This window comes from Acomys russatus, chromosome 14, assembly GCF_903995435.1.
Source record: "Acomys russatus chromosome 14, mAcoRus1.1, whole genome shotgun sequence".
Classification (NCBI taxonomy): domain Eukaryota; kingdom Metazoa; phylum Chordata; class Mammalia; order Rodentia; family Muridae; genus Acomys; species Acomys russatus.
Genome location: NC_067150.1, coordinates 55,124,645 through 55,267,254, shown reverse-complemented (window position 1 = coordinate 55,267,254; position 142,610 = coordinate 55,124,645). Strand labels below are relative to the sequence as shown.

General features: G+C 50.6%; 1 protein-coding gene across 1 annotated transcript; it reads left to right on the top strand.

Annotated features, from left to right (window-relative positions):
* Nucleotides 1-25,952: 25,952 nt before the first annotated feature.
* Nucleotides 25,953-97,994, top strand: Smad6 (SMAD family member 6). Its single transcript, XM_051156635.1, is given in 5 exon segments — nucleotides 25,953-27,855; nucleotides 35,831-35,887; nucleotides 40,290-40,367; nucleotides 97,321-97,439; nucleotides 97,442-97,994. Coding segments are annotated over 5 exon segments (1,488 nt in total). The 5' UTR covers nucleotides 25,953-27,035; the 3' UTR covers nucleotides 97,856-97,994.
* The last annotated feature ends 44,616 nt before the right edge of the window (nucleotides 97,995-142,610 follow it).

Below are 142,610 nucleotides of genomic sequence, written 5' to 3'. Positions count from 1 at the left end.
TTAAATGGCTGGGGGTGGGGGGTGGGGTGGGGAATGAACCTGATCAAGACCTTAAACAGTAACAGGAGCTCAACCTCCAGCCTCCACACACAAACACCCATACATATGCATGCACATGCCACATACAACACACAAGCATAGGTTTATGAACTTGACAGCTATTTTGAGGCAGGTCACCATCTTATTACTTACATAGTTGGTTGAAGATGTGGCGTCAGAGCCAGGGTAAGTCATTTGAGTAAAATCACACACAGGCAGGAAGAAAGTCGGGGTAGGATTTAGAACACCGAGGCTCTAGACACCCCCAGTTACCACCAGCTCCAAAGGGGGAACAATAGCAACTCCACAGTGTGTGGCGAGGGTACAGGCATCCGCAGCTGCAGAGATGACCTGCTTCAAGGGGACCTGGCTTTGGGGCTGTGTTCTATTGCGTGGACCAATGCTAGGGAATCCTGGGGTGGGGGTGGGTGGGGGGTCTGAACTCACTGAGCCTCAGTTTCCTCCCTCGATGTTATACACGGTTTGTATACACTATTATCCTCCTAGCTAAACTGCCAAGGTCTTCAGGAGTCTGACTGGGACTGCTCACAAAAGATCACTGTAGTAGGACAGTTGATGTTTACTCCTAGGACGAGGGGGCAGGTCCCTCACCTGAGTGTCTAGCCACCCCTCCCAACCAGCTGTATGCAATTCTGTCCTAATTGCCTGTAGCCTTAGGGTCTCTAGGTGGGGGGGGCTAGTGTTCACAGCCAGGGAAAGTTCAGGGAAGTGGCTCCAACTATCTATACAGCCTTGGGGAAGCCATCTGCCCTGCTGAGGGTTAGCTTTCCAATCTGGCTGTCCCTAAGGTCACCTAAGCTCCTGCCGGTTGTTCTGTAAGAAAGCCTAATAAACTCACTGCTTCCCCAGGGTGAACCCTGGTGGACTAGAACTTTCATTTGTCACTGGGACCTTTTGAGGAAGCATGGCTAGATGTTGCCTGCTTTGTTGTTGTTGTTGGTTTGGTTTGGTTTTTCAAGACAGGGTTTCTCTGCATAGCCTTTGCTGTTCTGGACTTGCTCTGTAGACCAGGCTAGCCCCGAACTCATGGCGCTCTGCCCACCTCTGCCTCCCTAGTGCTGGGATTACAGGTCTGCACCAACACACACGGCTGATGTTGCCTGGTTGTACCCTCAGCTCCAGGGTAAAAATTCTCAGCAGCAGATGGTTGGAGGGAGTGTGAGGCTCTGTCTGGTGAGGAGCAGGCAAACCGTCTTGGGAGATGGGGTGGCGAGATGGCTTCTCTAGTGGAAACTTCAGAAAGGCATTGTTAAGAGAGACCCTATCACTCAGTGACAAGCACAAAGGGGTGATGACGTCACAGGAGGGAGCAGGAATGAGTGGTTTTTGAGTTGGGTAGACCCGACTTTAAATTCAGTATCTAGCCCCTAGCCCATCGCCTTTTACATGGTACTGCCTGCCGAACCTAGGGACTTTCAGGAGCTAGCTGTTTGCTCTTCCGCTGAGCCACATCCGGCTTTCTTTTCACTATTTGGGGCTATCCAGTGCTGTTAGTTGCTGTTCTTGTTGCTGAGACTAATATTTTGACAAGAGCAGCACCAGGAAGAAGGACTTGTTTTGGCTTAGTCTGAGGGGACTGGCCACCGTGGCAGGGAAGGCCTGACAGCAGAGGCAGGTGGTCACATGGCACGCACAGTCAGGAAGCAGAGAGAGGTGACCGCTGGTGCTCAGCTCCATTTCCCCCCTTTTACTGAGTTCAAGGAGTCCAGCACATGGGGTGATCCAGCTTACAGTTAGTATGAGAAATCCGACCCCAACGAACCGAAGTGAGCAAAACAACTCCCTCACAGCCACGCCCAGCAGTCTGACTCCTGCATGATTCTAGATGCTGCTCCTCAGTGTGTGGGATCGCATATCAGATATCCTGTGTATCAGACATTGACGCTACAATCTGTAACAGTACCAAACTTACAGTTGTGACGTAGCAATGAAAATAGCATTACGGTTGGGAGTCACCACCACATGCGGAACTGTACTAAAGGGTCGCAGCGTTTGGAAGGTTGAGAACGGCTGCTCTACATGCTGTCACATTGACAGCCAATACTGCCTGGCCTCACTAAATTGTCCACACTGGCTTTGACCTTGCCATCTTCCTGCCTCAGCCTCTTGAATAGTTGGGATGGCAGGCCCGGACTGCCAGGCCCAGCTCAATACCCAGTGCTTGCTCTCTGCATAGCCTTGGGGAGCAGCTTACTGCCTCCTAGCTTATAAAGTGAGATTTCTGAGGGAAGCTTCCCATACAGACATGTGCAGAGCGGACGAGAACTTTAGAGAGAAGTTGGGGTGGGGGGAGCTTCTGGCAAGGCACACAGTAAATGGCCTATAAATGTGCCTGTTCATATTGTTCACAGGGACGGGGCGGGGGGCGCGGACATAGGGGTATAGTTGCTTGAATGACGCTCCAAAGACGTCAGTGGCCCTGGGACCTGGGACTATGTTCGGTAAGAGAACAAGGGAGGATGAAGGTTTGCTAATCAGCTGACTCTGTCACAGAGAGATTGTCCTGTTACCACAAGAGTGGAAACAGAGATAGAAGGACCCGAATGAGTAACATGAATGACACTCCGCCAGCCACCGTGGCTGTGACACGGAGGAGAAACCGTAAGCCAAGCAATGCAGGCCACCACTAGAAGAAGTTGGACAGGGCAAGTGGGTGGCTTCTTTCTTCCCCTGGGCTTCCTCAAAGGCACAAAGCTGGACCGCTTTGATAGTTCAGCAGGTGAGGACACTTGCAGGCAAGCCTGATGGCCATAGTTTAAGGCCCCAGAGCCACATGGTGAAAGGTGACAACTGACTCTGGCACGTTGTCCTTCTACCTCCGCATGCATCTTATGTTTGGCTTCCCTGACTCCAAATGAGTAGATAAAATGCATTTTCAAAGAGAAGGTGGGAAGCCCTGCCAACACTTAGATCTTAGCCCAAGGATACCCAGTCACAGGTCAGACTTTCAGAGCTGTGAGAGAATAGATTAGGATCTCATTAAGACACTATGTAATTTGTCACCACGGCGAAAGGAAAGGAACCAGGGGTGTCGAGCCTTGCACACCAGCAGGCTGGTAACAGGCAGAGGTAGTTAGGGTGTCCGGGAAGGATCTAAGGAGACTCCAAGGCTGACTTGTCAGGAGCAAGGAAGACCTGTGTGTGTCTCTCTGCAGAAATAAAGAAATGGACAGCTTTTTTTCCAGTCTGTAGGCTCCATGCCCTTGACAATGGCTGCGCCGCATCCTGGCAAGAGCTAGGGTCTCCTTTACCTCCTCAGTCTAGGAGGAGGAATTAGGTGTAACTTGCTTGGGCCAAACATTTGTAGGTTTGGAGCTCGGCCTTGGGAAATGTTACACACTCCTACCACAGCACCAGCTGTTTTTAACACCTTCTCCAGCCCTGGACCAAGCCTGGAGGGACAGACAGCTTTTAACATAGCCCCAGTGACTCCTCCCACGGCTGCTAGCATTGCTGCCCTCAGTTACTGTCTGCCATTGAGTATGGACTATATACATTGGCCACTGTTGGCTGGTGCTTTAGGTGACAAAAGGGCTACAAAACTCTCCCTCTCCCTCTCTTCTCCCCTCCCCTGCCCCTTCCCTTCCTCCTTCTTCTTCCTCTCCTCGTCTCTTCTCTTCTCTCTTCTTCTTCTTCTTCTTCTTCTTCTTTCTCTCTTCTTCTCTTCCTCTCTCTTCTCTCTCTCTCTCCTCTCTCTCTCTCTCTCTCTGTTTCTCTCTCTCCTTTCTGGCTTTTCCTGGAGGAACATGGCTTCTGTATTGTAAGGTGAAGTATGGGGAGGAAGAATGCTTCCAAATGAAGCCAGGAAAGGTCCGAGACCCATGAAGAGCCATTTGAAGGTGCTGCGTGTGGTGGCATACATGTGACCCTAACAGTCAGAAGGCTGAGCAGGAGCACCATGGACCTCGGGCTAGCCTGGATGCATAGGGAGATCCTGTCTTGAGGAAAATAAAAAGGAGAGTGAGGAAGAGGAGAAGGAAAGAAGAGCAAGAGGAGAAACAGGAGGAGGAGAGGGACCTGGAGGAGGAGACCCACCAACCAACCAAACTCAGTCCACAACAACAAAGCCGTGTGAGGGACTCAGAAGTCGATCTCTGTCCTTTGACGGTTTTTTGCTTTGTTATTTCTTTTTAATATTTATTTGTTTATTACATATACAGTGCTCTGCCTGCAGGTACATCTGCAGGCCAGAGGAGGGCATCAGATCACATTATAGATGGTTGTGAGCCACTATGTGGTTGCTGGGAATTGAACTCAGGATCTCTGGAAGAGCAGTCAGTGCTCCTAACCGCTGGGCCATCTCTCCAGCCCTTTTGCTTTGTTCTTAAGACACTGTCTCATGTAGCTGTTCACAAAGTCCTTATGTAGCTGAAGATGATCTTAAACTTCTGGTCATCTTATCTCTATTGCACAGGTGCTAGGATTACAGACATGTGCCCCAAGCCTGGTCTTCACGAATGCTAGTCTACTGGTCTACCAACTGAGCCACATTCCCACTTCCCAGACCTTGGAAAATAGGAAACATCTACATTTGCTTTTTAGTTGTGTAATTTGTTAGCAAGCAACAAACAGATGACTGATACACCTCCAGGCTGGTCTTTATGATGTTGACCTCATGTGGCCTGGTCATTCCCTTTCATCTAGTGGGGGGGGGGGGTCAGATGCTCCTCTGACATAGAATAACTCACTGCTTGCCCAGAGTGGTAAAACAGCAGTTGACCCTACAATTGTCAAACAATCTAAGGCATTGTGTGCATTGCATTAAGCCAACTGAGTTTGAGCGTGTTTACCCATCCATAGCTAGCCCATATTAGCTCAAAGATGCAGGAGCTAAGACAGGAAGTAGACAGGGCAGGCTGAGGAAGTGGGGCTTGCTGATGGCATATTCCGGCAATATGCAGGTTGATTTGAGTGGTGGAGCCTGCTGGAAACAGCTTCTATAATAAAGAAACTTCTAGCGGTACAAGCTGGAAGGCTCAGAGGTATAGATGACTTGGGGGCTCTGCTGTCATGGGGCAGATGAGCAGGGACGGAGGCCTGGCTAGAGTGGGTAGAGTGGAGGTGTGGGAAAGGCAGTTGGGAAAGCCCAACTCATGGTCGCAGTCCCAGGCAGGACAGGAGGCAAATCGAAGTGGCCACCAGGTCGTGGGCCTAGGGGACTCTGTGCTTGGTTGTGCTGTTGGCAGAGGAGAGAGATAGCGATGGGGTCAGGGTTTGTACTGTTTGGAATTTGGAAGGAATCTGCTAAGAAGAGACCCAGGAGGCTTGATTATCCCAACCAAACAATGGACCAGACAGGAAAGGGCAGAAAACAGCTCCATCAGAGGGCCCAGGTGTGGAACTGGAGGCAGATGTGGAGAGGGCCTGAGAGCTGCATCCTGGTGTACAAGTAGCCCAGGCTGGCACTAGCCCAAGCTGTTATCTCCCCTTGGTGAGAAGAGGGAAGTAAGGAAGCTCAACCAGAAGTCAGGAGAGGGCTGCCACGGGGAACTGGACCTCTGGGGCCTTGGGAGAAGATGCAGAGGACCTTCGACATCCAGCAGGGAGGATGTGGGAACAGATCCTTTGATCGCTGACGCCTCCTGTGAGCACACACTGATGGCTGCAGGTGGCTGAGGCTAGCCCAAGCCCAAAATAAGAGATCTGCAAAGCCAGCTGGCATGGTGGGCTTTTGGCACTTGGCTCACCTACCCTGGAGTCCACGAAGAGGCCACCTGGGATGCTGGCACCCCACTCTCCAGGGCTTCGCTCTCTTCTTGGGACACACAAGACGTTTGTTTCTTACACCCATTAGACTCTCTCCACCCAAGTCATGTGACAACCGAGCTGAACATCACTGCTGTCCCCTCTCAGATGCGAGCTGCGAAGATGCTCGGTTGGTGAAGGGATTGCTACACTGGCATGAGAGTCTGACTTTGATCCCGACTGCTGGGGTGCTGTGGCACAAGCTAGAAATCTCAGACCTGGGTCGGCAGACGCAGGAAGATCTCCTGGGCTGCTTGGCCAGCTAGGCATGCCTAATTAGCGAACCCCAGTCCATGACAGATCTTGTCTCTAAAAACAAAGTGGAGGCATCTGAGGTATGATACCTCAGGTTGAACCTTTGGCCTCCACATGCATGTGTGTACCAATGTACACACAAATGTACACACAGACAGACAGACAGACACAGAGCGAGAGAGAGGAGAGAGAGAGAGAGAGAGAGAGAGAGAGAGAGAGAGAGAGAGAGAGAGAGAGAGAACGAATCTAATATGAGTAACCTAAGTTAGTGTGTGGTTTTCTTTTCTTTTTTCTTTTCTGTACAGGTCTCCCTGTGTAGCCCTGGTTGTCCTGGAATTCACTCTGTAGTCTATACTTGTCTCAAACTCAGAGATCTGCCTGCCTCTGCCGCCTGAGTTCTGAGAGGCAGCGCTAAAGGGATGTGCTACCTCACCTGGGTCTAGTGTGTGACTTTCCAGATGAGGTCACTCATTTGGTTTCCTCTTCTTCCACTCCTCTCCTCTCCACTAGAGGTCAGTGAGGCAGCTGATCCTGTCAGGATGAGCAGAGACAGGGTTGCATATTCAGAACTGAATCCCTTGGACCTGTCTGTGGGCCTGGTACCATCATAAGCACTTGGTGTGTGTTAGCGTAAGCATCGTCGCCCTTCACAGAAGAGCGCAAAGCTTGGTATATTAAAATCATCCAGGTAGGAGGAGGGCTGAGCTGGGGCCTACATCTCTACTTCATGTCCTGGATGCTTACCAACTGTAGCAGTTTGCATTCTATTGCTATGACAAATATAAGTAACTGGGGAGAAAAGGCTTCATTTGGCTGTACTTGAGTGTCACCGTCCATCTTTGAGGGAAGTCAGGAGAGGAACTTGAGGCGCAGAAGAATGCTGCTTACTGGCTTGCTCTCCGTGGGTTGCTCCACCTGCGTTCTTATCCCTGCTCAGCACCAGCACTGACCACCTGCTCAGCACCAGCACGTCCCACATCAATCATTAATAAAAAAAAAATATTTTTTTTAATTCTCATAGACTTGCCTACAGGCCAGTCTGCTGGGGGCATTTTCGTACTTGAGGGTCCCTCTTCCTAGATGACCGAAGCTTATGTAAAATTGACAAAAACAAACAAAGATACCCAGCCAGCACATCTGCCCTGTGGTAGCCCCTGGCAATGAGGACAGTGCTGTCCCGCTAGGGGGACCTCTGCGGAGGCAGGTGGAACAGGCTCCGGTTCAGGTTTGCTACTTCCTAGCTGTGAGACTCTAGGCAAGCTGGTTCAGTTCTCAACATGGTAAAGGTTCAATAAGTTAAAAAACCCCAACTTCAGCTGGGCGTGGTGGCACACACCTTTAATCTCAGCACTTGGGAGGCAGAAGCATGTGGAGCTCTGTGAGTTCGAGGCCAGCCTGGTCTACAAAGTGAGTCCAGGACAGGCAAGGCTACACAGAGAAACCTTGTCTTGAAAAACCAAAATACATAGATAGATAGATAGATTTATTTTAATCTTAATTTTTAAAGGTTATCTATGTATGTGTATGAGTGCTCAGCCTGCATATACACCTTCAGGCCAGAAGAGGGCATCAGATCACGTTATAGATGGTTGTGAGCCACCATGTGGTTGCTGGGAATTGAACTCAGGACCTGTAGAAAAGCGGCCAACACCCTTAACCTCTGAGCCATCTGTCCAGCCCTTTAAGAACATTTAAAAAATTTTTGCTTGTGTGTGTGTGCATGTGCACATGTGTGAAAGAGCATGAGGAATACCTAGCAGGCCACAGTGGTTTGGTGACAAGCACTTTTACTGGCTGAGCCATCTTGACACTGAGTCTGAACTCCTCCTGAGTCCTGGGACCACGGGCCTTCATTGCCATGCCTGTTCATGGAGGTCACCAGTGTGTTCCAAGTTTCAGTCATTCACAGACCCTGCTGGAGGAAGCGCCAGGCCTGTATACTTCCCCAGTGACAGCAGCAAGGAAGGGGGATGGTGACAATCCTTGTTGTTTCTACACGTTCTGCTCAGAGAGTGCTTAGTTAGCTTCATTCTGCTTATATTCCATTGGCCTGAGCTTCCAGCCCGCGGCTGAACTCAGAGGGTGTTTCAGACTAGGAGGACTGGGGCAGGTGCAACTCATAGGCCCAGCCAGTTTAGGTGACCTCAACTTTAACTATTTTCATAGTTCCTGGACTTTTGGATACCAAGGAAAAATAATAGAGAGGCTGAAGGGATGGTTCAGTGGTTAAGAATACCTGCTCTGGGGCTGGAGAGATGGCTCAGCGGTTAAGAGCACTGACTGCTCTTCCAGAGGTCATGAGTTCAATTCCCAGCAACCACATGGTGGCTCACAACCATCCACAACGGGATCTGGTGCCCTCTTCTGGCATGCAGTATATGCAGGCATAATGCTGTATACATAATATATTAAAAAAAAAAAAAAAAAAAAGAATTCCTGCTCCAAGGCACTCATGTTCAGTTCCCAGGGCCCATGTTGGGTAGCCTATGATTTCCTGTAACTGTAATTCCGGGGAAAGAAACCAAGCCTGGCCTTATGGCCTCCATGAGCCGTATCACATATCACATAGATTTGGCTTTTGAGAGTGAAAGTTTGTTTATTTTGACAGAGTCCATATAGCTTACAGCAGGCCTCAAACTGTCTATGTAACCCAGACTGGCCTTGAGCTCTGGATCCCCCTGCATCTGCATCCTAAGTGTTGGAACCATGGGAGTGAGCCAGGATGCTTAGATCTGAAGTTTTCATCAACAGGTATGAGATTTTCGCAGAAGGAAGCTGGGGTTGGAGACAGACTTCAAACCACTGGATTGTTTTGATGGAGCCTCTGAAGTTCAGGGTCTTTTAATTTAATTTTTTTATTTTTTGGTTTTTTGAGACAGGGTTTCTCTGTGTAGCCTTGGCTGTCCTGGACTCGCTTTGTAGACCAGGCTGGCCTCGAACTCACAGAGATCCGCCTGCCTCTGCCTCCCGAGTGCTGGGATTAAAGGTGAGCGCCACCACGCCGGCTGAAGTTCAAGGTCAAAAGCACTATCAGACTTGATATCTGTGCGGAGCTGCTTGTCCAGTTTGCAGCTGGCCATATGTCTGCTGTGTCAGCACAAAGCAGAAGGAAGGGAGCCCTCTGGGCCCGCCTTCAGAAGGTGACATAATCATTCTCTGTCCTCTAATGTGCTGTTGACCGAGTTTCAACATGAGTAGGGACACATGCAATCGGTCCAGTGCAGTAATCCTAGCTAATTAAAATGGATTCGGTTGGATAGACTATAATGGGAAAACTGAAAATAACAGCAATTAAGTGAGATGTTTCCTACCCATACGGGAACAGGCAGGAGATGGAGAGGCAATCCGAGCCTCGTGAAGTTGTTCCAGAAGTTCAGGACCTAAGCTCCTTTCTCTTTGCGCTCCGTCATCTCTAGTGTGTATGACTTCCTTCTGCAGTGCTGCTTCATGTCCTGCAGTGGTTTCTAGAGACCCCGTTATCACAACCACCTAGGCCCTGGGGTGGGGTGGGGTGGGGAGTTGAAGGCATTGAAACCCCCCCAAAAAAACAACCCACAAACAAACAAACAAACAAACAAAAAACCCCATGTGCAGTGGCCCAGCACCAGGGAAACAAGACAGGAATACCCCTGGAGGGCAATAGCCAGCCTAGCTTAAGTGGAATTAGTGAGAGACCCTGTCTCAAAAACTAAGGTGAAGGCCTGGAGAGATGGCTCAGCAAGTAAGAGCACTGTCTGCTCTTCCAGAGGTCCTGAGTTCAATTCCCAGTAACCACATGGTGGCTCACAACCATCTATCTATACTGGAATCTGACGTTGCCTTCTGGCCTGCAGGCATACATAATAGATAGAGCAGTCATACATACCATAAATGAATAAAATATTTTTTAAAAACTGAGGTAAAGAGCAACTGAGGAAGGTGGTCTATGGCAGCCTCTGGTCACGACACGTGGCATGTGCATCTGCACACGTATTTATATGTGTGCATACACAGAGATTTTCTTTAAAAGCAAGCCTATTTGTGTGGAGAAGGGGACTATGTCCTCAGCTGTGTGACATGCAATCAAGGTGTGCTGGAAAATCCATCTTCCCTAAGCATGCCTGGCATCTGCCTTAGCGCTCACTGCACAGGCCTAGTCTGAACCTTTCTCCCAGGAAGTCAGTGTCCTCAGCCTGGCTGGCTATGCACAGCCCAGCCTCTTTCTGGGAGGAGGCTAGTTGGGGTCATCCCACCCCACTTCCCCTTCTTTGGAAAGGTTTGCCCTTCTTTGTATTTGGGGCTTAATTTGAACAAGTTCAAAACCGCCTTGCAGAGTTCAAGATCATTATGACAGGTGAAAACACAGTGAAATAGCACACCACTGCCAGTTAATTATGAAAAATCCCTTAATAGCCAACATTATTATAAATTATATACCCATTATGACAGGAACAATTGAACTCTCTGTTTTTCTTGCCCAGCACTGGAGCCCCAAACAATACTGTCTTGTTGGGGAGAGTGACCTGGGTGTACTTGGAAGCAAGTTGGTGGTTTCTGCGGGCTACCTTTGCTGACCACAGGGACTGTGGACCTCTGAGGACACTCTGCTTCTGGGATATCTGAGGCAGTGGACTGGCCAGGCTAAGAACCAAGCTTATGTCATTCCCACCTTCTCCCCCACTGCTGTGGCGGCAGCATCTTCCCCACAAGGCTTCCCACCTACCTAAGCAGCCTTCCTGATTTATCTTTCCTACACCTCAGACCTGAGGCCTATGAATCTCCTTCTGCTTTTAGTTACTGCCAGATAAAGTAGGGAAAAATTTTTTTTTAAAACATGTATACTATGGAATTCTTTCCGGACTAAGATGTGAGGTAGAGAACATAGGTCCTCCCTTAATTCAGAAATGTTGCTATGAGCTGGCCATGGAGGCACATTCCTGTCATCCCAACACTTGGGCAGCAGAGACAGAAAGAATAAAGAAAGTGGCTGGAAAGATGGCCCAGTGGTTAAGAGCACTAGCTGCTCTTCCAGAGGACCAGGGTTCAAGTCCTAGCACCCATATGGCAGCTCACAACTGTCTATAAGTCCAGTTCCAGCAGAGCTAATGCCCTAACACAGACATACATGCAGGCAAAACACAAATGAACACAATTTAAAAAATAAATACACTTAAAAAAAAAAAGAGCTGGGTGTGGTGGCGCATGCCTTTAATTCAAGTACTTGGGAAGAGGGAGGCGGAGGCAGAGGCAGAGGCAGGCGGATCTCTGTGAGTTCCAGGCCAGCCTGGTCTACAAAGAGAGTTCCAGGACAGCCAGGACTATTACACAGAGAAACCCTGTCTCAAAAAAAACAAAAAACAAAAACAAAAACAAACAAACAAAAAGAAAAGAAAAGAAAAAGAATACAAGGATGGGGAAAGCTAGAGAGATGGTTTAGTAATTAAGAACTGTGGCAGCTTTTCCAGAGGACCCCGGTTCAGTTCTCAGCACCCACATGATAGCTTATAGCTGTTTGTTACTCAAGGGTCCGGGGATCTGACATCCTTTGGCCTCTGAGGGAACCAGACATGCATGGGTACACAGACATACATGCAGGCAAAACACATATGTACATAAATGACCACATTAATGCCCAGTATGGCATGACAACCCTTAGGGTACAGTAGTGACATGAATACCTTGGCAGTGACCAACATCTCTCCAGGCTTAGGGCTCTCTCAACAGGAGAGAAACCAAGTCTGGTACTGGAGACCTACCTAACTTCTCAGTGTTAGTGAAGTCACAGTTATTGCAGGAGAAGCTACAACTAGTAATTTACTAAACCCACACAATCCCTAACAACAGTCTATAAACACTTGTCCTTATACCCAGAGAGGAGTGTAGTCTTTACCCCTCATCAAAGAACCTTCTCGCTGGGCGGTGGTGGCACACGCCTTTAATTCCAGCACTCAGGAGGCAGAGGCAGGTGGATCAGTGTGAGTTCGAGGCCAGCCTGGTACAAAGCAAGTCCAAGGCTACACAGAGAAACCCTGTCTCGAAAAACCAAAGCAAAAACTTTGTTGTTGTTGTTGTTTAAAAAAGAGACTATGGTGTTAAGCAGAGGTCTGCAGCAGGGCCCCAGGCAAGACATGCTGGCTCAGCTCTGTCTCTGGCAGCCCTGAGAGGCCTTATGGTCACAGAGCTTGCCCCTCCCCAAGTTTACTCCTTCCAGCTACAGCTAGGATTTTGTAATGTGGGGTGGGACGCTTAGCCTGTGTGTTTGAATGAGAAATGTCTCCGGTAGCCCCCATGGCATTTGGACACTTGGTCCCTGTTGATGGATCTGTCTGAGGAGGTTTAGATGGTGTAGCCTTGCTGCTGAAGGATGTCACTGGGGCGGGCTCTGAGAGTAAAACAAAGGCCTGCTTTCTTCCTATTTGCCCATCGTGTTTCCTGTTTGTGTTTAAGATGTGAGCTTTCCCTGGGCATGGTGGTGCAGACCTTTAATCCCAGCAAAGGCAGGAGGATTGCTGCGAGTTTGAGGCCAGCCTGGTCTACAAAGAGAATCTAGGACAGCCAAGGCTACACAGAGAGACCCTGTCTCAAAAACAGACAAACAAACCAGTGCTCTGCCTGTATTACACCTGCATGAGAAGAGGGCATTAGGTTGCATTGTACATGGTTGTGAGCCACTGTGTGGTTGCTGGGAACTGAACTCAGGGCATCTAAAAGAGAAGTCAGTGCCCTTAACCTCTGACCTATCTCTCTTCTGCCTGTTTTTTGTTTTGTTTTGTTGTGGTTTGTTTGTTTGTTTGTTTTTCAAGACAGGGTTCCTCTGTGTGGCCTTGGCTGTCCTGGACTCCCTTTGTAGACCAGGCTGGCCTTGAACTCACAGCGATCCACCTGCCTCTGCTTCCCAAGTGCTGAAATTACAGGCATGCACCACTACTGCCCGGCTTAACCAATGATATTTATTTATTTATTATGTATATAGTGCTCTCCCTGCATGTACACCTGCCTGCCAGAAGAGGGCACCAGATCTCATTACAGATGGTTATGAGCCATCTTGGGGCAACTGGGAATTGAACTTAAGACCTTTGGAAGAGCGCCAGTGCTAATTATTGTTATTTTTTTCCTGAGACAGTCTGGGCTGTCCTGGACTCTCTTTGTAGACTAGGCTGGTCTCAAATTTTCAGAGATCCACCTGCCTCTGCCTACCAACTGCTGAGATTAAAGGTATGAGCTACCATGCCTGGCTGCAGCCTGTCCTCTTAACCTCTAAGCCATCTCTCCAGCCTGCCAATGGTTTTTCTCTTTCTTTCTTTCTTTCTTCTTTTTTTTTTTTTTTTTTTTTTTTTTTTTTGTTGTTGTTGTTGTTTTTGTTTTCAAGACAAGATTTCTCTGTGCAGCCTTGGCTGTTCTGGACTCACTTTGTAGACCAAGCTGGCTGGCCTCGAACTCACAGTGATCCACCTGCCTCTGCCTCCCAACTGCTGGGATTAAAGGCGTGTGCCACCACACCCAGCTCTGCCAATGGTTTTTAAAGCACCCAGGTGACAGGGATACACAGGCAAGGCCCAGAGCCAGAGCAGAGTGAGAGCCAAATGGTATCTTTCCTGTGCCTCCCACCACTGCCTTTTTCCTCTTTTTCTCAAGGGATCTAGACTTCTGACCACTTGAAGAGCTGTCCAGTAGAGTGTCTCTTCTTTTGTGGAGACAGCCAGTCACCAGCAAAGACATGTTACCAGGGACTACTGAACTATGTAGCCTTAGCAGTAGCCTGACTGTGGCCCAGTAGGTAAGTGCTTGGGCTAGAATCCAGCCTGGATCTTCAGGGATGCAAAGCCAATGTGGTTTTTTCGCCCCAGATGTTTTTTTTGGTTTTTTATTTTTGTTTTTGAGGCAGGGTTTTCTGTGTAGCCCTGGCTTGCCTAGACTTGCTTTGTAGGCCAGGCTAGCCTCGAACTCACAGAGATCTACCTGTCTCTGCCTCTGCTGGGATTAAAGGCGTGAGCCACCATGCCTGGCTACCCCAGCTGCTCTTAAGAAGCAATTACTGGGCTGGAGTATGGCTGGGAGGTTAAGAGCACTGACTGCTCCTCCAGGGGACCCAGGTTCAATTCCCAGCAACCACATGGCAGCTCACAACTGTCTGTAACTCGAAGATCTGACACCCTCACACAGACATACATGCAAGCAAAACACCAATGCACATTAAGAAGAAGAGGAAGAAGAAGGAGGAAAGGAGAAGAGAGAGGAGGGAAGAAGAAGGAAGAAGAAGAAGAGAAGAAAGAGAAGAAGAAGAGAATAAGAAGAATTATTAGCCAGGCATGGTGGCACTGCCTTTAATCGCAGCACTTGGGAGCAGAGGCAGGTGGATCTGAGTTCTAGGCCATCCTCATCTACAAGGGGAGTCCAGGACAGCCAAGGCTGCACAGAGAAACCCTGTCTTGGGAGAAAAAAAAGAAGCAATTACTGGTTAGTCAATACAAGCCATGTTTGGGACACAGGCCCAGGCCAGGGCCTACTTACCCATTAGGGACTATATATACAGTGCCCAGCACCACAATCCTCCATGAAGTATTTTAGTTTAGTTTAAAATCAAAAGAAACAAAGGTTAGGAATGTAACTCAATGGCTAGAGTGTCAGCCTAGAGTACCAGAGGACCTGGGTTGGATCCCTAGGATCCTATAAGGTAGAGTTGGTACCTTACAAGGCAAACAGGGCTGTAATCCCAGGTACTCCCAAGGCCAGAGCTGGAGGACCAGGACTCATCAGGCTAGCTCCAGACCCACTGGGCTAAATGGTGATAAAAAATAATAGATGCTGTAATGCCAGCCCTCAGGAGGCAGAGGCAGGTGGAGATCTCCGTGAGTTTGAGACCAGCCTGTTCTATAGGTGATTCCAGGACATCCAGGGCTACATAGAGAAACTCTGTCTCAAAAACAAAATGAAACAAAACAAACAAACAAAAAAGGGAAAAAATAAAGGCCAACAATCTAACCTGCGGAGCATGGGTCTTATGTCAATAAGTTTGTCAAATACGCTTTAAATTATTTATGGAGTATGGAAAAATGGAAGTGTCCAGGTCTGCAGGAGTCATAGCCATAGCGTCATCTTGTGTACAGCACTCAGCCCTGGAGGATGCTGGTGTTCTGTCCTCTGTCCCTTCCCTGAATGTGGCCTGTGCCAGAGGGAATGAAGGCAGGAGTCTCTCGGATGGCCTTCTGCACACAGGTCTGGAGCAAACAAAAGCATGAAGCCAGCCCTGGCCTGGCTGGAAAGGAAGACACAGGAAGTCCCGAGCAAGGCGAGACAGGATGTGCTGCGTCCCACTGTCGTCAGCTCTTACCTCTGTCTCTGCTTGGTCTTGTCATTTTGTTTGTCACTTGAGTCATGTCCTGCTTTGCAGGCCAATGGGCTGTTTCAGAGATTAGAATCCTTTAATAAACATTCTTTTGTTGATTTCTTCTTCTTTCTGCCATCAGTGTTTACAACCGGATGACAAATTTGTCATTTCTGAGTGTTTGGTTCAACTGTTTCTAAGGATTAATCTTAGGGATGGAGGGAACATTCAGAGGGGACTGACAGGTGTCCACCTGGGACTGTATGCTGAGGGGAACTAACAGGTGTCCACCTGGGTCTGTATGCTGGAGGCAGGAGACAGAGAGTGGGATGTGGCTTTTGTACCAAACAGAACTGTCTAGATTTTGCTCTAAGTGCAAGTCTTAGTGATTTACTACTGGATGACTTTAAGGACAGGCACTGTCACAAGCTTGATGTCCTAAATTGGCCTCCACAAGGGAGAAGGGAGGAACCAACTCCTGCAAGTTGTACTCTGGCCTCCACATTGCTTCAGGGCACACATGCCCTCCAAAGATAATTAATTAATTAGAGCTAAAACATAAAAATAAAAAAGTTGGGAGTGGTGGAGGACGCTGCCTGTAATCCTAGCCCTTGGGAGTCTGAGGCAGGAGGATGGACAGTTTGAGACCAGCCTGGGCTACATAGTGAGACTATGTCTCAAATACAACAACACAATACAACCCAACCAAACCAACTCATCAAGCAAAACAAGCAATTGAACAGAACTCACGTGGTTCTGTGTTGAAGAATGGATCCAGCCTCTATCGTGTAAAATACATTTCCTGGTGCTGGGGTGCTAGCACAGTTGGTAGAGTGTTTTCCTAGCAGGTGTGGAGTCCTGGGGTTGATTCCTGGCACCTTATAAACCTGCCAAGGTGCACTCCTGCAATCCAAATACTTGGAAGGCGGAGGCAGGAAGGCTCAGGGGTTCAAGTTCATTCTTGGTTATACAAGTTCCAGGCCAGCTTGGGCTCCATAAGACACTTTTAAAAGAAGGAAAATATTTCCCCAACACCTATGAGTCAAGTCACCTGCTCAGGAAAAAAAAAAAAACCCTTGACTTCCCAAGGCCCCAACCTGGCTTCACTGTAGGTGCTTGAACCCCTTGATTAACTTTGGGGTCCCCCTGGACAGGAGGCATCCCAGTCTCCCCTGGAGGTGACAGTGGTATGGGCATTGCCCTCTCCTTGGTGTACCCTAGGGGCAGCAGAGCCACACTTCCAACTGGACCTGTGACCTGTGACCTGGGACAGGTCCTGGGTGTTCTGAGGCTCACTTATTGGCTTGTTAAGTGGGCGAGTCCTTCCTTGAGTCCTTCTGTGACTCCCTTTGTGAGTCCTGACTCAAAACTCCTACCATCACCAACTCAGCCACTTTACAGTGAGAGATGCATTGTCATTAATTTAGTGATTCCCTCCTGGCAATGACTGGCTCTATTCTCACTTCACTGGTATGGTTCACGGAGCCCTTATTCCATGTCAGACACTGTATCTGTGTGCATGTGTGCGCGTGTAAATGTGTGTGTATGTATGTTGAAGCCAGAGTTCAACCTTGAGAGCTTGAATGTCCTTCCTCGGGCATTGTCCGTCTTTGTTTGTTGTTTGTGTTGGTATAGGGTCACGCACTGGCCTGGAACGTGCCAATTAAAGCTAGGCTGGCTGGCCAGGGAACCCTAGGGCTCCACCTGTCTCTGTTTCCCCATTGTTAGCATTTCAAGTATGCATCACTATACCTGGGTCTTAATTTTTTAATTAATTTTAATTATGTATATGTGTGTATGTCTTTTATGTGAGTATATGCACATGAGTGCGGGTTCCTGAGGAGGTCACAGACACGGGATCCCCTAGAGATGGAGTTACAAGTGATTGTGAGCTGCCTGATGTGGGTACTAAGAACTGAACTCAAGTCCTCTGGAAGAGCAACAGTCACTTTTGACCATTGAACCATCTGAACAGCAAGCCCCCCCCCCCCCCTTTTGTTTTTTGAGACAGGATTCCTTTATGTAGCCTTGTCTGTCCTGGACTCACTTTGTAGACCAGGCTAGCCTCGAACTCACAGACATCCTTCTGCCTCTGCCTCCTGAGTGCTGGTATTAAAGGCATGTGCCATCACACCCAGCTTATGCCTGTTTTGTTTGTTTGTTTTTGTTTTTTTAGTGTGCATCTTGGGAACTGAACTCAGGTCACCATGCTTGCAAGGTAAGTATTTTTCAGACTGAGCAGTCTCTAGCCTCTAGACACTGGACTTTGATCTTCCAAACAGCCTTCTAATGTCACAACCACTGACATTTTTATAAACTAGACATGGTAGCACAAGCCTGTAACCCCAGTGCTGGGGAGGTAGAGGCAGGAGGATTGCAAGTTTTAGGATAACCTGGGCTATATACTGAGTTCCAGGCCTATCTGGGCTTTGTATTGAGACCCTTTCTCAGGGAAGGAAAAAAAAAAAAAGAAATGGAGAAGAAAAATAAAAGAAAAGAAAAGAGATTTACGAGGTGCTGAAGAAACATCAGGAGGTAGCTCAGCTGTAGAGTGTTCACCCCAGAAGTGTTGAGGCCCTAGATTCAATCTCCATTGTCATAACTATCAACCCATTACAAAATACCTGCCTTCGGCCCCCTCCGGGGAGGACTAAGATGGTCTGTCTGAGCCCAGTTATCTGGAGGGTAAATGGGATTCTAGTGTAAATCAGCTGGATCTGTGGCCCAGGGCCTTAACCATTAGTCTATCCTGCTTGAGTCTGTCCTCTGTGCACATGACCTGGGGTGGCTCAGATAACACCAGCAGCTGGTTCAGATGCTATGGAAACAGTCCCCATATTGAAAGACACCGTCAGCAGGAATCATCCTTTCTTGAGACAATTGAAAGAAATGAAGCAAAACCAAAGAGGGCAAAGTTAGAAAGTGATTAAACCAATGTGCCTGGTATCACATATCCAGTGGTGATCCCGGGGTCCTTTGGGGGTGATACACAGGTTAATAGCCTGACTTGACACACAAGTCAACGCATGTGGGTTTTTTGTTTTTTTGTTTTGGTTTTTCGAGACAGGGTTTCTCTGTGTAGCCTTGGCCATCCTGGACTCACTTTGTAGACCAGCCTGGCCTCGAACTCACAGCGATCCGCCTGCCTTGTGGGTTTTTTTTTTTAAGTGATACATGTGATTAACATATTCATGCCTTTGTAGATTTTATTAATTACAACTAAATCCAGAGCTGGAGCCATGGTTCAGGGGTTAAGAGCCCTTGCTCCTCTTGTAGAAGACCTGGGTTTAGACCCAGCACCCACATGGCAGCCTACAACCATTTGAAACTCCAGTTCCAAGAGATCGGACACCCTTTTCTGGCCTTTAGGGTACCAGGTATGTACATGGTATACAGACATACATGCAGGCAAACAGTTGATTTAAAACATCAAGCAATAAATATCTTTATCCCTAACACTTCATAAACAGAGCACAGTGGTGTATACTTATTTGGTTTTTTGTTTTCGTTTTTTTTTTAAGATTTACTATGTATACAGTATTTTGTCTGCATGTGTGCCTGCATGCCAGAAGAGGACACCAGATCTCATTATAGATGGTTGTGAGCCACCATGTGGTTGCTGGGAATTGAACTCAGGACCTTTGGAGGAGCAGGCTGTGCTCTTCACCTCCAGCCCCCAGTGGTGATCATGCTAAGCCTAGCACGTAAGAGGTGAGAGAAGAGAATCCGAAGCTCACAGTCACCCTTGACTGTAGATTGAGTTAGAGGCCAGCCTGGGTTACATGAGACGCTATCTCAAAAAAATATGAATAAACGCCAAGTAACGTGGGCTTCGTGTTCAAATGTTACCGCACGCTCTTAAACATGTGCCATCAGAGGCTGGATACATGTGTCTCAATCTCACCTAACGCTCCTCTTCTTCTGCTGTTTCACCCTATTCCAAACCACCTCTGACACTCTCGCTCCCTGCAAGGCCTCCTACCAGGCTCCTGCTCTTGCCTGGTCAGCAGGTTATTCTCTATATACAGTTAGGGGGAGCCTATTAAAGCAGAAAGCCAGCCGGGCGTGGTGGCGCATGCCTTTAATCCCAGCACTCAGGAGGCAGAGGCAGGTGGATCACTGTGAGCTCGAGTCCAGCCTGGTCTACAAAGCGAGTCCAGGACAGCCAAGGCTACACAGAGAAACCCTGTCTCGAAAATCCAAAACAACAACAACAAAAACAACCCCTCCCCCCAAAAAACCCCAGAAAGCCAGCCTAGCATGCACACAGCCCAGGGTTTGGTCCCCAACAGTGCAAATCAACGGTATATCCTAGAAAGCAGGTTGTGCCTCTCTTGCTCAGAACCTTCAGGGCCTTCTAACTGACTTAGAATGCAAGCCAAAGTCCCAGCAATGGCCTGCGTGAGGCCCACATCTGCCCCCAGTATTTCTTTAACCTCTTTACCTCTGTAAAGCTCTGGAATGTTCTAAGCACATGCGGCCCAGGCATGCTCCTGCCTCAGGGCTTGTTGCTGGCCATTCCTGCAGCTGTTTGCAAGCAGTGTAATAGGAATCCCCCTGCCCCCAACTACCACTGTGACTTCAATCTGACCACCAAGATCTCAATCCAATTATGTCACTGAATAAAACCTCATTCGGTCACTCCAATGTCATTTTTCTCAGGGATGCCTTCCCTGACAGACCTCCTCTCTCTCAACATTCCTCTTTCCTCTTCTCTGTTCTCTCATTGTTGGTTGGTAGGGTATTTTTGAGACGGGGGTTCTCTGTGTAATAGCCTTTGGCTGTCCTGGACTTGCTTTGTAAGACCAGACTGGCCTTGAACTCACAAAAATCTGCCTGCCTCTGCCTCCAGAGTGCTGGGTTAAAGGCATGCACCACCACACCCCAGCTTCCTCATCTTTGTTTTGCTTTGACCTTGGTGTGTCACCCTGATCATCCTGTCTCCTTCCTTCTGTCTATCACTCTCAAGTGCACCCCAACTCTTCCACTTGAGGTCATGTAGTTTTGTCATTCAAAGGAGTAGACAATACCACTTAGGCAGTTGGCCGTGCGGTTGCTCCATAACATTTGAGTGTATGATTGTTCTCTATAGAGTTAATAGGCAGGGCTTGGGCCTTTGCCCCAGTTCATTACGGGAAGAGGTGGCCAGGCTTCCTATGTGACTTATTCATTTGTGAACAGTGCTGTTCCCTGATCCCTTCCCAGTCCTCAGGAGCAAGATCTGGTTTTGGTGATTTCTGCTGCCTCATGTCTCCTTCTTTACCGGTTAGTGTGGACATTTCTCAAGGGCAAAAGACCACTGGTGTTTGTTTTGTGTTTTTTTGTTTTGTTTTGTTTTGGTTTTTTTGTTTTTTGTTTTTTGAAAACTAGGTGCTCTCTAAGGAGATGCTCACTCACCTGGTCTCAACTCTGCCACCTACTGGCCTTATGAGCAGAAACAAATAGCCCAACCTCTGTTTTGGGCACTTTAACAAAGGGTCCAGGAAGAAAGTACAAGACCCTTCTTGCATTGCCAGGAGGGTTGGAGAAGATGGTGGCTAGGAGGGTTGCCTGGGGATGATGGGAGGACCAGTGATGTGGGATTTCTTTTCAAGACAGGGTCTCTCTGTGTAGGCTTGGCTGTCCTGGACTTGCTTTGTAGACTAGGCCGGCCTCAAACTCACAACAATCTACCTACCTCTGCCTCCCAAGTGCTGGGATTAAAGGCGTGCACCACCACCACCGCCCAGCGCGAAGTGGGAATTTTAACTCAGCCACCCCACAGACACTGAGCATCCCGGGGACAGAAGAAGCGAGGCAAGTACTGTCTCAGACAGGAGGATGTCCAGTAGCCTGATTCTGATTCATGTTGATGTGTGTGGCCTAGCCTGACTGATTCCCTGTCTCTGCCCTAGTAGGCCTTTGTTTCATAGAACTGTGCTGTTGCAGGTGGGGCAGTGCTGAAATGAAGAAGCTCAGAGTCCACTGAGGAGCAAGAGGAAGAATGGAGGGGACAGGTCACTTCTTCCTAGGTGACTCCCTGTGGCTGTAGGACCTTGAGGATGGCCAACTGGGATCCTGCCTTCATCTTTCCCTCTCCTCCCTGCATCCCAGGGAATCTGAGCCTGGCTCCACAGGCCTCCCCAGCTGGGCACTGCTGCACACACCCTCTAGTGGCTCAAGGTATGCCAAGCACTAAGTTGGATGGGCCTGAGAAAGAGTGGTTCTCCAGCACAGAGGACAGATTCTTGTCATTTAGTGCTGACAGCTGCTCCTAGTGTGATTCCTATTTCCATTTCACAGTGGATAACCCACACTTACCAAGTTGGAGAAGTGCTGTAGTCAGGCCTACCAGACTCTTGCTGTAGTGCAGGGGGCACCCTTCCTAGGCCACATCCTACCCCACCTTACATCTCCCAGGGAGCAAAGGGCCAAGAGGCTAAATTTTGCTTAAGTTAGCAACCCTCTCTATTTATTCCTTTATTTAATTATTTATTTAGTATGTGTTTATGGCATATGTTTTGTGGATGTGTGTGTGTGTGTGTGTGTGTGTGTGTGTGTGTGTGTGTGTGTGTGGCGCCAGAGGTTGACTTTGGGCACCCACTTGATCACTTTCCACCTTATTTTTCTCGAGACAGGGTCTTTCGCTAAACCTAGAGTGCATCCATTCAGCCAGGCTGGCTGGTCAGAGAGCTTCAGGGATCTGCCTCTCTCTGCTCCTATCTCCCCAGTTCTGGGGTTGCAGACCAGCACTGACATACACAGACCAGTGGACACTCAATTCAGGATATCATGGCAAACACTTTATGTCGGTACAGACAGTTGTGAGCTGGGAATTGAACCCAGGTCCTTTGGACCATCTCTCCAGCCGCCAATGGCAAACACTTTAGTGACAAGCCATCTCTCCAGCCCCTAGCTTAATGTAGCAGGCTTCTCAGGGGCCTGCTTTAGTCTTGCCTGGCCCCATATATTTCAGGAGCTCTGTCAGAAGAGACGCTTGAACTTGGTTAATATACTTAACCAGGACTACGGTGTGGGAACGCTTCTATAACTATCCATCCTTACCATGAAGGGGGGGCGGTCTTTGCTTCCCATGGCACTCACTTCTTTCTTGACCAACCTGGCTGGGTTCAAGTCCTACCCCTGCCAGTAATGACAAGCTTGTGTAGGCAATCTGGCTGTTGTGTCCAAGGCCCTGTGTAAAAGTAACTTTTCTTCATCATCTCTATAATTGTCATCTCGGAGGTTTATAGCCTCCATCTGCTGACCTAGGCTGAGTCCTGCAGGTTTCTAGCCTCTGTAAATCTAATTTTGGCCTAAAATGTTTTCAGCCTCTGAGACTTAGGGATGAATAAGCTCACCCTTTCCAGCTTTTTTTGAGCTATGGCTGGCTGATTCAACTCAGCAATTCTGGCTCAAACTCCTCTCCAAGATGATTGATTCAAACTGGCATCTCTCAGCTTCTGCCTGAATTGCTCTGCTTGGCCTCAAACTAACTCTAACAATCCAGTCTAATCTTCTGGCTCATTCTTATTCTTTGGCTCCTTCTGTTTCCACCTGTGTCTAACTTATTCTCTCTTCAACCTCTCTGTAAAACTCTCCCAGTAAAACTGCTCTGAATTCCACAAACTAAACTGCCACAAACTCTACACTGCACTGCACTGCCTCTCAACCCACTGACTCAACTGAATTGCCAGAACAGAACTCAGAGATCTGTGTGCCTCTGTCTCCTGAGTGCTGGGATTAAAGGCATGTACCACCACATCTGGACCTAAACTTTTCTATACCTGGAACTTGCTCTGTATCAGGCTGGCCTTGAACTCAGAGATCTGCTTGCCTCTGTCTCCTGAGGTTAAAGGCATGTATACCAGCCAGAACACACAGACCTAGAAGGCCTTTGAACGTGAACTCTTCTTGCCAGAGCAGCCATATATTCTGAATTTAAATTTCTCTATAGCCTTGTGCCTTAATATCCCATATATAATGGTGGTTATTAGCCACACTCATCCCCAGAGCATTGTAATGGGGACCTGTGGCCAGCCTCTTTCTACCCCATGTTGAAGGAGGGCTAATAGAGGTAATACCTGCATCACATTTTAGAAACTACTCCCCTAAAAAGCATGTTGTGACAACATAAGGTACACACCTCTTTCAGCTGTTGGAGGTGAGAACACAGCTCGTACATGCCTCACTGGTTTTGGTGTCTTTGTGCTTCCAACAGGTTAAAAAAAAAAAAAAAGATTTATTTATTAGTTATACAGCATGTGTGCCTGCAGGCCAGAAGAGGGCACCATATCTCACTATAAATGGGTGTGAGCCACCATGTGGTTGCTGGGAATTGAACTCAGGACCTTTGGAAGAGCAGCCAGTGCTCTTAACCTCTGAGCTGTCTCTCTAGCCCCATCTACTAGGTTTCAATGTCAAATTAAATGGGCAAGTTTCTGTGCCTCAGTTTCCTCATTTGTACACAGAGAAACATAGAACTGATTACATGTTGTATAGGCTTGACATCTACCATGGTAAAGAGCTCAAAGCATCTGCTCTTATTATTGTAATACAGAGGAATGGCAACAGATATCTTCATAAACAACAACAACCCACAATTGGCTTCTCTTTGCATTATTATTTTATTTTGGGGGAACTTTTGGAGACAGGATCTTTTGCAGCCCCAGGCTAGTGTAGCTCAAGAGAGCCTTGAACTGACCCCTCCTCCCTCCAACTCCCAAGGGCTGCAGTTAACGGGTGTGCACAACCCTGTAGAGCTCTCTTTTATTTTAGGATCATCAGCTTCTTCAGGGGTGAAGGCAGGGGCTAAAAAACTAGTTTATGTGGGTGCTGTTTGCCTACTTTCAATGTGAACACTTACTAGTAAGCACTATTTTTTTTTTTTAAATCTTCGTTCTGTGAGGTAGGCATCATCCCAGAATTTTCTTTTTGTTTTTCTTTCTTTCTTCCTTTTTGTTTTGTTTTGTTTTTGTTTGTTTGTTTTTTTGAGACAGGGTTTCTCAGTATAGCCTTGGCTGTTCTAGACTCGCTTTGTAGACCAGGCTGGCCTCGAACTCACAGCGATATGCCTGCCTCTGCCTCCTGAGTGCTGGGATTAAAGCTGTACCCCACTAAACCTGGCTCATCCCAGCATTTTAAAAGGAGAAACCGCGACCAAGACAGCTATTTATATTTCACCTTGGCCAAAATAGTAAGGGGTGGGTGTGACAATCGGTCCTAGCAGCACTGGAGTACCTGACTCCAGGTAAGGCTTAGGAAAGGGTTCTGGGTCTTTCCTACACACACGGCCCTTCCCCCAGCGCACATGGAGACCTAGTCCTGTGCTTGCACTCCGCCTTCGCGACACAGCAGCACAGAGCACGGGTATCCTAACCGGGGAAGGGGGGGTATCACAAGTCCGCGCCCCACCCTTCGCACCCCGCCTCTCGCGGGGGAGCGGCGTCCAGCCCCAGGCCTATGAGAGTAGCGGAATTTCTTTCATAGGAGCTCGGGGGCCCCTGCTCCTGCCCGGAAGGGGGCGTGGCGCTACGCCGGGGGTGGGGCTGCGGCGAGCCAGGGATGGGCTCGGGGCCGGCCCTGGCGGCTGGGCCAATCGGCCGCCACTCCCGGGAGGGGGAGGGGGAACCAGGCCTTTTTTCCTCTGCGAGTGGGACCAATCCCGACTTTACAAGCTTGAACTTTTGCCACCCTCGGACTAGCAAGCACGCCCGAGGAGGTACCCCGCCGCGCCGGCTCCAGGGCAGGAGCGGCCTTAACCCTTTCCATGCCGGGTCCTCAAGTCTGTCCCCAATTTGCCCCGTGTTCATAGTGAAGCATAGCTGGGGAAAGCACTCCCCTCCATCCTCATACCTCTTGGAGAGGCAGAAAGTAAATCCACGAAAGGAAAAGGAAAAGCCTGGCCTTGAGGGGGTCCCGGACGTCAGACAGCCTGGCGGGAGAGCCCACGCGTCCAAGAGGAGCCATCCAATAGTATTTCCCGCCTCTACTCCACTCGGTCCAAGTCCCCACCTCGGGCTATCCTGGAGCTCCCTGACTGAAGTGTCTCACGCCCCCCCCCCCGCCCCCGGTAGCCCAGGCAGAGCGACCCCTAATTCTGGACAGGGGGTGCGTGGAGCCTTCGAGGGTCACGGAAGATCCCGCTACCCTAACTTCTCGACCGCCCTGTAATTCCCCAGAGACGCAAGGCAGGAAGGCGCGCACACACGCCCATTTTTATTAGCCTGCTCTGAGGCAAGGGGTTTGGACAGACTCTAAGTGCAATGCGCGTTTGCAAGTTTGTGCACAAGCCAGAGAGAGGCAAAGGGCTGCCTTGAAGTCCGGGTCGCGGTGGGTTCACCAAACAGAGCTGGGTAGCAGTGTGTGTGTGTGTGTGTGTGTGTGTGTGTAGCAGAGTGTATGTGTGTAGCAGTGTGTGTGTTCGCGCGTGTGCGGGATCGCTCTTATCCTTGTCCACGGCGCGACGTGAGCTAGAGTGAGTCCCGGGTGCTGTCAGCCTCGGGGCGGGGGTGCCGGGGCTGGCGAGGGGCGGGGGTTTGGGTTCGGTCCGCCCCAGGAACCAGCCCCATTGGAGCTTCGGGCTCAGCAATGGGACGTGTTCTCCTTTAAGAGTTAAGAAACTTGAAACCTTGTTTGCGCAACAATCAGCGCCGCGGAGCCGCCAAAGTGTCTAGACTGGCATATGATGGGAGGCAGCCAATGACTCCGCGGCGCTCCTCCGGGGGCCCTCAGTGTGCGTTTGAGGAGAACAAAAAAGAGAGAGAGCGCCGAGCGGGGGAGCGAGCGAGGGAGCGGAGCCCAGAGAAAGAGCCGCCGGGCGCTGCCTCGCCAAACCTCGCTGGGACCGCGGGGCCACCGGGAGGCACTTTGGTGGAGGGGGGAGGGGGGCGACCTCGGCAGCAGCGGCGCTCGAAGCGACCCAGCGTAGCGTGGGGCGGGCTGCGACCTCTGCCTCGGTGGATTGCATTTTTAATTAAGGATTCCCAGCAGCTCTTTGGGATTTTCTTTACGGCTTCCACTCATGTGTTGACACCCGCGTTCAGGAGAGACTTGCCCCAAATGCACCGAGTGCCCAGGACCTGAGACGGAGTTGCTTTTCGTGCGTGCAAATCCAAGCATTTTGGGTTTTGTTTGGGACCTTTTTCTTGCTTTGCTTTTATTTTTATTTTATTTTATTGCAGGGATCTGGGAGTTATCCACAAGCCTGAGTTTCGGATCCTGCAGAGAAAACTCCTGTAGCGTTAGCACTTGGCTTTTGAAGGGAGAGCTGTGCAGACATTTGGGGGTACGACGCAAGCGCTTTGTGCTGGTATACCAGCCGCGCAACTTTTGAAGGCTCGCCGGCCCATGCAGGGTGTTTCTAGCATCGCTTCGCCCGCGAGTCCCTTAAGGCTCCAGGGCAGCTGGAGTTGAGCAGTCCCGGTCTACCGTGGTCCATGTAGCCCGCTGGTCCCGCGCGGACTGCGACTCGGCGCGCTCGTGTTCCCGGCCCTGCCCGGCGCGAGCTCCCTCATGTTGCAGTCCTGCGGTGCCCCTTCGACGACAGGCTGTGCGCGGTCTGCACGGCGCCCCGTGGCAGAGCTTCATGTAGGGCTGCGGCCCGCGCAGCCGGCGCCTCGTTGAGGGAACGGACCCCCGGTAATCGGAGACCGCCTCCCCTCCCACCACCCCAGGCGCCAAAGGATATCGTATGTTCAGGTCTAAACGCTCGGGGCTGGTGCGGCGACTTTGGCGAAGTCGTGTAGTCCCTGATCGGGAGGAAGGTAGCGGTGGAGGCGGTGGTGGCGACGAGGATGGGAGCCTGGGCAGCGGAGCTGAGCCTGCCCCGCGGGCAAGAGAAGGCGGAGGCTGCAGCCGCTCCGAAGTCCGCTCGGTAGCCCCGCGGCGGCCCCGGGACGGAGTGGGACCGCGAGGCGCCCTGATCGCAGGCAGGCGCCGGCGCACGGGGGGCCCCCCGAGGCCGGTGTCGGAGCCGGGGGCCGGAGCCGGGGGCTCCTCGCTGGATGTGGCGGAACCTGGAGGCCCGGGCTGGCTGCCTGAGAGTGACTGCGAGACGGTGACCTGCTGTCTCTTCTCTGAGCGGGACGCTACAGGCGCGCCCCGGGACTCAGGCGATCCCTCAGCGGGGCAGTCCCTGGAGCCGGAGGAGGGCAGCGGGCCTCGGAGTCGCGAAGCCCGTTCCCGGCTGCTGCTTCTGGAGCAGGAGCTCAAGACAGTCACGTACTCGCTGCTCAAGCGGCTCAAGGAGCGTTCGCTGGACACGCTGTTGGAGGCGGTGGAGTCCCGCGGCGGCGTGCCGGGAGGCTGCGTGCTGGTGCCGCGCGCCGACCTCCGCCTAGGCGGCCAGCCCGCGCCACCGCAGCTGCTGCTCGGCCGCCTCTTCCGCTGGCCAGACCTGCAGCACGCAGTGGAGCTGAAACCCCTGTGCGGCTGCCACAGCTTCGCCGCCGCCACCGACGGACCTACAGTGTGTTGCAACCCCTACCACTTCAGCCGACTCTGCGGGCCAGGTGAGTGCATGCGGGGTCGCCTCGACTTCCGCCTAGTCTTCTGGTCCCCCTTTTGTGGCCACCTCTTTGTGGATGCTCTAGGGATGCTACTCGGTACTGGGAGCCTGCAGGGGGTTGAGGAAAGCTGAAGGGTAGGTGTCTGCAACTTAAAATGGTAATTTCATTTTGTGGGCGCCAGTGAATTTAGAAAGGGGTACGTCCAAGTTTTCTATATGCAGCTTCTGGGACTTAAAGTAGATTGCAGCGTTGTGGAACCCGCTAGTAAGCCAAGGAGTAGGTGTCACCTCTCCTTTGGGAATTCACTCCAGTTGGTACCCAGCTTCTAGCATTTGAATGCGTATCCCTGTACCCCAGCTGTGCTCTTCTGCACCCAGGTAGGTAATGGTTGTGAAACTGTCTGTAGGCAAATGATGCCTGGCGTCAAACGTGTTTGCAAGCGTTCCACGTGTTCCTATCTATGGTTTGAACCTAGTTTCTGCAGGGCAATCCCTCTTGTTTGCAACACCCTTTGGAGAGGAACGTCAGGCTCCTCCATCAGGCTCTTAATTCTGGCCTTCAGCTTACCTCTGAGGGACCCGAGGCATCTGGGAGTCAGAGGCTGCTGGCTCTTTTGTTACCCCAGAACTGGCCCCTTTGTTCTCCTGGGATCTTCTGCACACACCCTTACCTTGGCCTTGCTTACCTAGGCAGGCTCAGGTGCAGGAGTAGGGGTGAGGACAGATGAAGGCCTCTGACAGGCATACAGGTGATACACAGACTGGTCTACACACACACACACACACACACACACACACACACACACACTTTCTGTACCACGAGGAACACTCTCTATAGGTGTGGGTGAATACGTCTGAGGCACTGGGGGCTTTGCAGAAAAGAATGGAACAGGTAGTTACAGGCAGTTGGCTGTGGTCAGCTCTCCTCAGGTCAGGTCAAGTCAGTTTAGGAAGCCCGGCTTCTCCCTGTGTGAATGGATGAGGGCCTAGTGATATGAACAGAAAGAAAGTTTCTCTCCATTTAGTGTGGTTCCCACCATGCTTTCCTCATGGTCCCTCTAGGCTCAATGGAGAGAGACTTTGGGTAGTCCCTGACCTGTGCCCACACTGGACTTTCTTTGCCTGGAGGCTGACAGCTTTCCCTGGAGGAAACGGTCTGTTCCCTGTCTCTGGGGAGGACTCTGTGGTTGTATTGTCTCGTGTGTGTGTGTGTGTGTGTGTGTGTGTGTGTGTGTGTGTGTGTGTATTTTTTCCTACTGGGAGATGGGTGGTGAGGCCCATTGTACTCTTCCATAAGGCCCTAGTGAATGCTTTTTTTTTTCTGTCACCAAGTCACAGTATTAACAAGTTTAGTATTACTCTGTACCAGGTACTGTGTTTGGGGTGATGGTGGGGGGGGGGAGTGGGGAAGAAATGAGTAGGATTCATTCTGTCAAGAAATCTTCCTGGGAGGTGGGAATAAGTGGGGAAGGAGGTAAGAGGGCGGGGCTAGGCCAGTGGTCTGAGCTACCAGGAGGGCTGTGGGTGTGCTTGTAACTGGATCACCTTTGGGAGTGTCATGCCTTAACCCAGAGCAGCTTGGGGTGTTGGGGGCTGGGGGAGAGGGTGGGCGTGGACCTAAAGAGGGCTTGCTCAGGTTGGTGGACCGGAAAAGGAGGGGTGGAAAGCTGGAGGCTTTGGGACTCACTCAGTTCCTACTATTTGCACTCGGAATTGGCCCTCCTTGACTAGGGAGAAGTTGAGAGACCCGCTGAACTGTAGATTCTGGACCTAGGCTTAGTGACCTTGGAAGGCTGTGTGTGCGTGGGAGGGCCCTAAAAACATTTTCAACTGAACCAAGTATTGGAAGCTAATTCCCCACTTCCCTTATGAATCTATTCCCTGCCTCTGCTAGCGACAAACCTAGGGGGCCAGCCAACTGGGGGCATCTCTGAGGACTGTAGTTGTGGGAAAGAAGCAAGACTTGCCAGTATGCCGGGTTGACTCTCTTGCCTTTTCTGGAACTGGGGACCGGGGGAAACCCTTTGGTGCCCCCCCTGTTCCCCCACTCCCACCCCCGGGGCTGGCCGCCAGCCTGGCTCCTCAAAATGGGCAGGCACATAGCTGGGATTCAGCCGAGCGAGTCCTGATAAGGAGGCTGCCCCTCCCAACTTTCCAGCTCAGGGAAGAGGGCTGGGGCGGGTGGGCAGACAGACAGACAGACAGACAGACTGACTGGGCATACAACTAGACTAAAGTGCCTGGGAACACCCAGCACCAGTCATTTGTGCCTGGCCTCCACCCTCAAGGATTCCCAGTGTCAAGACATGAGGGAAGTGTGGTGCCCTTCTGTTCTGAGCCTGGCAAGTTGGTGGCCCTGGCCTCCTCCATCTGTAAAGTTCTGGGTTGGCCTGAACGGCTGAGGTGAAGAGGTGACAGGCAGATCCCAGGCTCCGTGGGCTTTGTCTTAGAATCTGGTATACTGCAAGGGCCTCACCCTGAGTAGCAGGCTCAGCGCATGACACAACCTGGGGGTCCCTGGGAGTTATCTTTCCTGGGCCTTTCTGTTTAGAACCATAGGCAGCGCTGAGTTTGGTGGATGCCTATGTGGACGGAAATGTGGAGAAATACTTAATCACAGCTCTGACCTGTTTATAGAGTTCCTTTCTCCTGCAAGTATCCATTAACTCTGGAACGAATCTCCTGCTCTTTGCTTCTCTACTTTTTTTTTTCTGTAATTATATTCGGTAAATTACTATTATCCAATTGTGCCCGGGAAAGAGAGAGAGAGAGAGAGAGAACTTCTAAAGGGCTGGAGGAGACTGCCTAGGGAAAACACAGGGTTCCCAGGCCAGGCCTGGAGGAATTAGAATGGGCTAGAAAGTTTTTCCTTTTATTTGGCCTGGCATTATCCCTTTGAAATGAGATCAATTTCAAGTTGGGCTTCCCGGGCCCGCCCCGCCCCCTCGCGGCCCCTCGGCCTGCATGTCTGCTCCCCGCTTGTCTCTTGGAGGTGAGGAAGCCGTGATAATGCCCAGTTTGCCTCTTGCTGGCGCCAGCCGGCTGCGCTGTTTATCTGGCTGCTGGGGGAATCTGGGCAGTTAGGCTCCTTCGGCCTTAAAGCGCCAGGAGCTCCTTTTCTGTCCACTGATCCTGGGACTTGGGGTTGGGAGCCGGTAGGTTCTGAGAGAAGAAGAAACAGGTACCCGGGAGGGCCCCCTCCACTCCCAGCGGGCTGTCACCCACCGCGAGGATGAAAAGTCAGAGGGCCAGGTTAGCTCCTGTAGCAAGGAGCTGCCCGCAAAGATGGGTGGAAAGTGATGTCAAGTGGAAACTCCCGCCAGGCTCAGAGAGTCTGTGAACTTTCTTTTGGCCTCAAATGTAGGTCTAGATCCCAGAAGGCTTAAGTAGCCCCTGAGGCCTGACCAGAGGGTTGGCTGGGTTGGCTGGGATGGCCGGGTTGGGAGGGAGGTCGGGGAGGGCGCACGGGGGGGGGGGGGGGGGCAGCGGGGGGGGGGGAGAGCGCTGGGCTGACTCCTGATGCTTGGTGCTCCTGGTTGACTGCTCAGCTTCTGGAGGAAGATAGGGAAGAATGTTCTAGTTCATGCCTCCGGCTGGAGGTCTTGGAGTTTCTGACGCCTTTCTCTTTTTCTCTTGACCATGTCTAGTTCTCTCAGAGGGACCTGCAGAAACTGGGATTGTTTCCAAATCGACATAGCTCTTAACAAGAAGTAGGACATCCTCTAGGCAGTGGGCAGAGAGCTAGGGGTCAACTTGAAGATCGTCTTCTGATCCCGTGTCTCGCCTAGTGGAGGGCTCACCTAGCTTGCCTGAGTCAAGTGCCCTATGGCTCCCTTCTCCTAAACCCTGGAGGCTGTATAGGAGGGGAGTGGGAACGGCAGGTAGGAAGAATTACTGGCATTGTTTGCAGCACATCATTCATAACAGCAAAATATGGAACCAAGCCAAATGTCCATTAGCTGACGAGTGGATGAACAAAGCGTGATGTAGCCACACAATGGAATATCATCCAGCCATAAAAAAGGGTGAAGTGCTCACACATGCCACAGCACGGATGAACCTGGAGATCACTGTGCTGAGTGAAAGAAACAGACACGAAAGGCCTGCGTGATTTCATGCACATCGAACTTTCAAAATAGGAAAATCCAGAGAGACAAAAAGATGAGTGGTTGCCTGGAGTTTGGGTTGGAATATAGGAAGTGACTGTTAGTAGGGACAGGGCTTCCTCTTGCGATGATAAAAATGCCCTGTAATAAATCATTGTGATGGTCACACAATTCTTGAAATGTACCCCAAACCACTGAATTGTATACTTTAAGAGGGTGAATCCCATGACTCTGTGTGTGTCTGTGTGTTTTCTTGAGATAAGGTTTCTCTGTTTAGCCTTGGCTATCCTGGAACACACACACACACACACACACACACACACACATGCACGCACGCGCGCGCTCGCTCTCCTCTTTTTAAGATTTATTTATTTATTATGTATACAGTGTTCTTGCCTGCATGTATACCTGCACACCAGAAGATGGCACCAGATATCATTATAGATGGTTGTGAGCCACCATGTGGTTGCTGGGAATTGAACTCAGGACTGTTAGAAGAGCAGCCAGTGCTATTAACCTTTGAGCCATCTCTCCAGCCCCTGGAACTCTCTTTGTAGACCAAACTGGCTCCCAATTCAGAGATCTGCCTGCCTCTGGAATTAAAGATGTGTACCACCACCACCACCTTTTTTTTTTTTTTTAAAGAAAAAGATTACCTGTTGTTGGTCTCCTACAGCAACAAGTTAACTTTTGCAGCTGTCTTCAAGCATGGCCTTAGGCAGGTCCTTTTCTGCTGGGATGTCAGATACCCCATCAATAAAAAGGAGTTTGGAACCTTTGTTGGTGGTGCCTGCTTGTAACCCCAGTGCTTAGGCAGAAGGACTCTTTTAGGATAACTTGAGCTATGCCTTGAGATACTGTTTCAGAGCCAAAATAAATACAAATTAAGTAAAAAAGAGTTGAGTTGGTGAAGTCCAGGCCCCTTTGGTCTCTGATGTCCTAGAGCTCTGCATTCTGAGCTGCTGACTATAAGCTTTGTGCTCTTTCTAGAAGGATCTGTGTGTCTACAATTCTCGCTTCTGGGTTTTCTTTTTGTCTCATTGACGTTCTTAGGAACCGTGCCTCAGGTGTGACCGTGGGTAGTGGGTGCTACTGAGGGAGAATGTTGTGAACACTTTCTTTCCTCTACCTTTTTTGCTTTCAGGTAAAGTACCTGAGGGTGGCCAGGGATATTCCTGGAATATGTTCAGGAAGTGGAGACAGGAGGGTCAGTAGTGCAAGGTCATTCTTGGTTGTATATTGAATTCAGGACCGGCCTGGGCTATAGGAGACACTGTTTCAAAAAACTGAAAGAAAGAGGGGTTGGATTGAGAAGGCTTGGATGCTTGCTGTTGTCTAGCTACAGCCTCTTGCTGGAGACAGGTGTGGGGGCAGATGTCTAGCCATGCCCTGGGTTTCAGGGGTTGTAAAACAGGGTGTGCACACCAGACAGGGCTAGGTCCTGGCTCCACAGTCAGGCAGTTCCCTCGGAATCACTTCCACTCACCAGGCCTCAGTCTCCTCTCCACAGTGGGAACCCAGACTCCTGTCTTCCTGAGAGCTCCAAGCCTTTGCATGCCTGGTGGCTGGACCTCTCTCAGGTCTGGCCTTTGGGCTGAGCATGAATGCAAGTAAAGTAGCTCTTACTGAAAGTAAGCACATGGTCTTCCTCTCTGGGTCTTGTTTGACGTCACTGATGGGCCCCTTTGGCTCCCAGGTCCTTTCTCTCATTTTTTTATTTTTTTGTTTTTTTGAGACCAGGTTTCTCTGTGTAGCCTTGGCTGTCCTGGACTCATTTTGTAGACCAGGCTAGCCTTGAACTCACAAGTCAGAACTGGATGCAAATCCCACCTCTGCCATGATTGTCTTGGGTGGCAGAGCCGGGCAGTTCTTCATATGCAAAATGAGAATATGGATGGCATCTTACGTACAGATTACATTGAAACTGGTGCCCGATGTGTGTGATTAACCATCGTGTACTTGAGGTCCAGAAGAATCAGAGACAACAGAGGTTAAGAGCACCTGAGGACCCGAGTTCAATTCCCAGCACGCACATGGCAGCACACAACTGTCTATAACCCCAGCCCCAAGAGATCTGACACGCTCATACGGACATGCATGCACCAAACCCACATAAAATAACAACTAAATCGTTAAAAAACAAACAAACAAACAAACCTGCTGAAAGCATTTGGGAGGCAGAGGTAGGCAGATCTTTGTGAGTGTTTGGGTGGGGCAGGCGGCGGGGCAGGGAGCTGAAGCCAGGCAGTCCTAGCACATGGGAGGCAGAGTTCAAGACCAGCCTGGTCTACAGAGCAAGTTCCAGGACAGCCAAGACTACACAGAGAAATCCTGGCTCAAAAAATAAAATAAAGTAAAAAAAAAAAAAAAAAAATTAGAGACCATACATGACGTGCAAGCATCTGGCACAGAGTACATGTTCCTGTCTCTTCGGTGGCTTAGCTTTCTCCTCTCTGACCTCTGTCCACAGAGAGTCCCCGCTCTAGATCTAGACCCTTGACTTTGAGGAAGCCACTTCTGGCTGCAGGATTGGCAGGAGAGGGAAGCCTCTCTTGGGTGTATGGGGCACACATAACTAATGCTCCTGTACTAATGGTGCCTTATTATAATTGCGAAAACACTCATTACCCCTGTGTCATTCCTGATACCCCCCCTAATAATAGTTATTACCCCTTTATTACTGCCAAGTTTGCGCTAGCTTGTGATCTGATGGGGTTCAGTTTCATTTACAGAAAATGGAGGGTCATTTCATTCACCCAGATTGTTACTTAGTTTAGCAAATTGTTACTTCCCGGTAAAGCGAGAGCCTAAGAAATTCCTCTGGAGGCAAAGTATATGTTTTGAAGGAGGAGTATTTTAAGCAAATGAAAGGCATCCCGAAGGAAAACACCATAGACAACCAGGAATCAGTCTGGGCTGGGGCCCGCCCCTGCCTGGCCTTTGCAAACCGAGAGATTGAGGCCAGAGGCTGAAAGTAACTGGCCTAAAATGTGGATGGTACCAGGGTCCCACCAGCCCTGCTCTCATCCCCACACCCAGGAGTGGCGGTTCTAATGTGGGTTAAAATAATTTTAAGAAATTACTCATTATTGTGTATGCAATGGGGGTCAGAGGACAACTTGAGACCGTCTATTGTCCCTGTCCACTGTGTGGGTGTTCTGGGGATCGAACTCAGGTCCTTAATCTTGGCAGCAAGCTTCTTCACATGCTAAACCATCTCACCAGCCCCTGCTTCTCCCCACCCCCCGCCCCTCCCCCTCTCTTCAACCACATTTCCACCTGTGGGCCTTCTGAACTCTGATTTGACCTGTCAAGCTGTGCAAATAAGAATTTAGGACACCCTGTTCCGTTTTCATTTCACACAAGCAACATAAAATTTCAGAATAAGTGTATCCCACGTAGTGTAAGTCTGTGCTTATGCTAAGAGACTGTATGCTGTGTTTGGCCCCAACGCAAACAGAACTGAGCTCCTGTATGTTATCTGGCAGCACGAGCACTGACTTCTACACTAGTGTTTTTCTAGTTGTAGTGAGAATAAAGGAGCTGTTTATGGGAGTGTGACCAAGAGCTGTGCTAAGCATTTTGCATACCTATCTTTCGCCCTTCTGGCAAAACCAAGAGGTCTATGATTAGCCCTCCTGTTTTGTAGTTGAGGAAATCACCTTTGAGGGGTGAGGGTACTCCCTGGAGCTCTCAAAGCCTAGGTGCCACAGGTAGGGACTGAGCCCCAGGCTGTCTGTGCCCATAGATTTGGGCAGCAGAGATGGTGGGAGAGGTGGAAGACTTCCTGGGGTCAGAGGTTATTATTTGAGGAAACTGATAATTAAAAGCACATGGAACACCAGGTGTGACATGCTGTATCCTGTCTTCTAGAATCACCGCCACCCCCCTATTCTCGGCTGTCTCCTCGTGACCAGTACAAGCCACTGGGTAAGTGTGCCTTTCCCCGAGGGGTGGGCTGAGTTGGGTGCTTTCAAACAGGGTGAAGTTTTACAAACACTCCCACGGCTGGGCTGCTGCAGGGAGACTATTTACATCTTCAAATTCCAGGCTCCTCGTTAACCTCTGTGTGACCTTTAAACATGGGCCTGTGGGAGATGAACGGGTTCTGACTTAAGCCGTTCTTCTTCGGAGGTGGGTTGGAAATTTTCTGGGTCTCTTTTCCTTCCTTCCTCCCTCAGCCTTGGGTTACCATCTACTAGTGTGCGAATGGAGAGTGTGACAGGAGGCCAGGGCATGGAGTCTTTGCTGAGCTTCATCTGTCCTCGAGCCTCACCTGGACAGGTGGACAGAAGGTTAGCTGTCTCTGAGGGAGGTTAGTGCAGAGGGTATGCCATTTCAGACAAACCCTGTGCAGTGGCAAGCTGTCTTCTCCTTATAACCTGGGGGCTAAGTGTCAGCTCACGTTTTTGAGATACACACATACATTTTTAAAAGCAGACGAGGGCCTGGAGAGATGGCTCATGGGTTGAGAACACTTGTTGCACACGCGGGGGATCTGGGTTCGGTTCCCAGCACCTACATCAGGTGGTTCCCAGTTGCCTGTAACTCTAGTTCCGGTGAATCCAATGCCTTCTTGTGGCCTCCAAGGGCACTTGCAAGCACGTGGTGCACACACTCAGGTACACACATACTTATACACAACTAATTAAATACATATTTAAAAACAGAGATGCTGTGGGCCTGGGCTCTCCTCTGTGGATTTAGAGCAGCCATGTTGTCTATGGAGTTTGAGTAGCAGGCGAGCTGGCCGTAAGAGTTCCAACCCAGCAAGTGACCAGCAGTTTCTGTGAGGCCCAGGTCTCCAAAGTACATTGATTGGCCCAAACATTCCCAAGTGACCACAAAGAATAAGTTTATGGTAGAAGCATCCTTTCTCAGAGTGCGTGAGCTCTGGCTGGAAGGTCACTTCCCCAGGTCATGGACTCATGGACTCACCCCAGGCTCCTTCCAGCCCTCCATCCCCAGTAAAGTCAGAGATACACTCACCCCAGGGTTGCTTAAGGAGTCTGATCCTTAGCAGATAGGGCGAAGGCTGTCCCTCCGGGATGTGGGAGACAGTGGCTGAGCTCTGGTGTTTGTTCCAGCTGTGTGCCTTGTACACAGGGAGATTTGTTTACTTCTCTGGCAACTAGGGGGGTCATGGTCGTATGGTAGATAAAGAGAAACAGCTGAGTGAGGACAGAGAAACCCCTAGTGAGGAGCTGCAGGGCTGAGAGACTAAGGCAGAGCTACCACAGCTCAGGCCATGGCTTCCCCATCTTCCTGCCAGAAGGCAGCCTCGGCATCTCCTGAGTCAGTAAACACAATGACATCCGTCCTGTAGAAGATGCTTTGCTCCATTAGAAAAAGAAAAATTCAAAAGTTTGTAACCAATGGTGGCAGGCTCATTGCCAGAGGACCTGTCAATCAGCCTGGGGAAAAGCAGAAAAGCCCTAGAGAGTGACCATTTAGAAACTAAGAGTATCAGGTGTGGTGGCGCGCACCTTTAATCCCAGCACTTGGGAGGCAGAGGCAGGCTTCGAGTTCAAGGCCAGCCTGGTCTACAAAGCGAGTCCAGGGCAGCCAAGGCTACACAGAGAAACCCTGTCTTAAAAAAACACACACACAGAAGGCCTGGAAGGTTATGTTCTTTAAAATGTCAGCTATTGCTAGTACTGAGCCTTCTGTCACTCATCTTAAAGGAGCAGCAGCAAGTCACAGGTTGGGTCCTATTCATTTAAAATTTTTTTCACTTGCATTATTTTTAATTGTGTGTAAGTATGTGCCATAAACACTGGAGCTGGAGTTACAGACAGTTCTGAGTTCCCTGACGTGTGTGCTGGCAACCAAACTGCTACATCTATATAGGTAGCACCTGGAAACTTCCAGAACGAGTAGGAAGGGCAAGCAGCTTCTACCTTTTGAAGCTCCGGAGCACCCCGTCACACCCTTGCCAAGCCCACAGATCTAGACTTTCCACTGAGGCCCTCCAAGGCAGCCTTCCTGTGGAGGCTGCTGGGGAAAGAGTCCTCTCTCCCAGCCTCCATCACCATCTGAAGCCATGGAGGGATCCGGGATGGGCTCTGGATCCCCAGTTCAAGATGCACCTCCAGGAACGGCTGGAAGTATAGGGGTCACCACCTTTTTCTATAGAGTAAGCTCCCTCAACCGCAAGAGCCTGCCTCACAACCCGCCCTACCTGCTCAACTCAGCACCGTAGGCAGAAGGGGCAGCCGTGGACGCTGTGGAGGACACGGCCCTCCCGCCACCTACATTGTGTTAGTTTTTCCTGTTTGCAGTTTGCAGGAGGGTCCTTTAAAAAATAAAAATAGAGCAAGCCACAGTGGTGCATGTCTGTAATTCCAGCAAGTAGGAGGCTGAGGCCAGAGGATAAAGAGTTTAAAGGGAACCCAGCCTAGACTACATAAGGAGATCCTGTCGCACGCAATTAATCAAATAAGTAAAAATCTTTTTTTTTTTTTTTTTTTTTTTTTGAGACAAGGTTTCTCTGTGTAGCCTAGACTCACTTTGTAGACCAGGCTGGCCTCGAACTCACAGAGATCCACCTGCCTCTGCTTCCCGAGTGCTGGGATTAAAGGCGTGCGCCACCACCGCCCAGCTTGTAAAGGGTTTTGTGTGTGTGTGAAGATTTTTTTCTTTCTTTTAAAAAAAAGGTTTATTTATTTATTTATTTATTTATTTATTTTGTATACAGTGCTCTGTCTGCATGTACACCTGCAGGCCAGAGGAGGGCATCAGATCTCATTATAGATGGTTGTGAGCCACCATGTGGTTGCTGGGAATTGAACTCAGGACCTCTGGAAGAGCAGTTAGTGCTCTTAACCTCTGAGCCATCTCTCTAGCCCTTTTGAAGATTTTCTTACATCTTACTTTCAATACTGTTACCAGCAGATAATATTTTTTTTTTTTGTGCCTTGAGACATAGTACAATATTTTAAAAAATAATTACTTTGCTTTGCAGTGTTCCCCTTTTTCCTATATGTATGTGTATTTTTGTGTATAAATATATCTCTGTACACACACACACACACTCACACACACAAAATCAGTTTACTTTTGCACCCCTCTGATTTCATGAGACCAGGAACCAAAGTAAAACTCAGCATCTGACAAGTGGGAAATGAAGGGGGGGGGGGGAAGCCAAATTGGTTAATGTTTCATCTTTCCTGCTCTTAAGCCATGCAGTGAAAGGAAGACATTTTTGTAAGATGCAATGGAATCCTATCTAGTTAGAACCTACGCTGAGGGAATTGTCCCAGGAATCCATAGCCCCTCGTGGCTGCTGGGCCATCTGAGGCCAGCCCAAGCCAGATCTGTCTTGTGCTGGGTGAGCTGAAGATGGAAAGGTTGTTGGCTTCCTGGTCCATGTCTCTCAACTCCTGGACAGGTCTGTCCCTTTCTGGGGACAACCCCATACTGCTGGTAGCAGAGGCCCCAGACCTAGGGGCAAAAAATTCCCAAGTTCCCCAGAGCATCCGTTTATGAAACTTAGTGGGGTAGAAAAAGTTCCCTTCCATCTCAGCGCACCACAGGCAGGGGATAGCCGGTGATGCCATATGAAGCGCTTAATTAATCCTGCTTTTAAAAACGCAAGCATGAAAAAAAAAAAAAAAAAAAAAAAACCGCAAGCATGAATGCAAAACCTGGCCCCAAAGCTCCACAGCCCTTTCGGCTGTTGGGGAGTGGGAGAGGTGAGAGAGCCTGCGAAAGTTAATCTTAATGAGAGGCGTGTGGGAACAGAAGTGGCTGGCGACTAAGCTCCCCCTCAGCTCCAGGAGGAAGAAAGGAAGGGGAGAAGGAAGGAAGCAAGAACGAACAACTTCAAGAATTTTAATGGTTGTGATTAAGTTTAGCAGCTGTGAATTGTTCAGGGACTTAATTTAATCTTGCCCAAACAGGCTTCAAGTTGGTGCTTGCTCAGTCCCCTGAATGCGGACTGTTTCTGTGGTCAGGGGCCCTGAGTCGCCTCCATGGGTCACAACCGGCTACATTTTCCCGGAAGGGTTCTGGGACTAGATGATGGGTCTGGTCTGGAGTGACATCAGAAACATGGGCGCTGGGGGTGTGGCTCGGCTGCTAACGTGCAGAAAGCCCTGGGTTTGATTCCCGGCACTGCGTGGTGGCTCAGGCCTGCAATCTCAGCATTTAGGAGGTGTGGGCGAGAGGAACAGGAGTTCAGAGCCATCCTTCGCTGGAGGTCAGCCTGGGCTGCAGGAATAAATAAATAATAATTAAGTGGTCATTGGCGACATCTGTCCTTTGTGCTCGCACAGGTGACTTTCAGCTGACTGAGTTCTCTTTCTCCCCCCCCTCTTCCCCTCCCAAACAGATCTGTCCGATTCCACATTGTCTTACACTGAAACCGAGGCCACCAACTCCCTCATCACTGCTCCGGGTGAATTCTCAGGTTGGCTTATTTCTTTTCCTCACTTGTCGCTGTGGGTGGCACCAATGGGGATGCATGTGGGTGCACACCGATGGAAAGAGTTTGCTTTCTTCTGATTTTTGTGCTCTTATCTGCCCACCCTTTGGATGGAAAGGTGGGACTGCGTGTGGTGTCGCATTGCTCGTCAGTCAGCCCAGTACTCAGGAGGCTGAGGCAAGAGGGGTTCAAGGACTGCTTTGACTCCAAAGCTGTGTGGTCTGTGTGGGTGGGAACTTCAACTAATAACTTGCCAGGTTTGTCATGGCTTAGAAAGTTCCCTCTATCAGCCAGGCGTGATGGCCCATGCCTTTAATCCCAGTACACAGGAGGCAGAGGCAGGAGGATCTCTGTGAGTTTGAAGACAGCCTGGTGTACAAAGTGAGTCCAGGACAGCTAAGTCTATACAGAGAAACTTTGTCTCGAAAAACCAACAAAACACAAAAAAAACCCACTATTATTGTAGCTTGGGATACTTCTCAGTAATAGGAGGCTCACACATAAGCCTTCTTCTCCCTGTGCTGAGGGGGAGGGTCCATGGGTAAGCAAAGGGGATAGTTGGGAAGACTGGCAAGTTCGCTAAGAGCTAGCGGTGTCTGTGCACTGTACTTGGCAGTGGATGGCAGGCAGGAAGCAGGAGGAAGGAACCCCGGTTTTGGTGCTGTCCCCATAATTGGCTGAGATCCCCAGCTGCTGGCCCTAAGGCTCCTCACAGTCAAGGGAATTCTTGTGAGAGGGTGGATCTCTCACACTGGGGCAGGAGGGCCAGGGAGGAGCCTTGGATGGTGAGGTCTGTGTGGCTTTGTGGGGGTGCTTTCAGTTATAGGGTGTGCTGTGTGGCAGCTGGGCTTGTGGCGGGTGTGGGGGTGGGGTGTTGGCTAGGTGGGCCTCTGCGTCTTTTCCTGATTCCACACCCAGGCCGTAAAAGTGAGGTAGTGGGGAAAAAACGATGGAGGTGAGTCAGGACCCGCCTCAGCACCTTAACATTGTCTCAGGGTGGTGAGTCTGTCTACCCATAGGTGGAGTGACTTCTTGTGTCCCTCAGGGCACACAGCAGCCTTCGTTGCCACAAGAACCTGAGCTCCTGGCTGCTACTGTGCTACTGTGCTGCCCGCTCCTCTGTTCTGTAACAGTTGAGTGTACACTGATGAATATATTCCCAGAGTTCCTCTGTCATTCCTTGGGCTTCCGGTGACTCTAAGGCGACACAGTGCTGGCTGGCTACTCCCGGATGCTTGTCCATTTCCCTGTCCATTCGCTGGTCTCCCCAAACCGCTGGGAAGAGACCACAGGAGCATGGGGATGGTGTGCACGTTTTTAAGTCCAGCACTCGAGGCAGAGGCAGGCAGGTGTCTGTGATATAGACCAGCCTAGTCTCTAGTTCCAGCCAGCTGGGGGTACATAGACAGAAAGGATGCTGAAGATCCAGCCAGGTAGCACCGGGTTACACCACAGACCGTTTTCTCCACTGTCCATGCAGAAGCCACATGTGACTGGAGCGAGGGGCTGTGATAATTTTTGAATTTACAGATCTGGGTCCTTACCAGCTCTCATGGCTGTTAAGTCAGGGGAATCACCTGGGGTGTCCTTGGATTGCAGGACAGGTGGGCACTTCAACGTCTTCCTCCCTTGTTGATGAGCAGGCGTGCGTCTCTCACAGCGACCTTGCTCCTGCAGAGAGCACCCCAACACATGTAGGGACTGTATTGGGGTGGCCTGGGCTGGGAATATCTGCCTAGACCTAAGAGCTGCATCTGAAGCACTAGGCAGTGAGGAGGCCACTGTTAGTCTTGATTGTCATGAAAATAAAATAGAATAGAATAGAATAAAATAAAATAAAATAAGTGGCTGGGTAGTTGTGGTTCACACCTTTAACCCCAGCACTCAGGGAAACAGAGGAAGGCGGGCATCTGAGTTCAAGGCCAGCCTGGTCTACAGAGTAAGTTCCAGAACAGCCAGAGCTGCACAGAGAAACCTCGTTGTCTTGGGGCAGGGGGGGGGGGGGGGACGGAAACCTGGGTAAAAAGAAGAAAACTGTCTAGCAGTTGGCATTCTGAGAGGCTAAAAGATGTGGGAAGAAAGTTTGGGGTTTCCCATGTGGGAGGATGGAATGAGGTGGTAATGGGCTTCCGGCTGAGCTCTAGATGGGCCGAGGAAACAAGTGGAACATTTATGTGTCCTTCTGAGCTTTGGCCTGTGTTGGTATTGGCTAGAGGGAAGACTCAGGGAGGGGGTCCTTGGCAGGTAGGGAAAGGACCTAGGGGGCAACAGGCCTTGGTGGGTAGGAGAGTCATGACTACTTCATCCTGGGGGGGATAGAGTGATGTCACACAAGAGGGCACTGAGGGACTCCAAATCAGAAAGGCCAGGGGCGGAGTGGGCACAGTGTGTGGGTCAACCGGGGCATTTGACAGACAAGGAAGCAATGAGTTAGTTGGTCGCTGGTCGAGGTATTGCTGGTGATGTTGGTGGCTCTTTTGTTTTGTTTTGTTTTTTGAGCCAAGGGTTTCTCTGTGTAGCCTTGCCTATCCTGGACTCACTTTGTAGACCGGGCTGTCCTGGTACTCACAGAGATCCGCCTGCCTCTGGCTCCCCAAGTACTGGGATTACAGGTGTCATCCTAGCTGGTGTCTCTTGACCCTCACTTTCAGATCAGTACTGGCTGTTTTTCATCTCCATCACACTGTTCAACCATCCACGGAGGCAGCTGGCATTCTCCCAACTGTACCCACAGGGTCCTTTCTGGACCAGGACCCCTAAGGCCCAGGCAGACTGTCTTCTGTCTACTACTTCCTCTCACTGCTGAGTGATCAGCCCCAGTTCCTAGGTTACACCTGGAGATTTGGGCAGAGGAACTACCAGCATCAGTACCAGGGCTGGGGTGTGGGTTCTCTGTGCAGCCACTGAGCAAGTCTGGAGAACACAGAGGCCCACCAACCAAAGGGTTGGTGCCCTTGGTCCCTCTCACATCTTAGCATAGATGGCTTGTACACAATGCCAGCCGTAGTCTGGCCGAACTATCTGTTTTCTCTACAACTTCTATTTAGAGTCTCTGCGTTCATCTTTCCCGGCCCAGGCAGGCAAAGGACAGATGAGGAGCTGCAGGAAAGCGGGGTTGGGGGTGGGGGGTGTGGGTGGAGCTTTCCTTTGATTCTAATTTGACAGAATGAAGTCTCTTTTGGGATACACTTGGAACCCTGGTGCTATAGTTTTTCTTCCTTCACTTGGGTCTGGGGTCTGTCTCCTGGCTACCCAAAGTCCCTGTAGGCATTCAGTTTCAGCATGGGCTCTCAGTTCAGCTGTGCTCTGTGATCCACACAGGAAACTGAAGGTCAAAGGGCACTGGTGATTCCACCAAGGTCACTCAGGTGGGAGAGGTAGACATGGACCTTCAACCAGATCCCATAGTCCCTCACATCCAATGTGTTCAGTGAAGTTAGGGTAAAGTCATTGGCCTTGGGGCCTCTTTTGGGGTGTTCTTGGAGCTCTGGTGTTGAAGAACCTTTGGTAGGCTTGTACCTATAAAAGTGATGATACTGTAGCTGGGCATGGTGGCCTTTAATCCCAGCACTCAGGAGGTAGAGGCAGGTGGATCACCGTGAGTTCGAGGCTAGCATGCTTTACAAAATGAGTCTAGATCAGCCAAGGCTACACAGAGACCCTGTCTTGAAACCCCCCCCCCACAAAAAAAAGACACCAAAACCTTGTAATATTTCAAAGCTTAGGCCTTAGTTGGACATACTCAACTAGCTCATCTAATTTAACCCATCCACCTAGCTCTATCCAGCTTTGTGGCTAGCTATACCTTTCAGGACCATAGTCATGTCTGTCTCCTTTCTTGTCTCCTGGACAAATAAAAACAAAAACAAACAAACAAAGCCCCCAAACTTTCCTCTTCCCAGAATTCCTTTCCCTCTCCCAGGAAGTTGCACCTTCCCTTCTCTTTCTGCCCAACTATAGGCTATTAGCAACTTTTATCATCCTGTCAGGGATACTTTGGGAGGCGAGATTGACATGACGTCATCCTGAATACATGGGACCTGAATACATGCCCCTAGGACAACAAGGATCCTGGGGGACAAGCAGCCAACACTTGAACACATAGTAGCCCCCGATCAACCCCAACACTTTGGGGCTATGGTTTTCTTGCTTCATTTGGGTCTGGGGTACTGTCTCCTGGCTACCCAAAGGCTCCTTGTCCCATAGGGTGTCTTCTTTACAGCACTGACATTCCTCTCCTGTCCCTTTGACTTTATTAGAGTTTGAGGGTTAAGTATGTTAGCTAAAGAAGCTCACGCTAAGGTGTGAGTGGCTGTAGGTTATCCTCTTTTGGAAGGCAGAATATGTTCTAAGTCAAAGTACTGCAGAATGAGAGGGGCAAAAGGACCTGGTGGCTTGAGGGGAGCAGGAGAGATTCTTCCATGGCCCCCTACTCCAGCCTAGAAGAGGAGAGAACCCTGGGTGGCTGAAAGAAAGGAAGGAGCCTCTTGTCAGTCCAGGCTGGTGGCTGGTTGCCCTGTGAACTCTAGTCATTTAATGAGAACTCAAGGTGGTGGACCTCTGAGCACTTAGACCTGCCCGATCTCATGCTGGGCACCTGGTGTCTTTATACCCCCCACGATCACCCTTTGGTAAATAGTCAAGCGCCTATCAGATAACTGGCCAGGTGTTTATTTAGTCCAGTGTTGTCTGTATGCCATGTACGCTGACTGTACCAAGGACTAGGCAGTCCCTTCTGTTGGGCTTGGGTGTGTGTGTGTGTGATTGCCTCTCAGTCTGAGCTCTACCAGTTGGGGTGTACTTCCTCAGGAGAAGGCAGTGGGGGCATACCCCTCCTCAGGAGAAGGCAGTGGGGGCGTGCCCCTTCTTAGGAGAAGGCAGTGCTGGTGTGGTGGTTGAGTTGAGCCAGACCTGTGTCTACCTAACCTGAAGCTCCTTAGTGACCCAAGCCTCCTATTCCTGCTTCCACTCTCCAAGCTAACAGTTCAGAGACAAGCTCAGAGAGATAGTGAGACTGGCTGTGGGCCACACAGCAGGCACTGCTAGCTAGAGCTAAGTCAAGAAGTATGTGGACCTGTATTGTTTGTTCACCTGCTACCAGTCCCGTGGCCCTTGGCCCTCATATGACTGCTTGTTTGCTCACATTTTCAGGCACAGATGAGACAATGTCACTGTCACTTTGATTGCCAGAATCACAGGTCTTGCCTAGCACAGGCTTTATGTTTCTGTGTCCCTCAGGGCGGCATCAGCTTCAGCCAGCACACAGCTAGCCTTGCAGCAGAGGTTAAGTGACAGGCAGGGCCTTCATAACGTTTAGCATCTTGTTGATAGGCAGCCAAGAGCCTCAGAAGAGTGAGTATCCAGGCGCGGGTTTTAAAGGATGGCTACAAGTCTGCCATTGTTTGTTAGTTTAGATGTGCGCACACACGTGAGCTTGAGTGCCACGGCACGTATGAGGAGATTATATGACAACACGTGAGAGTTGGTTTTCTCCTTCCACTCATGTGGGTCCCGGGGATCCAACCCAGCTGTCAGGCTTGGCAGCAAGCACCTTTACCCAGGGAACCATCTCACCAGCCCTGGGTCAGATTTTAGCCAACGTCCTTACCAAATCTACAGTATGCATGGATACAGGGCTGGCTCAGTGAGTTCCAATAGCAGTCCCACCTGGTGGCCAGCGGGGCCTAGATGCTACCATGACACTGAGTGGTGTTCTTGGGATGAGCCTAGACACACTGGGTGGCTTGGAGAGATGTGCTAGCTGAGGAGATGGTTTTCCTTGGGTCTTGGAGTGAGGAGCAATGTGGGATATAATGGGGGGACACTGCAGTCTCATACTTGTTCCTGGGGGCTCCCTCCATCAGAGAGGCACCTTGGAGGAGTGTGGGCCAGTGCTGTCCCCACATGAACACTGTCTGCTACTGGCAAGCCCCTTCCCTGTGTTCTTTTTTTTTTTTTTTTTTTTTTTTTTTTTAATCTCCATTTTCCCTCCTTTGTGTTTCTGGCACTTTGCAAGAGGCTCTCCTCTTCCAGGCTGGTTGCTGGAGGTGCCGGGGCGTGCTGAGTGACAGAAATGGCTGCTGTGTGTGTGTGGCGGTGGTGGTGGGGCACCTTCAGGCATATGCCGTGGAGCATCATGGGATAAGTTTGCCAGGGTAGGTTCTGAGTTAGCTTTGCCCTTTCCTGCCAGGTGACCCCCGCAAGCAAGCAAGATCCTTGCCTCTGCCATCTGAGTTTGTGGTGCTGCACGGGAGCCCACTGGGTCAGAGATCGCAGGCTCCGTGGTGCTGGTGTGACCCTGGGTGTTGCTTCCGGCTCTTAGGCCTTCGGAGGTGGATGGTTGCAAAACAGGGCCTTCATGGCCTACACATCTAAGTGGCTCTTCCCTTTCTTGCCTTGCTCTAATGCACAGCAGTGGCTTGAGACAAAGCTATGACGCACAGGTGTCCCAGATGCCAGGACTCTGTGGGGAATGTGGGTGTTAGGGAAAGCTTTACAGAGCAGGCCATTCTGGGTTAGGTCTTGTAGGCTGACTAAGCGCTTGCTAAGAACAGACTACAAGTGTTCTCCCAGCTGAAGGTAGACGTGGGAGGGACAGGAGAGTGTGGAAAGACGAATCCTGAGCCATTGTCCTGAATGTTGGAGGGATGGCTAGAACGGAGGGATTATGGCCATTGGGGCCAGGAAAACCCTAGGACATCCTTGGTCCTAAAGGACATTGCCTGGCATTAGGCTAGCCCACAGCAGGAGGCTCCCTTCTGTGAGCAGAGGAATCCTGAGAGAGTTCATGGAGATCGAGACAGAGCAATCACCACACAGCATATTTAATGACCCTGGGAGCCCAGAGCTCTGTGCCAGGCGCTTTCTCAAGTGCCATACATCTGTGAGTTCATGGAATTTTCCAGCGCCTCTATGAGGCAGTCACTTTATTAACCAAATTAAAGGAAGAGATGACGGAGGAGGGAGGCTCGGAGAGGTTGAGTTGCTCGGCTAAGTTCACTCAGCTGGAAAGCTTGGCTGGCCCCTGTCGGGTCTCCCAGTTTCTCTGTCTGCCCCCTGGAAGGTTCAGGATTCGCATGTGGTCTTTGAGCTTCTGGGGTTTCTTTGCCCCGAGGGAACCAAGATTCATGTACACATGTCTGCTCACCCCAGGTAAGGCACGGGTGACTGACAGTAGGATTTTCATCAAAGTCCAGCTTGGAGAACTGGTGGGTTTGTTATCTTACTTACAGAACACGGGTGAGGGGTTACTCCTAGGAGCCTTTGTGGCTCTGGAGCACCCACACCACTGCCAAGTTCTGCCCCATCATGAGTGGCGATGTCTCAGAAGCTGTCATGGAGTCCCCCTTTCTTTTTATACCCCAGCACCCTCCAAAAGCACTATGGCTAAGGAAAAGGGGGCGGGGGAGTAACGGTTGGACTCCCAAGTGAAGATCTTGGCTTCCTCATTTCCTTCTCTCTAACTGGGGAGTGTCAACAGCTCCTGGACCATTATGATAGATCTAGCGGGCATTGTATTGGTCTGCTGAATTAGTTGCCATGGCTACCAAACCAAGGCGTATCTGCCCCAGGATGGCGATGGAGTGTTGTCCCATGCAACAGGGCATCTCTGCTCCTTGGCTGGTGGTGGGTGAAGGAGTTGAGGAGTCAGAGAGGCAGTGGGGGAGCTGAGAGTTGGCTGCTGGGTGCCTTTCTGAGGTGCTCTGACTCTGAGCCACATCCAGGAAATCTTGGGATCCTTGCACCAAGGCAGGTGGTTGTCTTTGGCACTGTGAAAGCAACAGGTTTTCTGAGGAGCTTCCAGAAGGGGCCCTTGGCTACCTCCTATCTACTTCCTTCCCTGGGCACCCTTGGCCCTCCCACACACTGTCCCTCTAGCCCAGTGTCTCTGGGCGTCAGCAACACTCAGGAACTGTACTCGAAAGCTTCTTTGTCTGGGTTGAATGGCATTTCTTCCATGCAGAAAAGCTCTCCTTGACCAGACATTTTTGTATGAAATATTTTTCCTCCCTGGCCCTTGGCTGCCTGTGGCCCCTTTGTGGAAAGACTACCTGAGATTCACGGCCTGTCCCCATGTCCCCCAGCCTGAGAGGGTAAAGCCTGAGGGACTGCCAAGCCACAGAATAGTCCATCACCCATTCTACCTTGAGCTTAATGTAGAAGGCCCCACTCACCTTATGGTAGAAGTTTCTGGATTTGGATAAACAGAGGTCTCATGTCTAGAGTTGGCCTCAAAACCACCAGCTCAGATTGTGAGGTGAATCATTGCCAACACGTTAGTGACCTTTAGAAGGGGAGCAAGGGGCTGGCGATGTAGCTTAGTTAGCAGAGAGCTTGCTTAGCATGCACAAAGCCCTGGGTTCAATCCCCAGGACCACAGATACTGGGTATGGTGGCCATACTTGTAATGCCAGCACCTGAAAGGTAGAGGCGAGAGGATTCAAGATCATCCTCAGCTACATAGTGAGTTGGAGGCCAGCCTGGGCTACATGAGACCCTGTCTTTAAAAACATGGCAGTGATTTCATTCTCTGAGTCATCTGGGACCAGGCTGAAGAAACCATACCACTGTCAGTGCCCGATTGGGGTGGCGTCAGGTTGGTGAGGTGGTAGGGAAGTCACTCAGCATGGCATTGGGAAAGACTGGATTGGCTGGGCTATGTGTAAAGAGGACTGAAAAAAAAAATCAGGGGCTGGAGAGATGGCTCAGAGGTTAAGAGCACAGACTGTTCTTCCACAGGTCATGAGTTCAATTCCCAGCAACCACATGGTGGCTCACAACTATTTATTAATGTGATCCGATGCCCTCCTCTGGCCTGCAGATGTATATTCAGGCAGAGCATTGTATACATAATAATAATAAATAAATCTTTTTTTAAAAAATCAAAGACTTCCACTGGTGGACCCATTTTACAAAGCGATAGGCCATGGGTAGCAGCTTGAGATGACCAAAAGGTAGAAGGAAGGCTTGGGTCTCCTGGACCCCTGGCTGGGTGGTGCCACCTTTATGCTTCAGAAGCCGCCAGGGCTGTCTGTGTTCTCTGCTCAGTAAGGGAGAAGGTGGCAGCTAGCCCCAGATGGACAGCCATGCAGATTTTGGGCAGAGCAGAGCCAGGCCCCTCTCCACTCTCCTCAGCATTTAAAAGCTCAGACTACAGTGGGGCCCAGTCCCCTGTCCCAGACCGGAGGCTACAATTTCCTCAGCTAGACCAGAAGCTCCGGCAATCCTCCTGCCTCTGTCCCACTCGGTCTGGGGTTACAGTCCTGTTCAGGGCCACACCCAGCTACTTATGTGGGTGCTGTGAACTTTGGTCCTCACGGCTGCAAGGCGATGGAGTTTTGTGGGGCCGGTGGAGGATCTGTGAGAACCGTGCTCTAGATCATCTGTGTCACAGTCCCAAGGATCTGCATCCCCTAGTGTGGGACTCCTACCCATGATGCCGCAGTAAACATTCCTGAGCTGGTCTTCTCATAGGCACAGGGACATATTTCTCTTGGGCACACATCTGTATCTGGGAGTGGAGATGCTGGCTAGCCATTGTTAGTCTGTCACCTTTTACTAAAGGATCTGGGAATTGTTCCCAAGGTCATAGCTTTGGTGTATGTGTGTGTGCGCGCACAGGCGTATTTGAAGGCCAGAGGTCATTCCTTGAGGTGTCATCCACCTTGTGTTTTGAGACACTTTCTCCACTGGCCTGGAGCTCACCAGGTAGGCAAGGCTGGCCGGTCAGTGGCTAGTCGCCTGTCTCCCTCTCTGGTGCTGGGATTACAACACATGCGACCATGTTTGCCTCCTCCTTCCCGCCTTAAGGTGGGTCCTGGAGATTGAACTTGGGTCTTCACGCTCACAAGGGCAATCATTTTACAAACTGAATCTTTGAGACAGACCCTCACACATCCTCCGGCCAAGGCCACAGCGTTTCTTTCGGGGCAGTTGGAGGAGGTGTTGTTCATTCTACGTGGCAGAGCTGGGCCTAGACCTGGGGTCTCTTCCCTGGGTCCAGGACCCCTGTGCACACGGCAGCAGTGCCCAACCTGTCACTCAAAATAAACCTGAATCCTGGGCCTCAAGCCTCCCACCCAGAGCTCGGCCTCTGCTAGGGCCCTGGGCAGTGCACTCTGGGAAAAACAAAAAAGGAGAGAGGAGTGGAAGGAAACTCAACCCTGGAAAAGAAGTGTGTCTCCAATAAGCCAGGCCTTTCACTGGTAGCCAGACATGACATTCCTGTACCCCAGGAACCGCAGCCAGCAGGGCCTCTGTGAGCTGTAAATCTTGCCAGGAGCTGGGTTGAGATCGTCCCTGGGACACAGAGGCAGGCAGTGTCCTCCGGCCTGCCTTTGGGGCTACCTCATCACCTTTTCAGTGTGTTTGCTGTGGCCCAGGTGCCAGGGGCTTCTTGTAGTCCCCAGGAGGGGTGGTGTGCTACTTACCCTAAGGGGCTTCTTTGCCTGCTCACCCTCCCTTTCTTGGGTGCTTTGATGGGTAAGAGGTGTTTATAGGCTTGATTCACGACCCAGTTACCAGGGTTTTCCACGGAAATAACTTATTAAAGGGGCCGTGCACACAGCAACACTGAAGTACAGAGGGTGGTGTGCATCAAAGGCAGTAGTGGGGCCAGCAGTCAGAGCTCCAAGGGGTCCAGGGTTGGGGACAAGGATCAGGCCTCTGAGGGACAGATAGGAGGTAGCTGGGCCACAGAGAAACAAAACAAAACAAAACCACTTAGGCTTAAGAAAACAACTCATGTAAACTGAAATTCAAGCTATTGGAAAGAAATAGTGTGCTTTTGGATGGGGGTGGGGTGGGTAAGGCCCAAGGTCCCAGACTAACCCCACCCACCAGGAATGGGGACACACAGGCAGTGCCTAAACTCTGCTGTCATGCCCCTTGGCACAGGGCTGTTTGTGGAGGAAATACCAAGGATGCACAGTGCTGGGCGCCAGCTCTGGGAGGGTGGGCAGAGCCATCTGGTGGAGAGGAGGGTTGTAGGGAAGGGATCTTTCAGGCTTTCCCTTCCCGGGTGCTTGCTCCTTTGAGTCAATACTCTATATGGTTTTTCTTGTTTGTTTGTTTGTTTGTTTGTTTGAGACGGCCTCCTGTAGCCTAGGCTAGCTTTGAACTTGCTATGTAGCTGAGAGTGGCCTTGAACTTCTGATTCCCCTGCCCCTCTACATCCTGAGGACTAGGAATGTAGGTTTGTGCCTCTATGGCCAGTGGATCAAACCCAGGGCTTTGTGTGTGCTAGGCCGGCACTCTGCTGACTGAGCCGCGCCCCAGACTCTATATTGTTTTATCATTATTATTTTTTAGCCTTTGTTATGTGTGCAGTGTTCGTGCCTGTGTGTGTGCACTGACGTACGTGGGGCCAGCCATAGGTGTTGGGTTGGGTGTCTTCCTCAGTCTCTTCACCGCCCATCCTAGCTTTTGAGACAGAGCCTCTCTGGAGCTTGCTGGTTTTGTTGCGCTGGCTCTCAGGCCTCTGGGATCTGCCTTTCCCTACTCCAGGTGGGGTTACAGACATGTACCACCCCCACATTGTACCCTAGTGTGAGGATTTGAACTGAGATCCTCACGCTTTCTTTGTAAAGTCAGCACTTTATCTGCTGAGAGATTGCCACAGCCACTGATTTGTTTTTGAGGTCTACCAAAGCCTTGCTTTTCCAGGAAGCCTTCCGAGGCTGCAGCCCTCAGCGTCTTCTCATTTCTGTTCTTTTAGTGGCTGTCATCACGCTACTCCTCCTCCCATGCAGAGGACTGACTTTGTGTAGACCTTCTGTCCCATGACAGACAATGCATGACTTGTGGGCAGGACCTAGGGCTGCTTCTGCCCTTTGGAAACACATGACAGCCTCAGCAGGTGTGTCATAGCGCCCAAGTATAGGATGAGGGGCAGACAGTGTGCCACGTTTCTTATTCCAGAGGCTTATTCCTTCATGATAAGGTAGGTCCAGTGGCTGCTTGTGCCCATTTTACAGATGAGAAAACGAAGGCTCGGGACGGAGAAGTAAAGTGCTCGGGGTTGACAACTGAGTAGGGTTGCTGGGACCTGTACCCAGGTCAGCTTGACTCCAGCCTGTAGCGCTGGAAAATTACCATACCTCTAGGCTGGCATGGCCGCAGGCTCTGTCAATCAGCTCACCAGAAGCTAGAAAAACAAGACAAGCCCTCTGGAGATAATAGAGTTTATTGTTTGGCCCAGATAAGATACAGTGTACCGCCAGGCCTTGTGGTGCACACCTTTAATCCCAGCACTTGGGAAGCAGAGGCAGGTGGATTTCTGTGAATTCAAGGTCAGCCTGGTCTACAAAGTGAGTTCAGGACAGCCAAGGCTACTCAGAGAAACCCTGTCTCAAACAAACAAACAAACAAACAAACAACAACAACAACAACCAAAAAACCAAAAACGACACAGTGTACCATCTTGAAACTTTGCTTTGAAATATCCTTTTGCATGAAATTTGCCCCTTTGTAACTATTACCAGACATTTAGGATAGAAAATGTGGCGGAGGCAGCCCAGTGGTAGGGTGCTCCTATATATGCTTGCCTAGCATATATGCTACCATGAGTTTGGTATCTAAGCATCTCAAAACACTGGGCATGCAAGGCCTGCCCGGAATCCCAGCTCTGGAGAATCAGTTCCAGGTCAGCCTTTGTTGCCTCAAGTTTAGGCTAGCCTTGGCTGCCTGAGACTGTCTCACACAAGCAAAACAAACATTGTCTTTGGGTTTCCTCATGAATCTAGGCTTCATTTTGCTCGTGTAAGTGTCCAGTATGATTGTTGGGTGTTAATTCACATTTCCTTATTGCCAAAAGAAACTGAGCATTTTTCTGTCCAGCCTACTTCCTATCTGTGTTTCTTCTTGGGTGATGTATCTATTCAGATCTTTATAGGACTTTGTTGTTGTTTTTCAAGACAGGGTTTCTCTGCTGTGTAGCCCTGGCTGTCTTAGAACTCACTCTGTAGATCAGGCTGGTCTTGAACTCAGATATCTGCCTGCCTATGCCTCCCAAGCACTAGGGATAAACGGCATATGCCACCACTGCTGACTTTTATATTGTGTTGAATGGTTATTGACTATAGACTGTTCTTTATATCTTCTGTCTATCAGTCATGTAGAAGATATTTGCAAATATTTTCTCTCTGCTTATGTCTTGACTTTCCACTTTCTTCATGAAGTCTTTTGAAGAGCAGAAGGTTTTAATTTTGTTAAAGTTCACTTTATCAGTTGTTCCATTTCATGCTTTCCCTGCCTTCTGAAGGACTCTTCCAAACTCCAAGGTCTCCAGATTTTCTTCTGGAAATGTTATTGTTTTAAGTTTAGGGTTTTTAAAAAAAATTGTTTAAATTTATTTTTATTTTACATGCATTGGTGTTTTGCCTGTATATATGCCTGTGTAGTTACAGATGGCTGGAGCTGCCATGTGGGTGCTGGGAATTGAACCCTGGGTTCTCTGGATGAGCAACCAGTGCTCTTAACCACTGAGCCATCTCTCTAGACCTATGTTTAGGCTTATAATCTATGATGAATTACTTTTTGTAAACAGTGAATATAAGCCGGGCGTGGTGGCACATGCCTCTAATCCTAGCACTTAGGAGGCAGAGGCAGGTGGATCAAGGCTAGCCTGGTCTACAAAGCAAATCCAGGACAGCCAAGACTATATAGAGAAAACCTGCCTTTAAAAAAAAAAAAAAAGAGTGTATATATATATATATATATATGTATTGTTTTGTTTTTGTTTGTTTTCGAGACAGATTTTTTTTCTCTCTTCTCTCTCTCTCTCTCTCTCTCTCTCTCTCTCTCTCTCTCTCTCTCTGTGTGTGTGTGTGTGTGTGTGTGTGTGTGTGTGTAGCCCTGGCTGTCCTGGAACTCGCTCTGTAGACCTCAAACTTGGAGATTCGCCTGGCCCTGGCCCCTGAGTGCAGGCACCACCACCACTGGCTATGATTTTTAAAATGGAGCTCTCCTACCATTGATTCAAAAGACACTCCCTTCTTGGGAATTACATTGGTTGGTCCTTTGTCAAAAGCCAGTTGATGAGACTGGAGATGTGGCTCAGTGCTTCCTTAGCCTACAGGAAGCCTTGGGTAAATATGCAGCACTGTATCCACCAGGTGTGGCGAACGGACCTGCAAATCCTAGACTAAGGAATTGAAGGCGGGAGAATCAGAATTTCAAGGCTATCTTTGGTGACATAGGGAGTTCAAGGCCAGCCTGAGACCTTGCCTCTGTGTGTGTGTGTGTGTGATAGTGCTTATGACACATGTGTGGTTCTTCTCCTTCTGGGTTCTTCTGTGTGTTTCAGCAAGTGTGTCTCTTCTTGTTCCAATACCTCGGAGTATTGACTACTGTGGGCTTTTCATTACGAGCTTGGAAACCAGGTAGTGTGAGCTATCAAACCTTGTTCTCGAAGTTTCGGCTCTTACAGGGTTATTTCCATTCCCCTATGAAGTTTAGATCAGCCTGTTGACTGCACCAGAAAGGCCTGTGGGGTATTGGACCGGGATTGCCTGGAGGCTGAAGATTTCTATGGAAAAGGCCTGTCACTTGACTGTTGGCTCTGCCAGCCAATGAATGGCCTCCTTTCCCGATATTGCCCCTCAGTGTTTCAGCATCCAGGGCTGTACATTATTGTCAAGTGTGTGCCTAGGGCTTCCATTATCTCTTCTTTCTTTCTCCCCTCCCCCGAGGGTTCTCTGTGCCTGTCCTGGAACTCAGAGGCTCGCCTGCTTCTGCCTGCTGAGTGTCGGGATTAACAGTGTGCACCACCACCACCTGACTTCTCTTCATATTTCTTAGAGTCATCATAGAGTGGCATTTTATATTTTCCAGGGAATGGCCCTTCAGTCAGAAGAGTGCTTGCCTGGTACACACAAAGCCTGGGATTCAGTCCCCAGCACTGCAGAACCTAAGAGTGGTACCGTGCATACATAATCCTCAAACTAGGATGGCGGAGGCAGGGGTTCAGAAGTTCAAGGTCATTTTCTGTACATAGCAAATTCAAAGACAGCGGAGGCTATGTGAGACCTTGTCTCCAAACAAACAAAACCCTCCCAGCCCAATCCCCCACCCCCATCCCAAAAAGCCCACAAACAGTTTCTAGGTGCATACCATTAGTCATTAGAAGTACAGTTACTGGAGGCTGGAGAGATGGCTCAGAGGTTAAGAGCACTGGCTGCTCTTCCAAAGGTCCTGAGTTCAATTCCCAGCAACCACATAGTGGCTCACAACCATCTATATGAGATCTGGTGCCCTCTTCTGGTGCACATGCAAGCAGAACATTGTATGCATGATAATAAGTAAATAAATCTTTTTTAAAAAGAAAGTACAGTTAGCTTAAACGTTTTAAAATTATATTTATTTTGTGTGTATATATGGGGATGTAAGTGCCACAGTGTGTGTGTGGAGGTCAGAGGACCACTTGTGAGAGTTGAGTCTTCTCCCATGTAGGTTTATGGATGGGCTCACAGCATGTTAGGCCCGGAGGCGGGTGCCTTTACCTGCTCGGGTCTGGAGGTTAGCTAAGGCCTTCTTTTGGGAGTGTTCTTTTTTCATGGGTCAGAAACCGGCAGAGTCTTAGCTTAGGGTTGCATTGTGGCTGGTGGGAGGGGCCTGTCTCCTCCACCTCTTCTCTGAACCCCTGCTTTGGACTTACGTAGAGCCAGGAGGAGACTCCAAGGCCAGAGGCACAAGATGCAGCCGTAGGCGCTGGCAGCCCAGGAGGCCTGAGGCTCTTCCAGGATTGCTGACACTCAGAGGTGGCCAGTTCATGTTTGACTGTTTTCAAAATCTAAAAGCCCCAGGCTTGGAAGAGTGGATTTTGGCTGACCTCACCCTGAGGTGCCGAGTGTGGAGTTTTAAAGGCCTTTGTAACTCTTTGGTTTGGAATGGGGCTCTGGACAGGGCTGAGGAAAACACGGGAACCTGTTAGTACTGGCCTCAGTTGCTCCACCTCTGGAGAGGAGGTAACTGTCCCTTTCTTTGTTACCACAGAAGTCCCAGGGACCTGACAGACAGGATGCAGAGAGGGAGAGGGGGGCTACAGGGGGTCCTGGTAAAGCCTTCCACTCTAAGCACTTCCTCCCTGCCCGGTTAGTCTTGATTTGCATCGGAACCTCCGAGTTATCCCGTGTTACAGGCGAAGAAACAGAAACCTAGAAAGCTGTCAGTCACTCACCTGCCAATCACTCCCCGGGAGCAAATGAAGGAGCTGTGACTCAAACTCAGTTGTGTGTGTGTGTGTGTGTGTGTGTTCACATGTGTGTGGGAGGGCGAACGTGAGTGCACATGCATGTGGTATTAGAGACTAACGTCGCAGTTCCACCTCTTGTTCTAGGTTAGGTTGCTCCTCGGCGTGGAGCTTTGCCAAGTAGGTCAGGCCAGCTGGCTGGAGAGCTTCCTTGGATCCCCCCTGCGTCCTCCCATCTCTGCCTGCCTCAGTCTCCCACCTTACACTGGGAATGCAAGTGTGTGCCATTGTCTTGGGCTTTTTGCATGGGTGCTAGAATCTTCACTCTTGCACAGCAAGTGTTTTACTCACAGACTGTCTCCCAGTCCCCAGTTTTTTTTTTTTTTTTAAAAATCAGATCTCCAGAACTGTGCAATGTAGGGTGACTACTACTTACAGGGCAGGGAGTTCTGGAGCCAGATAATGGTGCTGGCTGTACAATTTTGTAACTATGCCTAGGGCCACAGGACTGAAACTCTAAAGTGGTATCAATGCTAAGCTTTGGCCCACGTAGATATTCTTTAGGTTACATTTATTAACTGTGTGTGTGTGTGTGTTTATGCATGCGTGTATACACACCATGGCCTATATGTGGAGGTCAGAAGACAGCTTTGGGGAGTCAGCTCTCCCCTTCTACCCTGTGGACCCCAGGGAATGGCATGGTGGCAAATGTCCTTACCCACTGAGTTATCTTGCCAGCTGCCTAGGGTGTGTTTTTCTTCTTCCGGATTTTTATGTTTTACATGTATGAGTGATTGCCTGCATGCATGTGTACCATGTGCATCCCTGGTGCTCACAGAGGTCAGAAGAAGGCATCAGATCCTCTGGAACTGGAGTTACAGATGGTTGTGAGCTGCTATGGGATGTGGGGAATCGAACTGTAGTCCTCTGCAAAAGTAGCAAGTATTCTTGACTTCTGAGCCATCTCTTCAGACCCTGGTGTGTGTGTGTGTGTGTGTGTGTGTGTGTGTGTGTGTGTGTGTGATAATTGCCTACAGCTGCCTCCTGATGTTTGAGGGTCACCATGTGGCAGAGGGTAGATCCTCCTGCTTCGGGGTGCAGGATAAAGGCTAAAGGCCACAGGGCCTTTAACTAGTAGGCTAGCGTGCTGGTGCTGCCACCCCAGAACAGAAAACTCGGGGAGAAAATCAGGACACTGCCCCAGAGCTCTTGATTCAATAAGAAAGGTGGGGCCTGGGGTGACCGCAGCTTGCTGGACAGCACAGCCGTGCTGTCATCCATGGACTGGAGCGACAGTAGATGGCACGGAGCCTGCCTATTGACCCCTGTTATTTGTCCTTTGTCATTGCCAGGAGCTATGACCTCTTTCCCTGCTAGAGACAGGAGCAATATCAGGAAGGACAGCTAAACCTAATTCCCTTGGTGGGCTTGGTGTTCACACTGGTTAAACAAGCTCTTGGGAAGTTGAGGCGAGAGGATGTAAGTTCAAAGTCAGCCTCAGCTACAAGAGACCCTGCCTCAAAACATGAAATTCTCTCCTGAAGCAAACTTCTAAGAGGAAGGAAGGAGGCCGCAGGGGAGCTCCCCGGGGCTTCCTTTCTCCTTCCACTACAGGGAGCCTCAGACGACAGCCATGAAGTAACTAGTCCTGGGCGTAGAATTAGCATAGCAGTACAGGCATTGTACGTGTGTATTTACGTGTGGCGTGCTGGCGGGTGGGTGTGCTTGCACATTACGAAGTTGATAGCCAGGTATCTGCCTCAATCGAGCTCCAATTTGTTTGATTATTTATTATAATTGAGTCTCTCATTGAACCTAAAGCTCACCACATTTGCCAGACTGGTCCTGCCAGCGCTGGCTGATCTATGGTAGCCCAGGTCCCACGCTGGTGCCATCTGGACTCAGTACACAGAGCTTCCCCTTTGCCCTGCCTAAGCCCCATTCTTACTTAGATTATATCTCATTAGAGGCCTCTTAGAGCTTCAGGCCTTCTGATGCTCCAGGCCTCCGTTTCCCTATCTGTAGCATAAGGAAGGAGGCCAGAACAGGTCCTTGGGTTGTAAGGTTTCCTCCTGGCCAGGAAGCCCATGTTCCATGATGGTTTCTAGGCCCAGGCCTGTTGTAGTGTGCAGGTAGGGGCACTTTTAAAAACTAGCAGTTGGGTTGGAGAGATGGCTCAGCAGTTAAGAGCACTGACTGCTCTTCCAGAGGTCCTGAGTTCAATTCCCAGCAACCACATGGTGGCTCACAACCATCTATAATGTGATCTGATGGCCTCCTCTGGCCTGCAAATATATATGCAGGCAGAGCACTGTATACATAGTAATAAATAAATAAATCTTAAAAAAAAAATAAAATAAAAGCTAGAAGTTAAGGGGTAGGCGAGACGGCTCCGTGGGTTAAGTTCATCAGCGCAGGCCTGACAACTGGGTTCTATCCCAGGAACCCACATGAAGAGAAAAGAGAGCTGACTCCTCAGAGTCCTTCCGGTTCTGTAGTTGATGTCTTCTGAGCCAAGGCCCCTCTCCTCTGGGGACGTCTGTGTCCTTTTGGGGACCCCTGTGAGTGCCTCACTGTGAGATGCTGGGTACCAGGCCGCTCTCCTAGTTGGATTTCCTTGCTGAGAGATCTGAATTTGACAGTCCTCCTGAACAAAGATGACCTTGCAGGGCGGAGCCTGTGACTCAGTTGGCAGAATGCCTGCCTAACTTGACCTGGGTTCTGTCCCTAGCACTTCAGAAATGGGGTGTGTGGGTGTGTGCGCGCCATCTTGCACCTGTAATGGCAGCCCTTGGGAGGTGAAAGTAGAAGGCTATGCAAGAAGTTTGAGGCCAGTCTGGAAAAAAAGGAAAAAAAAAAAAAAAAAAAAGATAAACAATAAACAAACAAATAACTTGCGTTCCTACCACTTTATAGGGAGCTGGGGCCCCTAAGAGGTAAGTCTAACCCCAGCCTCGTCAGGCCCAAGCAGTTCACAGCCATGTCAGAGGCCATGGGAAAGCCCTTGCCCCCAAGCCACCCCTCTCCCCTGCTGTGGGTCCCCATGTCAGTGTCTCCCTCACTGCCGTGACTAAGCGTAAGGACCTAGGCTTTGCCTTCATAACCCCACCCATATGACAGCTTCTGAAACTGCCCCTCAGAACAGTGCCGAGTAGGTCCTATCTCCTCCACTCCACCCCCACCCCTTTGCGGCAGGGCAGGAGTTGGGGTGCTCCATGAAGATCACAGAATCTTGGACTGGAGAGACAAGTTAGTTACTTTGGTTTTTTTTAAAATATATTTTATTAATTTACTCATATTACATCTCAATTGTTATCCCATCCCTTGTATCCTCCCATTCCTCCCTCCCTCCCGCCCTCCCATTTTCCCCTTACTCCCCTCCCCTATGACTGTGACTGAGGGGGGACTTCCTCCCCCTGTATATGCTTACAGGGTATCAAGTCTCTCCTTGGGCTTAGTTTTATTTTATGTGTTTGTTTTTCCAGATAGGATTTCTCTCTGTAGCCCTGACTAGAACTCTCTCTCTGTAGACCAGGCTGGCCTCGAACTCAGAGATTCACTTGCCTCTGCCTCCTGAGTGCAGCGCCGCCGCCACCCGGCTTTGTCAAGGAGAGGGACAAAGTCTTAGCTCATGCTCCCTCAACATCCAGCAGATGAAGTAACCAGTCCTGTCCCATTCTAGGGTGTGCAGTGCTCTTGGCCAGGACAGTTCCTCTCAGGTCTCCTTGGTCCTCCTGAGCAGGGTGACCCACGTAAGAAGGCTAGTAGTGCTGTCATCCCTCTATAGCAAATGGCAGCTCCCAGAGTGGGATCTGGCTTGTTTTGCTCAATAGCCAACCCTGCCTGTCCCTAGGAGGGGCTGGAAGGTTAGCCTGGCCTCACAGCTCTGGGGTGCTCTTGGCGTCTCTCGCTCCCCCATCTGCAGTCAGACATTGCAGTGTTTTAGGGTGTTCTGTCAGCCTCTGGCTTCACCTAAATTCTATCCCCTTACTTCTGACCGCAGCCTTGGTAAAGGCCCATACCTTGGGTGTGTGACCTTCTCCTATGTGGTTCTCAGTTGTCACATCTGCAGCAGGATGGGGTGACAGCCCCTCTAGCTCACAGTATCTCCCACATCTTGAGAGTCCCCTCAACCTTCCGGAGGAGAATGGCAGTGGGCAGTTTTCATCCTAGAATTAGTAGCCCTGGAGAGCGTATTTTCTCCTAATACTCCCCTCCACCCCTATGACACGCGTACGTGTGCACACACGCACATGCACACACACACACACCATTGCCACAGGTCTCTTGGGGCAGCAGGTGTCAGGGCTCAGGTGATGAACAGGTGGCCTCTGAGCCAGCGGCACCAAGTCACATATTGCATCTGCTAAATGGGTGTGCGCTTGGAAGGGCTTTAGAGAGTATAAAATGTGATGACGTAGGACAAGCCACATGCAGGCATTGCCTACTTGGCTGTCATCGTCTCTGAGGCCCTTGTACTTCCAGCTGGCAAATGAACCAACAGAGTTCCCTTTTTTACTGTATGTGTGTATATGTGTATTCACATACTTGGGTGCACACATGTGTGCACAGAGATGTATGTCCACGTGCATGCATGTGTGTGGAGGCAGTTTGCTCCCAGGATCCCCTGACTGTCTTCTGAGTCCCAGGATTACGGGCTACCCAGCTTTTAGGCTTCTTGTTGTTGCTGTTGGCCCTGGGGATCTGAACTCTCATCCTCATAGCAAGCAGTTTTGAACACTGAGCCATCACCCTACCCCTATTTATTTTTACGGGTATGTTTGTGCGTCCCAGGGTATATGTACCTTGTGCACACACTAACCCAAGGAAGCCAGAAGAGGTCGTCTGATCCCCTGGAATTGGATTTACAGATGGCGGGCATGAATCCCCAGGTAGTTGCTGGAAATCCAATCTGAGTTCCCTGCCTGAGCAGGAAGAGCTCATAGCAGCTGAGCCCTCTGCAGCCTCCTTCACCCTTTTTAAGAATATATAGGATATATGTGTGTGTGACTGTATGTGAGAGTGTGTGTGTGTTCCTAAAAATAATATACATATATGTGTATGTCTATTTAAAGGCAAGGTTACATGGAGCTCAAACTAGCTTCACATTTACCATGTAGCTGGATATGACCTTGAACTTTGCTCCTCTGGCCTGCCTCCTAAGTGCTGGGGTTATGCATGTATGCCACCAGGCTCCATTCCTTGGTCCCCCGTCCCCCCATCTTCTTTCTTTCTTTTCTTGTAACTCATGATTAATAGAGAACATTTAGAAAGCAAGAAAAGCCTAAGGGAAAACCAAACCACCCCTCAGCTCCTGTTACTCTGGAAGCAAATAATCCTCTTGTTATGATAATCATTTAGAGTATTATTTTTTCTTGTCATCTTGTTTCTCAGTGAATAAAGGAGGTTTTTGTTGTTGTTGTTTTTGTTTTTAAAGGAAGTTAAAACATGAGATGTTATTTTCCATACATTGTAACGTGGGAGAAGAAGCCTGTGCCATCGATGCGCCTTTCCTTTCAGCCATATTGAGGGCATTTCCTTAATTCAACACATATTCCCTGTGACCTTCAACGGCTGCTTAGTATTCTTATGGACACAGCATGTTTACTCAGCCAGTCCCCCCAGCTCTGGGCCTTTAGAGGTGGCAGAGATTTCTTCCTTCCTTCTTTCCTTCCTTCCTTCCTTCCTTCCTTCCTTCCTCCCTTCCTTCCCTTCTTTCTTCCTTTCCTTCTAACTTACTTTCTTCCAGACCATGAACACAGCCGCTGGGGTGGCACTATTTGTTTGCCCCAACCATTAGCACAGCCTCTGGTCAAGCATACTTGTATGTAAGTCCAAATCACCAGCAAGTCCTAGGAATGGAACTGCCCTGTCAAAGCCCACACACATTTAAGGTCAAAGTGCCCTCCCTCTGGAAAAGCCTCATCCTTTTTTTTTTTTTTCCTCCCAGCAGTGATGGAGGAGAGAACCCAGATCTCAACACCTTTGTGATTTCCAAACCAGGAGCCCAGAAAAAGTTGGGGGAAAAAAATTAAAAAAGAAAAACCAGTGCTCTGGGAGCGACTTCCTGCCAGAGGAAGGGAGGCACTGGGTAGGTAGTCCAGTCTGCTCCCAGCTTTTGAGTGAATGCCCTGCAACCTGCTTGGCCAGGCCCCTGGGGAGCATACCACAGGCTCAGGCCCAGCCTCTGTCCTCAAGTGCCTTCCACCTGTGTGTAGCAAGAGGACCAATGGCAGAGTGACAGACATCCATTTGCAACCAACCTCTCGTCCCCAGCATCTGGCTAGGGCTGCACAGAGAGCCAGTGGCAAGCTCCTAGCCACAGAGGCTGTCTTGTTCATGGCTTCACCAAGCCAAAAGTCCAGTCACTAGCCACAGTTGTTGGCTGAGTGAGTGAGCATCCGTAGCCCAAGAAAGGAGTGAACTGGTGTGGGTTGGGAAGGAACAGGACGGACCACTGTGTCGAGCTGCTTGCACGCTACAGTTTCCTGTCCTCATTCTAGGCCGTCGTAGGGCCTGAGCACTGAGCCCAGGGCTAACTAAGCATTTGTTTGTTTGTTTGCTTGCTTGCTTGCTTTGTTTTTTAAGGGGTTGCTTCTGGGGTGGGTAGAGGGGCTTTTGCTTTTTGTTCCTATTTGCTTTTGGACCAAGAGTCTGGATGCCTGTGGTCAGGAGGTGGGAGGGAAGGAATTGATTTGGCAAGATTCCAGCTCCTCGGGTGACCTGGGTGCAGGTCGTTTGCTGTCCTGTCCTGGTTCCTTGCTGCCTCTACTCCCCACCTCCAGAGAGTGCGTGACAGCCAGCCCCTCCCTTGGCCCCTCTGTTTTGAATAAGATTGTGTGCTGTTTATTTTTGGGAAGAGAGGCCCCAGCCAAGCAGCCTGCTTTTGAAATCTAAGGGTTTAAACGGCTCTCTCCCCATCTCCCCGCCCCCCCACACCACACACACACACACACACACACACACACACACACACACACTGCAGCCTCCAGGCTGGTGTGTCTCAGTTCTTGACTCCACCAGATCTCCTGCACACCCACTTGGCCTCTCAGTGCCCTCCCTTCTTCCGGTGCCTTGCCTCCCTTTTCCCTAGGCATTACCCATCCTTACTCAGGTACTTGACCCAGAGTAGCCTAGCGCAGGATAAAGGCTGGGAAAGAATACTCTGCCTCCAGCTTCTTGTTGACCTTGGGTAAGTCCGTTTCCTTTTCTGGGCCCTGGGTGCTCAAGCCCAGGGAGCAGTTGGTACTCAGTGCCTCTGAGCTCTCCGAACATCTGCTTCTGTTTGTAGTGATGATCTCGTTGTATCTGGTGGGAAGACACCCCTCTTGGGTACCACTTCCTGCAGCCATTTTTGGAGCCAGAATCAAAGGGTCCACTCCAAGCAGGAGATGTGACCTTCGCGGGGGGGGGGGGGGTTGCTGGTGTCTGGCTGGCAGCTCCTGTGGTCTGCTGGAGGCCATGGAGCGCAGTGGAGCAGGCTGGGCTTGGTAAGAAGAGAAGGGGGCAAGGCAGGCGTGCAGCCCGTGACACCTGGCCTATTACATGTTTGCAAGGCTGGGGACTCTCTGTCCCCAGCAAACTTGGGGCCTTCCAAAAGGCACATGGGGCTACACGTAGGATGCAACCAGGTTTGACACGTGAGTTTATGGAAGTAAAAGTTCTCCCTACCCTGAGAGCTGGCTCTTTGTCCTACATCCTCAAGGTCCCTGCCTGCAGCCTATTGTTTGCTGTCCCCCCCCCAAATCCCCCCCCATCCCCCACCCCCGGCCACTGGCTTAGCCCTGGGATGGGGTGGTACATGTGCTGCGACACAGTTCCGTACAGATCTATTTAGTAAAAGTCACTTGGGCAACAGCTCAGTGTGGTTGAGAACATAGCTTCCTCCGGGGGACCCAAGTTCCATTCCCAGCGCCTGCGTGGTTGCTCATTACTGACTGTGATTCCAGGTCCACGTGATCAGATGCTCTCTTCTGGGCACCATAAGCACTGCATGGTGGGCACCAAAAAGCCACTGGGCTGGGGTTGGGGATATGGCTCAGTTGGTAGAATGCCTGCCTAGCATGCACGAAGTCCTAGGTCCTATCCCCTGATCACGTAAGGTGAGCATGGTGGTATATGGAAGTCCTAGGTCCTATCCCCTGATCACGTAAGGTGAGCATGGTGGTATACGGCTATAACCCCAGCACTGGGCACAAGGAGGCAGGAGGATCAGAAGTTGATGGTCACGCCCAGCCACATAACAAGCCCAGGCTAGCCCACATGAGACCTTGTCTAAAAAAAATTAAAAAATAAAAAAATAAGAAGGAAACAGAGCAAGGTGTGTGAGTTCAGGCCTGGTCTACAGAGTGAGATGGAGGATAGCCAGAGCTACATAGAGAGACCTACAAAAGAGTTGCTTCCTTTGGGGAAGGGAGCCATTTTGGGATATCCTTTCAGCGTGGAAGAGGGGTGGAGGGTTACAGTAACGACCTTAGGTTTTGTCACATGAGGCCTGGCCATATGACTGACTTGGGGCTCAGGGGTCAGTTGAAGAAGAGTTTCAATTTGAGGACAGTAGCTTCGCAGAGGCTTGCTTGTGAATCTGATGGTCAAGGCCCACCTCTGAGTGCAGCCCCACCCCCTCCCCCACAGTTGGTTTTCCTAAACTTCAAGTCAGAATTGAATCCCTCAGGTTCCTGTGTGGACCCAGGGCTATAAAGAAATGTGGGCTTTTCAGGGTCAACGTTATTTCAAAGTCTAAGGAAGGGGCAGGCATATTTAAACCACTTCCCAGGATGTTGTGCGTTGGAACATTAGCATGACAATTATGGAGATAGCAGCACTAATACGTGAAATTCCTTCTGGCTGATTTTCATTTAACAGAGTAATCTAGTTAACATAACTGGTCCCATTGCTCTTCTGGGACAGCCCGCAGCCAAGAGGACAGAACAGAGATTCTTTTCTCTCTGGCTAGTGGGCAGAGGATGGCCTGGCCTGGGGCCAGGTTGCCTGGTTTGAGGGGTCATAGGCTGAGCCCTCTGGGGCTTGGGTGGCTATGTGCCTCTGGCTGATGAGATGCTCATAGTGGGAACCACTTGTCTAGACTGACCTTTGGGATCCCAGCCCATTTCTTCTCTAGGAATCACTGGGGCTTAGGTGGAGGGATCCTTATGAGTTGGAAGGTGTTGCTAGCCACCTGGCCATGAGCACCTCGCCATCCCTGTGTCAGCATTGCTGTTCATCTAAAGATCATTCATGGGGAGGTTGGCTTCCCCAACCTCTCTGTTTCCCCCTTAGTTCACAGTTGTTGATTAAAAACTGAAAAATGGGCTGGTGGGATGGTTCATCAAGTAAAGGTGTGCCCACTCAGGACACCAAGCCTGACGACCCGAATTCAGTCCTGGAAACACACTTAGTAGGAAAGAACCAATTCTTGCAAGTTGTCCTCTGACCTTCATGCACATGCTATGCCCCCTCTACCAAGCAAACAAATAAATAAGCAAAATAAATAAATACATTTAAGAGGTTGGCAATTCAACAGAGATTGAACAGAAATTTTCAGCTCATAACATAAGAATGGTGGCTCCTTGGGAGAAGTGCTTGTCAGGCATGCAAAAGAGCAGCACCCCTAGAAGTAAAGCCAGGCATGCATGGGCCTGCGATCCCAGTAGTGCTGGGCAATGAACAGGGGGATCCCTGGGGCTGGCTAGCCAATTGGTGAGCTCCAGGGTGAGTGAGAGAGCATCATCTCAGAAATAAAGACAGCAATTGAAGAAGACACTAAGCTGACCTCTGGTCTTCTGTGTGCATGCATGTACAAAACAAGGTGACAAATATGCACAAACAAAGTGGATGGACTCTGAGGAAGGACAGTGACATTGATCTCTGGCTTTTATATACACACATGTACATGTGTGTACACCCACACACACGTACAGTGCAAGCAAGCATGGTGGCATCTGCCACCGATGTCAAGGCAGGTGGATGTCCAATTTGAGGCCAGCCAAGGCTACTTAGTGAGACCTTGTCTTAAAGCAAAAAAATGAACAAAGAAACATGGAATTGCTCGGTATCAGGGACTGTCTGTGATGGCCACTTCTGCCTCAGCCGTCATTCCTTGGCTACTGATTACAGCCATCTGTCCCACTCAAACCTCCTGCCCCTCGCCCTGTTCACCCTTGCAGAGGTGACCTGCCATCTCTCCTGAGAGCCTCCCTTCTCCTGACCCTGGCACCCAGCCAGCCCCACATCCTAACCCGGCCCCACTGCAGCCAGATCCCTCTCTGTAGTCCCAAGCCTCCCTGGGCACCATAAATCACCCTAACAGCACATTCCTTAGGGGATTTATAAAATAATCAAAATATTTGGGGGAAAGACCTTCAGATTACTTATGGCTATTAGTGGGATCCATATATTTTGGCACCAAGCATGGCTTAATTGAAAAAATATGTGTGCATGGTGATTTCTTTCTTTCCACCCCCTCTCCCCCCCCCCCCCCCCCCCCCCCGCTCCTCTATAAGGGGTAGGCTTAGAGAGGAGTGGCAGCGGTGGTGGTGGTGATGATGGTGGTGGTGTGGTAGGGGAGCCAGGGAGGAATTGAATATCAAAGCATTTGTGCAGCGGACCTGTTTACAGAAGGGCGGAAAATATAATGCTCACTGGGAAGCAAGCCCTGCCCATATAGTCGGGGATTATTAATAGAGCCGAGTTACCCTGCACATAATGAACGTTTTAAGAGACCTGGGACAGCTTTCCCCTTTGCAAAACAAGTTTCCCTCGAATAGCACCATTCACACTGCTAAGGGCATTGGGTTACAACAATAAATAAAAATGAACAGTGCCCTGAGATATTCAAGGAATGCGCCAACGCTTCAGTGATTTAGCATGAGAAAACACGGTTTCAACATTTAATTGAAGGGTATACTTTCATCTGAAGGTCAGAGTTGGAAACTGCGCCGACTCTCCGCCTTAGCTCTCAGGGACCTTTCCTGGGGCGAGGGGGGGGTGGGGGGGGGTGGGACACACTCTCCCACCCCTCCTCTGCTCTTTCCCCTCCCTGCTGCTCAGCTCCTTAACTTGCCTTTGCCCAGGATTAGCGGGAAAAGGAGACTCCACGGGAGTTTCCTTGTAAAGCCACAGGGAGAGACTTGGAAGAGGTATGCTTTTCCAAATGTCCCCGGTGTTTTCCTTGCTGGGCGTGAACTGCACAGACCCGGCTAGTCCCTGGCCCTCTTTGAGACTCAGTTTCTTTCCCTCACCTCCCCCTTCCCTTATTTTCATCCTTTCCCTGCTCCAGGCTCAGACCATCCTAAACTAGCTACCTAGCTAAGGATGACCTTGCACTTGTGATCTCTTGCTCTTTCTGGTGCTGGGATCCTGTGCACACACCTGGTTTATGCAGGGCCGGGGAGCAAACCCATTGTACCAACTCCGTTTCTAACTTTGTCAGTCCCCATAGCCGATGCCTACTGAGTTTGTGACTATCTGCTTCTGTTATCTGGACTTGGTTTTAAAAAGAAGAAGAAGGAGGAAGAGGAGGAGGAGGAGGAGAAGAAGAAGAGAACTCTGTCAGGTCCTCTGAAGATCTAGAAAAGGAAGGGTAGCCCTGGGCATCCACTGGCTTGCCCAAGTGCTTGGCATTTAGTGGGAAGTGCCAGGTTACTGGGATGCGGAGCCAGTGAGGGCCTGTGTTTACAGCAAGGTGGCCAGCCTTGGCCCCCTTTTGTCCTTCAAGGTTACTGTGTGTACACCTGACAGCACACATGGCGCCATGAGTGTGTTCCCTCTCAAAGATGAACCAGTGACCTTCACTGATACTGAGGTGGCCAGAGCTCCATCTTAGCTGCCACGGGCACACAGAGGGACTTATCAACCTGACTCTGGAGGGAGCTTCAGGCTAGCTTTTTCTCTTTCTTTCTTCCTTCCTTCTTCCCTTCCTTCCTTTTCTTTTTCTTTTGTGTATATGTTTGTTTTTGCAAGACAAGGTTTCTTCATATAGCCCACGTTATCCTGGAACTCACTGTAGACCAGGCTGGCCTTGAATTTAGAGGTCCTCCTGCTTCTACTGGGATTAAAGTCATGTGCCACTGGGCGTGGTGGCGCATGCCTTTAATCCCAGCACTTGGAGGCAGAAACAGGAGGATCGCTATGAGTTCAAGGCCAGCCTGGTCTACAAAGCAAGTCGAGGATAGCCAAGGCTACACAAAACGAAACAAAAGGCTTGTGCCTAAACCCCCACCGCCACCACCACCACCACCACCCAGCTTGAAGCCAGCTTTCAATGAAAGCATAGTTGTAGCCTTGGGCTAGTCACCTCTCAGGGAGGCAGAAGTCTGCTGTAGGCAGGCCCTGGGGTAGCACACGCCCCTTTCTCTGTAGGCATTTTCCTCACATCTCCCAGCTAGATTGGAGGTGCCCTGAGGACAAGGACGGGTGTTCTTCTGTATGCTCTGAAGATCAAGACATCCTCGTGGCCAGTGGATGTTCGAGGATGACTCACCAAACTCGACGTGCTCCATGTGTGGGCACCTGCTAGGAGCAGCGGGGCACTGAGCTGATAGATAGGCGTCGATTCTTAGTCCTTCATCCCTCCCTAGCTCTCGAGGAACTAGGGCTTGGCTACCACTCAGTGTGCTCACCGCCAAGGGAGGTTTTCTTAATTTGGGTGTTACCAAGAGTAGGGTCTGAGACAGAGAAGGAGTCAACCCAGGAAAGGCCAGAGGGTAGGGATTAGCAGCCTGGGGGTGGGGCTAGTGACATCTTGAGCCCCTTGCCTCTGTGGGCAGCTGAAGCTGTGTTCTGCTGGGACTTTGGGAACCAGTAGAATGTGCACTTTGCCCTCCCTGGGGTGGTGGAAGTCGGTTGTTATCCTGCTGTTCCTTGGCATGCATTCCTGGCACCTGAGTGAGCGCCTAGCAGCCCAGGTGTGGTCATCTGCCCTGAGCTGGTGAAGGCTCAGCATTCAGTGGGAATATTGGTTTAATTTGTTCAGCTCTTATCGGCTTAGGCTCTTTGTGCTAGGCCCTGGTGCCTCAGAGAGACCTCATCCTGTGGGGAAGCCTCTCTCTCTCTCTCTCTCTCTCTCTCTCTCTCTCTCTCTCTCTCTCTCTCTCTCTCTCTCGTGTGTGTGTGTGTGTGTGTGTGTGTGTGTGTGTGTACAGGACTGTGAGAGGTTCTTTGGGAGATGCTGGTGACTCAGATCTGCAGGCATTTATTTCTCTTCTTAGGGCAGAATCAGAAAAAAGAGGGCTAATCTCCTCGCCTGCTGAATGTTAGCCTCAGATGGCAGCCTGCGTGGTACCCAGAGACACCCACAGAATGGGCCCCTCTCTTCCCACCCTACCCTCCAAACAGGCTGCATGGTTCTGCTTCCACAACAGGAAACCCAGTCCAGGCATCACCAGAGTGTCTACTTTTCTAGTGTCAAGGTCATGTGTTAAGGTCAAGGACAATACACCGTAAAGCTGATAGGTAGGGGAGGTGGAATTCCATGGAGGAGGCCACTTGACCACCCTGGCTGGGTGGTCTTTCCTTTCTTATCTTAGTGGGTCACAGATGCTTGGACTCATGGGACCTTGGCTTCTGACCACCACCCAGCATGCACAGCACTTGCACAGGCCTAGGGAGAAGTCAGGAGGAGAGGGAAAAGTCCCAGAGACACTAGGGACTCAAGTTATGTGGTGACACCGGGAGCTCAATGGCCAGCTTGCCTCTCCTCTGGCCTTCTGTAGGAGTGTGCTGCGTGAAACACTTAAAACCTAACAAAAAGCCGTCTGCTAAATGGACTCTTAAACACTTGCCACAAGCTCTTACTCACCCACTCCTCTGGAAAACCACTGAGGGGATCATTCATTTTTACCCCTGATGTCACTGACCCCCAAGAAGTTGGTGTTGTCTCTGCCCCTCGGGAGAAAATCCTTTCTGGTTATACTGGGATAGGTGTGGTACAGAGTGGCTAGACTGGTTGGTATTGGATACTGTGGTCCAGAGGAACCCTCTCCTTTTTCTGGCGGCCACAGACCTGGCCATTGTCACTGCTTCTGAGAGGAACCCCCAGCTGGAGCCCAGGATACCAGGACAGATCCCAGCTTGCAGGGAACATGGGGGACTTTTGAGTCCTTTTCCTGAGGCAGATGCTGTTCGTAGTACTACAGTTCATTTCTCACCCGCCTCCGCAAAGTGCTCACAACCTGACTAGAAACCCATACAGACCCCTGTATGTTGTAGTGGGAGTGGTCCAGGTGGGTATGGAAAGCTTTCGGGAGGAGGGGACTGCTGGTCTGGAGAGGGTTTATATAGTGAGCGGCATCCAAGGGGCAGACACACAGGATGCCGCAGGGTTTGCAAAGATGCTCAGTGGTCTTGGCCATTAAATGTGGACAACACAGAGTTTGCCTTAATTGTTGCCAGTGTACTGATGAGCCCAGGTACCAAGGGATGCACATCCCTGGCTTTACTGCTCCTCAGGTCCCAAGGCCCACTGGGACCATCACGCTACTTTTAGGATCAGGGATGAGTGGCAGGTGGCAAGGCTGAAGGTGTGCCTAGGGATGGGTGGGAAGAGTCCCTCACCTGTCCTGGTGTCACCTTGGTTAGTGGGCAGCTTCTATGGGGTTTGTGTGAGTCAGGCCATCCCCAAGGGGGGGGGTTGGAGGAGTCCCATGCTCCTCCTTAGCTCCCTAGGGGTGCTGGGGGGTTCCCATGGCTCCTCCCTAGCTCCCTAGCTCCAGCACTGCTTCTCTTAGCTCTACGACTTTTCCCAGTCCCTTCTGCAGTCCGGCTCCCCTGGATGACCTTGGACATACCCAAGCAGAGAGGTTGGCTGGGATCTTCTCTCCTAAATCCCTCAGTGGCCCCTTGTCAGAGATGTCAAAGGTCGTTCAGCTCAAGAGATCATTCCAGGACTGGGCCAGTGGCTCAGCCAGTGAAGTGCTTGCCAGACAGTAGGGGGACTTGGGTTTGGAACTCCAGAACCCAGGTGCAAAACAGGGGATAGTGGGACTGCTTGTAATTCCAGTGCAGGGGAGGTGGAGACAGGAGGATTTCAGGATAGCCAGTCAATGAGTGAGTTCCTAGTTCAGCGAGAGGCCCTGTCTTAACAACAACAAAAAAATAATAATAATAAAAATAAATAAAAGTGAGGAAGACCACATGATGCTCTCTACAGGAACCCACACACACCTGCACACTTACAGAGACACATATAGGAACACATATACAAACACGTACTCCCATACACACGAAATAAAGATTAAAAGACTCCATTCCATAGCTAGGGAAACTGGGCTCTGAGAAAGGAAGAGACCTGTGCCAGAGTCTTACGGTTTCAGGAACTAGGTGAGAATGTGGTGACCCTGACTTAGAGTGACTAGCCTCCCCACCCCCACAGCCCTGGCTGAGCTAGAAGAGGATACTCCCAGACTTCCCACAAACTTAACAGGGTTTGGGGGAGGTGGGGGTGGGGTAGGAGGGCCAGGGGGAGCTCAGATCACTCTCCCTCTGGTACTTCTGGGGAGTGCCACAGCTGCTTCCCTCAGGCTTCCCATCCTTGCCAGCCCCTTGCTGGCATGTCCTGAAGTTCCAGAGACAAAGAGGCAGTACCCGTCCCCTCAGCCCCCTGATTCTAAGATTTCTAGTTCTCTGAGTGTGGACACAGCCAGTGTCACTAGCAGGCTGTCCTTGGCCGAGTCTCCTGATGCCTACCTCTGCAAGCAGGTGGCCATACCTGGGAGGGGATGGCTCATTTTGGGATGGAGGACTGTTGTAGTTTGGCCCACTGAGACACACTCCCTCTATCCATATACTGTTCTCTCCAACTACCATCTCCTGGATGGGAGGCCCTCCTTTAATTTAATTATGTGTGCATGGCTGGGAGGGGGGGAAGCAGTGGAGGGGGACACGAAAGTAAGGGAGGCTGGGGGTTGTATGCACATTGAGTGCAGTTCCCACCGAATCCAGAAGGGTGTCAGACCCTGGCCCCCAGAGCTGGAGTTACATACAGGTGGTTGTGAGCTGCCAGGTACGAAAGCTAGGAACTGAACTCTTGCCTCGGGCTCTCCAATGCCCAGGGGAGGGACCCATTTACCCTCATCGGTGAACTCACACTATACGGATTTCTCAGAGGGTCTCTGTGCTGGCAGGTGGGCTGTGTGTGATGAGAGCCTGCCAGCTGACTGGCAGGGTTACTTCAGCACATCTCCCAGAGTTCCGAGTGCCGATACATGTCATGGAGGTGGGGTGTAATAAGTAACCATCCTGGTTCTACAAATGGGTTCTCTGATGCTCAGGGGAAAACCAATTTGATGCTTGATCAGTGGTTCTCAACCTGTGGGTCGCGACCCCTTTGTGGCTGTTGAATGACCCTTTCACAGGGGTCACCTCAGACTATCGGAAAACATAGACATTTACATTATGGTTCATAACAGTAGAAAGAAATAATTTTATGGTTGGGGGTCACCACAGCATTAGGAACTGTATGTCGCAGCGTTAGGAAGGTTGAGGAGCACTGCTCTAGATCAGTTCACTGAAGACACCAGTACAAGGGTCCCAAAGAGATGCTTGGCAGATTCAGGATGAGCTGGGATGAGGATGAGGGTGGGGCTCACAGAGTCCGGCTTCTGTTGCTCATTTGCTGTGTGACTTTGGGTAAGTGTCTTTCCCTTTCTGGCCTTGTAAATCACTCTATACACATAGTTGTCTTATTTGAAACTTCAACGGCGGGTCAGGTGCTTGAAGAAAGGAGCTGCTTCTTGCCTCTAGTGCTTTCTGTACCCTTCAAAGGCTTCCCAAAGGTGTTTGGGGGCAGGTCACTGCTCAGCTCAGCTCAAAGTCATCCAACAGATACCTTGCCAGCCCACAGGAAGTCACAGGGAGGTCTTCCTGGACTTTCCGGCTCCATCAGCGTGGAAACAGGGCGGTATTCTCCGCTATGCAGAAACCAGCTCACTACCCATGGCTAGGCCTCAGTTTCCCATGTGTACCAGGAGAGGATGCTCAGATTCCCTCAGGCAGCATGGGGAGGGGTGGGCAGCTGTCATTTTTCGCTTTTGGAAGGGTGACCGGAGGATTCCTCCCGAGGTTGTGATGGGGTGGGGGGGGGGGGCGGCGCATATTTCACTGTTAGATGCTGAGATCCAGGAGCATTAGGGTAGCCCCCCTAGAACATGTGCTTGGCACAGACTAAGCCCGCGTCTCATCCTCGGCACTGCAGAATCAAGTCCTGAGGCATGGCTTTACTGGTCACTTATCCCATCCCCGAAGCCTGGCAGCAGTGGCCTCCCCAGCCCTCCCTGGGCTCCGTGGGCCCCTTGGCACATTACAGGGTACTTTCCTCTTTGTCACTCACAGCCCCACCAGCACCCCCAGGTTGTGGGCAGTAGTTGCTATTTGTACTGCACTTTTAAGATGAAGGAGAGAGGCCCCAGGCTGGGGAGCAGCAGGGGCCACCTCCCATCCCCAGGCCTTTGGGCCCAGCCTCCACCTCACAGGAGTGGCTAGCCAGGGGAAGCCACAGTGGGGCTGGACTTCAAGGCCTGGGGAGGCAAGGAGAGTCCCAGGGGTCTGTGCTTCTAGCCACTTTGGTAAGGGGGAAAAAAAACACCCTAATTAGAGGTGACAGTGGTGACTCTGTCTGTGTGTTCACTTTTTCCTCCCTCTCCTCCACACCTCCCCCTCTGTACCCCATTTGGTGTATCCGTGGGAAAACCGGGAAACTAGGTACCCAGTAATTACAGAAAATGCTGCCTGCTTGCTTGGAGGCTGGGGGAGGGGCGGTGTGCGGGAGGCCCTCCTGGAAAAAAAAAAAACTTTTATTTTTTTTTTCCTTAGATTTTATTTTATTTTATTTTTCCTTTCGTTTGGAAAAGGAACCCTTTTTGCAGTCATACTGTCACAGTTAAAATAAGGTTTAAATTACAGACCAGCCCGTGGCTTTTCCCCTTTCTTTCAGAATTTTTGCCAACTTGCAATTTACTTAATGAAATCCTGCGATTCTGTTTAACGGGGATATTTTTTGCAGATGTTGGTTTCACTTAGCTTTGCAAAAATATGTGAACTGTGCCATTTCTTTTCCTATTTTTAACGGTTTCAGGATTCTGGTTCATCGGCTCGGCCTGTTCTGCCATGCCAACAGGCTTGTTTACTCCAGCTCTGAAATGCGTGTTTCCATTGTCCTGCCTGCTCTCCTTCCTCCCTCCCACGTACCCACAGAGGGGAAGGTCCCCTCTACCCAGCAGAACCTTCCACCCGAAAGCCATCCACCCCAATGATGCCAGCGAGGACAGCAGAGTTACTGTTAGTCTGGCCCCTACGGTTTAAAGAAGTGAAGGCCGGAGTGGGAAAGTGACTTGTCTGGAGTGACACAGTACGTCAGGAGCACAGTGATCAGCAGCTACAGGGTGAAGTGGAAACAGGGCTGTTCCTTCTTCCCCTATCGAGGCCAACCTGGTCTACATAGTGAGTTTCTGGACAGCCAGAGCGATATAGAGAGACCCTATCTAAAAACAAACAAACCCCCCCCCCAAAAAAAAAACAACTGAAAAAAAAAAAACTGAGGGAAAAAAGGGAGGAAGACCCACCCTTGTGTCTATTTGAGGCAGTTGTTAACTGGTATGGAAGTTTAGGTGATAGCCTTGTCTCCCAGCAATGTAGAGACCCAATGGAGAGGCTGCTGAGACCCCAGAAGATGGCTAGGGAGGGCCTTTGTAAGCTCACAAACCACCGACCTCTGATGGCATGTTTGAGCCCAGAAGGAAGTGTGGAAGGAAGTGTGGCGTGTATCCTAGACCTGCCTGGGAAGTAGGAAGCCTGGGCCTGGGAGTACCCAGAAGTCCTGGTGCACGCAGTGGGAAATGCCCTGTCCTTGGGACTGACTGGCGACTCCTTTAGCTACCTTTGCTCTAGTTAGGAGCTGCCAGAAGGGCAGAGGGCCTTGGGCCCCAAGGGAGTGGACAGACTAGCCTGTGGAGCAGGCAGAAGCCCAGAGACAGGAGGTGGGGCCTTGCTGGAGCTGCTGTCTCCTTCCCGTTGCTCCTGGGAATTCCTGTCAAGACTCCCCCCTCCCCAAGCCTGGGTCTCTGGCCTCTGGGCCATGCCCCTCACCTGTAGGAGGTCCTGCTCACATGGCTGAAGAGCGAGCAAGGCAGTAGTAGCTGCCTGTCCTGCCCCCACCCCATCCCCCATCAAGCATAAATACTGCCATGAATGCTTAGGTGTCTATAAGGCCTAGCAGGAAGTGCTGGCAGAGTGACAGAAGGAGAGGCCCAGTCCAGAGTCTGGATCTTAGGCGTCACATTCTCTACAAAGGTAGGACTGGAAAGGGACAGCCACACTGGTGTGACTGGTGTGACAACAGGGTGGGGACCCTCCTTGAAGCAAACTCCACACTGACTCCCTTTAATATTAAGTTGCTGTGTCTGCATGTCTGAGGGGTGAGGCTGGCTTAGCCAGAGTTTCTGCTGCTGTGCTAAAGCCCCTGGCCAATAACAATCTGGGAAGGAAAGGGTTACTTCATCTTCCAGCTCTCAGGCTGGAGCCCAGCCGGGTGGGGAAGCTGAGGCTGTAGAGGAGAGCTGCTTTCTGGCTTTCTTTCCTTGATCTGCTCTGTAGCACCCAGGACCACTTGCCCAGGGGTGGCACCACCCACAGCTGGGGGGAGGGGGCGTTTTCTAAATAATCTTCCCAAATGACTCTAGCTGCTGTCACATTGACATAAAACTATCCAGAACAGAGGCACTCTTTAGAAAAGGGCTTGGGACTTTGATGATCAAAAGGTTTTGTGGGGTTTTTTGTTTTTGTTTTTGTTTTTGTTTTTTTTTGTTGGTTTTTGCTTTTTCAAGACAGGGTTTCTCTCTGTGTAGCCTTGGCTGTCCTGGACTCACTTTGTAGACCAGGCTGGCCTGGAACTCAGAGATCCACCTGCCTCTGCCTCTTGAGTGCCAGGATTAAAGACAACTGGCAGATCAAAAGTATTTAAAGGCTGGAGCTCTTCCGTGTAAAGCTGACTGGCCTCAAACTCATAGAAATCTGCTTGCCTCTGTTTCCCAAGTCCTGGGATTGAATAGGACAGCAAGCCTGGCTGTTTTCTTTCTTTCTTTCTTTCTCTTCTTCTTCTTCTTCTTCTTCTTCTTCTTCTTCTTCTTCTTCTTCTTCTTCTTCTTCTTCTTCTTCTTCTTCTGCTTCTTCTTCTTCTTCTTCTATACAAGGTCTCATAGGTAGTAGTCGCTCTGGCTGGTCTTGCCTTTGTAATGATGAACTCACAGGGGTAGGCGACAATGAATAGTATTTTGGGGAAGCCTTGTGTATTATATCCCTCCCTCAGCCTCTTCTTCCTCCCTGTCCTCCTCCTCCTCCTCTTTTTCTTTTCTCCTCCTCCTCTTCTTCTTCCTCAGCCTCATGTGTTCCAGACTGACTTACAACTCACTATATAGCCAAGGATGACCTTGAACTGCTGACCCTTTTGTCAGTACATCCAGAATGCTGAAATTGTAGGTGTGTGCCACCATGGCCGGTTCATGCAGTACTGGGGAGTGAAGGTGGTGCGTGGTAGGCAAGCACCCTAAGAATTGAGCTACATCTCCGCTCTCTTGGCTCTTCACGACTCCTGCTTTGTTATCAGATCTGCAGCAGGATGATAGACATTACACAAATAGTATAGCTACATGGTCTTTGCAAAAAAGAAGATAAAACAAACGGATAAAGCAAGTGTCTCACCGGGCGCACACCTTTAATCCCAGCACTTGGATCTCTGTGAGTTCGAGGCCAGCCTGGTCTACAAAGCGAGTCTATGACAACTAAGGCTACACAGAGAAACCCTGTCTCAAAAACCCAAAACAAACAAACAAACAAACAAAAAAGCAGGTGTCTCTTGCTCCTAAGAGTTAACTCCTGGGGCTGGAGAGCATGCTCAGTGGTTAAGAGCACTTTGCTCTTCCAGTTGACCCTGGTTGGGTTCCTAGCAAACAATGTCTGGCGGGTCACAAACACCTATAACCTGCCTCTGCCTTGCCTCCCTGAGTGCTGGCATCACAGGTGTGTGCCACTGTGCCCAGCTTCGTTTTGGTTTTCGAGACAGGGTTTCTCTGTATAGCCCTGGCAGTCCTGGAACTCCCTCTGTAGACCAAGCTGGCCTCAAACTCACAGAGATCCACCTGCCTCTGCCTCCCACGTGCTGGGATTACAGGCGTGCGCCACCACTGTGTGGCTACAGCTTTCATGCTGGTTCTGAGGCTCCAATCTCATGTCCTCTTTTTGTGCAGTAGTGCTTCACCCACTGAGCCATCTCCCCAGTCTCTCCTCAGAGTTTTTAAATTCTAGTAGTGTGTCTTACCTCTGAGTTGGAGCCTGGAGCCAAGAAGAAGTTTCTTCAGCGCAGGCCGCTGTGTACACCCCTCTTCTCAGTCTTGGCCAAGACCCCTTCTCAGGACCATTCGGTTGTTAGTTCTAGGATCCAGTAGAGGTAAGGGCCAGTGTCCCTGCCTTTCGTGGTCTGTTGGATGTGCACACATGGACAGTGGGGACAGAGGAGGGATCCAGACACACCACCCTCACCTGCTGCTCAGCATCATGCCATGGTTTGCTGTGCCCACACATGACAAGATTCCAGGTTCTATATGCTGGGCTCCCAGCCAGCCTCTGCAGCCACATCCTACCTGGACCTTTTGTGGTTCTGGGATCAGGTCAGAGAAACCCATCTCCACAGCCTTGTCTTCCACCTATGTGCCCTGCTATGTCTTGCTCCACCGTGTGTCCCCCCTCCCCCCCAGCCCCCCAGCCCCCCCATATTTCACACCCTTGATACTACACTTCCAAGTCTCTGCTCACCCTCTCCCGAGAGCTGGCTTTGCTGTCTCTCCTTTGTAATGTTCAGGTCATGTCCTTACAGACAGAGGCGTGCTAGGCAAGTCTTGTGTATTTCAGGGCAGAGGAAGGAAGGCAGTTCAGTGGGAAGCCTTCCTGCATGGAGAACAGCCTCAGACATGGATGTATGAATCCCCAGCCACCCTCTGGTCATGACCTTGAATGGATCAGGAGGCACTAGTTTCCTTCCATCAGTAAAGCAGTACAGTTAATAACCTTTCGCTCTTGGGAGTCCTCCTGAGAAATGCCTGGCACACGTGGTGAGCTCACAGACCATGCTGACCGTTAGTTCTTTCATCCTCCGGCAGTCCTGTGACAGGCATTCTTGACCCATTACACAGCGTCAGAAACGGAGGCTCAGAGATGCTAAGACCATTCATCCCAGGTGTTTATCTGGACCACTGGTGGAGGCAGGATTTGAACCTTGTTTTGTTTTCAGAGACAGGGTTTCCCTGTGTGTAGCCTTGGCCGTCCTTGACTTGCTTTGTAGACCAGGCTGGCCTCGAACTCACAGAGATCCACCTGCCCCTGCCTCCCTGAGTGCGCCACCATGCCCGGCTAAAGCCTGATCCTGGATTCTGTGTCCCACAGGAAAGGTATACACTCTCCCAAGGGCCTGTCCTCAAATACACTCAGACCCACTGAGTCAGAGTCATCTGTGCTGGCTCCAGAGTGTCGCTTTCCCAGCCAGTCTCCCAGGCCTGGCACCAGAGCAGCTGCATCCGTCTCATGCTAGGACGTTGATTTGGTTTGGTCCCTTTTGCCCTTGTCATCTGTTGATATTGTAATCCTCTGAGGAAGGCGTCTCTCCCACCTCTGTGCAAGGCTGCTGCTGAACTCCACACTCCCGTGATCGTGACCTGTGGGGCCAGCAGAGGGGCCTCCTAATCTTGTGCAAAACACACAGAATCTCAGACTCCACCCAGGACCCATGAATCAGAGTCTCCAGGGGTGGGGCCTGGGAATCTTGACTTGAGGGCCCAGAGTAAAAGAAACCGGGGACTCTTTTAAGCCTTTTCTTTTGTGGTTGGGGAAGTCAGGACTTGGAGAGGAGTCTCCGGACTTTGCTACTGGGAGATCCAGTGAAGCTGTGGCCTGTTGTAAAGCTACTCTCCGGTCTCTTATCTGTGCCGTGGCTACTGTCATTCATGACACTGCCCCTGTCCTGTACAACACGTAACCCCCTCCAAGCCTCAGAATGTCTTGTACAGTGGAGGTGGCTCTGAACGGTTGTGAATGGGTGAGCAGAGAGAGGCTTTCTGGAAATACAGGCCTTGCTCGCAGACTTCCTGTGTCTTACAATGTTATCTTTCAGAATAGGAAACTTTGCCCCATTTTTGCAACGCACATCCTCTGCCTGAGAGTCCATGGTGGTGCCTGGGCGGGTCAGTTTCTCAGACACAGGCGGGGGTGGGGGGGGGAGGGCTCACTCTCCCTGCTACCCACAAGAACAAACAAACAGACCACTTTACAAAAATAATTCATGTTGGCTGGACTCGTTGGTAATGCTTGCCTCAGTTTCTCAGGTGCAGTGGTACCCAGGGCAGGGTCCCACCTGTGGGGTCAAGGGATTTCTGCCTTCATGCGTCAGTTTCCTATTCCCTATGTGGAGGAGGTTGACTTCAGTGACCTCCAGCCCTGAAGTTCAACAATTCTCCACAAATCCACTGTCGGAGCCTCTAACTGCCCCCAGGTCCTCTCTGAGGCGGTGTGATGTTGCCTTTTGACAGTAGTTTGTGAAGCCCCCTAGAGTTTTCAGACTCCACCAGTCTGAGATGAGCAGGCACCCTTAAACCCTGAAGCCTTCACATGACCTCCCCAGTGGTGGCCAGTCTCCCCCTCCCCCCCTACAGAGGCAGAAGAAGCAGGATGGGCATGCTCAAAGCCTGTGAGTGAGACTGTCTGTGCGTCTGCAGGCAACTCTGGAGCAACAGCTAGAATTATTCGTGTTGTTTTGGTAGGGAGAAGACAATAAAATGTGTATAAGCCCAGTTAACAGGAGTCTCCCCAGTTTCCTTTGGCGATCCTGATACGTTCTCACTTCAGTCTCCTGCCCCAGCATGCAATGGGCACTTGTCCGGGACAAGCGGAGCCCAACCTCCTCCTAAGCAAGCTCTCTCCTTGCATCTCAGTGGCAGTTCTGCTAGCTGGAACCCAAAGCCTCAGTGAGTGGCTCTTTCCCTTTAGGGAGTGTGCTTCCATGGTTTCCGAGTGGAGCTCCTCGTGTTCAAGGCCTGGTTAGGGTGGTTTTCTGTTGGCTGTGCTGTGAGCCAGCAGGAGGGGCTCTTTGCAAGGTAGAGGTGGCTGGGCTCTGGCAAGAATGACATGGTAATTGCACGTTTACAATGAAGTTAGTTGGTTTGAGAGTTTTAGTATGAGTGTCAAGGGAGGGGAGAGGCATTGAACCGCTTACCTTGCACTCAGACTGCTTGACTGATGAGGGTCACAGTCCCCGTGGTATCTGTGGACATCATCCATTTTATAGCAGGGCATGGAAGCCAGGACTTGGTTCTTGCTAGGCAAGTGTTCAACACCAGCCCTATTGTTGGAATTGTGTAAAGCCTACAAGAGAGGGGCAGAGGAGTTTGTGATGTAAGCAGGAGAAAAGGCATCCCTACTATGCCAGGTTTCCTACCCTTAAAGACAACTCCTCCCCAGAGGGCACAGAGAAACCCTAGCCAGCCCTGTGACCCACTGCAAGGCCGGCTTTTTTACCCTTCATGTTGGTATTGGTGAGCTAGAAGATTCCAGAATGCCTACAAGGGAGGCATCTACAGAGCCCACAGTGGGAGGTGGTCTTGGTAGGTTCTGGAAAGCGAGAAAAAGAGTGGTCCTGTGTACTAGAGTCCAACCAGTGTCTCTAAGGAAGGTGCTGTGGGGTAGCGCCAGGACAGAGGTACCCTGGGAAGACTGGCGGCTCTGGGTCTCCCTGGCTGGACTCCAGCCCCCACGTGCCCGGAGACACAAGAGGTTGCTCCTGACTCTGTGCCCTCAGGGACCTGCTTGTCCGGAACCTGCCATTACACCCCATACACACACATACCATCCCCGTCAGCACTGCCTTCCTGACTTGGCAGGACCACCTCTCCAAGCTGGAACAGCCCTCGGTATTTCCAGCTTGGCCCCCTGCCCACATCTCTGGGGCCTTGCAGTCTGTCCTTCTCAAGCCAGGACCAAGGCACCGTACCAGCTGATTGCTTCCCAGGCTCATGGAGCCTCTTCCTGCCATCCCATACCCTGTTTGTCTGTGGGCCCCTGAGCTCCTTTGACTTCCTGCGTGGGGTGTGTGTGTGTGTGTGTGAGAGAGAGATGGGGGGGTGGGGGGGCGGGGGGGCGCCCGGCAGGGGGAGTTGTTGTGACTTTTTCCTCAGGAGCTGCCCACCCTGTTTTTTTTTTTTTTTTTTTTTTTTTTTTGAGGCAGAGTCTCTCACTGGCCCGGGCTTGCTGGTTAGGCGAGGCTGACTTGTCGCTAGTCTCTGTGATCCTCCTGTTTCTGCCTTCACAGTGCTGTGCTTACAATCGCGAACTACCATATCCGGCTTTGTATGTGAGTGTTGAGGCCTGAACTCACGTCCTCATGCTTGCCCAGCGAGCACTTGCTCACTTGCACTGACAGAGCCTTCTCGCCAGCCCCTCTTCTGCCTTCTTACTCACCACCTAGTCTACTCACAGCTTCCGTGGGGAGAACAGCAGATCTAATTTGTAAATCACCAGGGGGGGGCAGGGGGAAAAGGGAGGGGGTGGCCACCAACAGGGTAGCTGCAGCTGATGCCTCAGTGGTGGCTCTGCCCGCTCAGTGGGAATGCCTGGGCTGGCAAGGTCCCCTGGCCAAAGAACCTAGGAAGTGCTGCTTCTTGATGCTGGGCACAGAGAACTGGGTGGCATGCAGAGTCAAGGGTTCCCACTGTTCCCTGGGTGGCCACTGGCTAGCAGAGGAGGGCCAGGGAAGTTTAGCCATCCCAGTGGATTCTTTTCCAAATACAGAAATCTGGTAACTCGGGGAAGCTCTTTACCAGCTCAGGATGTCAAGGGGAGGGGTGGCAGGAAAAAGACGCTAAGAACCCAGGTTTTGTGTGTGTGTGTGTTTTTTTTTTTTCAACCGTCCTAGACTGCTGCTGGCTTCAAATGTTTCCTGGGAGAGATCCCTCAAGAACTGCGTAATGGGCAGATGAGCGCATCCTGTAACTGCACTGCACTGTTTATACAGTGCTAGTAAGATAAACAGTTGTCCTAAATCGTATTTACATTTTGCATTTGTTTATCAAAACTTCTTCTCAACCTCGACCCTGCTACTTTCAGAATTACTACAAAGCCCAGATTTATGGGTCCTAATTACAGATGCCTTATCATATATGCGTAATAATTTATCTTGGCAAAATGTGTACTTTATATCCAGAAGCCTAAGTGCTTAGGGGGAAGGGAAGACAAAAGTCGTGAGTTACAGAAAGTTCAGTTATGAGCTGGGTGTAGGGACATAGGCCTTTACTTCCCAGCTGCTCTGGAGGTTGAGGCAGGAGGATCACAAATTCAGGTCAGCCTGGGCTACTTAAGAGAGAACCTGTCGTCCAGGCGGTGATGGCGCACTCCTTTAATCCCAGCACTCGGGAGGCAGAGGCAGGCGGATCTCTGTGAGTTTGAGGCCAGCCTGGTCTACAAAGTGAGTCCAGGACAGCCAAGGCTACACAGAGAAACCTTGTCTCAAAATACAAACAAACAAGAGAAAGAATTTGTCTCAAAATAAACACGAAAAGGAGGTCTGAGGATACAGCTCAGTGGTAGAGAGCACTTGGGGGTTCTAGGCTCACTCCCCTATACATAAGGCATGCAGTAGGTGAAACGAGGGGTACAGAAACCTTCTCTACACTATCCCCCGCCCCCAAAGTGCCGAATCTGTGGTGCCCACTGACTGACCGTCTCCGAGATCAGGGCACCGCTGTGGATGGGGCCTACAGGAGGACTATGGCCGCAAGCCTCCATTGCAGTTACCAACAGCAGCAAATTACTGTCACCAGTGACCCTATGTATTGTGTCTGTGAGGTTTCTCTCTAACAGGCAGTCTCCCTGTCCTGCCTCTGTCTCCTGAGGATCTGGGACCTGGATTCTGGCCTAATTTTGATAACATCCGGCTAGCAGCAACCACTCCCCTCTCCTGTTGGCACAGAGTGCCCATTTGAACATGTAGCTTACTGGAGTGGAAGAGGTCTCTAGTGATTAGGAACTAGAGACACTGTGTGGCCCTAGGTTTGTGCACCTGACCTCCCAATTGGATTTTACCCTCATTGGTTCAGATTTCATACCAAAGCTGGTTACCTGGTCTCCCCCTCCCCTATGCCACCCACCTTCCCCATTTTTTTTAAACAGGGTCTCACTGTGTATCCCTAACTTTCATGGAACTCACTATGTAGACCAGGCTGGCCTTGAACTCACGGACATCCACCTGCCTTTGCCTCCTGAGTGCTGGAATTAAAAGTGTGCACTACCATTCCTGGCCTAGACATGGTTTTCTTTTACAGTGAACAGGGGTATGGGTCACACAGTGGTGCAGTTTTTTGCCTCTGCATCCACCTTTCTGCCCTGTCTCTAATGTCCCTTAATCCTCGAGTAAAAGGTGAAGAGATTGAGTGAACTAAGAAGCGTTGCATAGCCCAGGCTACTTTTGAACTAACAGTGTAGCTAAAGGTGACCTTAAACGTCTGGGCCTTCTGCCTCTGTGTCCAAAGTGCTGGGATTACAGGTGTGTGCTGCCTATCATTGCTGGTTTGCGCAGCATTAGGGATTGAGCCCTCTACCAGCATCTTCAGCAGGGCTTTACGTTTTTTGATGTCATTGTTCTGGCCAGTGAGAAGGACCAGGTGTGAGGCCTTTATATTAACCCCCACCTCTCCAAACACGCCGGCGATGTCAGGGTGTTTGGGTGTTCCTCTGTCTTCTTTATTTAGCTCTGGCTTTAAACACCCTTTCCACAAGACATGGCTGGGATGTTATGAAAGGTTTGATGTCACTCAGAAGCCTGTGAGCTGCCAACCAAGGAGGAAGTGGTTAGGTGACCAGGAATGCAACCTACACCTCCCAGATTAATTAATAATTGAGAGCTGGCCTCCACCCAGGCAGAGGTGGAAATATTCAGAGAATCCAGGGGTAGCTAGTTAGCTGCAGAGGGTAAGGAGAAGTTCCCTTTTGCCTGTGGCTAAGAAGGAAATACACAATGGCTGTGATTTATGGGTTGGATTACATGGGGGCCTCTTCAGTGGATGGCTGACTGGGGCCTAGACTCTTGGACTGTAGGTGCCAGAAGCCTGCAGGCCACTAGTGTCCGTGGAGAGGGAAGAGGAAGAGCTGGTGGTGGCTTGGCAGGCACCAGTCTTGTGGAGGGAGCGGGGTACAAATCACATCCATGGATGACCTTAGGGAGAGAGACTGTGTTGGCCTCCAGTTGGAACTGTAGTGGCTATGGGACTTGGGGTGAGGGTGGGGCAGTCAACTTCCCTGAGCCTCCGTTTCTTCTACACATATGTACCCTACTCCTCATTTGTGCCCCTCCTTCAGTCCCCCCTCACCTTCTGGGGTTGTACTGGGTGTTAAGTTAGAAGGGTTGAAGCCAGTAAGATGGCTCGGCAGTAAGGGTGCCTCCCCCACCAAGCCTGACGACCTGAGTTTTAATGTCTGGAAGCCACATGGTAGAAGAAGAGAACCGATTTCTGCAGGTTGTCCTCTCACTCTTATATGTGTACCATGGCCCACGCATGCCCACACATGTGCACAAGTAAGTAAACGCATGTACTGAACTTAAAATTAAAGATTAGTTGGGCTGTGTGGACAGTGGCTATGTAGCCGAAGTGACCGAAGGCAAGGCTGTAGGGATGACAGAGTCCACACTCAGTGTTAGCCAGGCTTGGGGTGGGGTGGGTGGGGCCTTCGTGGCAGGTGCCTGCGCCCCTCCAGGCTTCCTATTCATAAAAAGTACCCGTTCTTCCTGCCTAGCGCACATGCCCTCTGCGGCTGTGAGTAGCCGTGCAGAGCCCAGCATTCATGAAAGATGAAGGGGAGGCTTTGATGAGAGAATGGCTTGTTGGCTTGTTGTGCGTGGGTATGGGCACCACTACAGCTTCTCGGAGTTGTCCACCTCGATAAAAGTGGACGTGCCCTTTCTGCTTGTACATGCATTCTGGGGATCAAACTGGTGGACTTTACTCACTGAGCCATCTTGAATTTTGAAATCGTTTTTTTTCTGCCTCTGGTACTTACATTTGGAGGTGTTTCTCCTTTCTCACAAAGTTCACTTTTAGCGACAACCAAGATACGGGTGCAAAGGACACGTAAGGTCACACATAATGTCCAGTAAGAAAATCAGCTCTGCCACCCAAAGCCACCCAAAGAACTCACACATAATGTCACACATACTGTCCAGTAAGAAAATCAGCTCCACCACCCAACGCCACCCAAAGGACTCACACATAAGGTCACACATAATGTCCAGTAAGAAAATCAGCTCTGCCACCCAAAGCCGCGTCCCAGAGAAATCAAAGCTCCGTTGCCAGGTCTGTGCCTGTGAGCCTTAGTGAAGGCCCTCCTCCTGTGCCCTCCGAGCGCTGGGGTTCCAGGCAGATTCCACCTTGCCCCACTCTGCCTAGGAATGGGCCGTCCCCTGGAATAAGCCAACTCTCCCCAGGGCTGATCCACGTGTTCCATTTCAGCGCACCTCCGATGCCCCCTTAGAAAGCTTCCACGCTTAATTAAATGTTTGCTTCACCTTTAAAGTTTTAATCATTTTCAGGCAGGTGGATCTCTGAGTTTGAGGCCAGCCTGGTCTAAAGAGCGAGTTCCAGGTCAGCCAAGGACCACACAGAGAAACCCTGTCTCAACACCCGCCCCCTCCTCCCCCCAAAAAATAATCATCTTGAAGAAAGGGCCCTGCATTTTTATTTTGCATTGCCCATCCTACATTACTGGTGGCCTTGGCCCTCAGAAATGCAGTCACTGGCTCAAAGAAACACAGTATTTAGATTGGCATATCTTCCCCTTTCACCATCTGTGGCCTTGGGGCCATATGGACCAAGGTATGGGATGGACAGAGGGTGTACTTAGTGATGGGCTCAAAATGCAGAGAGCCAAGCAGCCAGCAGAGGTCTGAGGTGTCTGTGAGCTTCAGCAGGGGACGGAGGCCAAGCTTTAGGTACTTGCTTTTGAGGATTTTACTGTGAGTCTAAGTATAAGTCTGAGGCAGAAGGACGTGTGCCAGTAAACCTTAGACTGCTTTGAAAAATGAGAAGAAGTGGAGACAACCCCAGTTCTCTCTCTGGGGGAGCCCCTGAAGGGTTGGAACTTGGAGCACAATGCTGACTGCCACGTGCCCCATCTGTCCCCACCTGAACCCCTAGAGGGTAGAGGGTGTTTGAATTGGTCTCAAGTTCACTAGAGAAGTGGAGATAGGAGGATCAGAAGTTCAAGGTCATCCTGGGCTACAAAGGAAGACCAGCCTGGGTTATAGGAAACTCTGTCTTTAAAAAAAAAAAAAAAAAAAAGGTCTGAGCTGATCACTCAGGCCTAGCCTGATGGACCAGTCAACATCCTGATTTATGTGGGACTCCAGCGTCCAGCAGACCCCTTGTGGACAGTGCATGCCCTGAAGAGCAACTGCCTTTTTCTGGAGAAGGAGATCCTCAGCTTCCTTTTTTCTTAATTTTTTTAATTTTAATTTTTTATTTTTTGGTTTGTGGTTTTTTTGAGATAGGGGTTCTCTGTGTAGCCTTGGCTGTCCTAGACTCACTTTGTAGACCAGGCTGGCCTTGAACTCACAGAGATCCTCCTGCCTATACCTCCCTGAGCACTGGATTAACCTGGCCCGGCTCAGCTTCCTATTCATTTTTTTTTTAAAGATTTATTTATTTATCATTATTATGTATACAGTACTCTGTCTTCATGTACACCTGCAGGCCAGAAGAGGGCATCCGATCACATTATAGATGGTTGTGAGCCACCATGTGGTTGCTGGGAATTGAACTCAAGACCTTTGGAAGAGCAGTCAGTGCCCTTAACCTCTGAGCTATCTCTCCAGCCCCAGCTTCCCTTTTTTGTTTTTTGTTTTTGTTTTGTTTTGTTTTTTGTTTTTTTGTTTTTTGAGACAGAATTTCTCTGTGTAGTCTTGGCTGTCCTGGACTCAGTTTATAGACCAGGCCAGCCTCGAACTCACAGCAAATGCCTGCCTCTGCCTTCCGAGTGCTGGGATTAAAGACGTGCGCCACCACACCCAGCCAGCTTCCCATTCTTAACCAGACTCTACGGGGCAGTAGGAAAAGTGAGCTTTTCCCACCCTACGTTGTCCCTAGAGATTCAGCATCTGACTTAAAACAAAAGAAGTCTTGGAATGGGAGCAAAGGTCAGAGCCTTCTGTGCAGAGACCTGGTGGATTCCATTCTCATGTTTATTCTCTCTCTCTCTCTCTCTCTCTCTCTCTCTCTCTCTCTCTCTCTCTCTCCCCCCCCCACCTTCCTTTCTTCCTTCCTGCCCCATGCCCCTCCCTCTACCACACACTTTTTTTTTCAGCCCTGCCCAGTTCACCCTGGGCCTTGGTGGTCTTTTCTTACCCTGAAGTTGTTGGGTTTCACTCTGTCTCTGGCCCCATCTGCCCACCCCCAATTGCCTGGCTCCTACACCCATTGCTCTCCCTGTAGCTCCTTGGAGTGGCTGACAGTGTGCTGTCAACGCTGGGGCCCAGGGAGAGACTCCTTGGGTGGCAGGTTGTCTCTGGCAGGAGAAGACTGGGATGCTGTAATGGAAGGCATGATTGATGGATGTGGGCCCTCTGACTGATCCCTCTGCCCGCTGCTGTTGAGTCTTGGGGCTCCTGGGAAGACTGCCCTGCAGGGAGCAATCAGACCTGGAGGAAGCTTGTTCTGGATCAGAATCTCTTTAAATACTGCAGGAGAGGGAACCCTTACCCAACACAGCCTGGGCTGCCACTCTGTTCCACCAGAGACCAGAGGCTGAGCAACCAAGGTGACAGCACAGTGGCTGACATGAAGGCCTTTCTACAGGTCTGCTGGGCCTCTCAGAAGCTGGTCACCACACTCCTGAGGGATCCAGCACCTTCCTGGATGTCACTTCTAAGGATATCCCAGACCACCATACTGATGAGCTGCAGGAAGGTCTCAGCAGGGAAGGTCACTCGGGGGTGGGCGGGGGGGGGGGAGGGGAGGGGGTGGCACAATCCCTTCATCTGTAATTGTCAAGGAGATTCAACTTAGGGCCTGCCCTGAGAATGGGATGCTAGAGCTCATGGCCATGAGATGTAGGCTGGATGACAGCCCTCTCCCTTGGGCGGCACCCACTGTTGTGGCCCATCTAAAAACACTCCGTACTGTGGTTTGGATTTGTGCGTGGAGCCTTTGGACGTGAGGGAGAAACAAAAGGGACATGTATTTTCTTCAGCGCAGCACTGGGCCCCCTATATAGTGCGCAGAGGCTGCATTCAGAAGCCTTTCTAGGCTCCCAGAAAGGTGGTCAGCGTGCAAGCACTCTATACCACTAAGCTACATCCCAGGCTAGAGGACCCCTTTTAACATCCTATCTTTGCTCAACCCGGCAAAACATCTTAGAGCCAGCAGAGCTAGAAGTTTGGGCATGGTGCCTGCGATGTTATCCGTGCTGCCGCTGGGGTTGGCAGCACACATGGGAGTAAGAGCAAGAGCCCCCCATCTCTAAGCCTAGATAGACAGGAGATGAGATTGTAATCTTGCAACTTCCTGGCTGCTGACTTTGGACACACAGCCTTCTTAGGTTGACATGGCTTTTTCATCATAAAGTAGGAGGGCTGGGACTGGGGAGATGGCTCAGTTGGGAAAGTACCTGTTGCCCAGGCGTTAGGACCCGAGTTCCTATACCATACCAGCACCCACATCAAAGCTGGTCAGGGTGGCTCATACCTGTAATCCCAGTGCAGGGGAGGCAGAGACAGGATCCCTGGGGTCAGCTAGTCTAGCCTGATTGGCAAGCCTCAGGTTCAGTGTGAGATCCTGTCTCCAAAAATAAATAAATTAATAGATAATAATAATAATAATAATAATAATAATAATAGGGATGGCTCCCGAGGGACAGCACCTGAGTTTGACCTCTGGCCTCCTCACACATGTTCACATACACACACACACACAACACCCCAAAGCACAAGAGGAACTGGCAAGTTTAGCAGTTTGTCCACTGAGTGTACTTAGCCTGTTTCATTCTACTTGGCATTCATAAAGGCTTTCTCTAGTGATGACTGAGTTGTTGTTGTTGTTGTTATTTTCTTCTTGAGTCTTCTTTCCATTAGCACACCTTATCTTGGCCGTGGTCATTACCCAACATGAGTAGCTTTGTGATCTATGCATTGTAAAATTGATGTTAAAAATTTGCATAGCTTAGATTTTGAGATCTACTAACAGGGGATGGTAATTCCTGTTCACTTCCAGGTTTCTCATTTGCAGACAGGCATCGTCTGATGCAATTGCAGTTGACCCCAGTGCCCTAGGAAGTAACCACCGAGTGCACCCCTATTTTACAGTTTAGGACACTGGGGCCCAGGGGAGCAAAAAGTGCCTGCAACAGTGTTGCTGGTGTTTTAGGGTACAAGCTGGGCTCCGCTATCCATCCTCAATAAGCCAGCTAAAGAGACAAGGAGTAGCAACAAGCAAAGAAAGGCAATTTATTCAGTGTGGCCACAGCGGGAAGAGGAGCAAGCCAATGGGTCCAGCGACAGTGCCCCCAAGGCCATCTTTAGGGTACTGACATGAGGTTCACATTTAAATAGATAGGAAGAGGTATGCATGGCCAAGCGGTCCTGGTCCAAGGGTTGGGCCTGCCATCACTGATCCATCTTCATCCAGGATCCAGTCCCTCCTGCAGGGTGGTCTGACAACTTGTCAAAACTGTGTGAAATCTCTGTTCCCCCTCTTGCTGACACCAGCCTTCAGCCTTTTCCTGCTCCCAGCATGAGATTCCTGGGGAAATTCCAATTCCTTGGGGACAATTGTCTGGTAGCCAAAGGGAGGGGCACACGTGTATCTCTTTAGAATATTTTCTGTAGGGATGGTTCCGATTGCTGGCGAGTGGCAGGGCTGGTGTTCGCATACAGGGCTCCTGATCCTGTGCTTAAAACCCAGCCCCCATAGAGCGCGGACACCACACTAGTCCTAGCTCCGTTGTTCATTTCTACTGTGGCCTTGGCAAGTCACTTTGGACCTCAAGTTAAGCCCCTCATACATTAGTCACATGGACTGCGTGTTCCTGGGCTCCTCTCCCCTTGCTGGCACTCTGCCTTTCCGTACCCATCACACCGCTGCCATCAGAGTAACCAGAGTGGCCATCTGGGGAGGGCGGATAGCACTGGCCCCAGACTGGAGACTCACAGCTAAAAAGAGCCCCTGCGGTGGGCCCTGTGCAGGCAGGCAGCAGCGGTGGCCAGCTAGCTTGTGATGTAATGACCGATTAGGAACTTCCTCTTGGAAGCTGGGCTTCCTCTGGGAGCCAGAGGTGCTGGCTCTGAGGTGGGGGCTGGGGAGGTGGGTGGGAGCTAGGAGGAGGAAACTCCTGTCAGCTGGGCCGGCTCCTGGACCTCGTTCAGCAGAGGCTCGGCTGGCTCTAAGCTGCTGACCATTAACGTGGCCCTGTGCACATTCTTTCCCTGCTTTGCCACAGCAGGCAGGGGCAAGGACGGGCCCTCCCTCCCCTGCGAGGAAAGCAGGGCCGTTAATGAATGCTGCTTGCTGAACTGGCTGCAAAACCTGAAGCCATTTCTGCGGCTCCAAAAGACAAAGGAGAGTTCATTGGGAACTCGTTTCTTCCCCTAAGTTTGATAACAAAAACTACTTATCTAATGGGCAAACAAGGCTTTAAAAGGGGTGTTAGGTTAACCAGATGCAGGGCCTGCGTAATTGCTCCCAGGCCCGGAGCCACAGATGAAAAGCTGCCGGTTGGATGAAGGGAACTCGAAGCCACAGGCATGACACAGGACAGAAGAAAGTAGTTTTCCAGGAGGGCGGGACACCCCATGCAAAGGGCTGAGAGGAAGCCCTAGGCTTATTTCCAGTTCTGCCGCCAACTTGCTGTGTGACCCTGAGCTAGTTGCTTCACCTTTCAGTTTGGGGGGAGCTGGTCTGTCTTCTCAGCGCTCCGCAAGAATTGAATTTGTTGGTTTTTGTCTGAAGCTTACTGCTGAACAGTCTTTTGATTGACTGGTTGACGATTGATTGACGGCAGAGAAGGTGGGGTAACTCAGATGGATGTGATGTCCAGCAAAGATTAAGAATATGGTGGGCATCCTGAGAGTGCTGTCTTTCCATCTAACTGGGGCATGTTTTGGCTCCCTCTTGGGATGGCCCACCCTGGGCATTGTAGTCAAAAGATGACGGGAGGGCTTGAAAGACGTTTCGCTGTAGCTCTGGCTTTAGCTGGGTCCTGTGGGGGGAGCACACAGGAATGCACTCCTGCCCTTAATTGCCGATTCGAAGAAGCTAAAGGCATTTCTTGGGATTTCAACCCTCCCCGCCTCCTCCAGATCCCAGCCAGGCACTTTGAGGTCCAGCACAACCCCCCTTCCCAACACATACACACACACACACACACACACACACACACACACACACACACACACACCACAAATTACATGTTCTGGCTGGGCAGAGAGGTCTGGGAAGGCATGCCAGCCTGTGGCTGGGCCCTGCTGTGCAAGGGAGACTGCCTTTGTTGGGGCTGCTGCCTAGTGCTTTGAGCAGGCAGCCACCACCCTCTGGTGGCAGGAATGTGGGCGTCTCTGGGAGACAACAGGGGGCTGTCCCATGGGTTACCTGGGGACCTTCCGAGACCACCATAGGTGTCATAACTAAACCTGCTTAGCCTAGTGCTTGGCTGATGATGACTCTCACCCCAGTTCCAATTGTTTATGCCTCGGCAGTTCTGTCAGCCCCTTCTAATCACCCCACTCCCTGGGTTGTCTGCCGTCCTGATTACTTTTTTTTTTTTTTCTTTCTCTTTTATTTTTATTTATTTATTGCAGTGTTAAAGGCTGGGACCTGGCCGGGCGTGGTGGCGCATGCCTTTAATCCCAGCACTCGGGAGGCAGAGGCAGGCGGATCGCTGTGAGTTCGAGGCCAGCCTGGTCTACAAAGTGAGTCCAGGATGGCCAAGGCTACACAGAGAAACCCTGTCTCGAAAAAAACCAAAAAAAAAAAAAAAAAGGCTGGGACCTGGGTCCTTGAACATGTAGGCAAATGTTCCTCATTGGGAGCGACTGCCCCACTTTCCTCTTAGACTTCCTGTCAGCTGTTCTGCCTGCCTCTGGCCTTCAGCAGGTTTTCTGTGTGCCTTCCTTCACCAAGCAGGTGCACTTGAGGGTGGTCCATACTACTGTGTGTCTGTGGAGTTGATTCCTTTCATTGCTGAATGGATGTCCCTGAGAGGGCTACACCATGCCCTGTTGGAATACGCCTGAGCAGGACTCCCAGGGCAGGGGGAAGACTAGGGTTTGCTGGGAATAGAAGCTTAGAGCTGCTGCACATTAAAGAGGCTTCCTTGTTACTCAGATTGGAGGACAGAGGCTGAGAAAGGAGGAGGTTAACTGATCCTGGCTAGAAGGCAGGGCTCCTGGCAGTTTCTCCTCCTCCCACCCACCCCTCCCAGCGGGACCCATAGCTGGCTGGGAACTAGGCCAGGCCCTGAGCAGGCCAAGGGATTCAGAGGGGGGAAGTGGGGTTGATCTGGAGTTTCGGTCAGACCTCGGTCACCTTTGATGTTGCTCTGGTCTGACTCCCCCAGTATTTATTTGCAATTAAAGAGATGGTTCCTAATTAGGCTGGTGGCTGTGGGAGATGACAGGCAAGAGAGAGCATTAGAACCCCAAAGAGAAAAGGCTCTTTCTACAAGACACTCTCCCTGATGAGCAGAGCAGAGCCAAGCCATGTGGCCCCATGGGTGCAGCCTGCCCGCTCACTATCAAGGAGGCACAACAGCTTATGGCAGATGTGTCTCCACAAAACTGAGTTCTCGGAGATTGTAAGAGTGAGCATGGAGGCACAGCTGGGTTCATTTTAGGCCTTCAGTGTTCGCTCCGTTCCTCTCCCTACAGGGCAGGTTGGTCACCACAGGTGCCAGGCCAGGAACTAGCTGAGGTGCTTCAGAGTGCGAAAAGGGCTTTCCCACCCACCCGCTGCCCTCTTGAAGCACCCTCTAAGCTTGAGTCCCCTTGCCTGGCTTGTTCCCACAGGCCTGGAGCCAGTGGGCAAGATAGCTGTCTCTTTCTGCACCTGCTTGACTTACTGTTTGAGTTTCTAGCAAGTCTGCAGTGGCCTCCTGTGAGCAAAGCCTTCACTGACTGATAAGACTCTTACAAAGGGGGAGAAGTGAGGCTCCGGTCCTTGGTCCTCAGAGCAGCTTGCCAGTTGAGTGGCTGCAGCCTTTGCCCTATGAGGCTCAAAGTGTTTGACCCTTTCAAGGATTTAAAGTCCTCGCCCCAGCTTTGCCACTCTCAGTTTGGTGTCCTCAGGAGAGTCACTCTGCACCACCCGCCAACCCGGGATGCCACTTCCCAGGTATAAGGCCACCAAATTGCATTCATGGAACCTACAGGCTCTCTCTAGACCAAGTTTTCCTTAGTTCATGGTGGGGAGGGGAAAAAAGCACCCATAAGACAAAGTAAAAGCAGAGATAGCTCTGTGCCATTGCTACCCAGCCCACTCTCATTTTAAAGTGTGGCTTGGGCTTGAAGTGTAGCTCAGTGGTAGATCTCTTACCTAGCATGCCTAAGGGTTACCCCCTCCCAAACACACACACACACACACACACACACACACACACACACACACACCTTGGTATCCCTGCCCACCTTACCCACCACCCCTCCACTGCCCTGAGACCTAAGGCTGAGCCCACCTTCAGAGCAGGCTCCCTGTATACAAAGTACTAGGACACTTAAGATGTGTCCTTCCTCTCTTTAGTGTGTTCACAGCATCCTGGGGATATCTTCCACCATGGGGGAGGACCCAGAGGGGACTGAGATGCCTCTGTTCCTGAGTGGGGAGTAGACCATCCCCAGAGTCACTGATCCACAGCAACCACTGGTCCAGGCCCAGAGAGGATGTTGTAGTTAAGCAGCCCAAGAGGAGAGTCAAAGAGGACCTTACAGGGCATCAGGCTGGCTACCGTCTGGAAGTTGGAAGCCAGTCGGCTTCATTGTTACAGCAGGTGGAGATGGGTCCAGCACCCAGAGCCTGACAGCTAGAGCTGGTCATCTCAATCATAAGGGACCATCCCTGTGAAGGATCCTGTGGCCAGGCTAGGGATCAGACAGGGAGCCGAGAGAAACAGTAAGACCTAGCTGGACTTGAGTGGGCAAAGCCTTCTAGAAGCTGGCAAGGAGAAAATGCCCCCAGCCCCCACCCCAGGCTTCTAGGCTTATGCCTTGACTTAGAAGCTGCAACTTTGACCTGAACAGCATGCTATTTTGTAGCCGGTATTCCCTTTCCTCAGTGAGAGAGTGAAGTAAGTCACTACAAGACTCACCAGCCCTTAGAGCAGTTGCCGTTACAGATAGGGAAACTGAGGCTTAGAGAAGGGAAGTGACTGGCTCAGTGAGCAGTTTTAGAGTTCAGGCTGCCTGACAGTCTGCCTAGAGAGTAGCAGTTCTCAACCTGTGGGTCGCCGCCCCCTTGGTAACCACTCTATCTCCAAAGTGTTATGATTCATAACAGTAGCAAAATTACAGTTATGAATAAGCAACGAAAGTTTGGGGGGGGGGTCACCACAACATGAGGAGCTGTGTTAAAGGGTCGCAGCATTAGGAAGGTTGAGAACCACTGGCCTAGTGGATAGAGAAGAGCGCCCTCTAGCGTGGCTGTCTTGGGGCCTGGGTGTAGCTCAGCGGGAGAGTTCTTGCTTGGCGTGTGCAGGGCTACCCTGTATTTCATCACTGGCACCGTCCACACAAAGCCGTGCCCCTCCCAGTGAGGCTGGCTCCAGAATTTTGAGGTGCGCAGCCTGGGATCCAGTTTCCTTACCTATGAAGGCAGTGCCTAGCTCATAGGAGGTGCCCAGTGATGCCTGGTACCCAGCCTGGCTCTTCTCCTAGCATCCCCAGGCTCCTGCAGCCAGCTTCCTGACCTCACGTGGACTGGCTCACTAGTGGAAGTCTTGCTGGCTGTGATCAGTACCGGAAGCTCATGGCCAGTGGGCATGGGAATTTTACTGGCCCTGGAGTTTTCCAGGCCTGTGCCAGACAGATGGGCACAGAGAGGAAGAGTGGCTCTGCAGGATGGAGTTCAGGATCTTGTCGATCCTGGGCTCCTGCCGTGGGCTTGAGCCAAGGGCGTTTAGATAGCCAGGGTCTCCTTGACTCCTCTCCTCACTTTTAGCAAACTTTCAGCTGGTGTGAAGATTTGACTGAGGAACCTGCAGCTGGCTCCTGAGTGACAAATGGCAAAAGGCCTGTTCATAGGGTCCTTGGGCAGTTTCTTACTAGGGGCCAGATAGCCTTCTCTGTGTGGAAAAGTGTCTCAGGGCCAGGGCTGAGACTTAGGACTTCAGTGGAAGCTGCAGAGCCGGCCTCATGGGCCCAGTAATGATTGCCACCTGGGTTTAGGTTGGTTGTTGGTCAGTTCCCCTGGGAAGGACTGGATGGGCGCTTGGTTCATTGTTCAGATGGCCCAGCAGAAGTGGGCGTGACAGGTCATGTCACCTCGGTAGGTAGTCATGGTGCCCACTTGCCTCTCAGAGCTGTGAGCTCAGAGCAAAGAGAGGATGCCAAAGGCTTCGGCATCCATAAAGCGGGGCCTACCCAAGAGCAAGGAGTGTGGGACTGCCTGTATCCAACCAAGTGAGGCCTGTCTATATCGGGTCCCTACATATGTGAAAACCCCCAGAATTGAGTGGGGGCAGTGTTGCAAGGGCCAACAGGACAAAGTGCAAGTCGCTGCTTTGCCGTCCAGTGGGGAAACTGAGGCCCAGAGGAGCAGGACACATCTCAGAACCGGACAGCCACATCCTTTGGAGAGCAAAGCAACCGCCAAGTGATGCTGCTGATTGCCGGTGGTTGCAGGCCTCGGGTATCCACAAAGACAGCTTGATAAGAAGCATAGGAAGACTGAGGCAGGGAGGGTCAGCTGCAACATTCTTTATTGCCCAGGCTGGTTTAAACCAGCCTGCATCTTCTGCCTCCTGAGTACGTAGGACAGCAAGTGAATGCCACCATGTCAGATAGCCTTATTTACCAAAAGCCAGCAAAAGTGTGAAACTACGCCTTACTTTAGGAGATCCCTACCTTAACCTGTCCTATGCTGGAGGACCCTTGAAGAACTCTGTCGGGGTGAAGTCTTGGATTAAGGAGTGTCCACATCATATCCTGGTTTGGCTTCTGTGGAGCCTTGGGCAGGCCATGGTGCACAGAAGCCAAGGTTTTATAAGATCGCTACACTTGCTTGGTAGATTGTAGGTTCTTTTGTGTGTGTGTGTGTGTGTGTGTGTGTGTGTGTGTGTGTTGTTTTTGTTTTTTGTGTGTGTTTATCTCTCCTAGATGTAAAGTTATAGTGGGCAGGAGCTGGATGTAGTTCACATCTGTGTATCCCGGGGTCTAGGACACAGTAGGCACCCGGGTTTGCACACTGTAGGTTCATCAACTTATATGGGGCGGGGTGAGATGTAAAGGTGCTTGCTGTCAAGCTTGAAGACCTGAGTTTGATCCTCAGTGCACATACACGCAACACACACATACACACACACACACACACACGTGATTTTTTTTTCTTTTGAGAGAGAGAGAGACATCCCTACTGTGTACTAAATTATTTGGCGGCCTTGCACAAGTACTGGTTGACCTTGGAAAACCTTGCCCAGCCTCCCCTCCCTTCCACCTCTCCAATAACTTTGCCATTTCCTGTGCTTGCCCCGCAGATGCCAGCATGTCTCCGGATGCCACCAAGCCGAGCCACTGGTGCAGCGTGGCGTACTGGGAGCACCGGACACGCGTGGGCCGCCTCTATGCGGTGTACGACCAGGCTGTCAGCATCTTCTATACGACCTACCTCAGGGCAGCGGCTTCTGCCTGGGCCAGCTCAACCTGGATCAGCGCAGCGAGTCGGTGCGGCGCACGCGCAGCAAGATTGGCTTCGGCATCCTGCTCAGCAAGGAGCCTGACGGTGTGTGGGCCTACAACCGGGGCGAGCACCCCATCTTCGTCAACTCCCCGACTCTGGATGCGCCTGGAGGCCGCGCCTTGGTCGTGCGCAAGGTGCCACCGGGCTACTCCATCAAGGTGTTTGACTTTGAGCGCTCAGGGCTGCTGCAGCATGCGGATGCTGCCCATGGCCCCTACGACCCACACAGCGTGCGCATTAGCTTCGCCAAGGGCTGGGGACCCTGCTACTCGCGACAATTCATCACCTCTTGCCCCTGTTGGCTGGAGATTCTCCTCAACAACCACAGATAGCATCGCGGCTGCCAGAGCGCCGCAGCATCCCCCAACCTCCGGGGGTCAGCGCCTAGAGACGCCACCCCAGGGACAACCTCGCCTTCCCCCCAGATATCATCTACCTAGATTTAATATAAAGTTTTATATATTATATGGAAATATATATTATACTTGTAATTATGGAGTCATTTTTACAACGTAATTATTTATATATGGTGCAATGTGTGTATATGGAGAAACAAGACGCACTTTGGCTTGTAATTCTTTCAATACAGATATATTTTTTCTCCCTTTCCCTCTTTCCTTTTTTAAAGAGAATTATACAGCAGAACTAGGTGGAAAGCCTGGGTTTGGTGTATGGTTTTTTAAAAATATTAATGCCCAGACAAAAAAAAAAAAAAAAAACTAATACCAGTCACTCTTGATAATAAAGTGTTTGCATTATAGCTTTTTTTTTTTCTTAAAGCTGTCTTTCTTACAAAGAGGAACCTTCAGGAGCTCAGTGGACTTTGGAGCCATCAAGGACTTGGTTTCAGTACTTGCTGATTTTGAAGCTGAGGGAGTCAACTGAAAAGGGAGCTAGCTGGGCCTGGTGGCACGTGCCTTTAATTCCCGTACTTGGGAAGTAGACACAGGAAGATCAGGAGTTCAAGGCTGTCCCCAGCTATATAGGAGGTCTAGGCTACAAAACAAAGAAAAGAAATGGAGGGCGAGGAGTGTTTATGCATAAGAACCAGGCATGTCCACTGCATGGGGGAGGGGTGGGAGGGTACATGCCTGTCTGATGACGGAGGCTCCTGCCCGGTCCCAGTCTGATGGGAGAGGCTCAGGTCCCTGACTCTTCTCTCAGAGCTCTGAGCAAACTAGAAAATACCATGTCTCGTTACAGTCTGAGGAAGAAAGATGGAGGCCACTTCCTAATCTTGAGGCATGGAGTGAGGTTTCTCTTAGGATCTTGATAGGAGACACACACACACACACACACACACACACACACACACACACACACACACACACTCAGAATCTGCCACTAGAGCTGTGTTAAAGGTGTATGAAAGGCAGAGAGTACATTTCTGAATCATAAGTGGGGCATGTTGTAGTTCTGGGTAGATGAATAGCTCGCTCAGGGCAGATGGTGGTTGCATGGTCACTGTTGGACCAGAGTTATAGGAGAGCAGTTTTCTGAAAGGTACACTCACAGAAGAGCTCTTGTGTCTTCTCTTGGATACTCACCCGAGCATAAAGGGCTCTGAGAACTCTGTAAATTAGCCCACAGCAGCAGCTTTAAGTCACCACTATTTCCCACTGCCCGCTGTGGGTGCAGCAGGATTTAGGTGGTTCTGTGGACTTATGATCGAGCTAGGCTTCTAGCTGTGACTGCCTCTGGCTAACTGGGCTGAGTATCTGCTCCATGTCCTCTCGCAGGGCCAGTTCCTCACCAAAGGGTCCACCCCACTTGACAAAGCTTTCCCAGAGCCGATGATTTGAGGTACTGACCAAACAGGAAGCAATTGTCTTCCACAGTCACATCGATGGCCTCTGCCGCCTTCTACTGATGACATGAGCCCTTCCTATGGGCATGTGTGGTGGCTACAGGAGGATGCAGGTGGCACAAGGCGGGTGATCACTTAACTGTATCCCCAAGTGTTATTTACCCTCTGACTGTCCCCACCTCCTATAATCTTGTCCTTACTTCTGGTAATCCTTTTCCCATGCCAAAGGTCACTGGTGTCCCCGGGTCACAGGTGATCCTTCTAGAACTTCCCCCTGAGGCCCTGTCTTAAAGTTTCCAGCCTCCTTCTCATGTACTGCTAGGACCTGATTCTTAGTGTAGGCGTTAGTGAGTCCAGGAAGAAGTTCTGTGGGGTGTGGAGGTAAAATTGGACACTTTTGGGGTGCTCGCTCTCTCTCTCTCTCTCTCTCTCTCTCTCTCTCTCTCTCTCTCTCTCTCTCTCTCTCTCAATCATGGGACAAGATGGAGAGCCAAGACAGCAATAGAGGACTAAAGCCAATGTTTTAGGGTAGATAAGATCAGGACACAGGGAAGGGGCATTTTTCATAGGCTTGTGCTGTGGAGAGAGGCTGCCAGCATAACTCAGACAGCCAACCTGGAAAGGAAGGCTGGGGACCCTTACCACTGAGATAAAGCACCAGACTCCATAGGCAGTGGGAAGGTGGACTGGATTCCAAAGGGACCCATGAGATATCAGCACTGACTAGACTTTCCTTTTTTAATGTGTTTATGTATTTATTTATCTTTGTGTGTGTGTCTCTCTGGGTACCGTGGCATCCATGTATAGGTCAGGGGACAACTTGCAGAAGTAAGCTCTCTCCTTCCATCATGTGGATCTCAAGGATCGAACTCAATTCATCAGGCTTGACTGCAAATGCCTTTACCCACTGAGCCTTCTTGTTGGCCCTGAGCTGGGCTTTCTTAAAGATCATTGGTAGGAGCCAGGCACGGTGGCACACGCCTGTAATCCTGGCACTCTGGGAGGCAGAGGCAGGGATCTCTGTGAGTTCAAGGCCAGCCTGGTCTATAGAGTGAGTCCAGGACAGCCAAGGACACACAGAGTAGCACTGTCTCTCAAACAAAATAAAAAAAACCAACCAAACAAACAAAAAACCCCAAACAACAACAAAAAAACCAAAAGCAAGAAAAGATCATTAGTAGGGATCCACCTGAGCCCATTCAGGCCTTCAGAGAAAGCAGGGGTTGGTCCTTCTGCATGTCAGGAAATGGACATGGTAGTCACTGTTCTCCATCCTCAGGGAACAAAAGGGTCACTATCAACTCAGTACAATGGCTGAGGGAGCTAAGACACACTGTGCCTAAGTCCTTAGTGGTTTTAAGTGCTAAGAAGGGCCTATAGCTTTCTTGTCCTTTTTTCTTTTAAATTACATTCATCTTTTATTTGCTTGTTTATTTAGTGTATGTGCACACATGTGCCAGACTTTCCTTTCACTGTGTGGGTCCAGGTCATCAGGTTGGCCCCTGTGCAGTTACCAGCAAAACTATCTCATCTGCTCTGTGACTGCCTTTCTTCCTGAGGGTCCAAGTTCTGCTCAAGCCCCTCAGGTTACAGGTGAAGATGCTGGGTTCCTGGAGCTGGCTAAGTTGAGCAGCAACTGCTTCCAGCCCAGTGTCCAGCAGTGACATCCTGGTTAACCCCCAGACCACCCAGGATCTGGTGACTCATGCTCCAAGGAAACACTCCTAAACAAAGCTTGAGTCCTTGGAGAATGCTGGGAGCCTGGTCCCTGTTGGTCCCAGGAAATGGGGTAGGCAGGATTTACTGTCCCCAAACAGAAGCTCAGGCAGCCTATGCCCCAAGGGAACACCCAAAATGGACTAGGTTTTTGAGGTGGGGTAATACCATTGGGTTTTTCCATGAAGCAAACCACCCCCATCTCTGGCTCTTCCTCTGCCTCTGTCTTTGGGTATATATGAGGGCTAGGGTTAGACCCCTGATCTGGGTGTGGGGAGAGATGACAGCCATGAGTACTTTGTGTTCTTGTTTCAAGTGAGTCAATGTGAGGTTCAGAGAGGGAGTGTGAGTGGCCTGAGGTCACACAGCATGTGCACCCTTTATTCATCTCTAGACAGTTGCTGGTACTGCAAACCTCTTAGTCCCTAACCCAACCCTCCACATGGCAGGGGCTGCCTCTTGCTGTAACCGCCTGACTCTAAGTGGCCTTGGGGCAAGTGACTTAACATCTCAGCTAAAGGTGGGCTCGGCTAGAAACCACAAGAGGATGTAAATTTGTGCCAATGGCAGTTGGAACCAGCACACATTGAGGGCTCAGTGGCATTACTAGGGAACCAGAACAGCAGCCCAAGGGGATAAGAAGAGGCAGGTTTGGATATCCAGCTTGAAGCTAGACCTGTCATTTTCTGGTGACCTTGGCCAGTCACCTATGACCTGATACGCCTAGTCATGGACACCCAAGCACCTGTTTCTCTTCCAATCCATTCTCTACCTAGAAGGCCAAGGTTTCACCAACATGGGGGTGTCCCCCCTTCCCTAAGGATGGAGGCCAGCCTTCAGAGTGGCTTGAGGAGGGGCCTCTCACATCTCCCTATCCACCAGCTGCTGCATCCTCCTCAGGCCATGGCCAGTCCATCCCCCTCTCCTCAGCTAGCCTACCCCATCCATGTTCTGAGCGGCATGACTCCAAGGATCTCCCTCCCCCATGGTTTAGGGCTAGCCCAGTGCTGGGCACAGAGGACAGATCTGGGATGTTTATAGAATGAAAGAGTCACAGAGAGCATGGATGTGGGTGTGTTTTATAAACTCTTAACGGACCACGCAGCCTCCCGAGTGATCTGTTTATTAGGATGGTGTGACAACCCCCAGCTGGCTTTTCCTATAGTCACTAAGACTACTAACCCTACCTCAAGCTCAGGGACTCAGGGCCACAGCCTTGTATCTTCCTTTTTTCTTTCTTTCTTTCTTTCTTTTTTTCTCTCTTTCTTTTCGGGGTTTCCTTGTATAGCCCCGGCCGTCCTGGACTCCCTTTTGTAGACCAGGCTGGCCTCAAACAGATATCTGCTTGCCTCTGCCTCCTGAGTGCTGGGGTTACAGGCATATGCCATCATGCCCAGCTACGCCTTATATCTTCTTAGAAGTCGATGACGTTGGAGTTCGTTGATGATCTAGAATGCAGAGTGCCTCCAGTTTTAATCCCATGACAGAACTGCCAGAGAGGGGGAAGTGCTCACCAGGGCCACATAGCAGGGCAGTAGCAGATGGAAGCCAAACCCGGAGCACCTTCAGGTGAAGCCATCACCAATGTAAGAAGGGCCTTGGACCAGAAAGGAAGGTAGGAAGGCAGGTCAGGTGTTTGGGTTTTACTTTGGTAAAATATATGTAACCAAGCCACACATGGGTACTGGAAACCAAACCCAGATTCTCTGCAAGAGCAGCAGGCACTCTTAGTGCCGAGCCACCTCTCCAGCCCTGTTTCACTTAAGTGCATGTTTCAGCAGCATATGTGTGCTTATGTCATCATGACACCATCGCTACCAGCCTGTTTTCTTCCCTGTGCTGTTAAAGCCTCTGTGGTGCCAGACACCCAGTGAAATGGATGGCATTCCCAGCAGTACAGGGTTCTAAGCTGTTAGCTCATCTTTCCTGTTGGCTTCTCAAAGCCTGTTCAATGAAAGCCAAATGAAAATAGTTCCTGAAGAGCTGGAGAGATGGCTCAGCGGATAAGAGCACTGCCTGTTCTTCCAGAGGCCCTGAGTTCAATTCCCAGCAACCACCTGGTGGCTCACAACCATCTATACTGAAATCTGATGCCCTCTTCTGGCATACAAGTACATTAAGTAGATAAATAAGTAAGATCTTAAAAAGGAAAGAAATAGTTCCTGAATTTTTTTCACCTTTGAGGACCCCATGCAGCCCCTCAAGAGCCAGGGGAGGCCTGCTGTCACTTTAGTCTAGCCAATAATGGGGAAGCTAATGTGGAGGTACGGTGGTGTCAGGAAAGGCTGTCCAGGCTAGATGGGCTATTGCTAGGACACAGGAGAAAGGACCCAGAAGCCTCTGTTGACCATTGTCAATGCAGACAATGGTAGGCTCTGTAGAGCACAAATAAAGCATCCAGAATTCTCCAGCCTGTGGGGCTGAGAGGAAGAGCAGAGCTCCAGTCTGCTCATCATCAACCAGAGATCCAGCAGAGTGGCTCTGGGAGAGACCTCTGCCTGCCTCAGTTTCCCTTTTGGGTGAAAGGCTGAGCATGTGGTTTCATGGTACCTTCCTTGGATCCCAGTGGCTCTAGAAAATCTTTTTTTTTTTTTTTTTTTTTTTTCTTTTTTCTTATCCCCAAATCTATGCCCCGGGAGAGGCTGGCAGTGGAGAATTCATGTTGAGCTTCTGAGGGAGAAAAAGCCCTAGAAATAGAACCCTCACCTGTTTAGCAATATTGATACAGAAGGTTTGTCAGCTGCTGTGCATTTTCTATCAGCTCACTGAGTTCTGCATCCACCTGATAGACTGTCTCAGAGAGGTAAAGCAAGCTGTAGAAGGTCACATGACTCGGGAGAAGCTGGGATAGGAGTCACACCCACATCTCTCTGGTCCCGGGGTTACTGTTCCTCCCTTCACCCCTTTGCTGGAACACTCCATTTTTGAATATCATGTTCAGCTGTTGCTAAGCTGCAGGCCTCCGAGTCAGCCCCCGGGAGCTCCAGACTCATCTCTGCCATCAGCCAAGCAACCTTCAGCAAGTCACTTAGGGTCCACAGCCTCAGTTCCCTCATCTACTGAAGCCGGGAGAAGAATGGGGCGCGTGCCCAGGACAGCTAGGAAGGCCCGCACTTACAGGAGTGGGTGCTTTGGAAGAGCAGAGACGGGCCTGGCCACAGTGAACAGCGTTTAGTAATTGTTTTTAAAACCTTGTTTATTGTCAGGGGTTTGTTGTTGTAAGTTCTGTTTAAATAGCATATTCATTGTAAATGTTTATTTTTTAGCAGTTTTGCTTTCGATTTCCCATCAATGAGCAACAAACAAAATGCAGCTTTTAGAATGTCAAGAAATATACACATGAGCATACACACACACACACACACACACACACACCATGCCCCATCCCCACCATGTGTGTGCTTGTCAACAGCCCAAGATGCACTTTCATTAACACTTTAATGGAAACACATTTCCTCATGAATTTGTATAGGAGAAAAAACAAAACCTTCTAAAAAAAGAACCCATTCAGTGTGGACTGCATAAATGGTCTAAATCAGTGGTTCTCAACCTGTGGGTTGAGACCCTTTTAGGGCCTTTCACAGAGGTGGCCTAAGATCATCAGAAAACACAGATATTTACATAACGGTTCATAATAGTAGCGAAATTACAGTTATGGAGTAGAAATGAAAATCACTTTATGGTTGAAGAACTGCATTAAAAGGTCGCAGCATCAGGAAGGTTGAGAACCGCTCCTCTTTCTTGGGGTGTTGTAACCAGGCCCTTTACAGGGATTTTTCACCTCCCACCCCCCGCCTTCTCTAAAGGGGAGCAAAGAGTTCAGCAATTTCCAGCACGATGGCAGTTATTTGTCCTGAGGGATCAGTTGATCTGTGCTCAGCCTTGAGCTGGGATCTGGACTACACACTTGGTGGCTTAGAGCTGAGGGAGCGAGCATACGGGTCTCCCCGAGGCTACCTGCTTCAGCTGCACAGCCGACTGTGAAGAGCGAATGAAAGTTAGCAGGGGCCAACGTGAGGCTCTGGAGAGGTCTGGAATGAACAACTTAGAAAGGGTCATGAGACCCAAGGCCCGGGCCCGGCTTCCCTGTCAGCTTCCCTCTTGCAGTGAGCTTTGCACATACGTTAGTTAACAGGAGCCCCCCCCCCCCCCGAGACCACTCTCTAAGGGAGAACTGACACCAGACGTACATACTACAGATGTGGAGAAAGGAGGCGCAGTCGGGCTCACTAACTTGTCTAAGGAGATGAGGGGCAGAAGCTGTGTTTGGGCTGGGATCTCTTTGAGCTCCTCAGGATGTTATGCAATTGACTCTTGTCCCCAGAGAAGCCGAGCCATTGCAGTTGGGCCTGAGCAGAAGCGGCCCGGAATCTTCCCCCCAAGCTTGGAATACCGAACTGGCAGACAGGTGCGTACAGGTTTATCTCCTGCTGGCTGGCACAGCCCAGCTCTCCATTGCTCCAGATACATTGCGATGACATGTGACATCGAAGAGATGACAGGACATTGTTGCTGCTGCCCCTCATAGGTAACCCAACTGACTCCAAAAGCTATTTCTGCCTATAAACCACCCCGTGAAGGTGCCTAAAGTACAGCCCAACCCAGACATTACCCCCTCCGCCCTCCCCACGCCCAAGTGCCCTGAGAAAGCCATCCATTGGCTACCTTGTAAGTCCCAGGTCCTCACGGAAGCAAGGGGGAAAGGGGGTGCTGGTGGGGGAGAGTGGGGAACTACAGAGGACTTATCACAGTCTGCAGCCCCTCCCTCTCTCTAGGCCAAACCAGCAATGCTCCCTAAGTTGGACTGGCTGGCTTATGGCTCCAGTCCCTGCTTAAGATGTCCCCTCTAGGGACTAGAGAGATGGCTCAGAGGTAGAGCACTTTCTGTTCTTCCAAAGGTACTGAGTTCAGTTCCCAGCAACCACATGGTGGCTCACAACCATCTAGAATGTGATCTGGTGCCCTCTTCTGGCAGGCAGGCACACACATGTGGGCAGAATATGTATTAAAATAATAAATAAATCTTAAAAAAAAAAAGATGTCCGACATCCCCTGTACCTGGGACACTCTGCATCCACCTCGTTGTGTGAATGTCAGATTCCTGTCTGTGATCCTGGGGCTGGGGTATAGAACAATTGGAAGAGTACCCAGTTGCCTACATTGGTCCCCAGCCCTGCATAAACTGGATATGGTGACACACACCTGTGATCCTAGCTCCTGGAAGAGAGAGAGGCAGGAAGATCAGGAGTTCAAGGTCACCCTCAATTGCACAAGTTAGAGGCCAGCCTAAGCAACATGACAGCCTGTCTCAAACTTAAAAAAAAATCATAGCCTTTAAAAATTATTATTATTAAGCTGGGCATGGTGGCACACGCCTTTAATCCCAGCAGTTGGGAGGCAGAGGCAGGCGGATCTCTGTGAGTTTGAGGCCAGCCTGGTCTACAAAGTGAGTCCAGGACAGACACAGAGAAACCATGTCTTGAACCCCTCCTCCCCAAATTATTATTATTATTGTGAGCATGACAGGGGATGGCACGATGTGCATGGGGGGGGGCGGTCAGAGAACAACATTGCGGAGTTAGTTCTCTCCTTCCATCTTTTTTTTTTTTTTTAGATTTAAAGATTTATTTATTATGTATACAATGTTCTGCCTGCATGTACACCTGCAGGCCAGAAGAGGGCACCAGATCACATTATAGATGGTTGTGAGCCACCATATGCTTGCTGGAAATTGAACTCAGGACCTTTGGAAGAGCAGCCAGTGCTCTTAACCTCTGAGCCATCTCTCCAGCCCCTCTCCTTCCATCCTCACATGGGCTCTGGGGATGGTACTGCGGCCCCAGGACTGTGAGGGCCGCTGTTGTACATACTTAGGGAGCTCAGCTGTGCCTCTTTGTCAAAGAACCATTCCAGCTGGGCTTTTTTGACTATTTACATGCCCTCGTGGACCAGAGGAGAGGATTGGCAGCCCCTCACCTGGACGTCCAGCCACTCCTTACCACCTGCTGCCTATCGTACAAGTGGCCTAGGGAGGGGCTAGAGTACATAGGCCAGGACCCTTAGAGAGGGGGAATCCATCCATGAGGGCTATGAGAAGCCTTATCCCTGCTGGGTAAAGATTTCCCAGGTGTGGCCTTTTGGGAAGGAGCACCCACATTTCTGTAAGTAACCCCTCACTGTGTTCTGTCTTACAGAGCTCAGTAAAGTTATTGGTTCCCAGAGCGGACTTTGGTGGAGTTGTTCTGATTTGTTATGGGACAGTCGGGAGGAGGGCTAGACGTTAGCAGTGATGCCTTTATCTGCTGAGTTATCTTGCCTGCCTCAAGTATTACTGTTATAGATAGATAACAGAGTACAGAGGTGCACACACATGGACTAAATGTCACAGGGTGAGCACTGTCTTCTCACACCCAGAAACTGGGTCCTCTTGAGTGACAGTGTTTCTCTCCATAAAAACATCTCCACTGTACTTTTTATCTGTCCCTTCCTCTGGAACGTAGGTCCCAACACTCTCTCCACAACTGGCACACAAAGTGCCCACACCCCGGTGCTTGCTCACGGCCTCATGGGGCATAAGTTAGTTTGATAATCTGTTTGAGACCTGTTATTTCCTCAACCCAAGAGCTGCTTGAGGCATTAGCAGTGCTGCAATGTTTCTGTGGCCCAGAAGGAGGCTCGGGGTCTTGGCAGTGCTGAATACTCAGTAGCTCTCCACAGGAAGCAAGGCTGACAGTGCTGAATACTCAGTAGCTCTCCACAGGAAGCAAGGCTGACAGTGCTGAATACTCAGTAGCTCTCCACAAGAAGCAAGGCTGGCAGGGTCTTCTGTGGTAACAGTTCCTGAAGCTTCTGAGCCTCACAGAAATCCCTGGAAAAGCTTGCTCTCTCCAGTAGTGCTAGGGAAACTGAGGCAGTGTGGGCAGGGGACAACAGCTATATCTTCACCTCATTCTACGATACAGAATACAATCTAGATGGACAAGACTGTGAATTCGAAAACAGCAAGGAGGAAAAAATGCACAAATGTTTGTAATTTTGATCTCTGGATGGGAAAGTCCTCTACAACCACAGAAGTAGAAGGAATTATGCTGGAAAAGATCTATTTGTTTGCTTAACATTGGAAACTTCTGTAACACCAAAGCACACTATAAATAGCAAGAAAATAAAAATGAATATGTGAAGAGCACTTGCAAATCAAAAAGAAAAAAGATTTTAAAACCTCAGTGGGAAAACAGCAACTTTTATTAACTTTTTTTTTTTTTTTTTTTTTTTTTTTTTTTTTTTTTTTGGTCTTGGTTTTTCTTTCTTTCTTTCTTTCTTTTTTTTTTTTAACTTTTTTCTTTTTTTAAAGACAGGATTTATCTGTCCTGGACTTGCTTTGTAGACTAGGCTGGCCTCTAACTCACAGAGATCCCAGCTGCCTCTGGCTCCCCCAAGTGCTGAAATTAAAGTGTGCACTACCACACCTGCCTAAACAGCAACTCTTATAAAAATAAAATCACCTGGACATGGTGGCAAACACCTTTTATCCCAGAAGGCAAAAGGCAGAGACAGATGGATGTATGTTTGTGAGTTCAAGACCAACCTGGTCTACAAAGTGAGTTCCAGGCTAGCCAGGGCTACATAGACCCTGTTTCAAAATTAAATAGCCGGGCGTGGTGGCTCACGCCTTTAATCCCAGCACTGTGGAGGCAGAGGCTGGTGAATCACTGTGAGTTCGAGGCCAGCCTGGTCTACAAAGTGAGTCCAGGAAAGCCAAGGCTACACAGAGAGACCCTGTCTCGAAAAACAAAACAAAACAACCCCCCCAAAAATCAAAATTAAATAAATGAATAAAATAAGAAAGAAAGAAGAAAAATCAGCAAACGAGAAAAGATGTTAAATGAGAAAAAATGTTTACTTTTGTTAGAAAATAAGTGTCCAATGAAGTAGAGATACTGTGTTTTTTTTTTAAAGATTTAATTTTTAATTGTGTGGGAGAGATTGTGCATGCGTGTGTGTGTGTGTGTGTGTGTGCGTGCGCGCGCGCTGGTGCCTATGGATGCCAGAGACACGGACCTGGAGTTACAGGCAGTTGTGAGCCACCAGACCTAGGCGCTGGGTACTGAACCCAAGTCCTCTGCAGGCGCAGCAAGTACTTTAACCAATGAGCTGTTGCTCCAGCCCTGCGACTGTGTATTTTTCTTACTTGCCATTTTTGTTAACTATTTTTAAAATGGTTTCATTACATCAAGGCACGAGGATTGGAACACAGCATGTAACTCGTGGGCTTGTGTTGGGTCTACAGTAAGGGAACATGCTCAGATCCATTCCCTTTCTACTTTATCACCTCTTTCAAATTTCCCACACAAATCATACATTATCTTTACTACAATAAACTTTATTATACATCATAATTATAAGCAGAGACTCTCTGTGATAAATGCCAACCGAGAAGCTCTAGTGTTAAGCCTCAATTAAACGCTTCTAGGGGCCGCTGTTCTGCTTAATTGAAGTTTATCGTATTAAGCGATGATAAACAGTCCTCACGTGAGCAACACTGATCACAGACACGCTGGTTCCCTGCAGCACTCCCACAAGGCTCTGAGACACCAGGATATCAGCCAGACAGAGGGGACCCCGCATGCACCAGCCTGCTGTGGCTTTAGGTGGGTCACACTCCTCCAGGACTGCTTGAGGTAAGCTAGGAAGCACAGGCCGCAGCATGGCCCTTCACCTGGTGTTCTGCTCTGCGGCTCGGTGGACACCAAGGAGATCTGACCAGGCCGCAGGACGAGAGGAGCCCCCATAGTCCTTGTGAGGAGGTAGGGAGCATTGCTAGGGAGCACTGCTTGTCTCCAGCGCTCTTGGGAAGCCCCCTGGCTGCTCTGCCTGGAACATGGTGTCCTGACAAATGAGGTGTTGTTTTCCCTGTGGCCCACAGCCTGCCCTTTTCAGGCAGCAGTGGGGCTGGCCATGACTTGACACCTCCTTGGAAGAAGTAAGAAGCCTTGTGTGTGCTTGTGGGTAACTGTTATCCATCCTTTTGTTACTGGATCTGCCCGTGGTCAGCTTCAGAGGCAGAGGGCAGAGAACCCAGTGTAGATTAAGGAGTTGTTGTGAGAGCCAGGAGGCTTCTCCCGGAAGAAGGTTTCCTGGATCTGAGGCTCTCAAAGCTGTTCCCTGAGCCAGCAACATCACTAGCACCTTACAAAGGATCAGAGGCACAGCTGCCCTGGGTCTACTCCAGACCTACTCAGTGGAAAACCGTGGGCTGGGCATAGATACTTTTAATACATACCTCTAGCTGGGCGTGGTGGTGCACACCTTTAATCCCAGCACTTGGGAGGCAGAGGCAGGCGGGTCTCTGTGAGTTCCAGGCCAGGCTGGTCTACAAAGAGAGTTCAGGATAGCTAGGGCTATTACACAGAGAAACTCTGTCTCAAAAAACCAAACCAAACCAAAACCAAACCAAAACTCTAATCCTGGCACTTGGGAGGCAGATCTCTGTGAGTTTGAGACCAGCCTGATCTATATAGTGAGTTCCAGGACAGCCAAGGCTACATAGTGAGGCTGTCTCAAACAAAACAAAACACCAGCAATAGTTGTTTGGAGAGAGGAGAATCACAAACAAGTGCATGAGGAAACTCTTGCACCGAGAATCTCATATATTTCCATAACAGCCGAGGCCAAGCCCTGCAAAGGTGTTTCAAAAGAGCAATAACAGTGAGGATGATGAAGGTGATGAGAAAACGACTGCTTGTTAAGCACCTATTGTGTGCCATCTGTCACTTCACTTCACTGTTTCGCCAGCCCCCATATACCCATTTTACAGATGGTAAAACTGACATTCAGCCATAGAAGACAAAAATCCATACCACTCAGATACCCAGTGAGCTGGTGGCAGACTTGGAAGTTCAAATCTGAGATGCTCTGCCTCCAAGCTAGTGTCTAGACTTGCATTCTCAGTGAGGCTTCTTTTGTATGCATGTGTGGTGCTGGGAATTGAACTTTGGGCCTTGCACATAGTAGTAGCCGCGCCCTCAATAGAGGGTCTTTGAAATATGCAGGTTTAACCAGTGTCTATTGGATGCTAGGCCCTGGCTTATATACTTTTGGTATGCGGTCTCATTTAGTCTTTAGGATGGTCTCTGAGTGTGTGTTGGAGGGATGGGTGGGCAATTATGCTCATTTTGAAAATGAGAAAACTGAAGCTCAAGGCTTGTTCAAGGTGACACTGAGCCACAGAACGGCCCTTTTCAGAAAGCCACCTAAGGGGAAGGATGCACTGGGTACACGCTGGACCACAGCCCCGTAATCAGAGGAGCCAGTAGAAATAGGGTGGGGCCCCAATGCACAGGAGGTGAGGAGGGTCAAAATACATCTGTGATTTTAGACAGACCACCACTGGACTCTGATTTCCACATCTAAAAGTAGGGTCCCTAATACCTACAGGACAGGCTGTCATGAAGACTGCCTATGACACACGACTTGCTCGAAGCGGGAACACTTTCCTTTCTTGGTGCTGTCAGTCAGTCCAGCCCAAGGAGATGTGGCTGTAAATCTAGCCTAGCATCCCATTCCCGACCCTCCCTGCCCCGACAGTACCATCATGCGACAGTTTCTGGAGTGAGGGAGGGAATATGGCTCAGCCAGCAGAGTGCTTGCCTAGCTAGAACGCAGGAAGCCCTGGATTTGATCCCCAGAACTACGTAAAACTGGGCACAGTGGTGCACGCCTATAATCCTAACACTCAAGGGGGCTGGGGACAGAAAGACACTGAGTTTAAGGTCATCTTTGTGTACACAGCCTATTTGAGACACCGTTTCTAGAATGAAGCCCAGGAGAGACTCTCCCTTCCTCAGGGCTTCCACCCAGATGGCGGGGGCAGGTGAAGGCAGGGGTGCAGGCTTGAACCATCAGCAGAGGCCTCTTCAGATCACAGTGCATCCCCACCCCCACCCCCATCCCCCACCCCCTACTCCCACTCCAGGCCTATGCTGCCTTCACTCTGAGCCAGGGCACAGAGGGCATAGGCCACTCACTACCCCTGCCTGCCCCCCACTGCACTCTTCCAAAGCCTCCAGAGGGACTCCTCTGTTCAGGAGGTGACAGGACTAGCTTCTTTCTCCCACAGCCCTGGCACTGCCAACCCACCCCCACCCCAGCAGACAGGAAGGCCAGTCAATCCCAACAGCCTAGCCCCCTCCTAAGACACCCAGCACAGACTCACTTGGGGAAAAGGGGTGGTTTTCATTTCTCCCCTCCCCCCACACCAGCTTCAAGTGCTCTCACTGATCTCCAGGCTTACTCTCCCATGAGTCTCTGTGGTCCTAGCCAGAGAGGTCTTAGACCATCCTGTCCCAGGGCAAGGTCCGCTATCAGGACAGACTATATGATTTACTAAGTCAACCCCAGAGGTGCCTGCCTGCCCCCTATTCTATTGGCTTCTTTTAAATTGAAACACATAGCACATTGATTACACAATAGACCACAGCTATTTCATGGATCGAATTAAGTTTTATTTGGGCAAATTACAACCTTTCCTACAGTTGTGCCTTTGTGAAACCATTCCTTTTTAATAAAAGCGAGCATTTCTGGGGCCGGCCTTTCTGAACCAAAGCTCTATAGTGGGCTGGGGCTGGTATGAAGATGGGAGGGTAAGTGTAAATGTGTGTGTGTGTGTGTGTGTGTGTGTGTGTGTGTGTGTACATTCTTGTGAAAGGAACCCTTGGGGGCCCCTCTAAGGAATAGAGCTGTCCATTACTGCCTTTATCTTCCCTGTCCGTAGGTTGCCACGGAAATCTAGAGATAATTTTTCACTAAATAAGAGGAAAGTGGCAGTGGTGGTAGGAAGGCATTTCCCGGAATCTGGGAGGAAGCATGAGTCACTGGCTTGCTAAGGGAGTCCTGTGTGGCCACCTCCGCCAGGCCCAGGAGGCCTGGAGTGTAGAGCCAGCCATCAAGGCTGCACCAGGCCAGGCCCCACTAGACACGCCTGTTGTCCAGGCTGACACAGGCTCCAGGAATGCAAACTAAGCTGGGTGGAGGGGCCTTCTGAGGGCTGGGGTGCTGGGCCAGGCAGGAGGCAGCAGGCCTGTGAGAGAGGCCTACACAGGGGCCTTGGGCCACAGACAAGGCCCCCTTGAGTGTCATTGGCATCTGGGCTGCAGATAAGGTTCCTACCTCCTGAGGTGATGAGACCCAGGACTGCCCGCTCTGGCCTACGGGCTTCTCTGGGAAGGAGGTCCCATGGGTCAGAGGCTCTCAAAGCTGGTCCCTGAGCCAGCAATCTCAGTAGCACCTGAGAATGGATCAGAAGGACAGATGCCCTGAGTGCACTCTAGAACCACTCAGAGGAAAAGCTTGCGCTGGGCATAGATACCTCAGTGGTGGCACACCTGCCTGAATTGAAACCCTAAGGTGTAGCTTAGCAATGTGTATTTTAACAAGTCCTCGAGGCAGTGATGCTGAAAGTTCACTGTGGGCAGCAACAATGCTTACTAAGTCATCTTCAGACCCATGTCTGCTGGTGATGTATTCAACAAGGTCAGATGTGAGACTTAAGTCATGCTGCTGTGTGCCAGGGCCCAGGTCCCCAGGTCCCCAGCTGCCTGCTTAAACTCAGTCCACTGGTCTGAGCTTCTGGGTCAGCTTCTGTGACTATTCCTTTGTTGGATTGGTGACACAAGTGCTGGAGATATGTGGAACCTGAAGTCCCCTGGCAGATTTTCCTTCTCTTTTTACTTTTAAAAAGTTATTCTTGGGGCTGGAGAGATGGCTCAGCGGTTAAGAGCACTGATTGCTCTTCCAAAGGTCCTGAGTTCAATTCCCAGCAACCACATGGTGGCTCATAATCATCTACAATGAGATCTGGTGCCCTCTTCTAGTGGGAAGGCACACATGCGAGCAAAATATGTATAAATAATAAATAAATAAATAGTTAAAAAAAAAAGTTATTCTTGGGGCTGGAGAGATGCCTCAGAGGTTAAGAGCACTGTCTGCTCTTCCAAAGGTCCTGAGGTCAGTTCCCAGCAACCACATGGTGGCTCATAACCATCTACAAGGAAATCTGGTGCCCTCTCCTGGCAGGCAGGCACATATGCAGGCAGGACATTGTATACATAATATATAAATAAATCTTTTTTTAAAAAGTTACTGTGTGTGTGTGTGTGTGTGTGTGTGTGTGTGAGAGAGAGAGAGAGAGAGAGAGAGAGAGAGAGAGAGAGAGAGAGAGAGAGAGAGAGTGCTTGTGGGAATAACATGTAGGGGGCATAACCTATCCATTCCCTCCTCTGCCATATGCAGTAGTCCAGGGATTGAATTTATGTCACCTGGCTTGGTGCCAAGCACCTTCAGCCACTAAACCATCTCACTGACCCTTAGGTAGCTTTCTGTAAAATGCCATTCAGAGGAGCTCCTGCCACTTCATAGGTCGCTGGAAGGCAGTGCTCTCTTAGAGCTGGGGGACAAGAGGGACCGGGGCAGGTAGAGTAAGAGATGGCGCATTGCAGAGAGAAGGCATGTCCAGCCTTTTGATACTGCCACACGGGGTTAATAGTTACAAACTTCACTGAAGGCCTGCACAATGGAGTTGCTTTAGTTTTTTCCCCCAAAACAAAAACAAAACCCTTATAATGCTTTAAGTTTATGACTTTGTGTTGGGCTAGACTTTGTGTTGGGCCAAAGGTTGGGCCCAGCTGTGGGAGAGTCATTATTAATAGCATTAGTAAAGGTTAGAAAGGGCACAGTCTTGGGCCCTCTCTCAAACTTGGTGAGCTGGAATCTGCATGTTAACGAGACACCTGAGAGATTCGTGTGCACACTGGAATTCAAGGAGTATGGAGTAAGCCTAGCATGGCACCACAGCTGGGCTCCAGGCACTGCAGAGGCAGAAGCAGAAGAGGCTCAGAAGATGTTCGAGACTAGCTTGGCCTCTATATTGAGACTTTATGGGAAAGAGAAGAGCCGGGGAGATGGTTCAGGCAAGCACTAAGACCTGAGCTCAATTCCTCAGAACCGACGTTGAACAGTTAATAACAAACAGCAACAACAACAAGCCAGTGCTGGGGGATGGCAGCCGGTGAAGGTGCCTGCAGCAAACCTGACGACTTAAATATAATTCCTGGGGTTGACAGTGGAAGGGGAAAACCACATGTAGTAGGTTACTCTTTGACTTCCACAGATATGTGTGGCATGAAGTGCTGCGCACACACACACACACACACACATCAAACTCACACATGGACACACACACACATATAGTTACCACGGGCACACACAGATATCATACTTACTACACAGGGGCGCACACACATCATAATGAATACAGTTAAAATAACTTTAAAAGGTAGATGTGGTTACAAACTCTTATAATCCAGAGCACAGCATTTGTATATCTACATAAAGATAAAGACTATGAAAACACGAGAACGGAAGACATCAAAGCTTTAAAGATGGAGCGGGAGGGTGATGGTGCATGCCTTCAATCCCAGCACATGGGAGGCAGAAGTAGGCGGATCTGAGTTCCAGGTCTACAAAGTGAGTTCCAGGACAGCCAGGGCTACCCAAAGACATAGCTAGGCCTAGTAGGATAAGCCTGTATACAAGGCCAGCTTAAACACTTACCTGAGACCTTGCCACAAAATAAAAAGTAAAGGGAGGGACTAGAGAGATGGCTCAGAGGTTAAGAGCACTGGCTGCTTTTCCAGAGGTCCTGAGTTCAATTCCTAGCAACCACATGGTGGCTTGATGCTGTTGTCACTGGACCCTGAACCCAGGGCCTCCCAACACCCTAGGCAAACCTCTACTGCCCAGTCCTACCCCAGGCTCTTACTTTACTTTTTTTTTTTGGAAGATTTATTTATTATTTTTCCCCCCAAGGTGTTGGAGGATGAGCTGGCCCTGGATGATCTCTCCCAGCCCTCCCCCCACCTCACACCCCCCTCCCTGTCCTTCCAGTTTTTTGTGAAGCTGATGTCCATAAAGATGACTAATGAAGAAAAAGAGACAGCTTGAATGTCAAAGAATTCTAGTCAGCCTATCAGTGAGGCATGCTGGTGCCACAGAAAACTGACTCAGGGGACAGCGGAAACGTTCACCCATACCAGGAGGTGTCCATATTACTGCCCATGTTGTCCCAAGCCTTGTACTTCCTGATCTTCTTGCCTGCCAACCAGTTCACATCCATATTCAGGACCTTCCATGGGCCTGGGAAAGAGAGCCCAACTGAAGGTGAACTGAGCTGAGGGTAAGCAGGTGGCTGGCAAATTCAAACAGGAGCCTGTACTGCAGGAATCCATCCAGAGAGAGCCTCTGAAGAGGGAGCTGTGAACACCCTCCCAATGGGAGAAGGTGCCCCTTGGGAGGCCAGTCACCCACCTGCAGACAGAAATGCCTGCTGTGGTCTGTAAGAACGTTTGAAGGGCCACACCCTCTGCGGCTCTGACAGAGGAAATGACTGAGGAGGAAGGGACCATCTTCAGTGATGCTAGTGTGTTCTAAACAGAAGTGGCAGAGTCCCTTACCACGGAGAAGGAGGAGCTGGAGCTGCAGCTGAGGAGGACATGCAGGACGCACAGAGGCTTAGCGAGAGATCAAGAGGGAGCTTGCCAAGACTACACATGCAAGAATCCAACGCCAGCCAGAAGCTTACATAGACAGTGTGTATGTAAGTGGATGATTGGGCAAATAGACAGCTTGCGTCACCACTGGAGACATCCCAGAGGCAAACTGGGCTTAGCTGAAGGTTCACCTGCAGGGGACAAGGTCAGCAGTAACTCAGAGATCATCAGTGCCATGAAGCAAACCAAGCATATTCCAGAAAAGCAGCTGATCATTTCGACCTCCGCACAGGCAGAGACGCTAAGAGAAACACGGAGGGTTCCATCAGGGGCTCGGAAGCCCTAGGCTGCTGGTGGAGGCTGCAGCAACGCCAGGAAAGGGAGAGAGGGAGAAAGCTAAGGAAAGGGCTGAGGGGGCTTCAGGAACCAAGGCTTAGGGCTGGCCCCCATGCCCAGGCATGCTGATGACCCTGTGTGTGTCTGCCCCCATCTGCCATGCAGCTGCTGTGACAGTAACAAGGATAGAGTTGGCTTCGAGGTATTCTTAGCTGTAAATCTTAAATCTTAGCAAATGTCAAGCTTTGATTAGGACAAGTGCATGTGAGCTGCACGAGCACATATGAACATGAACACACACATACACAAACACACCCCTACAAGTTGTTCCAGGTTTTTCCACGTTCACAGATAGGAACCTTCTGCCTTATTAGGACTTCCTTTTATTTTTTCATCTGTGAAACAGGGTCTCATGTCTCTCAGGCTGGCCTCAAACTCCCTATGTAGCTGAGAGTGACCTTGAACTTGAGATCCTCCTCCCGCCTTCACCTCCTGAGCGCTGGAGTTAGAGGTGTGCACCGCCACACTCTGCTCACATGGATCAGATCCAGGGCTTTACGCCACTGAGCTACATCTCAAATCTAAGATGCCATTTCATTTGGATTTTGTTCCTAATGTTCAACACAACCCCAGTTAGACTCACTGAATTATTTTGCAGATATGGAAAGAAAAGCCAATAAAATCATAAAAGCAAAGAAGAAAGAGGACCGATACTGTCAACTGTGGAGTAGACAATGAAGTAACAGCCACCAACATTGTGTGATGCTGGGAAGAGAACAAACCAACAGACCAGGGAGAGAAAAGAGAGCCTAGAAGTAGACCCGGGTGACTGTCTCTGAGATTCTCAGTGGAGAAAAGACAATAATTTACACAAATAGTACAAGGAAAATTGGACATCTGTGTTAAAAAAAAAATAACATCTGTGTAGACAAACAGATGTTACATGTTTGCTTGCTTGTTTTTAGTTTCTTTGAGTAGCCCTTGCTGTCCTGAAACTGACTCTGTAGACCAGGCTGGCCTCAAACTCAGAGATCTGCCTGCCTTTGCCTCTCCAGCAGGGATTAAAGGCGTGTGCCACCAAAGCCTGGCAATGTCACAGCTTTTATAAAAAGCAAAACACATTTAAATGTAAAACAAAGCTATGAAGTGTCTAGGTGACCATACTAGAAACTCTAATAACCTTGGCTTAGCAGGTGAGTTTTCAGAAACAACAGAAGTTGTTCTCCATGAAGGAGGAATTAGATGAGGACTTAGTTATATATAAAATTTCTGTTCCTGCCAGGCACATGCCTTTAATGCCGGTACTTGGGAGGCAGAGGCAGGCAGCTTGCTGTGAGTTTGAGGCCAGCCTGGTCTACAAAAGTGAGTCCAGGACAGCCAGGGCTATTACACAGAGAAACGCTATCGCAAAAACAAACAAACAAACAAAATTTCTGCTCTGAAAACAAATAAAGGTCTGAGAGATGGCTCAGTCAGAAAAACATTTGCCTTGCAAGTAGGAGCACATAAACTTTAATGCCTCAGATTTTAAATGCCAGGCGTGGACCAGTGAGACAGCTCAGCTGGTAAAAGCGCTTGTCACACAAGACTGCGAACTCTGAGTTCCAGCCTTAGAACCCATTGTGGAAGGAGAAGCCTGACTCCTGGCCTTCACACAAGCCATTGTAGGAGTGGGATCATACCTATACACACATATATGCGTGTGCACACTCACACACAAGGCAGGTGTGGCAGCACGTGCTTGTGATCCCAGCACTCTGGAGATGGATACAGGCTGGGTGACTGAGGCAGATGCCTGGGGTTGCCTAGGTTGTGTGAATCCCTGGCTCCTCTGACCTCTACCAGGGCCTGAGCCTAGTTCCTCATGGTCCCCAGTAGGCTTGTAATGCCTGCTCCCTGGTTTCTTCTTCCAGAGGAAGGTGAGAAGTGGTGTGTGGTCACCAACATCCAGTTTAGACAAGACGGGGTGTTATGAAACACTCCTGTCACAAGAGGGACAAGCTAGCCAGGCCGTGGTGGTGCACGCCTTTAATCCCAGCACTCGGGAGGCAGAGGCAGGTGGATCGCTGTGAGTTTGAGGCCAGCCTGGTCTACAAAGTGAGTCTAGGACAGCCAAGGCTACACAGAGAAACCCTGTCTTGAAAAACAAACAAAACAAAACAAAAAACAAAAAAAGAAGAAACCAAACCAACCAACAAAATAAACAAACCAAAAGGGACAAGCTGAGAGTATGGACTTGGGGGTCAGATTCAAGTCTCAATTCTGCCAAACCCCTGAAATCCTTGAGCCTCTCTGTGCCTCAGTTTCCTCATCTGTTCTTCAGAGAACTGACCTACATGTTTTGTAGCCTGACAAAGAAGCTTCCGGCTTCGGTTCAGCTCTGAGGAAAACCAACAGTCACCAAGTCAAAAATATCAAACCCCAAAATTACAATAGCTTAACAATAGCTTATTTGTGGCTGGCATAGAAACCTGGTCTCCAGGAGGACCAGGGCTAAGAGAGGACGCCACAGGGACAGGCACCCAGGGCTTTCCACTGTTTCTCCACTGTACGTGGGCCTCCACTCCGTGTTCTCTTCATGGTACAGGTGGCTGCTGGTGCTTTAGCAACTGTCTCCCCTTAACGACACTCCACTGACATGGTCTTGTCCTGTGGAAATACGTTTTTTAATCGCCAGCAACTATGAGTCCTGCAAACTAAAACTTCAGAGTCTCCACCTTACAGGAGAGCTGAGAGCAGAGCCTGCAAAACTGTTCATGCTAAGGAAAGACGGTAGGAACAGTGGGCCCCGGGGAAGAGACACTGCATGCATGGCAGTATCTGAAGCAGCATGGTAGTGGCTTCTCTTTTCAGTGCCTTTGGAGGCTTTCCCTCCTCTCCTGGGACCTCAGCTGGCTCTGGCCTCTCACTAGGTGGACCTCATTCTGAACTCTCCTAAGCCTCTGGAGTCTTCCCTCCCACCTACTGTCACCCACGGGGAAGCAAGTACTTCTGAGCAGATGCTCTGGTTAGATTTTTGTCAGCGTCATCCGGGAAGAGGAAGCTCAGTTGAGCCTGTAGGCAAGTTGGTGGTGCATTTCCTTGGTGAACGATTGGTGTGGGAGGGCCTAACCTGTGGCGAGCAGTGGCACCTATGGTCCTGGGTGAAGAAAGCAGCCGAACAAGCCAGTAAGCAGCGTCCCTCTGGGGCCTCTGCATCAGTTCCCGCCTCCAGGCTCCTGCACAGACCTCTCTTCATCGTAGTTAGAAGTGATACACTGAAATAAAGCCTTTCCTCCCCGAGTTGCTTTTGGGGGATGGTGTTTATCACCGCAATAGCAAATTAGAATGGAGGATGTCCTCTGGAGAGCCTGCGCTCAACTCGGAGCTCAGACCTGCTGGAGCTTTGATACCCAGTGAGTAGACTAGAGATGGAAATTCCAGAGTCATAGAGGGCATGGTGTTTCTTCTAAATCTGTCCAGGCTGGCGGTGGATCAGAAGGCCCTAGAATAAAGCCCAGTGAAAAAGTTCAGAGGAGCCTGCCTTACGTTTGGCCAGGGAAAGTGACTCTGTCACAGGCTTTGGGATCCAAGAAAGCTTCTGATAGGCTCATTTGTGCACGAGAGGTAGGGGTACCTTTGGCAGGCTGGCAGTGCCAAGGTGTACCCCTGAGAAATTGCGCCACTCAACAGATCTGGTGTAAGAGGTTTACTGGGGGAGGGGAAGAAAGAAAGGCATCTTGGAGTAGGGACATGAGGGGGAGAGAGGTAGGCAGACACACACACACACACACACACACACACAGAGAGACAGAGACACAGAGAGAGATGGGGAGGAGGAGGGAATGAGAGAGAGGGAGAGAGAGAGGGAGAGAACAAGCTGGGATGGCTGGGGCCCCTTTGATCTGAAGCACACACCTAGCACACCTGGTGGGGGTGATGACGCAAGCAGCCTTTAGGTCCCTAGGAGCAGGCCAGTGGGATCGCCTATTTGCTAACAGTTTCTCTCGCTCTCTTTGGTTTTTCGAGACAAGGTTTCTCTGTGTAGCCTTGGCTGTCCTGGACTTACTTTGTAAACCAGGATAGCCTTGAACTCACAGAGATCTACCTGCCTCTGCCTCCCTGAGTGCTGCGATCACAGGTGTGCACCACTGTGCTTTGCTAACAGTTTCCCTCCCTAGCAGTGAAGAAGTGGAGCCTCATTTGAGGTCTGCTGGGGTACCCCTCACCTCATAAGGGCCAATCGATGGGTAAAATCCCTCTGGAATTCAGTTACAACCTTATCACTGACTCGTAACTGTGCGACCCTGGTTGCCCACCCATGAGCCTGTCAATATGGTCCAAAGTCATGAAATGAGGGCTGTGGGGAGTGGAGGTGGGGGAGAGGGTTGAGTGGGGATTGGTGTCCCTGGGGCCAAGCCATGGGAACTCTGGGGAGCTGGGTGGTCCAGGCCCGGGACAGGCAAAGCACTAATTAGCTGAAAGCCTGTGGAATGTTAACTGCCAGTCCTGGAATGCAGGCCCTGCTGGCTGCAAACTCCCTGGCCATCAAACAGACACAGCAGCGATGATAAAGATAAAGATGGGGTGGACAGGCTTTGGACTTTGGCTTAGGAGCCCTCCATGGTCCTCTGTTCACCAACAGCATGGTGGTGGGTCCTCTCCCTATGGCATCCCTCCAAGTAGGAGCGTTGTTAGAGCAAAGCTTTATTGATGTACGAGAAACATCTAGGATGGATCCCAATAACCCCACTTCTGGTCCTAGTGCCTGCTGTAACCCCCTTTCTTTTGATATAGGCAGAACCTGGTACCTGACTACCTCTGACAACTAGAACACAGCGAAAGTGTGGGGTGCTTCTCCTGATCCAAGGGCGTTGGGAAGGTACCATGGGGTTCATATTGGGTGCTTTCTTGTTCTCTCTGAGTAGGGCCAGTGCTGTGAGTGGCCCACTGAAGACCAGGTGGTAAGGGTCTGGGGAGGAGGAGGTCTCCAGCCAAGACCTTTTAGGCCAGTAAGGCCAGAGAGAAGCTCAGGTTTCCCAGGCCAGTGACATGTCGGGGCAAGCTGGAAAAGACCCCATTCCTAGCCCAGCTGTCTCTAATTCTGATGGCAGCCTGAGTTTGGAGCAGAGGACCCTGCCGGGCAATGCCCACACCCCTGATCCACAAAACTGTGGCACGATACTATTGGCTGCTATGTGTTGTTGCCCTCTGGGGCAATGTGTTAAGCAATAGCTGACTGCTAATGCAGCACATGTCAGTCAAGTGTCTTCTCTGTGCCTTAGTCCCCTTTCTGTCATCCTATCCAACCTGTCCATGGGAGGTCCACTCATGCAGAGACAAGGTAAAGAAAGCAGAGTTAGAAGGGATCCCAAGAGTGGGCTCTTTGACTAGACTCCCTGGTAAAACTGGAGGCGCCTGCCTGGGACCTACCTGCTTTGCTTTCAGCTCCAAAGTCAGGCAGATGCCATGATTGCATTTTCCATGGAGGAAACTGAGGCCCAGGGACAAGATTGACAGGCAACTGCAGAGCCATGGTTGGAGTCCAAGGTTCAGAGTCAAGTTTAGGGTTCAGAGTCTTCACGGCCATCCTCCCCTCCCCTCCCTCTGCCCCAGTCCTGCTGGGAGAGGAGGATCCATGAAAGGCAGACACACATGATCCCAAAGGCTACTGGCTGGCCTTTTTTGAGACTTGGGAAAGCACTGCTGGGAGTTGCTCAGCCAGCTAAAGCCTGCTTTTTTGGGGTACAAGGGTTTGAGCTTAGACTCTGAAATCTGAAAGGTCTTGGAAGAAGGTGGGGATTTTAGCTCCTGTTATTTCCTTGCCTTAACCCAGGGTCTCTAGTCCCTGTCAGGACAAGCTAGGCAGATGGTTTCCACAAGAGGATGTCAGATCCCTTGGAGTGAGAGTCACAGGCAGTTGTGCTTCCTGTACTTCCTGATGCAGGTGCTGGGAACTGAACTCGGATCCTCTGTAAGAGCAGCAAATACTCTAAATCACTGGGCCATCTCTCTAGTCCCCAAAGTATGTAGTGTGTGTGTATAGTTTGTTTTTTTGAGACAGGGTCTCTCAGTGTAGACTTGGCTGTCCTGGACTTGCTTTGTAGACCAGGCTGGCCTCAGATTTACAGTGATCCACCTGCGTCTGCCTCCCAAGTGCTCTTTCACAGATGATGGCCCACAAAAACTGAAGGAAGTACTCCCTGGCCTTTTAGAGAAAAAGTTTATCAATCTTTGTTCCATAGCGTCAAATGTTCTTGTTCTTTCCTTCCCTCCCAAGATGGGTGCCCAGAGCCTCAGGCATGGTAGGCCAGCCCTCTGTGTTTTGTTTCTGTTGGGCATATGTATTAGAAACTACATTGCCCAATGTCCTTTTCACCGGAAGTGTGACGCTGTAGTTAAATTGTACCACTGCTTGTGAGCAGAAGTGATATTCCCTAAGGAGAGAGAACCTATCCACTTCTTCCCCATCCCTCCTCCCAGACATGGAGGGGTGTCCATTGAGTACCCCAAGATAACAAAAGCTGCCTAGATGCCCTGATGACCTCACCAAGTAAAAAGCACAATTCCAGCCTGGGACAATCTATATCTCAAGAGCGAACAGGCAACAATAGCTGGCATAGCCCCAGCAAATATCCAGGTGAGGCCCGACCCGGTCCGGGATATTAGAAATCTGGCTCTGACCTTTGGTGGCAGGTGAACACCCCTGACCCAGCCTGCTTCCCCTTTGTAGGATGAGACCTGCCACCACCCTTCTGGGATTGCCAGCCCCTCCTGTGCAGGGTGTAACACCTGGCCAGCACCAGTTCTTAAGAGGAGCTAAAGAAATGGTAGCTAGGCCTGGAGAGATGGCTCAGAGGTTAAGAGCACTGGCTGCTCTTCCAAAGGTCCTGAGTTCAATTCCCAGCAACCACATGGTGGCTCACAACCACCATCTATAACGTGATCAGATGCCCTCTTCTGGCCTGCAGGTATACATGCAGGCAGAACACTGTATACATAATAATAAATAAATAAATCCTAAAAAAAAAATAATTAAAAAAGAAGAAGAAAAAATGAAAGCTATTATCCAGTTATGAACTTTCAGAAATCTGATCCTGTCCTCCAACCTGTTTTAAACCACTGCTCCCTCCTCTCCTCCTCAGCTGGAGGCTGAACTCCTTGCCCTAACCTGTAAGACCCTTCACGTCCCAGCCTGCTCACTCCCAGCTTTAGCTCAGGCTTTCAACTCTGACATCCCATCTAAGGGGCTGTCCTGAGTTCAGAGGGTGGCACACACAGTGGAGGATGCAGCTAGGTGCAGAGGCTCCCTCTTGACAGTTCTTCAGACTTACAGGTACACTGCTGATACCAACTTCCCCTCCCCCCTCCCGCCCCCGCAGTCCACACCGCTTTCCTCTAGTGTGTGGCTCTCTTTAGTTGAGCACCAGAAAAGTATCTGGCGTGTATTGAAGGGACCCATAGCACCAAAAATCTATCTTTAGGCAGTGGAGCTACACTCAGTTGTCCCTGCTGTGTGTCTCTGGTGGACATCCACGCTGCAGCACACCTGTACTTTCACCTCCGCCTAGATCCTTCCTCTTCTTCTCATCCGAACACCGCCCCTCCCTCCTCCACCCACCCACCTCTTCCCCGCCCCCCTGCTTCTCTCTAGCCTTTCTGGTCTTCTCTAATGCCCCTGGACCATATCCACACTCCCAGGAAACTCCAATGGCCTGTCTACCCAAGGATGGCTACTGTTGTCTGTCTCTGGTTCCCTCTCACCCCCTTCCCCTCCCCTTTTCTTTCATCCCAGGGTAAGAGGTTGGTGCAGAAGGTTCCAGGTCAAAGTGGTGGGAAGCATGGACCGAGTGCGGGGTGGGGCCTGGGGATGGCGGAGCTTCCTCCTGCATCTCTCTGTGCTGGAGTGGGTGAGGCAGCACCCTGGGGCCTCTCAGACCCTTTCCCGGCCCAACAGGGCGCCACTGGCCTGTCCCACACCCTCTCTGCCGCCTGCCCAGTGACCTAATTATTGTTTTTTCTTCCAACCCCGCGGAGGGGAAAACAGAAATTCCTGGTGGATGACACAGGCCAGGCTGCCGCCCGCGAAAGAAGCACGGGACCGGCTGGGCAGGCTGCGCCCGCCCTGAACCCAAGCCCGCCCGGCCATTAGGGCCGCGGAACCCTTCATCAGGATAAGTACAGAGCGGCCCTGGAAATTGCCGGTTCCCCTGGCCCGCGGGGCCTGCGGCGCCCCGAGTCTGGGGGCCCGGGGCGGAGGTCAGGGCAACCCGCGGTTCCTGCCAGGCTGAGAGCCAGGCCGCCCCCAACCTCGCGGACCAGTGCACTGGGAGCTGATGCTCCGCTTTTTGACCTGTCAAGGTCAATGGCGATTGCTTATTCACACTCTAACCATGGGACCCGGTAGGAACACAGGCCAGGCTCTGAGTCCAGCTTTGAGGTTAGAATGGTGACGAGCCAGAAGGGGCTGCGGATGTAGCTCAGTTGGTAAGTGCTTGCCTGACATGCACAAAGCTCCGGGTTTTGGCCCCAACAGTGCATAAAGCAGGCTGTGGTGGCATGTTTGTGATCCTGGCACTTGGGAGGTATGGAGGTGGGATCAATGTCGCCCTTAGCTTCAGAGCATCCGAGTTTACTTATTATTTATTTTATTTTAGGTTGGTAGATTAAACACAATGCTTCGCTGTACCTCCAGCCCCAGACCTGGCTTTAGATTCTGACTCTGTTGAAGTCTGGGACTCAGGCTTAGCGCTCTTAGGAATGTACTGTGAGCAGGACGCAATGGCACAAGCCTGTAATTTCAGGGCTCTGGGAGGCAGAGTTCGAGGCCAGCCTGATCTACAAAGTACATCCAGGAGAGCGAAGGCTATACAGGGAAACCCTGTCTGAAAGACACCAAAAATTACTTGATTAATTTTTTTTAAATCTGTGGAGGTCAGGCACTGGTGGCGCATGTCTTTGATCCCAGCACTCAGGAAGCAGAAGCAGATGGATCTCTGCGAGGTCAAGGTCAGCCTGGTCTATACAGATCGAGTTCAGGAGAGCTAGGACTACATAGAGAAACCCTGTCTTGAAAAAAACAAAACACCAAACCAAACCACCACAACAACAGCAAACAGGAACAAGAGAGGGGGAGGAAAGAATGCGCTACAGGGACCCCAGCTTCTGTGTCTGAGGGTTCGGTGTCTCCCTGACTAGTGAGGAGTAGAGTCAGCTTTCCTTATTCTGTGGTGATAGGGACTTGGCTAATGGGAATCAGAGCAAGTTGGACAAATTCTGGGAGGCAGGCGCAGCTGAGGCTAGTCTCTGGTCACCGTTTGGCACTGAGAGCCAAGTCTGTAAGAGGAGTATGCCACAGCTGGACCGCCAGCTCCCTCACCTGCCCGAGCACGCTTCTGTGTCTCCGCCAGCATTCCATGTGGTCCAGAGGGGATCTCCAATAAACTTGTGCCGGCTGGACCCTGTCACACTGGCCAAGCTCATATGCCATGCTCTCACCTTCCTCCCTTGGCAAACTCTCCCTATCCCATGCAGGAAATATGTCATTTCTTGAAAATGACAGGAGGCTGGATATGGAGGGTATACCTGTAAACCCAGCACTCAGGAAGTAGAGACAAGGGGGTCATAAGTTCAAGGACAACCTAGGCTACAGAGTGCGAACACTGTCTCAGAATACCAAACACAAAACCAGACAATCCATCAGGCAGAGACCACCGAAGAGACAGGGGACTGGTGACTTGACAGATATCTGTCCTTCAATCCTTGGATGATGAACTCTTGACACCTGAGGACTCTGAAAACCAGACACCACACAGTAGTCCTGGGCTGTGAGGTGTTTGATCTGAGACTGTTTCTCTGTGTATTACATGGCTTAGTTCTACTCACTTCATAAAAGAGGGAAACAGAGGTCTAGAACATTACAGGAGCTAGCGAAGGCTTCCTAGGAAAACGGTGATCAGTGAGGAAATGAGGAACGCATGTCAGGCGGGGGCAGTTGGGAACCTCAAGATCTCAGATATTTTGTTTTTCGAGACAGGGTTTCTCTGTGTAGCCTTAGCTGTCCTGGACTCAGATATTTTTTTAAAAGTCCATTTCCTTACAAGTGAAAGTCATTTGTGAGGTGTAAGGCCATCTGCTCATCTTCTTACCTAAGAATCCTGAAGACCCCATCATGAAGGGTCAGCTCATGAGGGCAAGGTGTGTGTGGTACCCTTGCTGGCCTGGGTCTCCTGAGAGTTGGCTGTGATGGCAGAGCTGTGACAGCACTTAGAAACCACGTGGCCCAGCTGGATATTGCATCACTCCACCGCAGGTCTTTACTTGAGCCTTGGATGTCAGCAGCCAAGAGTAGCCACCGTACACTCTCCTGGCTGGTGATTCTTGCTACCCAGACTCCCTGCCCACCCCTTCCATGCCAGTCTTAAGTAGCCCAGGCTGGCTTGGAACTTGCTCTGTAGCTGGGGGTGACCTTGAACTCCTGATCTTCCTACTTCTATCTTTCTAGTGCTGGGCTTAGAGGTGTGTGCCAGCACCATTCCTTCACTCTTGCCTTCAGAAGTTATTTCTGAAGCACCGTACCAGTAGCCAGATGCCACCTTGTGGGGCTGGAGCCACAAAGGGGGCGGGGCCCTGGCCAGCCTCAGAGTTCACATTGTAGGATGAAAATAGGCAATGGGCAGATATATACAAAACACAAGGCTGGAAGGGGGCGGGGCCAGGATGAGAGCAAAGGGACCGTGCATGTTGGGGGTAAGCTGTCTGCTAGGCTGGTAATGGGACAGGTAATCACCACAACCAATTGGGTAGCAGTGCAGACAAGTGCCAGAAAGGAAGGTCTTCAGGGATCTAGGTTTAGAGGCAGAAACGTGCTTAGTGCTGTGGCAAGGGCAGTGGGGAGACCCCGTGGCTAGGGTGAAGGAGGGAATGGAGGGCTGACTAAAACAGGGAAGGAGCCAGGTGATGGCTCCACTTTCGTTCTGGAATGGCTGCCAGAGCTACTTCTGCCCCCATCTTGGACTTCTCCCACCTTTTCTACAAGTGGAATTAGGTGGATGAGGAAGCTGACCACCCCCAACAGATGCTAGAAGCAGAACTCTGGATCCAGGACAGCCTGCCTGTACTCGCATGCTGTGTGAGCTGGAGGCCCACCTCCACCCCTTGAGCCCTCCTCTCCATCCCTGGAAATACCTGCTGTGAAAATGGCTGCTAGCACTAAGGGTGTGGGTACCAACCCAGAAGGCCAAGATGCACAAGGCCAACAACAGGCTCAGACAGGGTGTTGAGGGTGCTCGCAAGAGCACCCAGTGGGATACACACTGGTGCCTAGCAACAAAAGAAAGGATGTTGCGGTACATATCTGTAATCCTGGGCCCCAGGAGGCTGAGGTAGGAGTATTGCTGTGAGTTTGAGGCTAGCCTGTGACACAAAGGGAGTGCCAGGATAGAGCTACATGGGGAACACTCTGTCTAAACACACACACACTCCCCCTCTCACTTATGCATTCACTCACACAAACACACACGCATACTCATAAACACACACATTCACATGCACACATAAACACAGTCACACATTAACACACACACACTCAGATACATATGTACAGCTTAGTGTGGTCTGTTCATCCCTGTAATCCCAGCACCATATCAGCTGAGGCAGAAGAACTGCAGCAAGTTTGAGGCCAGCGTGGTTTTTTTTAATGAGTTGTCACAGGCCAGTCAGGGACACAAAGTGAGACCCTGAAAACACAAAATCAAGTTGCTGGGGAAGCAGCTCAGTTGGTGGAGTGCTTGCCTGCCAACTATTCACAAGGTTGCAGGTTCAATCCCCAGCACCGGAGAAATCAGGCATGCTGGTACATGCCTGTGATCTCAGCCTTCAGGAAGTGGAGGCAAGAGGATCAGAAGAAGTTCAAGGGGTCATCCTTGGCTACACAGTTTGAGGTTAGCCTAGTCTAGAAAGACTCTCAAAAACAAACAAACAAAAAAACCAGAAACAACAAACCCAGACAAATAGGAGGGAAGTGGGGGATAAAGGGGGGAAGAGCAGTAGCAGGAAGGGGAAGAAAAGGATGGAAGGAAGAAAGGCTACGTGGAGGTTACGTCCTGCAACAGAATATTATACAAAGACAGCATTTTAAAAGAAACTATCAAGCTGGGTGTGGTGGCGCATGCATGTAATCCCAGAACTCAGGAGTTAGAGGCCAGCTTGGTCTACAAAGTGAGTTCAGGACAGCCAGAGCTACACAGAGAAACCCTGTCTCAAAAAAAAAAAAAAGAGGCAAAGGCAGATGGATCTTTGTGAGTTTGAGGCCAGCCTGGTCTACATGAGTTCCAGGACAACCAGGGCTATGCTATGTAGAGAGACAGTCTCAAAATACAATAGTAAAATAAAACTGCCAGCAGACTCAGCAGATGAGCCGGCCTGACATTCTTCTGAGAGAAGGACCCGGATGCACAGGAGTAGGTAATGTGGTCCATCACTGTGTTCATGAGCAGACAGGGCAGTCCACGGCGAGCCGGCCAGGCTGTACTTATCCTTAAGGGAGCTGCTTGGAAGGAGGCTTGAGAGAAGCTTCTGGCACCTTGGAAGTGCTTTATCTTGATTTGATACCAGGTATGGCTTAATGTATATGCACATACGTCTTTGCATGCCTGCTGTCTACACAGTGGAGTCCATTACAAAGGTGGAACAAAAGGAAAACCCAGAGAGCCGGTGTGGGTGGGTAAGAGTGAGGGACGCTGCAGCCATGCCTTCCCGAGGGTTCCTGCCTCCTGGCATCACTCCCTCAGAAGGCTGGCCCTTGCCTTGTCTACTCTCCCATCAGCTGCTGTCACCGCCATGGCTTCTGGCACCTGAGTGGCTCTGGGTTACATGATAGATACTGTGCTGTTGGCCTTTGAGTTTCTTTGTTTTGGTCTTATTTCTTCTGACGTTTAGTTTTGTGCTGAGTGAGTTAGACCATGTATGGATGGATGATCATGTAATGTCTCCACCCACTAGCATTCAGGTCCCCGGGCCCGGCATGTAGTAAAGAGGGCAGAGTTCCTCAAAGGTGGGCTGAAGGGTCTCAGGCTGGCCAAGCAAGAAGCTGAGGCGCGGCACCCGACCCAGGTGCCTGCAAGGCCACCTGCACATTCTGCATCCTGCCCCCCTTCCCTGTTAATGTTCCAAGCCCAGAGTTGGGGAGTGACTTGCCCAAGGTCCCAGAAGTCTGCAGCAGATCCAGGCCAAGCTCTGGGTGGCTGGGAGGGTGAGAGGCCAAGTCAGGCCCTTCCTGAGCACAGACTGGGGTCTGTTAACATTTCCTGCTCTGAAGGGGACACCCACTGGGTTAATGAGAGAGCGAGGGAGCACTTTCATGATTAACTAAGCACACAGTGACTTCTCTACCAGGGCCTATACAGGGTGAACCCTGTCGTCCCAGCCCTTCTCTCAGGCTCATGGTCCAGGCCCACCTCCTCTTTTAGGCCCCTGTTCGGTCTTCACCCCTTCCCTGTATCCTAGCATCATCTTGGTATGAGTAGCCTCGTGTTCTGCTAGGAGTAAGGAGGTGACCAGAGGCAAGGACCAGAGGTGGCAGTGGTCCAGCCCAAGAACTGATCTCTCTCCTTTGTTCCTGTGGTTCTATGGCTGTCTATGCCTCTCCCAGAGCTGTATGGGTCTGGGGCAGAAGCTGCCTTTGTCACTGCCATCCTGGCTTGCGGTACTTGGTGTTTGGTGGTAGCTGATAGATACATGGTAAGAACTGCTCTCAGAAGGGTGTGGTGATGCCAGGGACAAAATGGTGTTTGATTATGAAGGAGGAGGTGTGGTGGTGTGTGGGTACATGAGCCAGGATCCTGGTCTGGGCCTTGCTTGGGGAGGCCTCAGGGAGCTGTCAGGGTGAGTTTGAAGGTCAGAGCAGAAGGCCCCAGGAGCAACTCCAGGCCTTCCTTCCTGAGCTGGAGAAGGGTGCATGGGGGCCTGGCTGTGGGCCTGTCAGGTGCCTTGGAGGAGCTACAGGTGCAGGGTCTTCGGTGATCATGCTCCATTCCCCCCAGGGCTTCTAACAGGAAGAAGCCTAGGCCCCTCTCTCTCTCTAAGCAGACAGGCCACTGATCTGTGGCTCTCTCCTGAGGCTTTAATTCCTAAGAGGCCCCAGAGAGCCTTTAAGCCAGAGAGAGTCATCAATGTGCCCCAGGCCACACATAGAGGGTGAGGAAGAGCTAGGCCTCTTTGCTGCCTAGCCTAGTTCCCACCACCCACCTCATGGGAAGACCTAGCTCATGCTGGCTGCCGCAGGGCAGTTGGCTGGCCCTGACCTCTACTTACTGTGGGTAAATTTGGAGTTCAAGGTTCTGATGCGGGCCTGAGGAGAACACCCTCATTACTGCCAGAAAGCCTTCCTCAGTAATTCCCGAGGCCATCTGATCACCCCAGCTGCCTTTGGGGTACTGAGGGGGCCTGCTTCCGAAGGACCTGTTTTCTTAGGCTCTCTAAGGGTGCCCCGAATCCATAGTATGGTTAATGTTGATCAACAGCTTGGCATGATCTGGAACCACCGAGGAGACTTTCTGGGTACATCTGTAAAGGAGCTTTTAGATTGGGGTAACTGAGGCAAGAAGTCTCATCCTAAATGTGGGCAGCATCAATCCAAACTGGGGTGGGGGGGGTGGGGAGAGAAGTGAAGCAGGTCCCAGCATTCATGTTTTCTGACTGCACATGCAGGGTTGACCAGTTGCCTCACGTATCTACTGCCACGTCTTCCTCTCTCTCTCTCTTTTTAAAATAACTTTAATTTAATTTTATTTTATGTGTATTGTTGTGACTATACAATATCCCCTGGAACTGGAGCTGCAGACAGTTGTGAGCTGCCATGTGGGTGCTGGGAATTGAACCCGGGTCCTCTGGAAGAGCAGCCAGTGCTCTTAACCACTGAGCCATCTCCCCAGTCCCAGCCCCAGCCCCAGCCCCAGCCCCAGCCCTTCCTCTCCTAAGTTGCTTTTTGTCAGGTAGTAGCGATGAGTAAACCAACACACTTCCCAAGAAGCCAGATCTTCCTCAGGGAAGGGCAGAGTGGGGCCATGCCAGGCCTCCTCCATGAGACTAGAGACCCCTTGCTCCTGGGCACCTCAGCTCTCAGCGCGGTGGTCTTTTTGTACTGACTTTTGCCCCAGTTCCCCCTCCCTCATTCTGTGAGTCTTGGGTGGGGACCTGGTCTGGGTTATGTTGGTGAGCGAGGGTAGATCTTCCAGCTACTTCCTCTTGGAAATCCTATGTAATTCTGAGCCTTGTCTTATCTCTTTCCAAGGCCTGGTACCTATCACAGAGCCTGACATGGAGGGCTCTGTGTGTATTCAAGGTGACTCTGATGCCATTTGAGGAGATCTAGGAAAAATCAGGGACCCCCCACCCCCAGCTCCAGGACCCCCAGCATATTATATGTGTATTATATAATTCCTAGGGGTTATGCCCTCCCTGACTTTCTCTTCACGAGGAGGATCCTGAACCTGCTCTGGGCCTGGAACCTCTGGATGCTAGGCTGACTTCTCTATACAAAATCTCCTCTGCCCTCTATTTTGGCCTCTGTGGGAAGGCTGAGACCCCAGGAGAAGGGGGGCTGTCCTCTGGTGGCAGGCGTGGGCCAAATCCTTCTGGGCCTGTGGGAGCAGTGGGGGCTGTCTGGGAGGGGACCACTGGTAGATACCTTATCAGGCCCTGCTGCCCATTATCTGTGTCTCCTCAGCGAAGGAGCCACCATGCTCAGACCACTCCAGGCCCAGGACAAAAGCATCCGAGTCAGCTGGCGTCCCCGTGGCTCCACATCAGGCTGTGGATATTCGGGGGTGGGAGGGGGGTGGCTGCCTGGCTGGCGACAGCCAGTCTGCCTGGACTCCCCACGCCAAGTATCTGTGTGGCCAGGACCAGCCCCCTCTCCCTAGAACGAGCTTGAGGCACGGAGTTACCCCAGTGCTGCCTGACCCTAATGAAATGTCAGCCACAAAGGAGGGGACACAGAAGAGCCTGTCCAGGAACAAGGGCCAAGTGTTGGCGTGGGATGAGGGCTGGAGCTGGGCTGGTCAACTGATTACTTGTACTAATTGCAGTGGACACCCTCAGGCCATGGGGCAGCTGGCGCCTGGCACAGGGTCCCTCTCCCTACTACCCTGGGGACACATGGTAGATAGGGCTCAAGTTCAAAAGCACCCAGGCTGCCAGCTAAGGCCTGGATATGGCCGTACCCTGGAGGTCCTTGCCCATCCCAGCACACTGGTAGGGAGAAGTAAGGGCTGACTCCTCATTCAGGAAGTACCTGCTTGTCTGGCCTCCTGCAGAACTGCAATGGATAGCCGGCAGGGTGCATACTACAAAACGCCTTCTGTCCTCTAAAGCGAGCTTGAAATCCTTGTGGGTAGCCACGGGGGGGGGGGGGATGACTCAGCTCAGAGGTCACTTCTCTGCTAGGAAGGAGCACCTCTGTATACTGGGCCCTGGGGACACTGAGATGGCATGTCCCTTTTGGTAAGAGCACAGGGTTTCTTAGAGGTCATCGTCCTTAATGTAATGGGGATTGTTCCATCACAAAAGAAGCGTATTATATAGGGTAACTGTGTCCTTCACAGCACTGCACTGCTTGAAGTGTCAAGGAGCAGGCCATGAGGAAGGCCGAGGCCATGAGGAAGGCCATGGTCATGGCGCAGGCAGGCTGGAACACAGAGGCCAGATCAAGTTCTTTCACAGACCTGTCCTGTGGAATACTGGTGCAGGGCAAGGCTGGGCCAAGCTGGAGGGCCTGACATTGTCCATGGCTCCCCCTAGTGGCCATGTTGAGAGCAGGGTGGCCACCAGTAGGACTTCTGTCCCTGTGCCAGTCTTTGAAGGTGAGAGTGGGGGCGGGGCAAGGAGGGGGAGCTGGAGCATGGGACTCGGGTGCGGACATATGAACTCTTTTTGAGACAGAGTTTCAAGGAGCCCAGGCTGAAGTTTCTTTGTAGCTGAGGATGGCCTTGAACTTCTGATCCACACATGTGCAGAACTTTTCAAATTTTTGTATTTGTTTTTATTTTTTAGACAGGGTTTCTCTGTGGAGCCCTGGTTGTCCTGGAACTACTCTGCAGAGCAGCCTGGCTTCGAACTCAGAGATCCTGCCTCTGCCTTCCGAGTGCTGGGATTAAAGGCATGCGCCACCATGCGTGGCTCTGGTCCATAGCTTGAGTGCTGCTGTTACAGGAATGTGCCACCGTGACTATTTTTGTTTTTGTTTTGATTAGCTTATTTTTATTTTATGTGTATATCTGTGCACTTTGTGCATGCAGTGCCCACAGAGGTCAGAAGAAGGCACGCGATCCCCTGGGACTGGAGTCATAGGTGAGCTGTGAGCTGCCGTGTGGGTTCTGGGAATTGAACCCAGGCCCTCTGAAAGATCAGCCAGTGCTCTTAACCAATGAGCTATTTCTCCAGGCTTGGTTTTCAGTTAATTAGCGTGTGTGTGTACACACACCCCTGTACTGCAAAGCCTGCGTGGAAATCAGAGGACAAGTTGTATGAAGCAGATCAGGTGTGGGATTTATCTGCTGCACCATGGCACCAACACCATGCCCAGGTTTTTAAAAGTGTGGTACTGCTGAGTTCTGAGTTCTGAGCTCTGGCTCTGAGAGAGCATTTTCTTATGGAAAGCAGAAATACCAGTTCAGGGGCGCCCTCACTTCAATCACCGACTGTCCATCAGGTCATGGGCAGTTTTGTTCCTTTGCAAACCTTCTGCCTCTCCTGGCAACTAGATGGTTATGAAGCAAATGCCAGGCATATTATTTCATCCATAAACATGTCAGCATATATCACTGGAAGATAAGGCCCGAGGATACCTCAAAGCTGGAGCCACCAGGAATTCACCATTCCTAAGAGGAGGGGCTTGGCACCAGGAGACCCAGGTCTTCTGAGATTTTTCCCTTAAAGCCATCTTGGCCTTTCCTTGCCTTGGACAAATCTCCCCACGCCAGCATTTCCTGTCTCCCACTGCCCCAGGCTCCTCAAATGCAGTCCTTGGGGACTCCTTGGGGAATTCCCCTAGGAAATGGCTGTGGCTCCCAGAACTACTGTCACAGGAGGGAGCCAGACTAGTCTGGTGACCTCCCTACCTGCCCCCCTCTCAGACTCACCCCAGAGCCACTGGAGTGGGAGGAGCTGAGGGGCACAGCAGAGCTGGGTCACACCAGTGTCTTACCCCATCACTCATGTGGAGCTCCAGGGATCAGATATGGAGAAACAGAAGCACAGAGATGGAAAGAAAGCTGACTGAGCCCCCCCAGCAAGTAGCGGGCACAGTCAGGATTTGAGTGCAGGCCAATCGCTCAGCTTTGACACCTGGGCGCTTCTCTGATGTTAAGAATACTAGCCGCTCTTCCAGAGGACACAAGTTCAATTCCCAGCACCCACACGGCAGTTCACAACTGTCTTTAACTGCTGTTCTGTGGGATATGACACCCTCACACAGACATACATGCAGTTAAAATACCAGTGTACATAAAATCTAAAAAGCCACAATACCTTTGTTATTTCATTAAAGTTACACCATGACACCATGATCACATTTTAATAGCTTTAAATACCTAATCAGTGTCCATAGTTCCCTGATTGTCTCAAGAATGCCTCTGTCTGTGTGTGTGTGGGGGGAGGGGCACGTGCATGCATGCACATGAAAATCACATGTGGAGGTCAGAGGGCAACCTTGCTGGTTAGTCCTCAGTATCTTCCACCTATTGTTTGAGACAGAGTCTCTCATTGGCCTAGTTGCCGGATAACCGGCCAATGACCTTCCAGAGACCGTTCTAGCTCTGCCTCCCATCTCCTCAGAGCTGTGATTATAGAAGCAAGCCATGCCTGGCTTTTTGTGTGGGTCCCAGGTATCCAAACCCAGGTCCTCACCCTTTCAAGGCAAATGCTTATCCACTGAGCCATCTCCCCAGCCACACCATATTCTAAAAAAAAAGCAACGAGAGGACATTCTAGCTTGTTCTGTGCGTTTCAGTCTGGAGTGGCTCCTCCCACAGTGGTTAGCTGACTCAATGCGTAGCTTAGCTAGTAGCAGTTCGCTTTAGACTTCTATGACTTTATTTACAGGTTTTAATTTTTTTTTTCCCAAGACAAGGTTTCTCTGTGTAGCCCTGGTCATCCTGCAACTTGCTCTGTAGATCAGGCTGGCCTCGAATTCCCCTGCCTCTCACTCCTGAGTGCTGTGACTAAAGGCATGTGCCACCACTACCCTTGTGATTGCAAAGTCCATTGTTACGGATTAACTCTTAAAGGCTTATTTGTTGAAAATGGCCTCAGCTAATGATGCTTTTGGGAAACGGTGGCAACTTTAAGATGCGGGGTTAGGTGGGAGGAGGTCCATTTTGAAGGTTCTGTTTGGGACACTGGTCCCTCCTTTCTCTCTGCTTCTCAATTGCTGTTAAGTGAACAGCTTTCTCCACAGGCCAGAAAACAGCTAGACCAAACAACCAGTGACTGATGCCTCTGAACCTGTGAGCCCAAAAACCTTTCCTCCTTTTGTTTTCCTCAGGAATTTTGTCTCAGTGATGGGACGCTAATTAAATTCATTTACCAGTCCCAGTACTCAGAGAGGCAGAGGCAGACAGATCTCGGTGAGTTTGAGGTCTACAAAAGCAAGCAAGACAGCCAAGGTTACATAGAGAAACTGTCCCAAAAAATCAAAGACACAACCAAAATAATAAACAAGTTAAAAAAAAAATTCATTTACTGGACAAAATGAAAGGTCTTCAGAAAGGCTCAGTTTTTGTGTCCCCTTTACCCTATTCTCTTCACAACTTTAATTTTAAAATTGTTTAATGTTTATATCAAACTTATATAAACTTAACATCTATAAGGCAAACTTGCTGGGACTGGAGAGATGGCTTAGCAGTTAAAAAGTTATGTTTCTTTTCCAGAGAACCCAAATCCTATTCCCAGTGCCCACATTGGGTGACTTACAACTTCCTATAATTCCTGCTCCAGGGGATCTGACACTCTCTTCTGCCCCATAAGGCACCTGTTCTCATACATGAGCACACGCATGCACGCACGCATGCACACACAAATAAAACAAAGCACCTTGCCTGCGTGCATTCATCCTGACCCGTTTCCTTAGACCTATGTGCAGCCACACTTATCTTCACCTTCTTTTCTCCATTGTCACCCCACCTGACCTCTTTCTTGCTGGGTCCCACTGGCAGCCACCAAGTCTTCTCTTGTGTTGTCACCCACAGCCCCCTGCAGATGGATGACCCTTGTCTCATTCGAGGTGTTTACTGTTACAAATAAGATGGTAGTTAGGAGCTTTCTGTTAATCCAGGGGCCTTTGGGCTAATGTATCTCTGGGGTCCGGTTCCTACCCGTGAGACGCCCCAGGCATTCAGCTAGGGACGGGGTCCACGGTACAGGGCTTGGGTAGCACGCCTGAGGTCATGAGTTCAGTCTCCAGCATGGCAAGGAAAAAAGTAGCCCTGACCACCCCCTTGCCCCACCCCCAGGCCCCCAGTGCCCCACCCCCCGGGTAGAACCATTTCTGCATTCCCATCAGCCCCTGTGAGAGCACCGCTTCTCTGAAGCCTTCCCAGCAGGGAGAGTTGCCAAACTTTTGGATTTGTGCCAATCTGATAGGAGAGAAATGGTATCTTGGAACAGTTTGAATTTGCATTTCTTTTATTTGTGCCTTGTTAGGGAGCTTTTCAGAGGGCCAAGGGCCATTTGCATGTCTTTTTCTGTGAGTTGTCCGTTAACGCATTTAGGGTCTTTTTTGCAGAGCCCTCTCCTTTGAGGCAGAGTCTTGCTGTGCACCTCAACCTGACCTAAACTTTCTATGCTCTGCCTCGTCCTCCTAAATGCTGAGATTACAGCTCTGCATGGCCACATCTAGATTTGTGTGTGTGTGTGTGTGTGTGTGTGTGTGTGTGTGTGTGTGCATGCGCGCGTGTGCATGCTCGTACATCCATGTGCACTTGTGGAGTCCGGGGGAGAACACCAGCTGTCCTGCCTTGTCATTCTCTGCCTTGAGACATCACCTCTTACTGAGCCTGGAACCAGCAAGCCCCCAGGGATCTGCAGGTCTCTGCTCCCTCGGGCACTGGGGTCACAGGTAGCCATGAGGCCATGCCTAGGTTTTTAATGTGCTGGGGATTTGAACTTGGGTCCTCCTGCTTGTGCAGCAAGCACTCTTTCTTTCCCTCTGAGCCATCCCTCGAAGGCTGCCTGCGTTGAGCACCATGAAGTTAATATTTGAAAAATGAAATGACTGTCATGTCCTCGCTCTCCCACGCAGCTCCTCCGTGCCTGCTTCCTCCCCTAAAATAGGGGCCACAATAGATAGCATGTCCTTTATAGGTTCCTTGTAAGGGCAAGTATGGAGAGGGGTCTGGCTATATTCTCTGTGACAGCGAATGTGGGGTGTGGTTTGCACGTGGCTACTGTGGCAGCAATTTTTTTTTTCCCCTGGCTGTGAGTTTCCAAGGCCTGGAAAGGCACTTGACAACATAGGTGGCAACTAGGTCTGAGGCTCTGGACTCCTGTTCAGGGCTCTCCTAACTACCTGTGTGCTCTTCCAAAAGTCTGTGTGCTTGACCAAAGGAAAAAGGATGAAGAAGGCGGCCCCGGACAGTGGTTCTCAACTTGTGGGTCATGACCCCCATTTGTGGGTTGACTGACCCCTTCACAGGGGTCGCCTAACACCAGCCTAAAACACGGATGTTTACATTACAATTCATAACAATGTGTAGTCCCAGCTACCTTGGAACTTACTATGTAGACCAGGCTGGACTCAAACTCAGAGACCTTCCAGCCTGTCTTCTGAGTGCTGGCATTAAAAGCATGTGCCACCAGGCCTGACCCTAAAATTTTTCTTAAAAAAAAAAATGTAGTCACATTTTATTTATTTATCTTGTGCACGTGTGTCCATGCACAAGACATATCACCTACGGGAAGGGCAGCCATCTCCCTGGGCCCATCTGAAAGGCTTTCCAAGCTCCAAAGAAAATGCAAATTATCCCTCTGGGAGCCAGACCAGCCTGCTGGGCAACCCACACCAGCTGCAGGTCTTCATTTCTGGCCCTGGAAGCACCTTACAAACAGAATGGGAAGAGCTCTTCCCGAAGGACCATTAGGAATAGCTCCACAGACTCAAGATGTGCACATGGCCAGGCCATTAGTCTCAAGGGACAGAGCAGGGAGTAGAGGGACACTCCTCCCCCCACCACAAGAGCGGTGCCTGACCAGGGTTAGTCTTCAGGTCTCCCTGTTCTGGCCCTGGCGCTGGCGCTAAGAGTGTTGGGCACCGGCAAGGTGTGGGCAACGAGAAGGTGGCTGCCCTGAAGGACACTGGGATAGGGACTCACCTGAATCACAAAGAAAGTGCAAAGTTGGCCAGTGGGTCTAACGGATGGTGGCGAGCGAGTGAGAGAGTGAGAGTTCAGAAGCTGAGTGGGGGTAGCACTAGCCTTCCCAAGAACACAAGGCTCTAGGGAGGAGGCGAACCGTGCCCAAGTCAGCAGGGGGGTTCCTGTGGTGTTGGGGTCAAAACACCTGGAGCCCAGGACTGACCAAGCCCTTATAACCTATTTGGTATGTCTGTTTACGGAGACGCTGATGGGGTGTGGCACGAACTAAGAGTATTCCTCTAGTGGGAATGCAGGGACCTGACAGGTGACAGGATGATCCTTGCCTAGGCAGGGGTGTGATGGCCCACACTGGTCATCCTCTTGACACGCCTGAGAAGGATCCTCAATTCCAGAATGGCCACCATCAGGTTGGCTTGTGTGGGCCAGGAGTGGTGGCACATGCCTTTAATCCCAGCACTCGAGAGGCAGAGGCAGAGGCAGGTGGATCTCTGTGAGTTCGAGGCCAGCCTGGTCTACATAGTGAGTCCAGGACAGCCAAGGCTACACAGAGAAACCCTGTCTCGAAAAAACCAAAAACCCAAAACAAAACAAAACAAAACCAACCAACCAACCAAACAAACAAACAAAAACAACAGATTGGCTTGTGGGCATGTCTGCGGGGCATTTTCTTGCTTGATTTAGGAGGGCCAGGCCCACTATGGGTGGTAGCATCCCTAGGCGGGTGGGTCCAGCCTGCTGTAGACCGCTAGTAAGCAGTGGTCCCTCATGGTCTCTGCTTCAGCTCTTGCCTCCATGTTCCTGGCTCCAGAGCCTGCTCTGACTTCCTTCAGTGATGAACTGTAACCTGTAAGCCAAATAAACCCTTTTCTCCCTGCAAGTTGCTGTTGATTAGTGTTGGGTCATGGCAACAGTAACAAGAATAGATAATCTCAACACACAAGTGTGTGCCTGCCTGGAAGTTGGTGCCTCCTTATTGGACTTGATGTATCTATTTTCAAACGGCACAGCTTGTATCCAACTGTTGAAGTGGCCACTCCCTCCGTTCTCGCTTTGCTCACCTCTCTCCTTCTGAGTCTCAATTTCCTACCACGTCAAACAAGGCAGGTAGGTTTTTCTAAGTTGCTTGGCCTTATTTGCTTGGGCGGGTTCTTTAAGAGCTCATTGCTGGATGGTGGCGGCGCCCTCTGGTGGTCAATATTGGGCATGCACCCAAGGTGTTGCTCCTTCCTTGTTCCACCTGTGTGTGGGTGTGTCTGTGCACGGGGGGGGGGGCGGAGGGGGGGGTAGGGATGGGGGTGGGGTGACTATGATAGGGTGGGGGTGGTATGTGACAGACTCAAGACACAAGAAGTACACAGTTCCCCCCAACTCTCTGTTACTTCTGTAAACGTGAGAGATAGTTAAAACAAAAGCAAACCTGGTAAAACCTATGAGGGTCCGGCCTGGGGCATCCAGGTTAAAAAAACAAAACAAAACAAACAAACAAACAAAATAAAAACAAAAAACCGCTCCCTCCACCCCTCAGCTCCCTTTACCCGCCAGAGTTGTATAGCATTGTCCTGCTCCAAATCTAGACACGGTGCCTCTGCTGAATTCTGACCTGACATGCTTAAATGTCTGTGTTGGTTCTTGCTCCTTCTCTCTTACTGAAGTTGCTCGCCTTTCTTCCTACCTCTGCCACTGTTTATTTTGTCTTCTGGTGTCCTCTGTTTCCTGCAGTCAGTCCCCGCAATGCCTCCTCTGGAAAAGCTTCCTGGGCTTTCCCACCTACGTCTGAGCTGACCGTTCCTCTGACCCCCCCCCCCCCTCGTCCCCTCCCTGGCCTGGGGAACCTGGCTTGAAGATGCCCTGTCTATGCCCCTTGTATGAGACGCAGCTCCAAACCTAGGTCCTTCAAGAACGCACTTCCCACTAGTCCCCAGGCTGCCCCCTACAGGCTGACTCCAGCAACTCTTCTGAACTGCCGACACGGAACGGGCGCAGGCCGCGGGAACCTAAGCTAGACCAGCACTAGTCTCCCCTTCAGCAGGCAGACACCTGGGGCCGGCAAACTCCGCCTACTGAGCAGCCTGGGGCAAGCTGGTATTTAGCGGCCCGGAATGAAGGGCTGAACCCAAGTAGCTGCATCAAGGACAGACTACAGAGGGGAAACATAGGCTCAGAGAGGCTTAGTAACTTGTTCAAGATCACACAGCCTTGAGAATGAATACTCAAACGGAGTCTCTACTTCCCAATAGTCTCAGAAGCCTGTGACACGCTGTCACGGTGCCTCTCACATAGGAGGTGCTAGGTGAATTCTTGGACAGTGAAATACAGAATTCAATGAAGAGGTGACTGTAGCTCTCTATTTGACTTCCGGCTGCCTCAGCTCAGCTGCAGCCCACAGCGGCCTGGGGAAGAGTGGCTGCCCCATGGTTTCTGGAATGGGGGTGGGGGTGGGGGAAGCTCCAGGGGCTGAAGGAAATAGAACCTGCACCCAGTTCCTGGCAGCAGTAGGTCCTGGATGTGATGAAGTGGGCGTGCCCGCTGCTCAATGTGGCGATGGGTGTCCCGCAACCTCAGAAGCCCAGGCAGGTCTCGTGACAGGGCAGCCTTCAGGGCAAGGACCTGTGTTGAGTCCTAGTTCTCTGAGAAGCAGATGCCAAGTCAGGTAACAGAGATTTCTCGGGGAACACATGCATGGGGATATGGGGGAGGCTGGGAGGACCCACCCGATCTTACAGGGCGGACACTGACTGGCTGCAGCGAGCTGGGGGAGGCTCTACCACGGTGCGCAGGTGACAGTTGTTGGTCGGTTATGTTCCTCGTAGCCAGCTGGGTATTGTCTATTCCTCCTCTTGCCTCCCCCTCCCCCAGCCTCCTCCTCCTCCTCCCCTTCCCTCTGTGCTCAGATGTGTGTGCATCAGAAGAAAGCTTGTGAGAGCTGTTCCCTCCTTCCATCAAGTGGATACCAGGGATTAAACTTAGACTGTCTGGCATCAAGCATCTTTACCCTCTGAGCCATCTTGCCAGCACACTCGCTTTTTGAAAAAACTAATTTAGCTGGGTGTGGTAGTGCTCACCTGTAATTCCAGCACTCTGGGAGGCAGAGGCAGGCAGATTGCTGTGAGTTCGAGGCCAGCCTGGTCTATAAAGTGAGTCCAGGACAGCCAAAACCACACAGAGAAATCCTGTTTCAAAATAAAGCAAACAATAATTTAGTTATCTTTGTTTTTAAGTGTTTGGGTGTTTTGCCTGCATGCATGTCTGACACATGTATGTAGCACCCACAGCAGGCAGAAGGCATTGGACCTTCAGGAACTGGAGTTACAGACAGTTGTCAGCTGCCACGTGGGTG